Below are 144,179 nucleotides of genomic sequence, written 5' to 3'. Positions count from 1 at the left end.
AATACTCTCACTACATCATCAACTTTTACGAAAGAAATATCTTCCAAATTTGGGAAATGAAATGCACCTGGAATCTTATTACTACGGTGCATGAATTTGACTTCCAAGTCACCACCTTCATTCATCTTCCCCATGACTTGACCCAACATAATAAAGGACACTTTTTGTTTGTTTGAATTTCACCAACACAATGTCATTTTCTTTCGGCACTGTTGCAGAATGTGGAGGTTCTTTTTGAGCAGTTTCGGCAGCTCTTCTTGTATTGGAAGTCAGTGTCAATGACTTTCCAGGGGAAACAAATAACTTTCTAGCTGATCCTGATTGCTTGGATACTGGTATTGAAGTGGCACTATTATTCTTCAGAGGAGAGTCCTCTGATGCAACTGATTGACCAGGAGTCAATGTCAGTCATCTTCTGGCTTTCTTCTCTGTATTACAGCCTGATGAAGTCTGCACTGGATGTCGCTGCTGGCTCAAAAACTCTACAAGTGTTTCTGTTATCATCTTAGGAGTGCCAGGGTGTTTCGAAGGTGTGAGTGTTTCTTTCCTGGGAATTCTTTTTAAGAGCTTATCTAAGTTCAGAGGATGGATTCCTGTGGCTTCAAAGCCACTGATAATATTCTGGTGCATATTTGGCACTTCATTGAACAACTGTTTAAACAACTTTGGAAACAAGCTCTTTTCCACAGCAGAGTGCTTGGAGTGACATTTCTTCCAGCTGTTTAGGATTTTCCTCCATGCTTTCTTCAATGGTCCAAAAAGGCTGATATCTAGAGGTTGGCATAGATGAGTAGCGTTGGCTGGAAGACATATAAAAAAATATTGTTCTTCTCACACAGCTGAAGCACTTCCTCATTAAAGTGTGATGATAAATTATCACCTATGAGGGCTTTCTTTCCAGGGAGACGACTAGCATGTGGGAGGAACATTGATTTGAACCAATCTGTGAACGTGATTGTATCAAACCACCCATGCGAAGTTCTATTGTAACGTGTCCCTCTACTGCAGCATGGTTTTGTACAAAATGGAGCTCCCTTTGGTCCTCCTTCCCTCCAGGTGTCATATAAATGAGCTGATTTGTACACCACGTATGGCGGAAGAGCAGTTCCATCAGCTGACACACACACATCATAAATGATACAGAGCTCGTAGAATGATTTATAACATTGTCAGGATACTTAACACCTCTCTTGAAAATCATCTTGCTTCTTCCGGGGTCGTCTGACAAGTTGCTTTCATCGTAGTTGAAAACATTTTCTGCTGGTAACCCTTCTATTGTGTCACATGATATTCTCTAATTACATCTTCACTGACGTTTGCTCTTGCTCTTTTAATGTTGTTTGCCAGGCGCTCTGACAATTTTTCAGAATGTCGCTGCAAAAAGCTTTTAGCCCATTCAACACCAGGCATGTTGTTTACAAATTTCTTTTCTTCCGTACCTATTCTGTCCAGATACCCCTTAGCAAACAACCTCACATCAAGGGTATTTAAGGGAAAACCCCAAGATGCGCATGCCAGCAAGCAGTTTACCATTATATTTTCCTCACCAGGTGAAAAAACCGTTGGACCACCATACGATTTTCCTTTCAATCCATGCACCCTATTGAAAAGTGTTCCTTTTGGAATATGGTACTTCTCACATGCCCGTTTCATGCTCAATTTTCCATCTAAATAGTCTTTTAGAGCATCTTCTAAATCTTGTTTACTATATTGGCAGTTCTGTTTACCAACTGATACATACTTTCTAGGCATTTCCAACTAACACTGTCTTGAGACTACAAAAAAGGGCAAAAAATAACTTTCTAACCTCAAAATTGTATCTATACTCAGTACTATAACAAATGCAGTGAATTCCTAGTGTGGTTAACTTCACCCCAAGAAACATGTAAATTTCCCTTTTTTATTATTTTTCCCTCCAGTAGGCTACTAAGTAATTCAGGATAGGAAACCAAATTATGTGTGTGTTCAGAAATGCTCAAAGATACTTAAATCAATGGTTGTGTGATAATATCCTCTTTGGAGTCACCTGCAGCTTTAAAGTTTATCCCATGTACAAAAAATGTTAAATATTGTAGACTTAAATAAAATATTCTAGTTGAAACGAAACATATTTTAAAAATTTGTCAATATGTCAAATATGAAAAGAGAAGTACAACATATAAAATACCATTTTTTGAAAAAATTAGAAATTTTACTTCTGGGAATTAATGGCCTCTGAAACTTATTCAGGAGTTTTGGTCAACTTCACCCCTGTGGTCAACTTCACCTCATTTTACGGTACTGAAGGCAAACAGTGGCTGTATCATGTCGCTCTACAAACTCTTTCTCTACAAGCAGTAAGAGGTAGTTTCGTAAAGAATGAGAAGAACTTCTTTGTTGTTCTGTCGAACAAAATGTAATATGTTTAGTTTTCTCAACGGTTCAATTAGGAGTATAAAGAAACATTAATTCCCACGCTGAATAATGTATTATTATTATTATTATTATTATTATTATTATTATTATTATTATTATTATTATTAATACTATTATTATTGCTGACCACTAAGTGTGTGTTTCTATCATTCTTCTGTACGTGCATGAATATTGATATTTTTAGATCTTCTCCCTAGAAGGACAATATGATTAGGTTTTATCTCAATTTTAATCTTATTAATCTTTAGATGAGGGTAACTATTTATTAGTTATTCATTTAATAATAATATTGTAGAAAAACTGATTCAATATTGTGTGCCAACGAACTGTTAAACGCCAGGAATTTATATGTCTTAAATCATAGCCAAGAAGAGAAAGATGACATAAATAAATGTAAGGAAGTCAGCTACCTAATGGGGTTTGAAATATTTCGTGTTCTAAAGCCTTTTAATAGAACAGAATGTCTCAAAAGAGTAATGATTAAAATGGCTTAAATAACTTGTCCATAAGAAGTTTTTAATTTTGAAAAAAAAAAAAACGACGAATATCTCGACCAAGTATCGAGAGAAGAATTGAGAAAATTCCTGATTATATTCAAGAGGAAGATTAAAAAAAGAAGCAAGATAAATCGTATATTACTCACTGGCTCTTGATGACAGCAGTGACATTACTGATACAGCAAATCTTTAGATTTTTATCCGCGGGATTGATCAAGATGTTAGTAGGAACCACCACTGGTTGTAGTTTTCATGCCAAGTACCTTTCCTCCGTTTCCTTACTTCATAAGCTGTCCGTCGCATGTAATCACTGCAGTTCGAGTTTTGGTCACCGCTGGTTTAGGTACTCAATACGATAGTGTAATTTTGGCGTAAATAGTCGGAACATAATTGAAATTATTCTTTAATTATATTATAGAGAGTTCTTGGTTGTACATAAGTGATTGTTGCTGGAACTATATTAGTTACAATTTGATGTGGAGTTTGCTGTTTTATGACGTAATGAATTGCTTTGGGATGTAGTATGTTGCTTAGTAGTTCAGATGACTTCGACGAGTGCGATCAATGAAGATGTAAGCTTGCAGGTGAATGTAGAGTGTGTAAATTGAATGTAGTTCAGTTTGTACAAGTATGTAGTGATGTTGCATTGTGAAACACTTTGTTTAATCTTGTCGTATTGTCCAATTATTATTTAGTGCGAACCGTGGAAATATTATGAAAGCAGACTGAAATAGAATTGAAAGACGTATTTATTTGTAATGGTTTGGTTATGTCGTGACCGCCTCGACAAAGATTTCTTGAGCGGGAATTTGGTATGTCTCGTAGTGGTGTTGACTGGTGCATGATTAGCAGGAGATGTGTTTAAATTGGTCAGTTAACAGTAGAAAACTAGGAGTTTATGTAATTATTGAAGTGGACTAGGTTAAAATTGGTAAAAGGAAATACAACCTGGGGAGCATAGTAGAATGGCGATGGGTTTTTGGAGGCGTTGAACGCAATAATATCCAGAATATTTTTATGGTTCCCGTTCGATTGTGTAGCAAGTGAATATAATCTTTCATTAGAGACAATATTTTTCCATATACCCGTAGAATTATAAGTGAGGTTGTTGAAAGGCTTGCAATTTGTTTGAACGATGAAGGATGTCAACATTCAACTTGCAATTTCTTGACTCCGATACAGGGACACATGCAAAATATCAGCGTGTTTGGCGCAAAGTGGCGACGAAAGTGCTTCGTTACGGAAGGAAGAAAAGATACTGTCGGGGATAGACCTATTTGTCGGAGATTTCCTTCAAGTGGCGTTATCCCAACCATCGAGATCGTCTGCACCATTTCTTCAAGGCAGTCGCTGTATTACAGGCCTATGGACTGCTAAATCTTATAATGTAAGTTATATAAATTTATTTCGTTTCTGTATTTAGTCATTGGGCTGGGTTAGGTTAGATTAGATTTTTGTAGCATAACTTAGTGCAGTTTAATTTAAATGTTGCAATGTGATTTTCGAAATGTTCTTCGGTATTTGGTAATTATTTGTATAACAGCATGGCTGCTCCTTTACTGTACCTGCATTATCGACGATCTGCCGTCTCTGCCGCCATGTTTGTCACTCGTATATATAGGTATATTTATCTCTATATTTGCGCATAGGAATGTCGTAGGTACTATCCTCGTGTAACAAAATCTATTGGTTTAAAAATAGGTAATTTTCTCCTGATGGTTGTTCGAGGAAAAGTGGCATAAGTCCAAACCATTTCTACATTTTTGCGGCAAAATTAAGGGGGTTATATTATACATCGCCGGCCTGTCTAAGTTTAGTAATATTCAACAATTAATTACTTCCTAACTTGAAATCCTTTCGTTTTGGAATTTGGTGTAGTGTTTCAATAAATCTTCTACATCATTATACAAATTTTAGAATTAAAAATAAGTTTGCCTTTAACAGTTTGCGGTTCATTAAATTGATGAGCGCAGTCTACGTTATCAAAAACAATTTCCTAAATATTTCATACAATTTTGAATATTTTTCAATGTTTTAATTTAATTTGACTCAGAATGAATGCCTTAACAGAACTGACATCATTTTAATATAAGAATGAGAAACATTTTTTTCTGTCTTTTTTTTTTTCGATGAACTAAAATTTCAACTTTTTTGTATAAAATTTATAAAATAAGAGCTAGTTAAGATATGGTAATGATTGTGGTCAGTTATATTCTCTTCCATGAAATACATATGGTTGCAAAATTTCATTAAAATATCTAAAAAAGATTGTACGAGTTACAGGGAAACTGTTAAAAGAAGTGTAAGCTTATTTGCTAAACGAAATATAAATTACTCAAATGAGCAACGAATTTGAAAAACAAAGCCTGAGTTCACATTTTAATAGCAGAAAGTAGCACATTTGTTGTGAAGGGGCGCTTAACATCTCCTGCAGACTTTTACAGTCTTAATTTTGCAAATTTTACAACTTTTATTTACTAGACCCAAATTAATCATGTGACCTATTCGCTGTCGACGAACGGAGGATGAGAATCTATCTGTAGCTTATAAGCAAACATTCTGATGGGGGCAGAAAAAGTTATTTTTTTCCACCATATTAATAATGTCAAAAGAAGTGCTTATACAAATTTTGACCACTCGACCTCAATTACAAGGCCGTTCAGAAAGTGATTTTCCCTGGGGCCGTTTACAGAAAAAAGCACAATTGTATGGAAAGATTTATTGAAACAGATACAGTAATTGTTGCGCTATTTTTCAGCATATCTCCCACTGGAATTGAGGCATTTGTTATACCATGGGATCAATTTTTGTATCCCTGTGTCGTATAAGTCAGCCGCCTGGGATCGGAATTAGCGTTTGACAGCCGTCTGCACATCTCTGTCGATCCCGTGATATGACAAATGTCTCAATTCCGTTAGGGAATATGTTAAAATATAATTCAACAATTGCTGTGTTTGTTTAAATAAATTTTTGCATAGAAATTTGGTTTTCTTTCTGTTAATGAAATCTGGCGAACTTATTTTTTTACGGCTCTTGTAATTGCGGTCGAGTGGCCAAAATTTGTATAAGCACTTCTTTTGACATTATTAACATAGTGAAAGAAAAATTTTAACTTTTTTATCATTCCTCATAAGAATGTTTGCTTGTCAGCTGATGGTTCCGGTCGTGCTGGAGGATTCCCATAACTTTATGACAATGCAGTCGTAATATTTCTTCTGAAATTCAAAATGGTGATGCTAGGATTGTAAAATCTTGCTAAGGGATAAGAATTTATTGCTCACCGACAAATCGAACTTCCAAAATATAAAATGGGGATATATTATTTCTTGCCTCATATTGATATCCTGTAAGCAGCGATATTGGAAACTAGTTCATCTACTCCTCCCATGAAAAAGTTGTATTTACATACTACATCAGGTTGGGTGACTTGTACTCTGTTACACTTAATATGTCCAATGTGTATGATGTTGAACCTCTCAATAAAGTGAAACGATACCCTGCTGCAGCCAAAGCAAGAGTCTGCAGTTACTTCGTTCAGTTTAAGTATGTCGTACGTCAGGGATGAGACGATATTAGCTCCCAATCACGGTAGAAGAGCTCGACCTTGATCACGAGCGCATAGCGCATCCACTACATAGCGTCGTAATGTAGACATCACGGATGTACATGCACATGCAGCTAATAAATGAAGCAATCATTACAATAACTTGAGTTACTAAATTTCTGGCTATGTAGCCTAATAGGGCTAATTATTCAGTTATTTAATATACATGTACATATATAAACAAATCGCAAAGCAAAGGGATTTTAAGAACAAAAAGAGAAATAGGAAAAGTTAATTGTTTGTAAACCATTTTCTTGTTAAAAGCAATTATTTATTATGTAAATACTTCACTTCATTGGTTAGGAGAAACTAATAGGGTCTACCTGCTCGACGTGTGTGATCTCTAAGTACTTTTGAGCATTTGTTGAAAAAATAATAACGAAAATATAGGTTGAAATAGAGTATATTGATTGTGTGATTGTGAAAATGTAGTCCTTACTCTCCAGTCATGATTATGTAATGAGTTTTCTTAGAATTATTTGTGAGATGCACGTAACACGAAAAAACAAATTGATTAAATTATCCTATTGAAGAGCCATCGTAATTTTTGGAGTCAATCATTTAAGGGGATATGTATGATTTTTAAAACTTCCACAATTTTCGGCCAAAATTTGTGAAATTTAAACTGTATAGACAGATCTACAACACTATATAATATGTACAGAATTTGGTGTCATTAAGTCTAATAGTTTTGAAATTATATATTTTTTAAATATATTTTATATTGACATCACTAAAAAGGCTCCTCGCATCAAAATGTTTTCAAAATTTTTAGTTCATATTTGCTCAAAGTCTTAAAAATAGTCATGGGAATAAAAATTAATTAGTTTTGGAGATCAGTCTAAATAGAGAGACACAATAAATTTTTAAACTTTATGAATTTACCATTACAGCATATTTAATCTAAGTGCAATATGAATATTCCCCGAAGAAACTTAATATTAATATTTCATACAAATGCTAGTTAAATTTTATTTATCAACATAATTGATCTTTGTGAGAAGATTCAGACCAATATGACAATAACTGTTGTGCAAGGAGCTTTTCATTCAGTTAACTGCTTAAAATTTTAAAGTCGAGAAAACAGCATTAAAAAAAAAAACAAAAAAAAAATGTTCGTCTCAACTCACGCACCGCATATATGGCCATAGGCTTATATGATTGTATGGTTAAGTCATTTAAAACAGTCATCCACACCTGTGGAGTAACGGGCAGCGCGTCTGGCCGCGAAACCAGGTGGCCCGGATTCGAATCCCGGTCGGGGCAAGTTACCTGGTTGAGGTTTTTTCCGGGGTTTTCCCTCAACCCAATACGAGCAAATGCTGGGTAACTTTCGGTGCTGGACCCCGGACTCATTTCACCGGCATTATCACCTTCATATTATTCAGACGCTAAATAACCTAGATGTTGATACAACGTCGTAAAATAACCCAATAAAATAAAATAAATAAAATAAATTTAAAACAGTCTCAAATATAATTACGATTGTAAAAAAAACGCGGATTTTCTTAATTTTTCAGCATTATTTCTTGTCTGAAATCAATTTCTCTCTTCTCCAGAATAATGTCTATATCTGTGTTGTGTTGTGTTTCTTACTGACGTTTGACATTTTTTTTTATAAATAATATAGTATAGGCCTATACTTTTTACTTATTAAACACTGTACTTCACCGCCATGTGCATTATATAAAAACTGAACCTTCTACTTATCATTAAAATCTGTATTGTAATCTCGCTTGCGATCTGTCATGGTCTGCAATGTTGTATGTGCTCTATACCCTTGTGCCTCAGGTAGAAAAGCTCCGCGCTAATGGAGAGAGCTTAAAAAAACTCGCGCTCTGAAATACTAGTAGGTATCGCATCCCTGTCGTACGTTGTCAACCCTGACCTGGCATAGTAAAATAAGAAATACCGCACATAATAAAAGAAAAACAATCTAAGTGTGAAGAAATTGTTTCTATTCAATAAAGATAAGAAGAGAACAGCCGAGAATCTAGCATAGAAATAATTACTTTCACATTATAGCTGAGGAAGAACATTGCAAAATCAACTGGTCGTATAACAAAACTAGTAAAGAATCGAACCTAGGTTTGCAGACAGCAGATATTGTTATAACCAGAGCAGACTGCTGATAGTTTCATGAAATTAGTAGCGTAATATTTTGAATGCCTATATAGCATACTGCTATGATATCTGCCCAGTGGGTCTTTAGTGACCCATCAAAATTTATACCGTCTTTGTGCTAAATATATGAGTTTGTGATATTGGACAGTTACGCATAATTATCCATTACTCTTTCGTGATCATATCAACAGTAATATAAATATAGTCGGTAAATAAAATTAAAAATAATACTTACGTTTTTTTTTTTTCCTTACACTGCTACGCTTCGTAGTGCACAAAGCTACAGCAAACGTTCAATGGACAATTTAGACAAAGACTGGACAACATTTCATGCCAAAGAGAAACTGTGTCCACTAAGTAGATGTTGAACATAAGAATGTAATTGTTACCAATCTTAACAGTGCATTCATTTTGTAATTGGAAAGAATTTTAAAACATCCCTTTGAGTGGTCGTTAACAACCCCATGGGCTGATATGGGTTAATCTTCGATCCCGCTTCGCACAACATCAGGAGGAAACAAAGCTTACTTAAATAATTAAAAATAACCTCAAAATCGAGGCACACTATTCTAAAGAAAAGATGTGATGACTGCGAAAGCCATAAATCCACTCAACCCATCGCAAATACCTTGTTTCATATAAACCCATTCTAAGGGAAAGCGTCCACACCTGTGGAGTAACGGTTAGCGCGTCTGGGCGAGAAAGCATGTGGCCCGAGTTCGATTCTCGGTCGGGGCAAGTTACCTGGTTGAGGTTTTTTCCGGGATTTTCCCTCAACTCAATATGAGTAAATGCTGGATAACTTTCGGTGCTGGACCCCGGACTCATTTCACCGGCATTATCATCTTCATCTCATTCAGACGCTAAATAACCTAAGATGTTGATAAAGCGTCTTAAAATAACCTACTAAAATAAAAAAAAATAATTCTAAGGGAAAGCACTCTTTTCTTCGGTCCAGGGTAAATCTATTTGCGCTATAGACCTAATTCAGAATAACGTATAAATACTTACATACAAATATTATGCCACTTAAAAGTAACTACATACAGGGTGATTCACGACTAATGACCCGCGCTTTAGGAATCAGTCCTACAGGCCATTTTGAGCTTAAAATGTCATATCAACATGCGTCCGATTATCAACCGTTAAGGAGTTACACTACTACTAATATTACTACTATCGCCACCACCACCACACCACCGATAATATTGATGCTACTACTACTACTGCCACCACCACCACCACCGATAATGTTGTTGTTGTTGCTGCTACTACTACTAGGCCTACTACTACCACTGCTACTGCTACCACCACCACCGATAATGTTCATGGTGCTGCTGCTACTACTACTAGGCCTACTACTACCACTGCTACTGCTACTACCATCACCGATAATGTTGATACTGCTACTACTATTGCTACTGCCACCACCACCACCGATAATGTTGATGCTGCTACTACTATTGCTACTGCCACCACCACCACCGATAATGTTGATGCTGCTACAACTATTGCTACTGCCACCACCACCACCACCGATAATGTTGATGCTGTTGCTACTACTACTACTAGGCCTACTACTACTGCTACTACCATCACCACCGATAATGTTGATGCTACCACTACTATTGCCACTTCCACCACCACCACCACCACCACCACCATCCCGGTTGGGGCAAGTTACCTGGGTGAGATTTTTTCCGGGGTTTTCCCTCAACCCAATACGAGCAAATGCTGGGTAACTTTCGGTGCTGGACCCCGGACTCATTTCACCGGCATTATCACCTTCATATCATTCAGACGCTAAATAACCTAGATGTTGATACAGCGTCGTAAAATAACCCAATAAAAAACAACAACCACCACCACCACTGTCGCCGCCGCCGATAATGTTGATGCTGCTGCTACTACCAAAGACGTTATAATAGTATACTAGACTCACACAGAGCGCTGGTGCTGTCCAAAATTGAAACCAGTCTGCGCATGTTTACGCCGCCATGCTACTGGTAGAAATAGAGCGGTAAACACGATTTTCATACTTGTCCTTTGTTTTGTCTCGGGTGTTTTTAGTGAACAGTGTGAAAGTAATGGCAATACAGTTTTGAAAGATGATATATTATCGCCGCGGACTCATGCTTAACATGTCGGCATCATACAATAACGTGCGGTGTGCTTTTAAAATATAATTTTGCCGACCGATTGTTGCTCTGTATGTTTCACTCTGTCACGTTGTCACGTCTACTTCCTAGATAAGAATAACCACTAGTTTGTTATATTGTTAAATGGCTATTATTATTATTATTATTATTATTATTATTATTATTATTATTATTATTATTATTTAATATACGAGTACGTTGGCTTTCTTAACTCTTAATAATAACTCTTTAATAATAATTTTTAATCACATACCTTAATGTTCGTCCTCAGCACAAGACATTGCAACCTCGGTTTTAGTCCACGTGGATTAGACAAGTAAGTGTCATTTAATAATGGAAGCAGCTTATTGGTTGCATTATTAAAATTGAGGCGAGTGATTGGAGCGGCGACACAAGAAATTGAAAACAATAATTCAATTAAATTTCAAAGACCTGCCGAATGTTAACCATGAGAGCGCGGCGATAATACCATCCCTGTTTAATTTTCCAAGCCATATGCAAAAGGTACGATATAATATTATCTCTGTTGTTACAATATCAATATCATTAAAAATCAGCCAGTAGTTTACAACAATAAAGAATACTTAATTGTTAGTACAGGTATATCAGACTGTAGAGAAATCCCACTGAGTGAATTATTTAGATTTACACGTCATTAGTGGAAAGATAACTTTTTGTTTTTATTAAGTAAATGAATTTATCTGCAAGATAAACTTTCATTCAAGATCCATATATGGATAAATAAATATACAGATAATAAATAAATAAATAATTAGCTATAATAGCTAAGCCTTCTTTGTGAACTTATGATTCAGAGTTCACCTATAAATAGCTCTTACATTTTGCCGGATATATTTTATTAACAAAAGCAAGGAATGGCATCTTATTGATATTACATATGTGCATAAAAATTATGTACCATCACTCCGCAAGCAATGATAATGTATCTATTTTATTTATTTAAAATAGCAATACAATATGTAAAAAATCCACACATAAAAAGTATGTGGTTTTCTTTTATCTTGCATAAAGTGATTGCTTAGTTTTTAGGTCTTCACGTTACCTATTGTTTGCAATGTATTAGGTACCGATACTTTTTATAATTGATAGCATTGCCTGTATTAATTGAAGAATGAATTCAATGTAATTTGGCTATCTTCGCACATTATATTTTGCCAGATTACCTATGTCCTGTGGTCTAGAAGTACCGGTAATGTAATTTTCGATTCTCTAAAACTTAACAACAGGTCTATACTGATTATCACATATTTATTTCACTTAAGAATTTGATTATAATAAGAACTTGTGTAATCAAGGTGCACGTATTTAAGTCTTGTGATCTAAGAGTAATGTATGTTAATATAATTTTCGATTCTCTGAAACCTAACAATTTGCTGATTATCGTAAAATTATACAATCTATAATGTGTATTGTGTAGGCCTATTTATGGATGTATGAGTATGTTTTCTATAAGTTGCTGCGTACGTATTTTCTTTTCTTTAATGCTCTGATGCATATCAATGAAACTTTGAATATATTTATTTCGTCCCAATTTTACGTTAAACGTCGAAAATGGCCATAATCTGTCAATTTTAGATCATCACAACGTTAAATTGTGTGATTTACGTACTGCTATTATGCGTCTGCTCTCCTACATCATGGCGGCAAGCGCAGCATTCAATTTACCCCGGTTTCCTCATTTCGCGCAGCCGAGACTGTAGGGCAGTAGTGTCAGAGTTGTAAGCTCCGAAACCGGTTGTGGTGCTAGAGACGTCCAGTCGGAGCGTGAACTTGCTTATGTCTGTGGAAGCACCGGAGCACGCAACGAGTTATAGTGGAGCGCTCCGCTCCGTTTAGGCTGTGTCTGACAACGCTGCTGTAGGGGCTTGGCTACTACAGTGCGTTCGTAGCTCGGCCTGACCACTAAAACATTCAAATTTGAAAATTGTAATTTCAATAATTGTTCCTTCTAAAATTATTCATGTTTATTTTTTATTTCATCATCCTCAATTAAAAGTTTTCTGGTTTATTTCATCGTCCCTAATTAAAACTTTTCTAACACTTGTTTATATTAATGAGGTTATGTTATATCGGTCCAGCCGAGCTACGAACGCACTGTAGGCCTACTACTAGGTCTACTACTACCACTGCTACTGCTACCACCACCACCGATAATGTTGATTCTGATACTACTACTAGTATTACTGTTGGCCAATACTACTAGTAATACTTGGTTCTTTTACTGACTGTTGGATATTATTTCATTGCCAGTTCTTTGGCGTGTCTGCAACGGTGGCGTAGGATGCAGGAAGGGTTCAGAGGGCTGAAGTCCCCAATTTTTGAAGAAATAGATTTAAACCATGAAGGAACAACCCACCATTTGTGTTGTAAGTGCGACACTGAAAGAAAAGTATTATTCGGTTAATTCTAACGACAATGATCGATATTTAGAATAACAAATCATGTCCACCGCTTCGGAGTAACGGTTAACATACCTGATCGTGGACCGAGCGGGCCCGGGTTCAAATCCTGATTGGTACAAGTTACTTGGTTCAGGTTTTCCTTCAAACCAATAAGTGCAAATACAGGGTAACATTCGGCGTTGGACCGTGGACTAATTTCGCTGGCATTATCACTTTCAGATGCTATATAACTATAGCAGTAAAAAAAAGCGTTGTAAAATAACTAATTAAAACAAATAATACATTCTTTGTTTCTGCCGTCAGATTGCTTTAAATTGATCGGCGATTTTCAAAGAAATTATGAATCTACCGTTCTGTACACAGTAACTGGATGTATTTAGGGTCGCCATCTGTTTATTCACTGTGAAACGGCGGGAATGTAAGTTATAGGCAAATTTTCCAAGTGATGTTTCCGAATCTTGGCCATTCTCGTCTTAAATTTCTGGCTACGCCACTGGTCTGCAAAATTAGTATTTTTGATATGTTGATGCACATGAAGTAGCGTAAAGGTTGGTAATATTGTGACATTTCTTTTTGAGAATTTATTACAATTTTACTAAGCGAGAGGAAAATAATTGTTTTTTTTTTTTCGTGTCAACGTATTAAGGGAATTTTCGTGGACAAGTTTATGCACAAAACCGGTCCTTCTCTCGCTCAGTAAAATTGTAATACATTCTCAAAAAGAACTATCATAATATTACCAACCTTTACCCTATATTACTGTTGGCAACGTCAAGTTAATACTTCGTGTGTATAACCAGTCGAAAAGCAGTATGGACAGGCTATATGTATTTAACAAAGGAGAAATGATGACCGAGCTGTGTGAAACCAGAATACGATATGAGGCTTTCCACGCCTCAATGGCGTGGAGTTTAGTCACGAGGGGCATTGTCACCACATGGAGCGCCTTGTTGCGTTGTTACTCTGAGAGATAAGGACGACTTCGTCACGTCAATCTGGAACAATGTCCAGGGCCGTGAAATCGGGAATTGGAGCTCACGAACACATCCCATTCATCTTGGCGTTGTTCTTCGAAGAAGGTAGCGTTAGTGCAAAACTGTTCCATCGCTCTTGTTGAAAACAATAGTCGACCAGCTATTACGAAGTGAGAGCACACTGGAAATTCTTAAATAGCCGTAACACAGCTGTGAGAAATTAGTCACATAGCCACATATGGTGACGTAGCTTTCTCAATGGATTGCCATTTTATTTAACGAAGTTGTGACCCTTACCTCGATCGGTCACAAGTGAGAGCTGTAGACTGATATGAAAACTGAGAGAGTGGACTTCTGTTTTGTCGATTATTTAAATTTTAAGAATTTTCTTTAATAATCTCTTATTTAATGTGCTATGTTAATTGCTATGCTTACTGCTGTCAATGCATTGGTGATGTAGTATTTTGGCGAGAGTATATGCTATGCGATTACCTGATATTTTCCTTACAGTTGTGAAAAACCACGAGGAAACCCAATCTAGACACTTAAACCAAGCGATTGAATCCCATGCCAGAAGACAGTCTCGGATATGTTAATATTTATTTCAATTAAAATGAATTATTGATCATTGCTGTTTGTGTTCATTACACTACCCAAACTTTGGTGAGAAGAAAAAAATATTTACGAACAAGAATTTAGGCACAGAAGAAAGGAAAAACAATGAAATCTTACGTTTGAAATGTACTATTATATGCTTGTGTAAGTTGGATCATGGATCATGACAAAAAGTGACAAACAGATTGGATGCAATGGAAATGTGGCTGTGTAGAACAGTGATTGAGGATTAGCTGAATAGATAAGAAAACAAGCCAACAAGTACTTGATGAAATGGAAGATAGATCACTAATTTTAAAAGTTAACAAGAGAAACATATTCTTTTTTTTTTCGCCATAGATTTCGTCAAAATGATTTTCTTAAACAAATTTTTGGAGGCAAAATAAAAAAAAAAGAAAAGAAAAAATAAAGAGACATCAAAAGACGCTTGTGCCAGATACGATGGCAATCATAAGATGTAAAGATTACCAAGTAAAGAAAAGAGTACTCGAAAGAAGAGAAGAATTGTTTCACGGACACGATATTGCCTTTATATGAAAAAAAGAAGAATATTACTTCTCATAATCCTCATTTTCGTTTTCTCTCTTGTGACTTTTCTTTTGAATGGGGATTAATTCCAAAATCCCCTTCGTACACGGCTTTGATTGGGCAGGTTATGAGTCAGGTTTTCATGAGATGTGATGCAGTTTTTAGATATTGCAACAGTGTTGAAAACGTAATCCCTCTTATGTTCTGTATCTACACAGGCATTGATTTCAGTTTCATGTGTATGTCATTCCCGACTTACTCAGTTCTGTCAGTTAATGTTTCGATAATCCTGATAACTGCACAAAAAGCTTCAGCCAGACGGGTTATGTTATAGGGTCAAAACTTGTATGATATTTAACATAATTATACAATATACACCGTGTAACACAGTTTACTATACATACATAACGATTTAACATTGAAAAGTCCACACTTGTGGAGTAACGGTTAGCGTGTCTGACCGCGAAACCAAGTGGCCTGGGTTCGATACACGTAAAAAGTAACTATTAGCCCATTTCACTTCTATGTATTGCCTCTAATATCTCCATAACTAATTATCATACCATGACGGTTCCCATCGTGAATTTCATTACCACAATATCCTCTATCACTCTCCGATCTTCGAAGACGACATTTAGTATTCATCTTGTATATACGAGTTAAATTAACTGCTTAATAGGTTGATGACTGCCGTGGAGGAAAACGATGTCCTCTCCAGAACAGTTTCCTTCCCTCCTGGCAGTCAACAAATAGGCCCTGAATTCGTCCCAGAAGTAGGCTCAACACACTGGGTTATACTATGTAACACAGTTTGGGAATACTCTAATTGAGACAGGGAAATTAGAAACTCCCTAATTCCAATAAACCAAATTTTACAGGAGAGAGAAAAAACTTATCATGTTAAGTATTGAATAAATTAAACATATCGGAAACTTCATACATAATGAAATTAACTTATCATGTGTTTTACTAACTTAATAACTTTAAATATTATACATTCACCTATTAATATTGTATAAAATTACATTCCTTTCAATTAAATACTTCAAAACCTAAATTTGAAATAAACACTGCTGGAGTTAGGATTTTTCTGACTCCCACAGTGTATGAATTAAGAAAAGTGAATGAATATGAGCCATGTGAAGAAAAAAGGTAAGTATACCATAATTCCCTTATGAAACATTGGAATATACGAGAAAATGGAAGTTTATTATTAATATTAACATTACTACATCTTTTAAATTTGAAATAAATGAGACAGCAAATCACAAATTACCATAAAGCACATCAAAATACACAAATAAAACCACAAACAATATTAAAATATTAACACAGTCTGATTCATGTTAGAGATTCTGTTTCTTTTCTCACTCATGTTCTTCCTGTGCATCTAGATTCTGGATTATTCATCTTGATTACACAACTTTTAACACTTTATCACTTCGGAATATGTATGACAAGACTTTCTTGTGTTAAATTCTAACGTACCTTGTTTACATGTTTCGACCTATTATGGGTCATCGTCAGAACTGGTCGTTGCTGGTCTTGGCGCCTCTTGTTTTGTTTCCTGTGAGGGTGTAGATTATTACTGAATAATTTCGAGGGAAAAATTATTCCGGGGCCGGGTATCGAACCCGGGACCTCTGGTTTAACGTACCAACGCTCTACCAACTGAGCTACCCGGGAACTCTACCAGACACCGATCCAATTTTTCCCTCTATATCCACAGACCTCAAAGTGGGCTGAAACCGTCAAGCAACCAACGTTGAGTGCACACTAACTCTGTGTGACTTGAATTGTGGTTTTCTGTTCACGAACAGTGACGTGTATTATGTAGATTATTACTGTACGTAAACAAAGTTTGCTAGTACTACATCCTACTTTCCTCAGAAATAAACTGCATTAAATTTTGCAAGTCCTTTTGCTTTCTTCTTTCAGTAGCAATGCTAAATTGTACTTTAGTTTACTGGGGAATGATGCATCTGTATTGGGTTTCTGGAAGTTAAATCGACTCCATATTGTGCCTTTCATAGTCTTACTTACATAGATTTCATAGATTTTTTTTTGTGAGATTCTGAATACCGTATCACTTTACTCAGCTGGTTGAGCGATAGTGTTGCCACCTACCGGGAAATTAAGCTTGGAATGCAAAAACTCTCTTACTCCATCCAGCCCATAACTCAATTTTGTCAAAAGCTGGGGTTAGTGGGTTTTTGATCTCCCTGTCTCAATTGATGTTCTGGCTGATATGTGCATCTACTATCAGGCAGTACATCTCACTTGACAGTAGGTGTCAAAGAAAGAAAAGAATGTTTATATGTATCTGCAGTCTGACTAGTGCAATATGTAGCTAGTCGACGATGTATGTAATGGAGGGGTTAAGGAACTGGTCACCCCACCCCATTATCTCCTGGCCTAGTTGCCTCATAAGTAGTGCCTTCTTGGTGTCACTTGTGAAGTTCAGACCTGTCTTCGGTTAGTTGACTAAACAACAGCAGTTTGGAATATAGAAGATTCACTTAACTTATTCTATACTATTAAGTTCTATGTAACCCAACATTTTAAAAACAATTTGTCGTACAAATTGCGGTACCAGTACCTGTTTCTAGGAAATTTCAACGCAGGTTTAGGTGTGAAATATCTATGCCTCCAGAATGTCCAATTTTGCAAATAGACAAATCTGTATTTTATTTGGTTCCAAGAGAAGGTTGATTTCAAACACTTTCTTAGTTTTAAAAATGCTAATGAGGTGAGCTCATAATATGATAAGTTAGGTTATACCGACAAATTTTAATAACGTTTTATTTTTAATTACCGGTATTTTTAAATACTTAAGGTGTTAATGTTGAAAGAGCAACCATTTTATAATAGTACATACCCCATCGGTATCAATGAGGAGGAATTTTGCCTTTCCTAATGTAGCGTCAATTCCTTTTAATGTTGTGTTATTTTTGCCTCGGTCCCATGAAACTCGGTGTTAAATATGACAGAAATAAAAAAGAATGATTTAATATACGAGAAACAAATGTAAAATGTTAAATAAAACTAGTTAAGTTACATTTTAGAATTTTATTTAATTAATGTGTCTGAACTTTTTAAAATAAAGTAGTTAGTGCATTTCGATGTACTTTAAATGCCTTAACATTTCTCCTTAAAATTTTTCTAGTGAAATACGCAGGGAAGATAGTAAAGTATTAGATTTCCCGAAACAAGTATAAACAAAGACGTGTGAAGTATAGTAAGTGAACTAGAGGAGATATCTGACTTAGTCTGTGGTATTAGATGTGGTAAAAAATTTGAGGATCAGATCAATTAGTGTAACTGGAGTGGAACTGTGAATAATATAGGGGAATAAGTAGTGAAGTGCTAATAATAATAATTTAATAATAATAATAATTTATTTATTTAATCTGGCAGAGCTAAGGCCAGTAGGCCTTCTCTTCCGCCCAGCCAGACTCTAATTCTAATTAAATACATTTGCTTACATAGTTATTACATTAATATCATGAAAGTAAATGATGAAAATTGGATAACTAATGTTAGTGTGACAATAATAAACACTGGTAAGAAATAGTTATAATAATAATGATAATAATAATAATAACAATAATAATAATAATGGTAATTATAATAGTAATAATAATAATAATAATAATAATGAGATAATTTATATATTTATCTGTGATATATATAACCATTAAACACTGAGAAACCTGAAACAGCTATTATTGTTGACAATAATTGTTAGAAAAAATCTCGTTAACCTATTCTTAAATTGATTTGATGTCTGACAGTCCCTGACATTACTCGGTAGGGAATTCCAAAGTCGAGGAACAGCCACAGTGAAAGAAGATGAATATGAGGATGTTCGGTGGGAGGGAATGGATGATATTGAGGAGTGTTGTGATCGTGTGTCTAGGTTATGATGGGTGGATAAATTTTGAAAACGAGACGCAAGATAGACAGGAGTGGAGAAATGTAATATGTGAAAGAGAAGGGAAAGACAGTGGATTTTCCTACGATCTTCTAGACGGAGCCAGGACAACATTTCGAGGGATGGTGTTACGTGATCAGCCCGGCGAATATTGCAGACGAAACGGACGCACATATTATGAACACGTTGTAGTCTCTGCGCCGAAGTAACGCTTAGGTCAGTAAGCAGAATATCACAGTAATCGAAGTGGGGCATCACGAGTGTTTGCACTAACATTTTTTTCATGGAAAGGGGTAGAAAATTCTTCAATCGTCTAAACGAGTGGATTAATGAAAATACCTTTTTGCAGGTTTCTGCAACTTGAATGTTCCAATTTAAACTTTTATCCATATAAATACCTAGATTCTTTACTGATTCACTGAACGGAATTTCGGTGCCGTGTATTTTAATCGGGGACAAATTTGGTATGGTAATAGTGCTTAACAAACGTGAATGGCCCACAATGATTGACTGTGATTTTTCTGGATTTAGTTTAAGTCGGAATTTCCGTATCCATGTGCAGATTGAGTTCAGGTCGTCATTAATTTTAGTTATTGCATCATTTATTTCGTCAGTGTGGAATTTTATGTATATTTGAAGGTCGTCTGCATAGAGATGGTGTCGGCAGTACTTTAGAGATTCTGATATGTCGTTGATATAAATTGTAAATAGTAAAGGGCCAAGAACTGATCCCTGTGGGATCCCTGACCTTACGGCCTGCCAAGGGGAAGAACGATTTCCAGCTATCACACTTTGTTGGCGGCCATTAAGGTAAGAGTCAAACCACAGGACAACGTGCTCTTCTAGGTGTAGTCTTCTGAGTTTACATATTAATAAGTCAATGTCTACAGAATCGAAGGCTTTGCTGAAGTCAAGTAAAGTCATTATTGTCAATTTACGTTCGTCCCGGGCCTCGCGTAGGTCTTCCGTGATTTTAAGTAATGCTGTACTTGTGTTATGTCCGGCTCTGAAACCTGATTGATAAGAGTCGAGAAGTTTGTATTTGTTTAAGTATTCTGTCAGTTGCTTGTGTACAATGCGCTCCAATGCTTTAGATAGGGCAGGTAGGATGCTGATAGGTCTATAGTCGTTATAAGATGTCGGTGTTTTGGTCTTGGGAATTGGGTGGACAAAAGCGAGTTTCCATTGCTGTGGGTAAGTCGAAGTCATAATTGAGGCATGAGTTGATGAAGAGAATAAATCAGTGAGAAGAAAAGCAATAAAGGTAGTGAGGCTCATAAGATTTATAAATAATAAGTAAATTAATATTTAGGGTTGCATATAATCGGAAGAGTAAGAATATGGGAAGTGAGGAGGTAGAAAGTGAATGCTAGTGAGAGTGAACCGTAAAAGTTATCCAATAAAGTGAAAAAGTGATAAGTGAATTGAACAAGTAGGCCTAATAGCAAGCATGTATTCAAACGTTAGAACATTGGAACAATAAATGAGACTAATATAATACGATAATTTAGATGAGAAAGTAGAAAAATTAGTGAATACTAGTCAGAGATAAAAAGATTTTTAAGATAAACAGAAACTTAGGGATAACAGTGATGAAAGATGACAATGATAGTAGAGATGGATGAATAGATGTAGACGAGAATATTTTTATATAAGAGAAAGGTAGACAGTATTGCATAGTATTCGGGAATGGGATTGAGGGAAGATAAAAGAAGGTAAAGAGTTGAAAATACTGTACATCAGTAAGGATGGAGGAAGAAATAGACAGAAATATGGTTTAACTTCAGGTACCGGTAATTGGAAGATATGGGGAGATATAGATGATGGGAGAAATATATTAGGATATGTGATTGAATGTAATAAAGTGTAGTGTAGTGGTATGGTATGCAGAAATGTGAGGGAAACTACTACCTGAAAGCCGTATGATGATAATAAATACGAATGAAAATATGAATATCATATTTTTCCCATGTTTTTTAATTGGGTTATTTTACGACGCTGTGTCAACATCTCAGGTTATTTAGCGAAGGCGATAATGCCGGTGAAACTAGTCCGGAATCCAGCATCGATAGTTACCCAGCATTTGCCCGTATTGCGTTGAGGGAAAACCTCGGAAAAAAACCCAACCAGGTAATCAGACCAAACGGGGATGAAGTAAGGTGAGGCCGAGGACTCGCTGTAGACCAACCGGCACCAGTCCTATGGCTGCGGAAAACCTATGAAGAAACCAACTAACCAGACCAAACGAGGGAAATTTGAAATTATATTTCTGCTGTATTACGGTTATATTTCATTTATACATTTATAGCAGTTTCTGGATGTAGCACTTCTTCGTTACAAGTAGGCCTACTGTAGGTACAAGTTAACTGTCGCAAAACATATTTCTATAAACATTGCTCTCCTATTTCTCCAAGTCCAGGTGACATGACAACTTGGTTTTGGTAAACATTATTATAGCGATAAGGAATCACAGTGTCCATTGCTTGTGGTTATTAAAAAATGATGCTGACAAACATTCCTTTGTTTATTTCCAAATATCTCTGAGAAATGGTCTCTCCAATCGTCTCAATAGCCTAAACATAATTACTACAGCCACGTAATTCATTCATTCATTCATTCATTCATTCATTCATTCATTCATTCATTCATTCATTCATTCATTCATTCATTCATTCTATTCCATAGATCTTACTTGGGCAATGAAGCTTTAAGATATGAAACAAGTAAAAATTTTACAATATTACAATTACAATTTTTACAAATTTTTATAGTTTTACAATTTAGTAATTTTCTACAGTTTTTACAATTTTGTGCAATTTTTCACAATATTTTGGCGAGATGTAGTGAGATGAGGTGAGGTCCGAGGATTCGCCAAAATTTTACCCGGCATTTGCCTTTTGGTTGGGGAAAACCTCGGAAAAACCCAACCAGGTAATCAAATCAAAGGGGGGTAATCAAATCAAAGGGGTTGATGCCAAGGACTCGCCATTTTTTATCTTTGTTTTCTGTTTTAGTTTACATTTGTTTCCTTTGTTTTACTTACACTAATACAAACACAACACCCATGCCCGAGGCGGGACTCAAACCCACAACCCTTCGGACCAAGCGATAGGGACATGCCGTGCCCCTACTGCTTGAGCCATCCGGGCCGGCTTTAGCCATAGACCATCCGGCTTCAGTCCCACGGCTGTGGAAAACCTCGGAAGAAACCAAAGACCAAAGGGGGATCCAACCCAAGCCCGAACGCAGCTCCGGATCAGCAGCCAGCATGTAATAACTAATAAGTTGAATGTAATGTTTTGAGAACTCCAAAACAGAAAAAGGAAATAAATACAATATATGGGTCTATTTTGTCCATACAAAGGAACAAGTAACAGTCTGTTATGTATGGTACTTGCTTGTGCCAGTCGTGTTTCGTGGTAGTGTACGGGCAGTAAGAAATCAGGTGTCATTGTGATAGGTTCTGACGTCAAATAGTCGCAATGGAATCAGAAAATAGTGATTAGTGGTCCTAGTAGGTCCTACTCCCAAAAAATTTACATCCGATGTACCTAAATATAAGGACGGAAACAAAATTGTAGAAAATTATTGTAAACAATTCCTTAATTTAAATCTTGGTTTTGCTCTGATGAAACAAACTGTAAAAGAGCTAGATGTAGTTTCTGGCTCTTCTGTTCCTGCTGTTGTTGATCCTCCTGGGGATCCTCCCAAGTTAGGAGACAACAGTGTTAAATATCATTTAATTTTTAAGAATTATTTCCTTATAAGAATTTAAAAAGTCGTTTAAATAAAACACTGTGGAGGGAGTTTAAATAAAATAATCAAAATAGGCCTATTTCATATGTAGTATACGATCCTCCATTCAAAATACGATAATTTGGAACCAATGTGCAATCCAGTCAAGCCTCAGGGTTGACAACGCTGTTCCGAAGTAACCTCCTTTCCGCACAGTGACAGAGCAGCAACTGATTGTATCAATATTTGCTGCTGCGTGTACTCTCGATATCACAGCGCAGTCGACTTGGTTTATAAACACGACGCCGGTAAAGATAGCTGTCCCGAGTAGTAATTAATTTATTATTATTATTATTATTATTATTATTATTATTATTATTATTATTATTATTATTATTATTATTATTCAGAATAAAGTTCTATTCTTTAACTTTCGAATGTAACTTTGTGGACTTATCAGGATATTTATACGTACGTGAAATCCAGCCGCAGTTAATTTATGTACTACCGGTCTGTCCCGAGAAAATGTAGCTAACTTGCTTTTTCTCAAAGCTTGTATGAGGCGTTCCGTAAGAGAAGGGCGAGCCCGCCAAGGGTCGAATTTTGTGTTTTTTACTCCTCCGAATATTTAAGACGCATATCTGCAACTTAAGCCTGGCAGACGTTGGCGGGCTCTCCCTTACGACATCGAAATTATCATTGTTTGTAAGATTGGAGAAACTGCGCAGTCTGTGACAGGTTCATAATATTCATATTACTCCGTACGAGAAGGGCGAATACGCCACTCCGCCTGAAGACGCGTGCCATTCTTTGTCTGTGTTGTAACCACACAGACGAGTACAACTGTAATGAGGAATTACGTGTATTTATGGACATTGTAATAGCTTAGTATGAGCAACAGTGACAGTGATAATCAACTAGGCATATCTGGTTACTGTAGGAAACGTCAGAGGCATGTCGAAAAATGGATAAACGTACAAGCAAATATTAAAAGGAACAAAGGTGAATCGTACATTAGTACGAAAACACCTCGACATGTGTAAGCTGGCGGTATAGGCCCGTCATGTACTTGGGGGTGCTTCAACGCATTAGGTATGGAGAAAATACAATCTGTATTTCTTAATTTCTGGGAGTTGGGTGATTATGACCTCCAGAATGCCTGTATTTCTAAGCTCGTAACCAATGTTGATGTTTTGTCAAAGAGGTATGTCACGCCAATAAAGCTCACTTCTGATAAAGTAAAGTATCCGAAAGCTCTCCTTATCTATGTGCACAGAACGTTTCTGGATGACGTGATCAGCAAACTAAACGTACAACTAGCAGTGACCGACTCAGAGGAACATCTTCACGAAGATGATGTAATGGATTACACTGAACAACAAGAATTTTGTTCCGACTTAAAACAATGTGTCCCTTCTGGCTTGATATGCGCTGAATCCGAAAATGCATCTCTTTTCTTCTTATCACGTTAGGCTTTTAAGATATACTATGATTTCACTTTTCGATAAGCGCTCCCCTAGGAAACATCTGGCGCGGGTTAGGGGTATAACAAAAGATAATTCATTTTATGAGTTTAAGACTTATTTCCGATTTCTCATGTTTGTGGGCATGTTATTTTGTACTTCTAATAAACAAACAGATATTGGTCCCTTCTATTTAGTAAATTTCAAAACAGTGCAAAGTAAGGTCTATGCAATGAACAAACAAGGGTGTGGTTTTCAGTATTTAAAGGACAAGTTCACCAGTTTGAGTGAAGGCAAATTAAAAGAGGGCATTTTCATCGGTCCACAAATTCACAAAATTATAGCTGACCCCCCCTTTTTTTTAGGAAAAACTTTCCGTTACAGAAAGAATGGCATGGCGCGCTTTCAAAGACGTTCCTTGGAAATTCTAGAGCAGAGAACTACATAAATCTTGTGGAAACCATGTCAAGTGCATATGACAAAATGGAGTGTAATATGTCTTTCAAAATACACTTTTTACATTCTCATTTGAATTTATTTCCTTCTAACTTTGGAGCAGTAAGCGACGAGCATGGGGAAAGATTTCATCAAGAAATATCTGAAATGGAAAGGCGATATAAAGGAAGATCATTATCCAGCATGCGTGCACACTATTGTTGGTTCCTTCTAAAATACAGTCCCGGGTCTAGTTATAAACAGAAGTCATTCAGAAAATTATTTCAAATGTAAGTTCAAATTTCGATATTTTTCTCATTATACGCATGAAATATTATTATTGTTGTTGTGTTTTAAACCATGTAACATCATTTTTGTATCCATACACATTTTTTTCAAGTATAATGAGGAATTTTGAATCCCTAGTGTGTTGTAATTTTATCAGTAGCAGTGAAAAATTAAAAACAAATAAGTTTTGTCATAAAAAATTCAATTCATTTTCCCCGAAAAATGATACGTGATGGGGCAATTTGAATTTTAAATTCAGATTTAGTTTGGGCACACATATTAGTAATACTCACCTATTTTTATTTCGGAGCAAGACAAAAAGTAAAAATTCGTTGTTCAGTGTTATTAGCACTTCTGTTCCCAGAACAAGTGAGACCACTTTTGATAGCAAGGTTAATAACATGACAGGCATGTACTTATTTTTGTTTATTAATAATTTCAGATACTTTGCACAAGTCACATCACAGTGCGATTAAGTAGTTTTATTTACTATTATTATTATTATTATTATTATTATTATTATTATTATTATTATTATTGTTATTAGAGCAGCTGGCTACGGACTGGAAGGTCCGGGTTTCGATCCCAGGTGGTGACAGGATTTTTTCTCCTTGCCAAACTTTCAGAACGGCCCCGAGGTTCACTCAGCCTCCTATAAAATTGAGTACCGGGTCTTTCCCGGGGGTAAAAGGCGGTCAGAGCGTGGTGCCGACCAAACCATCTCATTCTAGTGCCGAGGTCATGGAAAGCATGGGGCTCTACCTCCATGCCCCCCAAGTGCCTTCATGGCATGTTACTGGGATATCTTTACTTTTACCTTTATTATTATTATTATTATTATTATTATTATTATTATTATTATTATTATTATTATTATTATTATTATTATTATTATTATTGTTATTATTATATTGTTATTAATGTCTCCCAATATTGAGTTCATTCTACGGCCTTCGGTTTTTCTAATATACCGTTTCCATAATATTGATGAATTCATAATGTCATCTATGATCACTATTAAGTTGGAATATTAAATTAGACATGTAATTACAATTTTCAATAAAGGTATTCGTTTTTCAGTGTACAAAGTAATTATCATTATTTACAGACGTGTCCTTGGCGGCTTCGCCGTTATCTCATTTACAGGGAAAATACTTTGAACATCGATTATCTCTAAAGCTACATTGGTGGGTTCGCCCTTCTCTTATGGAACACCTCATATGTCGGAAAGGTTTTAATTTAAGTTTGCCAACGTCACACTGAAACATTTTGTTACATTCACCCATTTTCACATTAAATAAAACAACTACTTTATCTTCTCACTGATCTGAACGAAGGTACGGATATTTGAATGGTGAATAAAGTGTTGATTTGGCTGTAGTGCTGAAAAATATCGCTGTTGGAATAACCATAAATCTCTGCGTCAGTCCACTACTGCCTTACAAAATGCAGTTTTACATTCTGCTTTTATGACACCCAAACTGACTGATATTTCACCCTAACACACCTTTCCTCTGCTCGGCGCCTTTCTGGGGTCTGTGAACGGTCATACACCTGGAGGCTTGAGAAGGCATTTTTGTCGAATGCTGTATACAGAGCATATAATCGCATGCAGTTTAATCTGTTAGATGTAAACTGAATACAGCAGTATTTAACATTTCACGAAAAATAAAAGATGAAACATAAATATAATAATAATAATAATAATAATAATAATAATAATAATAATAATAATAATTTGAATTATAGGGAGTGTGTTTTTAAAAATAACAGGGCATGCGTAGTGTGCTCTGAATATTCGCCACTTACGTAGACTTATAGTCTGATAAGCTTTCAAAAATGTGTAGAATAATAGTGAAGCCATTCTGTGGATACCATTACCACATGTCACTTCATAATAATTTTCTGTTTCTCTTAACATTTTACCAATCCGTGTTTGTTATTCCCTTTCTGCTTGCAAATTTATACCCTTTATACATTTAGCCACAGACCTTGATAGGATGTGATTCGTTCTAGAACCATTGTTTCGTCCAATATCCTTGAATGAGTGAGAAGACCACGGATTTGTCAACGGCATGACCTTTCTTTTTGTCATATGAAAATAGAAGTGAACTGAAGGATACATTAATACGTGACGATGAATGATGAACACAAATCAAATAGCTGCTGCTTTAACATGCATATGATATATTTCATTACATTTAATTCATCTCAATTTTATTTCCCCTCTGCAGAATGCTCGGAGAAGTTGTAAGTAAATTTGCTTCATATTGATGAAACAAGATAAGAATTGGTGTAGATAAGTTGCGTTTCCATAAATCAAAATTAACATTGAACACATTGAATTACTATAAAAAGCTACAATTATAAAACTAGTGATAAAAGGTGTAAAGGTCGACCAAGAACAAGATGGAAACACCAGTGTTGTATTTCTGGAGACGGAACAGGCTTGGGCGTTATTAATTCGATTGAGTTATGCAGACTATCCCTTAACTCCCCACCTCACCTTCCCCGGAGAGACAATTATGTTCCGAACAGATACGAGTACAGAGGTAGGCAAGCATTACTGAGTGATGGATCGTGAAAAGGCAAGCATCATAGCTTTCGGCTCTCGCTGGTCGCCTGAAGTCCACCACTGATGCACACTGCCTGACTTTGTTTATAAAGCGGAGTAAGCAAAAAGGACATGGGCCGAGGGATCTCCTTTCCTTTTCCCTTCCCCTTTATGTCCAGAGCTGGCCTAAACTGTATAGCATGTGATAATGGTGACTAGACATCGGATCCCATACACCTTTAGAGAGCAATGAAGTTACTGAGTCTTGGAGTATATAACTGTCTAAGACAGACCATTCCAAGTGGGCAGCCCCCGTGATGCCCCGTGATTGCCCTGGGTTCGTTGAAGCCGTGCCAAGCCCCGGAGAGTGACAACGAGTGAGTGGGAAAGAGACGGTATATCGACGCTGAGAGGGTTGCACGCTTGAAAGGGGTAGAGTGAGCCAGTGAGGTACATACATGGATAGCACATTTTATGACACATAGGAAGAATTCAAGAATTACAACAATTGGCCATTACAAAATAATACAACAAAATAAAATTGTCCTTTTTTTCTGTAGTTAGGAAGACAATAATGACATTTCTTTGATTTATTTCCCTTTCAGCTATATCAGGGAATATTGTTTGAGTAGAATGAATGCGTTACACTGCTTCCAACGCAACATCAAACAAACATGACCTTGTTTTACTCTTATTGAGGTCCATAACTGAGAATATGTGTACGCAAAGGTGTATACAGGCAAACATAACAATTAACTTGCATGTCAATGCGTGGATAAACGGAAACTCTTTTTGTTCCAAGTTCTTATAAAACGCAACGGGGCCGCCTGAAATATTGTAATATCTATCTTTCAAAATTGTGTGACACTGAAGCCTTATCAATTCTCTTTGGAATTTGACTGGAGGCTGCTCAACATTTAGAGAAAAGGGTGTCATAAAAATGTTCACAAAGTTCCTACACGCGGCGACAGATTGTTTGTGGAGAGAGATTATTTGATTCCAATAACGTCACCAGGAAAGGACACAATATCTCTGAAGTTGAAATCATGCACTCCTTTACAAACATTTCTTCCGTAAAAGGCCGGCTACTTTTGGCGATATTTAGGACAACAATATAGCTTTCATGGACAGCTTTTTCGGAACTTGGCTCAATGTGCTGCGAAAGAAAGGGAATATTAATTTTTAATGACTTCGTCAGTAACTTATACAAAAAAATACATAGTTAAACGGATAGAAAATCTTTTAACAGTTTGACAAAGGTTTTTATAATAATTCCCATACATTGTTGACAACTGTTCAAAGTAAACTTACTATAACCTAACCATTAATTTAATCATATTGTCCTTAGAGTACTTAATTAGTTGAAATGATATTTATCTCGTCGTAAGAAGACTGCATTTCGACCTTTAGTTTCGTTATTAATGCCTTCCTATCTTCGCCGATAATACTGTATTATGAGCGTGGGTGTCAGAATGTTTAACTTCAAAGTGACGCTTAATGTTGTACGTTTTTGCCTGTACATTGATATGGCATATTAAACATTGAACATTGTTGTCGTCAGATTAGACAAGCCCTTCCAAGAGAAGTTAAATCCTGAACCTATTGTCGACGCACTTCTCTTCATTCTTATTCAAAATAGTTAAACACAAACGATAGTACACCATATAGATGAATGAATGGCATAACCCAGCAATGCCTGCAGAATATCATCGAACAGACGAGTAGAGTTGATGATCGTATGCATTCGTACACCACCACAGCCGCAGCGACAGAGAGGAGTGGGGGTCCGCCCAGGACAGACACAGGGCAGCGTCCGGGCGCCCTAGCCCTCAAACGCTGAGTTGGAATGGTCTGGTCTGACATCACGTAAGTATAATCCGGTTCGTAACGCCGACCTTCAGTCTCATTGTAACTCGCTGTACAAGTAGGTTTATCTTACAGTTAGTACAAGTGTGTTTTGATATGTTGTAGTCTATACATATTATTACGTAGATTGGATTACTTACTGTAGTTAAAAACTGCAATGCCAAAATTAAAGCGTTCGGCTCGATTTGAATTGTAAATGTTGTATCGTCGCTGTTCCTGCAATAACTCCTATGTGATATATTTATCAATTTTCAGATTTTTGCTCTATTAAATAACTTAAATAGTGATACAGCAAATAATAAAATCTCCTATATGTAATTATATTTCAAAATGGATATTTCTTTCTTTCGAAAATGTAAGATTTCACGGCTGCCATAGGATGAATAAATCTGTTTTTTCCTCCTACTGAAAAAAATATATATTTTGCACTAGGAGTTACTGCAGGAACAACGACGATATGAGTAATTTGGAAGTGACGTTCTTATAATAAACGAAGAAACAATTTTGTGTAAGGTGTGCAAAATAGAACTAAAATGAAGAAAGGCCTGGGATACAGAAAATAAAAAAATCTGTCCCTCGCTGTTCTCATCACTGTGCTCCAGTCTCTCTCCTGAAAACATCCGACCATCTTCTCCTTGGATGTCTTCTGCTCCTTTTCCCGATGCATGGATCCCACTTGGTCGAGGCATAGGTCCACCAGCTGCAGTCCATCCTACTCACGTGTCTGCCCCATTTTCACTTGAGACATTGTGCCAACATCACTGCATCCTGCATACAACTTCTTCGGATATCGGTGTTCCTTATCCTGTCTTGCAGTCTCAGCAGTCTTTCCATTTTTCTCTGGCAAGCACGAAGCAGGTTTTTCTGTTGCTCTGTCAGGGACCAAACTTGGCATCTGTACATTACTGGCATTACGCAGGTTTCCAGAACTTCAAATTTCAATTTCAGTTTGGTGCTGATATTCTTGTTTTGTAGGATGAATTTCAAGCTCCAACATTTTTTTCATCCCAAACATAATCTTCTTCGTATCTCTTTCTCTCTCATACAGGAGAGTGACACAATTTGTCCCAAGTATTCATACTCGGCAACGTATTCCAGCGTCATGTTGTTAATTGTTATATAGTTGCTATCTGCATTGGTCATTAGTTTAGTTTTAGGCCTATTAAAATCAGGAACATCATTTTGTCCCATTCTAGTTTTAAACATTTCGCACTCCCAGTAAAAAAGTGTCGTAAGTCGAAAATTATGATTTGTAAAGAGATGATATTTCCTAATAAAATGCTGCACAAAAAATATAATAAATAGGTTCCAAAACCTTCGATAGCACTGAACAACAGTGAAATTTTTTTGCATGAAATAACGTTTTTCTAATTCAGATTTTAGCGCTGAACTTAGTGGTGCAATCAATTGTTCTCTGGCACACTCGGTTTTTTTTTTCTAGGTGAGTTATAAATGCTAATATTTCTTTGATACTAAATGATACAATAATGAAAAATAGTGGTAATTTATTTTATTAATTTACTGCGTTAGTGCACAAGGGCCCTGGTGTGATGATACATATTTTTGCCCAAATAACTTTATTTCCTTTCATAGCCTCTTAAAATTCAGTGAAGATAACACTTTCAAAGGGCCTAGTTTGTTTCCTTTTCCAACCACTCGCATTTCTGTTATGGTATAAAACTCCTTCCTAAGTATCCTTTAACTTTATGTATCTCCACTCCTTATCTTGTTTATTACACCAGTCTGAAGGTCAAGACCACCTCAGAGAAATTTCTTCAGCCCCTTGTTAACAGACTGTCACTTGTAAGTTTTACTGCTGTAAGGAAGTGTGTGTCCACCTCTGTGGAGTAACGGTTAGCGCGTCTGGCCGCGAAACCAGGTGACCCGGGTTCGATTCCCGGTCGGGGCAAGTTTACTGGTTGAAGTTTTTTCCGGGGGTTTCCTTCAACACAATATGAGCAAATGCTGAGTAACTTTCGGTGCTGGACTCCGGACTCACTGAAGAGTCATTCCACGTCAAATCGCACAGCAATAAAACACGACCTTCTCGGAAATGGCCGAATTTTTTTTCATGAATTCCAGACATCAAATAAAGAGACCCGTATTGTTTTATTTTCACAATTATTAATTATTTGTGTAGTTATGACTATCTGAAATTACGCAAATTATGCGCGCACTGTTACATAAACTGACTTGGAACTCTGTGTCTACAAATAATTGAGATTTGCGGTTTGGCGCATTTTAAAGACTAAATACAACACTTTTTATTACTTTAGGCCTATCACTAATAAATTAAAAATTTGGCGTATTTTATTACTCATTTCTTTTTCAAAGCATAATTACTATATTAAATAGCCAAGTTAAAAATCTGAAAAAATTATAGACTTGTTCCCTGATGCATTATCTGTAAACTACTGCATTTAGAAATGTGGGATCTCCACACATACATTTGTAATAATTTATTTTCCGGAGGCATGCACGCGCTCGCGATTCCCAGCTAATGTACTACTTGCAGCCATAGATAGACTAGAAGACTGTCCGCGGCAATTTTTACGAAATCCCCCGTTGCATGTAATATCTGATCTCGCAACACTACGAAAGAAATGCATTCATTCATCAAATGATCAATACCTTAAGGAACAGTAAATATCTAAATTTATCTTATTGTTAGAACAGCTAAGAGGGGGAGCCCTTCACAATTTTGTATGTTTATACTGTAATATAGCGAAGTGTTTAAAGATAGCAAGGCTGGGTAAGGCAGTAAACTTTATGGCAGTAAACAGATGGCAGGAGACAAAATATAGAAGAGAAAATTAATCAGTCAGGGTTTGAATTTCACGGAGTGACGTGACTTCTATACAACATCAGTGACGGTAAAGAACGCGTAATATATAACAAGTGTTTAAATCCATTTGACCTTTCTAATCACGCTTTTAAAAAGAAAAAGAACACTAAGACGCATAAGTCGCGATTTATTGATAAAGCTCAATTTAAAGGAGTCTTTGAATGTGCGAATATGTGATTCGTTCCGTAAAAAATCTATCAACTTCCAGATAGGTCAGATGAAATTATATGTGAAGCCGGTAGTTCTTGTGATATTAGTAAACATGAATCAAATAAAAGTGCGGGCAGAGAGAGTGATTATCCCAGTTCTTATTCTAGCAGATCTATGGATACAGCGCTAGAAATCACCAATATTGAGGAATTAAACAAGAGTTTGATGTCAATAGAATCACCTATCAAGAAAAGAAAACTACAACGAAAACTATACCCCCGTGAAAAGTTAAAAAAAATAAAAGGCTTCCAAGCAAGTAAAGTTTTTCATGTAGAAGATGCATCGTCATCCCTTCAAAAGTCGCCATATTTTATTTTTGACGGAATGCAAAGAAAATGTACAACCTGAAAATTACATAGTTAGGCCTATTGCAGACTTTTCTGAAAATTATTAATTTGTAATACAAGATTGAGTACAAGGTGTGCATTGGAACAAATGCCAAGTCACAATACATCCTTTCGTAGTATATTTCAAAGAAGATACAGAAATTCGTCACAAAAATATTGTCGTCATCACAGAAAGCATGAAACATGACACCGATTCCTTTCATTGTTTTCAATCCGAAGCAATCAATTTCTTAAAGCAAGAATTCAACGATATGAAAAAAAATCATTTATTTTTCCGATGGATCAAGTTAACAATACAAAAACAAAAAGAATTTTAAAAATAATTGCTTACATGAAGACGATTATGGAATTAGTGCTGAAAGACACTTCTTTGCAACGTCGCATGGTAAAGGTCCATGTGGTGGCATTGGAGGAAATGTTAAAAGACTTGCCACGAGAGCAGCCTATACAAGATACTATAAAACAACATCAACAAAAAAAAAAAAACTGTTGATTGGTCACAAAAAACATTTCTAAAGTGTCATTTATATTCTGTCCATTGAATAAGCACAAAAACCACACTGAAAATTTGCAGGCCAGATACCACAATCTAAAAGCAATAACTGGTACATTAAAATTACATTCTTTCATTCCGTTGTCAAAAACTGAAGATTTAGGCCTAGTAAAACAATTTTCTTTCAAGAAAGAAGGTAGGGGAATGAAAATTTAAAGTGTAGTGTGAATGAAAACAAACGTTTAAAAAGCATAATGTACAAATATTTGAGGATATCATAATAAGTAAATTAGCAGTGTTTTCTCGAGTGACTTGATCCCTACTGTGTGTAATCTTGCAATGTTCAGTCGATCATCCAGCGCCGATAAACCTCCCAGAGCGCTTCAACGCTTCCCGTCCACTGCTGCTGCACCGACCGCTACACATTGCGTCGTAAGTAATTAAATTTCCATTAAACTATTGCAGATCCCATTGTGATTTTTTCTGGAATTGTTAAGAATACTTCAGTGCACCTAGTAGGCATTTTTTTTAGATTTTCAATACGGCTATTTCACATTGATATCTAACTTTTAAGAATTGAATCATAAAAAGTAATTGTAATAATTATATTAAAATTAGTTAGTAAATATTTAATAAAAGATAGTACTTTAAGCTTTTAAATTCATTTTTCAAAAAAATTGTAACATAAATATCCTCGGAAATATGACGCTTTAAATGTTGCATTGTGCGACATTTTTAACGAATTTTAACATGCAATATTTTAAAAACATGTGGACTTAGGAGAAAATAAAAGTACACTTGTTGGTTTATTAGACCCATAGAGTTGGTAAAAAAAAATATAAACGCAATCAGAAATATGAAGGTCAAAATTTGTATAATTTTGTGCGATTTGACGTGGAATGACTCTTAACCGGTATCTCATCTCATTCAGACGCTAAATAACCTAAGGTGTTGATAAAGTATCGTAAAATAACTTACTAAAATTAAAAAAAATATGTGTGGTTGATAAACAGTTATCATTTAGCTTTGTGTGTAGTGTAGGTAGGGTTGCCAACCCTCCCGTATTTCCCGGGTACTTCCGTAATTGCCCCTAATTTTTAACAGTGTCCCGGTTCCCGTATTTTTCTTCTCTTCGATCATTTTGCTCCCTTATATTTTGGATAATGTAATAATATTTGTTCTAAACATTTGATTTTGCCGTACATGACGATTTATATGATGAATTAATTTTGTTGTTCACGAGATCCCACAAAAAGGTAATTCTTGCCAGAAATGGTTTCAGTCAGGATTGTAGTCCCAAACTTCACAGTGCCAGAGCTCTTTATGTTTTTTAACCTTTGGGGAAGGAGGAAGGTTTAGTCTTGGATGCAAAAAATAACACAAAGAAGGAAATGCCGTAAAGTAAGACATTGTATTACCAAAGTACAGTATAACCATACTATATCACGGTGAACAATACATCGACACAACAAAATTCCAGCATATACATTTTTCTCAACATATTGATGTGACCATTTCGCTACAAGAGTTCTGGTGTCATCAGCTGAACGATACAATCTCAACCTCGTTGAAATATTATAAGGTTCCGGGTTCCAGTCTCTCAGAACAGGCCCATGCAGTTTAATGAACATCAGTGAAGATACATGTGATATTAAAAGCCTGTTCCTGGTAAGAGATATGATTACGTTCATAATATTAAATCCCCGTTTGCACTCAGCTGAATTGCACGGTATGAGTTTTGTGCAAATTCATTCTTCGGGGACATGGTGGCTGTTGTCACAGTAATCTCGATAAGCATTTTTGACCTTGCATGTATTTAGTTTAAACATATTGCAGGGTTTTTCTATCTCTTCTTCGCCATACCTCACAGGTAAATCGGAGGGCTACTGGTCACATTCAAGAACTTTGATTTGATTCAAAAGCTCTTCATACTCGTATTCAACAGTTTTAAAATCAAGTACAGTTGATGTAGATTAATGGCTAGATATTATTGTAAGTAGTCTCTTCTTCAGGTTGTTTGCAACACTAGACGAAAGTTGTTGTTGGTTAATGAAAATCACCTTCAGGTTATCGGTTAATAGTATGGAATAAAACTGTCCATTCTTGATACCCGGCCCCGGAACCATTTTTCCTTAAAATTATTCATTCTTGATTGCTATTTGGACCTCTAGAATTTGCTTGCCAGGCTTCTCATTGAGATTCAATTAAGCGAATGCATCACTTAATTAGTTAGTATACATACAATATAGATAGGAATTTCTATTCTGTGAGTTTTCAGAAAGAATAGATACTTCTGCTAAAATGTTATACATTATTGGCCAAATCCAGTAAGAACTGTATGGCTGAAAATCGCCTCAATAAACCGTTATACATGCTTCTTTCAGTGGACGACCTATTCATAATCTTCTTTGGCTTTCAAAAAATTCCTAAATAAAGAGCTGCAGCCAAACCAAACAGTTGAAACTGTTCGTAATTAACTGGCCACCTACCTAGTTGTTCGAATACAGCCGATTTTATTCATTGCTTGGTCGAGCTGTACAGCACATTCAGCTAACTGACGTTGATTCATTGGTGACCTGCTGTATAAAGTGTATAGCTTGTCCAAGACTATTTGAAAATGATTTGACACCACCTACTTCATCAACGGCATCGGCTAAAGCTAACTCTAGTCGATGATTCATATAATGCCAAATTATTATATTTGGATACTGGGATGACAATTTCTAGGCTACTCCAGATTGTTTACCCAGCATTGCTTGTAAATCCTATCAAATGTTAGAGGTATTCATTATGAAACCCGAGTTTGTTAAGACAGCTAACAAACTATGAAATATTGTCTCAGACTTTTGATCAGAAAGTTCGACTAGATCTAAAAATAAATAGTTAGGTGGTTGTTCTTTGCGTATTTCATATTTCAAATAACTATCAATACTGATTTTGAACTTAGGCTGCTAGACTCATCAATTACAACGGATATTTTCCCAGATACATCCTTTATTTTTCTAATAATTCTAGCCTTCATTTCCATTTCCTTAGAGACATGTTCTATAATCTCAACAGCGCTGTAAGGATAATGCAAGACAACACCAATGCCTACTCCATTTAGCTTCTGAAGCTCAAGTAAACCGAAATGGTCACTGTAAGGGTGGTCATTCTGCGCAATGTAATAAGCTGAACTAAATTTCGCTTTTGTTGCTTCAAGGTGGGCTGCACTCATTTATTCGTGAACATTTTCAATTGATTGCTTTCAGACATATCAATAATTTTTGTGCTACATTATGAGCACTGGATTTCTTGTGTTCAATGATTTTCTTTCGTAGTGACTTATGTTGATCTGATCTGTTCGATCCATAGTAATTATGAGCGCCATTCATTAGATACAGAAATGCACTCTTTTTTAATGCACCTAATGTAGTAACTTCATGGCACACTTTACGGCTTAGCTTACCTTGCTTACAATCAATCCACAGATAAGCTTCTTTTTTTCTTGACCACATATTTTCTTCATTCCATACATTCGGCCACTCATTTTGCAGGCCAGCTTTTTGGCTTTCATTATTTTGAACATTATGTCGTTGAATATCCTTCGCAGTCATACTGGAACTGTCTGTATCTTTTATAACAGTATCTCTGGTTGAATAACTACGTTCATCAAATAAGAGCGATGGGCTTGAGATATCACCAGTATCAGAAGAGGAAGCTTTTGTAACTCAATTAGTAGCAGCAATGGCACGAGAAAAGAAAGAGGTTTATGTTTTTTGTATATATTTATTTTGTTCCATATTTATTGAAGGGTAATAAATGAAAACAAAAGTTTCAAGCAGCCTTTCAGTCACATTATAGGCAGTAAATTAACTGTTTAAAATTCACTTCGTAAAATAACTGGGAAACAAACACAACACATTCCGCTAAGTAACACCATAGACAATCTCCTGTATCGTACAAAGACGCGAAAACTAACGAAATACGATACGAAACGAAAGTGAACTAGGAATGTGATTAGTTCGAGTAGGCGCTCTGAAGTTTAGTTTGGTGGTTGTCTTCCCCCATTTCTCAACACACACCTCGTCTACGGTCCTAGTGGTCTCGTGGCCCTCTACTTCCGAACTTGTTCCGATTTTCTAAAGGAAGCACAGAAAATATAATCACTAAATATTCTGATATTAACTAAGATATCGTTAGTTGGGAAAGTATTGTGATGTCAAAAAAGATTTTAAAATTCCAAATCAGTGCCAGAGCTCTGCTCCAACTTCGAACACAGTGTTGGAGCGTCGCTCCACTCCGCTCCATCTCCACTACATCCCTGCTCAGTACATAAACTACAACTACGGTACAGCGGTCGAAACAGAAGACTGGCCCCTGCTGTAATCCAAATTACCAAATTTTAGAAAAAGAAGATAGTTACGCTCTCACTTGCACACAGTGTAGACATGGCTATTTTATAAGGAATGAGGGGACGAATCCCAGAAAAATATGTATTTCATATGCTAGGAAGATGAGCTGACAACAAGGTGGAAGTTATATTGGAAAACCATAGAACTTAATAAGGGTTTCGCATTGTGTTTCAACTTTCAATAGAGGTAGACTAGGTCACTGTCCTCGTATCTCCATCTCTTTCTGAAGTGTTTGTGCAAAGATTTTTCCTACGATACCTGGTTTACAGATAGAAAATAACAGTATTATTGTGCTTTTAAGTAAGCAATCTCCGAGAGAGAAATATTGTCGGAATTTTTAGTATGAGTTTGTATTAACAAAATAGTAATTAATATCAACTACAACCGATTAATTTTAATCAACTTGATTATTCGATTAAATCCCACAACACTAATAACAATACAATACAATGATACCTAAAATGTCTCTGTCACAAATAAAAATTCCTGACACCATTGCTACTTTTTCTCGTGCATGTGAAAATTTATTTTCAGCTAGATTCTTTTTTCTTTCCTCAAGATTTTGCTTCCCTTACAAATTTTCCACCCCAGGTCTGGGCCCATGTGTAACACAGGCCTGGTTGCATAGATTTCAAGTTTCATTAATGAACTACATTGGAATGGAATGAAATCGAATTCATAGTTGGGGGCACTATGGCCCAGTACTGCAACCTGTTACTATCTATTGCACTAACCGTCAAGCTAGGTACATTCTCAAACCCACATCAACTGACTGCACTAAGGTTAGCTGCATACCCAGGTTTCAAGTAGGCAACTCCCCTGGTCTCTAAACCAGCTCCTTCCATGTGTCACTAGCTAGTGATCGGGGAATGCTATGGAATGATAATGAAATGGAGAAATGATGTCTGAAAGATGTAGATCAGTGAACTATGTTACTAGCCAGTGATGTATGCAATGGAGGAAGAAAGGAATTGGCCAACATAACCCATTGTCTACTGGCTTAGTTGCCTCATGAGTGATGCCTTATTGGTATCACTTATGAGGTTCCAACCAGTCTTCGAAAACTGCCGACTAAACAAACATACATATATGCATACATGAATACATACATGAAAAATTGTAAAAATTCTCTACATTACTTTTCAGTCATGTTTTCTGTTGAATGTAACAACTGCTCTACCTATTGGTTATTAATGGAGAGAAATTCGCTCCGGCACCAGGGATCGAACCCGGGACCCTTACTTCTACGCAATGGATCCTCTAACCACTGAGCTATGCTGAGCCTCAATCATAACACCGGATCGAATCTTCCTCCTTTGGTATTTTCCCTTAGTGGCCTTGTTTTATGTTCGACAAATATTGTCAACTGCCATCACACAAGGAAAGCACTCATTTGAGTGACTTGGTGGCCAGAATTCCACAGTATATATGCACTGTTAGGCGAATGATCTATTAATGTTCGAAAATACAAGTGTTTCCTTCTTAAGACGACCATCGCAATATTCATGGGCACAACTTCCTTTGGTCATATCAATACTTCGTACAAGGAAATAAAATGGGAAGGTGAAATTATTTTAAACAAAAAAAAAAAAAAATAAATAACGTAAATACTACTTTGTAAGCAGTTTATTAACATTCACCATTACCATTCACAAACGTGAATTTATATCACAATAGTACATAAATTATATAATTCAACAAAAGCAGTAACACAATATAAATTCATCAAATATAAAATATTTTATATAAATTATATATTAATGAATACTGTGAAACCACTGCAGTAAAAATTCACCCAATGTTATATTTGAAATTTGCACACTGTTTTTGGGTGCAGCCATCATAATGCTACCCATTTATCACAGATTTTTTATGCAGTCATAACTGCAAGGTCTTTCTCTCGTATTTTCTACCAAATTAATTAGGTATCGTAACAGATAAAAATACATATGAATATAAGTTTAGGAATGAAACCAGTTTCAACTCATCATTCAAGTAATAACAGAAATGACACTGGATTTCAGTCCCACTTGCTTGAATTGGAAAATAGCTGAATGCTCAGAGCTGGATATTTTGTTTACAATTAAAAGCTTCTCAGTTTATTACCTTAATTTCTATAGGGATGGACATCTTTCTAATTAGTCAATGAGCTCATGGATGATATCACGCCTTCATTAAGCCAATCTTAAATTCAGCAGTAATTCTTTAAGAACTTATTTTTAAATTTGTTCACTAACTAGCTTGGCATGGTGTCCGTCATTGTTCAAAGCCTAGTGAGGACCAGCGCTATTTTCTGGTTTCCTGTTGTGGTGGGGTGTGTTCATGATTGTGTCGAAAAGGGTTGTGTTTTCAAATTCAATCGGGTGTTCAGGATGTGCTGTGGGTGTGTTTTTGTATGTTTGTAAATTTCATATTGTTCTAGTGTGTCCAGTTTCTTTTTTTTTTTTCCGCTGGATGTTGCTGTAGTTGTGATTGGAATTTGTGATGTGTTCTGCATAGGTTGAATTGTTGTGTGGTTTGGTTATGGCTGTGATATGTTTCTTGTAACATGTTTGAAATGATCTTCCAGTCTGTCCAATGTAGAAGTTGCAGCTATTGCATAGTAGTTTGTATACACCTGTTATGTTGTATTTGTTTGTCTCTCTTGTCTGTGTGTTAAGATGTTTTCGTAGCTCTTCTGTATGCAATGTTGTATTTTAGTTTCTTGAAAGATGATGCAATCTTATGTATGTTCTTCTTTTCCTATGTTAGTGTGATGTATTTGTTTTGTTCTTATGTTTGTGTTGCATTTTCTTGTTTGCATTTGTTCTTTCTTATGATGTTCTCTATGATGTTGGGGTTGTATGCATTAAATTTATTGATGAAATTCATCAACACCCATCACGTTTTAAAGACTGATTAATGTTGACTGATTGCAGAAGAGAGATTTGTGATTAGTTTTCCAGTGGAGGACAAAGCAGGCGATAATGTTGTATTAATGAGGTCAATATAAAATGAAAAGTTCAAACTTTATTGAAAATGGATTAGGCCCTATGTTTTTGTCAAAAGTTAGTCATAATCAAAATGAGAAGTGGCTTCTAAAAGCGAAAAGAATGTATTCTTGTTTTATTTTATTGAAAATTAAAAGTTCATAACAAAAACTGGGATTTCATTGAGACTATCGTGTCACATCATGATGACATGGGATTCATATAACATTCTTGGCTGTCCAAATTTGCATTTGAAGTTAGTAGGCCTAATAATAATGAAATATTCAAAACCTTGCTAGGTTAAAGCTGTTTTTCCACTCAATTACATTCCATAAGAACAATATGGACTTCTGAATTAAAATAAACACCTCTGAGTTGTTCAAACGTGTCAAGGTTAAAGTTTTGAACATGCTATTTATATTGATAACTGCTGAACTCTATACAGGGTGATTCAAAATTCCGGAGACATAGACAAACTCTGTTATTAGTGCAAATAGCGTAAAATGGAAAGAGAAGAAAGGTGTTGGAAATAGGTAGTTTTCAATCTAATGTGCTTGAATTTCAACATAGAATACACCATTAAGGCTGTACAGTAGTACGACACACCCCTCAATCCCAATGCTGCCAAATTAGTGGCTTTTCCGCTAGTTTCAGCTGATTTTAAATACATATTATTTAACAGAAATAGCTGACATGCAGAGTTTTGCGATTATTTCACTTCCCACAGTGCAAAAATAGCATTTCTTTACATTGACAGCATAAGAATTCAGATGAATTTCATTCTTTCCTGATGGTTTTCCCTGAACTTATACTGGAAACACTGCTAGTTATCGTCATCATTTCGTAATTTATCTAGTACACTATGGTGATTGCGATGACATAAATGTTCCATTTAAGGACCAAGCATGTGGCAACAGGACATTTTACGTTCTCATGGAGGTTGGTACCAGTGTACAAACTCAACAGTGCATTCTACATTGAAAATTCAAGCACGTTGGATTCAAAACTACATATTTCTGACAAATTTCTCCCTTTTTCATTTTTTGCTATCTGCACTAATAACAGAGTTTGTGTTGATGGACTTTTAAATCACCCTGTGTACCAGTACTTCCTAATGAGGCTTTTTAGTTGCCTATTTAATGACGCTGTTATCAACTAAGTCATTTACCGTCAATAGAAATGGTAATAGCAAGATGGTATTTGGCGACATGAGGGGAAACTGTGTCAATGAAGTATGGAGTTTTTATTTCTGTGTTCTGTATGGGCTAAGCTATTGTAGTTCTAGTGTGTGTCACTTATCTGTACGTCCATTGCACCAAGTGTACGGGTTACTCTTATGGATGAGTAATTATTTTATCTGTCGTGTATCATATGATTCATAAGCACATCACAGTGGTAGTATGACTATGCCCTATTTCATTTCGTGGATGACAATGAATGGAGAAACAGTAAAATGGTTTTGGAAGCAGACATATCCGAAAAAAAAGAAAAAAAAAAAAAAAACTTTTTGTTGATTGTAATCCTTTAAGAAATGATCAGAACTTCTTTGTTTTATTTGTTACTTTATTGTATATAATGTCATAATATAGAAAAAAAAATGAAGGAACTCATTTCATGGATTTTAGAATAAATAATCAATATGCATTGTTCTTTTAAAATAAAAAATATATTAATTTTTTACTAAAGTTTCATTTCTTGTGTACTATTCCTAGATAAATTAATTCAAAATGTTGAATACAAAAAAAAAAATATGTGAAGTAAAAATTAGAAGAAATTGCTGTACACAGATATGTTAAAAACTAGTTTCTGGTATCAGATATTGAAAACTTTGATTTTATTTTTGTAGTACCATAATGTTTTTACATTTCGTATAATGAGAAAGTATAATAAAGATGGTAAAGATAATTTTTCTGAGTACAATATTTTAAATGCACTGTTCCCAAACTCACTGACATAACCAAATTGCTTTCATTTTACCAAATTCTTAGATAGTACCCATACTTAAGTAGCTTTTATTTTGTTCTCTTTCACAACACAGCTTTATTATTTTACGTCATGGAATCCTATTATCACCATTTAGGTGCTACTATTGATGGTGATCAAATACTTTATATGATTTATAACCCAAAAATAAAGGCATGTTAGATATACCATAAGTAGAAATGTATGGTATAAATCATGTGTGGCGGAGCAAAATGGCTTGAATACGATAAAATTGAGACACTAACTAGGTACAGGTATGTGAAAATTACTTGAACCGTTTCTGGTTCAAAACTTGTTAGGATAATAAGTTTCATAATATTAAAAAAAAAATGTATTTAAATAGTAGCAATTTAATCCAACACAATTTTAATGACTGCAACTTGTTTTTTTTTTTGTTTATTTTATGACACTTTATCAGCTGCGAATACTTTCTAGCATCTGAGTGAGATGAAGATAATAACACAGTCTAGTATATACAGTCACAAAGCTTGAGTTTATGAGGGTACTAGGAAAAATAGACTGTGCAGGTACTATTTTGCATTGTCTGTAATGAAGCGATAGTAGCGATCCTAGTGGTTACCAACTATCTATGGATACATATTTACTACGTATTGAGCTTCGTGACTGTATATACTAGACTGTGGTGATAATGAGTCGAGGGTCCAGCACAGAATGTGAATGAATGAAAAAGAGGGAACTGGGAGGAGAAACTTTGAAAGGTACGCAAAAACGCATCCTCACAAGGGAGTTCAGGGCTGAAAAATAAATTGAATATGCGACCTCCAAGCTTGTTGGTCACTTGTCTCACTCTGAGTTTTACTGCTCCACTGAATGGGCTCTAGAAAATTTTGAAGGGAAGCAGAAAGCTTGCTCTTAATGGGTTGAGAGACAATCCTGGGAAAAACCTCATCCAAGTAACTCTTCCCAATCAGGATTTGAACCCGGACCAGCTCATTTTACAGTCACTCCACAGTGGTGGACTCTCTGAATTGTTAATGAGAGACTGCGAGTAATATGGAAAGAAATGTACATTAAATAAAAATTACAGTATGAAAAATATTGTACTTATACAATTTTAACTCTCGTTCCCTATTTGTATGTCACTTTAACAGACAGATTAGTTTTCATTGCACCATCTATTTTTAACTGTAAAGAAAGTTAAATTGATGAAATACACCATAACCATTAGTACAGTGCAGAAGCAAAGTCTCTCTCTGCTGAATGAGTGATAGTCTGCTGTTAGAGAAAGTACTTCTGTTGGGAACAGCCCCCAGCTGCTTGTAACTAATGGTTTGCTATTATTACAAGTGGAAGTTCGTGCTACCAACATAACTCTTGGTAGTACGTGCATTCTACTCTTTCCAGTGCGGAATGACTTCCCTTCCACACTGCATTACATTTATGAAGAATATTTTACATGGTACTGAGTTTACAAAAAGAACAAAAATTGAAGCTCGTGTCAATCGGAGCTCAGAAAATATAATTTGGTACATTTTATGCATAATTAAATTTAAAAATTACCATCATCACAATCATTATTATCTATACAAAACTGCCTACAAATGTAAATTAAACTTCAAGCTAGTATAATACAGCTACATTAACGATGAAATGACTGAGACATTCTGCTATTTCCCACTTTAATTACAACAAAAATTGTTCATAGTAAAATTTTAAATCATATTGATCAATAAGGAACTACCGGTACTAACCATATCTGCATATTTTCATTCAATATAAATAATAAAATGACAGCTGGGACAAGCAAAGTGCTTATAAAAATAAAATATAATGGGCAATAAAAAGCTGTGTAAAAGGAGATATTATTCTTCATGTATGTTTCACGCAGAAGTCCTGTTCCATCACAATAATAATGAAACAATGAACTGGCCGCATGTGTAGTGGTATACTTCTTGCAACGTGTATTTCAATGAATACCGATTTCTTACATTATTAAATAAAGAAAAAAAAATTTTAATAAATATTTGTGACATAAATTGCTACATATTTACAAATGAGGATCCCACATATTTATATTATGCACTCTTTGGTTTTCACAGTGAATCAGTACACTGATTTCGCATATTACAAGTCACATATTAACTATATTTCCGAAAGAATACGCAGCCTCCTTTTACGAGAATTGTGATACTAATGAATTCTGAAATATTTGGCTGTATTAGGCATAGCTATAAAATAGATATTTAAAAAAATAATGGCAACTGAAACTGTCGAATTTAAATATAAAATAACAACTACTTTAATTAGTTAAAAATATATGCCAATATTTATGTTTAATAAGCAGTCTTCACAATAAACAGCACTTACAAGTAAATCCCAACTGCAATATTATTACGACTTACAAAATTGCAAAATAAAAACAAATGTCCATTCAGTACACATACCAAAATATTGTTCTGAACATTTTAATAAAAAATATTTAATGTTGTTCCATCACAAATAATTTTATTTTAAATAAAAATTACTAAAGTACAATTAAAGAATTATGTATTTAACATTTTGAATCACTAATACTGAACTTAGTTTTCAAATTTCTTGCTAGTCAATTTACTTTGTAGCACCAGAACTTTTAAACATAGTACGATTCTCTCTCACCCTCTTCCTCCTATCACATCTCTCTAGCTTACATAGGCAAACATACAGACACATGTGAATTACAATGTATGGTGTCTGCATTAAAATAAATATGAGAGTTAATGGCAATGACATTTTAAATTTCTAAAATAATTTATGTTTACCAATACTAAATTTCGGCTCAGTGACTAGCATTTTCTTAATTTTAAATACGCATAGATGTAGCTAATGAGAATTCTACAAAGAGTAGTTCACTTGTTCACCAACCACCTGTTAGTAGTATAATCCATTTCGTATATATTATGAATCATCAGTGATTTTGACTTGCTCTGTATCACATGATTAATTCATGATTCATTTCCTATTAAAGATATCACATCATAAATCTGTGTGTCACACATATGCAATTCTTTCCCTAGTGCTTCAATATACACATGAAACGATTAGCTTAAATGTGTAGTAGAAAATTCTTATGTATACGATGCTTTTCTCTGGACAGGCGAAAAATTCGCAATTAATTCTCTCTGCAACATGTGAAAATGTAGAGAGATGAAATTATGGATTGGTTGCCAATGCGGTCTTCCACTGTCAATGACCTCTGTTAGCTTGTCAGTGTAAAGAATTATATTTCTAGACCAGGAAATGTGTAGGGAAGATTTCATTACTTTCAATAGTAGTATCATAGTGAGAAGAGAGGTAAATTTCGTTATGGGTGAAAATGGTAATTCAATACAGGTGTCCCATTTATCTTGTGCACCTATTATAACTTTTTTGTTTGGATAGGTATTGGAATTTTTGTTTTTGAGAGTTATGTTAAAACGAGGGGATAACATAAGTGTAGAGATTTGGCGCATGTAACTACATTATGGTACAAGATACACTGACGTCATCAATTTTTCAAGTAGCACTACATACTTTAATCATGTTACATTGATTACACACATTAAGACGAGTTCAAAAATGTATCACAATGTCACCTTCCCAATCAATAATAACAACAAAATGCAAAATGAATGTCATCAGAATATGCCGTTTGTTGTGGTGCCCCATTCATCTTGTGCATTAACTTACACAAAACGACTGACGTCCGTACACGTCGTGTGTTGTGTTTGCTGTCTTAACATGTAAACAAACCACAACAATTGTCGACGCCACAATCCACGTACGTGTCCTGCACGTTCTCCGGACTTGTCGCCACTCGACTTCTTCCTGTGGGGAACTGTAAAGGACAGTGTGTACCAGAACATTCTGACAACACCAGACGTAATGCAGCAATGCATTTGACAGGCTTTTGTGTCCATTCAGCCAGCAACATGGCGGACAGTCATACAGTCTTTCGGGGAACACCTTCGAATGTGCATTAATGTGAATGGTCATCATTTGGAACATCTTCTGGGACTCTCAAAGCATAACATTATCACATTGGAAGTACGTTTTTGTTTGGTTTTGTTGTTATTGATTAGGAAGGTGACATTGTGATACATTTTTGAACTCCTCTTAATGTGTGTAATCAATGTAACATGATTAAAGTATGTAGTGCTATTTGAAAAATTGATGACGTCACGTGTATCTTGTACCATAATGTAGTTACATGCACCAAATCTCCACACTCATGTTAGCACCTCGTTCTAATATAATGCTCAAAAACAAAAATTTCAATACCTATCCAAACAAAAAAGTTATAATAGGTGCACAAGATAAATGGGATACCCTGTATACACATATATATTCATATATGAGGCTTCGCTGTCCTCACTGAATAAACACTGACTATAAGTAGTCATACTGTAAATACCTATTAATTTGCGAAAAATTAGTTTTGGCACCGGGAATCAAACATGGGACCTCTCAGCTCTGTGCGCTGACCACTCTTTCCATCTGAGCTATACCGGGACATGATCCATGCTGCTGGCCGATCTCTTCTCCTTAGTATCGTCAATGGCCTAACTACCTAAATTTTTAAGACATTCAAGCCATACATATGCAGGAGTGCATATTTAAATGACTTTACGGCCATTTTTCGACAACAGTTTATGAATACTGTTAACATTTGATATATATGTACATATTCATATATGAAGCCTCGCCATCCTCAATGAATAAATATTGACTATAAGTAGCCATACTGTAAATATCTATTAATTTGAGAAAAATTCGTTTCAGCACCGGGAATCGAACCCGGACCTCTCAGTTCTCAAATTAATAAATGGTCATTCAATTTTTAATGTAGTCAAGGATATGGTTTGTAGGTGGAGGGTACGTCAAACCCACGAGCACACAGGGGCCCCTTGTGCTACCTCCAAATTTTGACGTATCCAAGAAAATCAGTAAATTTTACTCAGTGTCTTACCATTCAGCAAAAGGATTACTCTGTGCCACAAATCATAAGACATGAAACCTCCAGTTTACTTTTAGTCTGAAGTTTACCATGATAAACATTTTATCAGTGTTTGGCAAGTTTTAAACGTGTGAATCTCAGATCCAATGGCAAGCATCATAACCATGAACACAGAGGACAATTCCTCTACACAAGTTATTGTACTTTTTTGTGCTACAAGTCTATGATAGGACTCAATTTTATTTATTTCTGAAGGAAATTTTATTCCCTGTCCCCAATTAGTTCAGAACCCATAAAGTTCAAATTTTGTAACAAGAATTGCAAATGCTTGAACACCACAAATGACTGGTAAAAATATATCTTCCTTTCTCCCTAAGAATTGAAATAAATTGGTTTGATTACAAAAGATTTCAATTCAAGAAAATTACTACATGCAACACATATTTCATGGTAAGTACAAGTGCATAACGAATAACCCTCACAAACGCGCATGCACATACACACACACGTATGCACACGCACACATACAATATCTCTCTCTCTCACTAGAACTCCAAGTATTTCTGAAATTATTCCTTAATATTTTACAATATTATGATCCTTAGGTATATTGCATATTAATAGTAATATATACTGTATTTAATATTTAATCTATCTTTATTACTTTGATCATTGTCTCTATTTGTTCTTTTCTTGTACGAACAGTTGTACACTTATGATATAATAATTCCTATGAGGAGATGACATTGAATATGAACAACTGGATTACCATACATTTTGTAACTTAAAATTTATAATATATGGGAAAGATGACATGGCAATTTTACAAAACCTCAGAAATAAGTTCAGTTGAGCAATTTTAAGATAGTTATACAAAGTAATTCCAAGAGTTAAACTTATTCCTGATGTAATTCTAAGTGGTGGTGGTAGTGGCAGTGGTAATATATTTAATATCTTCTTAACTTCAGAGATTAACCAGCATTGCAATTTTTTTATGTGGGCAAGGAGTAGTCAAAGAATTTTGTCTGGAGCACTCTACAAAGAACAAGATGCTGTAAATCTACAACATGGGATGCAGTGTTTTACTTCCCTCCCAAAAGGAAGTCATTCTAAAGATTTTATCACCTAACTGCTAACCTCAGATCCAGTGGCTAATGTGATAACCATTAGACCACTGGTGACGGTGGTACTTCTAAGTAAAAAGGTACATACGAACATGGATTTGAATCCAAATACTTAAACGTTATTACATATTTTCGGGAGTATAACACTCTGAATAAGGGATTAGATTATATACCCCTCCACAGTCTGAAATGTAGCGAGACTAGACATCTATGTACTCTAGTCAACTGCATATTTCTGAAGGTCCCATGTGAGTCACTTTTATTGTTACATGCAATGAAGTAAGAAGTACACCTATAAAAATTGTTTATGGTGAAAGGACTAATTTTTAAGCAATAAAAATAAATTAATATATTATGCTCTGTTAAATAGTACAATGTAAATTTTTCTTATTAAAATATACAAAAATATTGCATAATTTGACAATGTCTAACATTCTGCATTAGGACCAAGTGTGTGTGACTTAATCTTATTTCGTCTTGTGTGTGTACATACTCATACTTATACAGTTACTACTACAGAGTCCTCCGTATATGACACAGTGAGACATACATAAATGTTGCCTGCCACAGTGTGTCTGTCATATGTGCCAAGTTAAAATGTGTTTGTCGGGTGTTGCATCCATGTAGTTCACCTTAGTCTGTTATGAGCTACCGAAAGGAGTACTCATTCATGAGTAATGTAGTGCAAATTACAGTAGAATTCCTCTTATACGACACCAAAGGGACCAGGCTAGTTTCAGATACGAGATTTTGCCGGATAATTGAATAAATACCGGTATGTAAAAAAAAAAGTTCGTACTTCATGTTGCCAAATGCTGAAACTGCAGCCATGTGAAGCTTATTTTTCTATCACTTGCTTGTAACTGAATAAACATAAAAACTGAGACAACACAAATAATACTCTAATTTTAGGTTCGAATATTCACTGAAAATTAAAGTTCGTGTGAACTCCTTAATGTGGCAACACTGACAGCCTGAACATAATTAAATAAACTTTAAGAACTGTGTGGATTTTCGTTATTAAAACACATCACGGAACACAAAAAATACACTAATTTTAAGTTCGAATATTCACTGAAAATAAAAGTTCGTGCGAACTTCCTAATGTAGCAACACTGACAGCCCAGACTTGTGGCCATGTGGCAGATTTAAACTTTTTTTATTTGGTCCAGCCAAAAGTACCGTTGTTTTGGTATTACCAGTTATTTGGGTGCCGGTTGCGAGGGATTTTACTGACTTGTGTGTTTTCTAAGTATTTGAGAACACCGAAGGGATTACTCATTTGTGCATAGTGAAGTACAAGCTACTGTGATTTTTCTAATTGTTTGAAAATGCTGTATACCATACTGCAAGAAGTTTTTGTAGTTTTAAGTTTTGAAAAAGTGTAAATAAATATCAGACAACAGTCATTTCGAACATTTTACAGGAGTTTAGCGGAGTATTTCAAAACAATCTCTGGAGCGTTAAAAATGTATTGAAGAAGGTGGAGGACACTATTTAAACATCTCTTGTGGCACAGTTAAGATGTACCTGTGTTAATTTTTAAGTTGTTTATAAACATTTTTCCTGCTAAGCAGGTTTTAGAAATTAACTAGGTAGAAACAGTGGCTGATTTTGCAGTAACTGTGCGAGGCATAGAACAGAAATGCTGCTGAACTTGCAGTGTGAGGGAAGAGTCATATATACAGAGGACACTGTACTGTTTTATTATGATTATAATTTTACCAGGAATTGTATTCATGTTCAAATAAACTCCAACTCAAATTACCTAGAATAAATTCTCCATGTGCCAGTGTAATTTCACGAATCACTGTATACTAAACATTCTAGCAATGAATCTATTACAAATTGAAACATGACTTATTGAATTACAAATTTAATATAATATATTTCAAATTATAGAGTCACAATTCTGCCAAAGTAAAGTAATAGTTTTATTCTTGTACAGTTCTTTCTAAACCATATATTCATCATAATCCCACAGTGTTTAAATTATTTTCTGCAAAAATGTATAGATCAAATCTTTCTGTAAATATTAGGTTGACTTTGTTGTTTCATATCTAGTAATGAAATTGAGACAATTGCACATGCAACATTATTATAACTGAATTTCACCAATACGGTAACTCTGAAGAACAAGCAGTTACATTTCACTATAATATGAAGGGTTCAGAGCCATAGTGGGCCAAGCGCCATTTATTAAAAACAGAAAAAACCAGGGTTAAAGTTAAGTGAATACCATAGTTTAATTAAGATTGCCATATCATTTAGTTTTAATGTGTATACTTTATATTACTTACTATATGTTTCCATTGAATTATGGTAATAACATCATTTTAACTCTTGTTTTCTACGGTTTTAGTAAATGTCACTTTGCCCACTATGGTTCTGAACCCTTCATATGTTGTAAAAGTGTCAATTTCGAATGAACTAAATTAAGTCATTAAGTTTTAAAGGTGGGATTACAGAACAATTTAGATGGGGACAGAAGTAAGAGATTATAGTAAATGGTGAATGAGTGTAAGGGAAAGAGGAAGCTACAATAATGAGGGAATGTAAGTAAGAGGTATGAATCTAAATTATAAGAGCATCTACAAAAGGTGTATCTGTAATGAATGTAATTGTGGCAATGGATAAAAAATTGTGAGGTCCATATTACATGGGTGTAAATGTTGTCATGAAATATTATAATTTATGTATGTATATGTAGCCTATATGTGTAAGTATACGTATGTATACTGTATACAAGGAGGAAGGAAACCTATTACATTAATTCAAATGTAATAGATGAAGCCAATGCGAACAAGTTTTTTGATATGTCCAATAGTTTTGAGAGTATGAAATGTAATGAATTGCAATGCTGTAACACTCCTTGAGGTCATTGCTCTGCAGTGGGGATGGGATGAAACAGTTTACTCACCCCCAATGCACAGCAATGCAATGACCCCAAGGAGCATTAGTGTTGCAATGCGTTATATTTTGTACTCTCAAAACTATTGGACATATCAAAAAACTTTTTTATCAAAACTTGTTCGCATTGACTTCATCTATTATCTCTGTGAATTAATGCAATCGGTTTCCTTCCACCCTGTATATAAAGTCAAGTTGCAAGTGAATAGATGTAAGTGTAGTATAATTATAGGCATGTAGATATAAGGTATAATGCAAGTAAGTAATATCATTAATTTCAGGGGGTTATTCCTTGTGATATTAAAAAAAAAATAAGTTAAATACAATTTTGTTGGTTTTTGTTTCCTTTTCGAGATAAATATTTTATATGAAATATTTTATAGTGTGTTTTGGATATTGATTTAATTTTCAATATGCTCAGTCAATTTAAGAGAGCTGTGCATTATGATATTAAATGATTAAATTCTTTCAATTATGTAGTATCATAATACACTGCTCTCATAAATTGAATGAGCATATTGCAAATTAAATCAATGACTTTCCCAAAACACGCTATGAAATATTTAATATAAAACAATTTTTATCTCGGAAAGGAAGCAAAAAGGATAAAAATTGAATCGGTCGGAGCTAAAAGGAATTAAGTCACTTTTGACAACCTTTCAGGAGAAGCAAAAAATATTCCTCTAATAACACAAATATTATATTTTTATGTTATAGAAGACGAAAGAATATTTAAAAGTCTTAGTTCCTTCTTCCACCGTTCGGTGCACATGACATCAGTTGCGCAAATTGTTGCATAACCCTAAACTTCATATTTTGACTTAATTCCTTTTAGCTCCGACCGATTCAATTGTATTAAACTTTTTGTTTGAAATTTATGACATTACTTGCAGTTCACTTTGTAGATACGAGTGTACAGAGGTAAGGGTATAGGAAAAAGCATGAAAGAGTAAATGTATATACTTGTGAAAAGTAAGTGAATTTCACAGGAATTGGCTCATCCTGTGAGATTTTCTGAGCTAGCCCTACCAGGAGGTAGGAGGTCCTTGCCCTAAAGGGATTATATGAGCTAATCTTACGATTACTTGTAAACTGTAAATAAATATGATTAATTTACACACGAATTACTGTATTTACTGAACTACAGTCAACACAACAAAATTTTATGCATTATTTTTATTGGAAACTCCTCTTGCACCTCTTACTCAGTTGACCTCAACTTATGAAATATCTACTATCTATGTGTGTGTATATAAACGCTAATATATGGCAACTGTACCAATTGTATAGATGAATTTAAAAATATAGAAAGCGTTTCTTTAAAATAGATAGCCAAGTGACAAAACGATAATGTATCCTTACTTTCCAATCCATTCTCAAAAAACATGAAAAAGGGATGTCTTGAATTACATGATAAAATGCGAAAACAATCAGGAATACACTAAATTTAAAATTATACATTTTGACTGATAATACATCTTCGTAACTGAAATTATCATTTGAACTTTCAAAGAATTAACAACTTAATAGGTTCTTATCTGTAATATCAGATAAATATAATATTTCGATAGTATTAATAGGTTTAAATAACCTACTATTTTCCAATTTACTTCACACATCACCACAGACAGAACCACTGCAAACTGTTTTCTATTAGACGAGTAAGAAAGTATGATCTAAGTAATTGGCAAGTGACAAACTAAGAATATGCTTCAGCAAGATGCAGTAACTTAGAGTTGCAACAAAATGCACTAAGCCTCCAGTACTATACAACTTTTGTAACAAAGGTATCTTTCTTTTTCCAGTAGCTTTTTCAGACCATGTCTGAACTGCAAGGCCTCACAGACTAGGATCAATACCCAAATTCTTACAAAGCTAAAGGTGTATAATTAAAATAAATTACATTAATATATTTGCTACATATTAAATATGCACAAAAAAAAAGAAGTCACCCTAAAATTTCATCGTACAGTTCTTAATTGAGTAGTTACCCCAGTAGGTATCTAACCAAACAAAATATTTTTTTTTTTCAGGAGAGCAACAAATAGCTTTGAAATAGAAAGACAAATTTTCTGCAAATACATATTAATTAAAATTCATATACCATGTTAAAATATTATGATTTTAGCAGAATTTGTCTTAATGACTTACAAATAGAAAGAAGCAAGTATTCATAGAAAACAGATATAACCACAAAAGTTGATGATCTATCTAATATTCTACCTAAGCAACAATAAATAAATAAATAAAAAAATAATAAAAATGTGTGTTCTATCAGGGATACACTGGCACGTAGAATATGTCAGCCAGTTATGGGAATTAAACTGCAGTTATGTTGGTTTTAATGTTAACATATTAAGCATTAAAAGCAATTTTTATCAAATGTTTGTACAATCACTAAAGTACATTCAGAGTTTCATAGAACTCGCAATAATCCATATGGATGAACCTGCACATATTGAGTAAATCTTTGTTCTTTGCTTGCTTTATTGGAATGTCTTACTGTAAAGCTGGGCTACAATGGTTTAAAGAGACTGTAAGGTATTTCTGCTTCTTTGGTCATTTCTAATAAAAGTACCAAGGTCGTAACGTGTTACGGGTGAATATACAGTAGAACCCCGATTATCAGTCACCCTATTAACCGATTGGCGGATTATCCAACTGTCTATTTCTCGCTCTTTTTTTTCTTCAGAAATAAATAACTTATATGAAGTACTGTTTTGTACATCATATTAGTAGGTTTTACATATGTTTTGTTAGAGAGTGTTATTACACAGCATTGTCTACTGTTCGAATTGTCGTTCTATAATATAATTTTTTCAGAAAATGTCTTCCACTGGTTTTAATAGAAAACGTGTTGTGCTAAGTTTAAAAAAAAATGGAAATAATTGAATGGTTTGAGGAAGAGAAACTGTGGCTCATCTCGCATCAGAATACGAGATTGGAGTTACAATTGCGCGATTTAATAAAAAAAAGATAAAGTGTAAAAAGTATGTAAATCTACAATATAAGACCTTCTTTATTCCTATCTTTCCTGAGACAGTCATTACAAAGGGCTTCCTTGCCCCTTACAAACACGTTGTTGACAACCAGGCTTGAATTAGTGAACTTCTGATCCACTACCTAGCGAGTTAAATACAAGATCATGGAGGAAATTACAAAATCTTCCATGGTACGGATTATCCAATTTTTTTCGATCAACCGTTCAGTCCATCCCCTTCATTACCACGGATAATAGAGGTTCTACTGTAGTAAGAATAGTACTTGGTGGGGATCGATGTTATCCTGGCTAAAGGGCTGTGGTCTGTTGGCACTGTTGCTACCATACGTTTCGTCTGCTGCTGCGGCAGACATCGTCAGTGGTGTGGCACGTGGGAGTGCAAAGATCTCCGTAGCGTGCTGGGAACGACTGGGATTGTGGCTGATTGTCTAGCGGTATTTAAGGTGGGATGGATCATGGCTCACCATTGTTGCCACGGTCTGCACCGGTGGTCGACATGTTGTGATGAGCTACCGTCGTGTTCGACTGTTGTATGAATGGTTTAATGCGTGTATTTCTCAGGGCTGGGTACCATGCTTGATTGGCTTTAAGGACTTTTTCCTTCTGATTGAAGTTGTTCTTGTGTTTGTAGATTTCATTGGCCTCTTGATGTAATCTGGCATAGAAGTGTGGCATCCTGCTTAGGGTGTCAGTGTCCTCGAACCTGATATTGTGCTCCCCTCTTTATACGCGTGTTCGGCTACTGCTGACTTATCTATGTTGCCTAGGCGGCAGTTTCTTCTATGTTCAGTAATCTGGGTCTTGAAACTACGTTGAGTCATCCCTATGTATACTGAGCCACAGGAGCCTGTAAACTCGAGTAGTCGATAATCAGTCACGTTTGTCCTTAGCCGAACATAACCAACTGCAGGTCTGTTTCGTTGGAAGGAAGACTGTCTCTACGTCGTGTTGTTTTAATAGCTTGCTGATGTGATCTGTAACCTGTTTAAAGTACAGAAGGAATATGGTGCCTCTCTTGATGGGGCCTTGACTCGGACTGGGCGGTGTATGCAGTCTAGGTTTCAAGGCTCTTTTGATCTCTCTTGCAGAATAGCCATTGGCCTCCAGTGTAGACCTAAGATGGCCGATTTCTTGATCGAGGTGTTGTGGATCGGAAATCCACTTGGCCCGGTTGAACAAAGTTTTCATCATCGCCTGCTTCTGTCAGGGGTGATGGTTAGAATCCTTGTGTAAATAGCGATATGTGTGCGTGGGTTTTCTGTAAACTTTGTGACCGAGGGAACCATTCTCCTTTCTGCAGACCAATACATCCAAGAAGGACAACTGGCCATCATTCTCTGTTTCCATAGTGAGCTGGATCTATTTATGATGACTGTTAAAATGTATTAAATAGTCCTCCAAAGCTTGTCTTCCGTGGCTCAAGATCGCGAACATGTCGCCCACATATCTAAACCAGCAGGCAGGTTTAAGTACCGCAGACTTCAAAGTCTGCCTCTTCAAAGATTTCCATATAGAAATTGGCGATTACAGGGCTGAGCAGGCTCTCCATAGCCACCCCATCTGTCTGCTCGTAGAAAACCGTTGGAAATACGTGGTTGTCAACAAGTGACGCAACAAAGCCACAATGTCTTCAGGAAATATGTTACTGAGTAGATCCATGGTGTCGCTGACTGGCACATTAGTGAATAGAGAAACCACATCGAAGCTGACTAGGATGTCCTGCTGTTGTACAACCAAGGTCTTGCTTGACTTTCTCGATGAAATGGGTAGAGTCTTTGATGTAGGAGGTCGTCTTGCCTATGTATGGTTTCAATAGGCTGGAGAGATATTTTGCCAAATGCCACTGACATCCTAATTGGGACGCCACACTTCTATGCCAGATTACATAGAGAGGCCAATGAAATCTATAAACATAAGAACAACTTCAATTGGAAGGAAGAAGGCCTTAAAGTCAATCAAGCATGGTACCCAACCGTAAGAAACACACGCATTAAACCATTCATACAACAGCCAAACATGACGATAGCTCATCACAACACGTCGACCACCAGTGCAAACCATGGCGATAATGGCAAGCCGCGATCCATCCCGACCTTAAATACTGCTAGACAACCAGCCACAGTCCCAGTCGTTCCCAGCACACTATGGAGATCTTTGCGCTCCCACATACCACACCACTGAAAATATCTGCCGCAGCAGCAGACGAAACATATGGTAGCAACAGCACCAACAGACCATGGCCCTTTAGCCCAGATAACATCAATCCCTATAACACCGGCCGTGAAAGCCTACATTCTAAGATTAATACTGGGTGGATCCACTGAATATTGCATGCAACTACATGCAGTTATCTTAAATTTAGGGTTCTTGATAAAACCGTTTTCTGCATCTGATAAGCCACTGAAATCATCTTGATCCATATAATAAGCGCAAAATGAAGGTTTTTATGAGTGCAAAATCTCCGTCACAAGGCAGGAGGCTGTGCTACTAAACTAAATGATTTTGGTCGATAGTTTTGTATAATGAGGTAGTGATATAAAACCATGCATTTCCAATTAATGTTTCTGCAATGCAGCAATCTGACCAAACACTAATCTTCTCATTTGACGTTTTAGTAGTCCATAATGTAGCATGGCATATACTTTCGCATAATGAGGTAGTTACATAAAGCTATACACTTCTTGTTACTGTTTTCAGTGGTGCAGAAATCGAACCAAATCACTAATCTTTCCATTTGATCTTCTTTTAGTGGTTCATAATGTAGCATGACTTACTTCAGAAGGCATGATATTACTTCTGATGAGCCTTGTTTTGCTACTGTCTCGTTTCACACTAATATATAAACCTTGTGAACACTCTGATTGCATGTAGAGAACTTCTGCTGATAGGATACAGAAGCATGCACAAGTTTAGAGTAGAAGAAAAACTGTTGTACATCTCCATAAAACCCCATTAATGATGGGTTGTGTGTTTTACAGCCTAATCACTGTGGATCGCTATATGCAAGTGTCAAACCAGAGATTCCCAAAGCATAGATGAAATTCACTCCTGAAAACATCTCTGTACAGACTACGTGAGCATAAGACACTGCAATTGGTTATTTAACAAATAAATTTAATACTGAATTTCCAGATCTCAAATTTATTCCTACTACTGCAGTAGAAATTATGCAAGTGATAAAACATATAAAAAGGAAATATCTTCTCGATATTATGAAATAAAATATTCATTCATTTATAGCTTTCTGCCCAGGGGAGGTCTTTCACTGCAAACCCAGAATTCTCCAATATTTCCTATTTTCTCCCTTCCTCTTTGTCTCCACATATGATGGATATATCTTAATATCGACTATCATCTGATAACTTCTTTTTTTCCCCGAACTCTTCTCCCATTCACCATTCCTTCCAGTGCATCCTTCAGCAGACAGTTTCTTTTCAGCCAGTGACTCAACCAATTCCTTTTTCTCTTCCTGATCAGTTTCAACATCATTCTTTCTTCACCCACTCTTTTCAACACAGCTTCATTTCTTACTCTGTCCTTTTCACACGCTCCATTCTTCTCCATATCCACATTTCAAATGCTTCTATTTGCTTCTCTTCACTTCATCGCAATCCAGGTTTCTGCCCCATACAATACCACACTCCATATAAAGCACTTCACTAGTCCCTTCATTACTTCTTTTTTCAGAAGTCCACAGAAGATGCTCCTTTTTCTAGTAAAAGCTTCCTTTGCCATTGCTATCCTCCTTTTGACTTCCTGGCAGCAGCTCATGTTACTGCTTATAGTATATCATAAGTATTTGAAACTGAAATACAATATATGTAATGCAATATATTTTCTCAGAAAGACTCGAATACTCAATAATAAAACCAATGTACAAAAAGGAGATAAATCTACTATTGCTAATTATAGACCCATACATTATTTAACATTTTCAAAAGTGTTTGAGAAAGTTATGTAGAGATTATTATTATTATTATTATTATTATTATTATTATTATTATTTGAAATGCATTAATATACCAGTATTACTTTTAGAGCAGTTTGGATTTAAAAAACAAAAATCGACAAAGAATGCAGATTTTGGTTTGGTGAATGAAGTACTGAATTCTGTAAATACAAAATTACATGTTGAATATTTTGTGACAAGATCAGAATCTATTAATAAACAAATTAAAAGTTTTATGAATAATTTCAAGGAAAAACTGATCCAGAGTCGGGTATCGAACCCAGGATCTTTGGCTGAGCACACCAATGCTCTACTGACTGAGGTACCCAGGAACTCTACCAGACCTCAACTCAATTATTCCCTTTTATATCCACATACCTGAAGTGGGTTGACAAGACTTCAAAGACCCAGCATTGAGCGCACACTTTTTCTGTGTGACTTAAATTGTGGTTTTCTGTTAATGTACAGTGACGTGTATTATACAAATCTGACTTTTCAGGAATAGTTCCCTGTAAAGCTGACTTGAATAATTTCTTGAATTTATGGTTATACATTGAAATTATTCAAGCCGACTTTACAGGGAGCTATTCCTGAAAAGTCAGGTTTGTGTAAAGTTTTATGGTATTAAAGATGAGACCTTAGGTTGGCTTATATCTTAACTTATTCAATAGAGAACAAAAGGTGGAAATTTACCAAAATATTCAAATAGTCCTACAACCTTTATTTAGCTGTTTAGTTGTGTTAGAGGTAACTAATAACTGCCTATCGTCCACCTTAATGAAGTTAAATCAGTATCAGAAGGTCAAATTTTGGAATATAAAATATCGTACTTTCAAGAGAATAACACTGTGGGGGAATCAAGGTACTGTGATTTACTTTGGATATAATTTTCAGTTTCAATACAATTTGTCATATTTTGTTAATTAGATCCATATTGTTGTTGGTAACTACTCAATTATTCAATGTTGAATATCAGTTTCGAGAGATCACAATGAATATTTTCTATGAAAAGAAAAGTTTTGCTGTTAAAATAAATTCTTTTTACAGTGTGGGCATTTATAAGTTCCGAAACATTGCTCAGCCAGTTGGTACAATGGTGAGATATTCAATATTTCGACGTATATTCATCAGTGCTTACTGAGCATGTGCAGTATGTTATAACTGGAACTTTGAAAATTCAGGTGGCCCAAATTTTGTTTCTGGCTCTGTACATCAAGTGCAGAAAGTTGTGTGGCAGAAAAAGACAAGCAGTTTCAACACGAAAAGCAATACTAAAGTTAGTGGATAAGTTTAATAAAACAGGTTCTGTGACTGACCGGAAAAGAAAATGAAGAATTCATATGCTCTCAGGAAATTTACGTCTAAATGCTAGTCTTGTTCTGCAACACAATTTTATGCATTTGATGTACGTCTTCAAGATGAATATAAGAAGATGCAGTGAATCTCTCACCACAGCACAATATTACTGTACTCTACTGAAATCTCAACCATGAGTAATGTTTCAGGAGTTTTAAATTGTCCAGTCTGAATTACTCATATTTCTGTAGGAAAGCTTTTCAAGCCATAACATGCCTGGTGTAAGAAAAACACATTCAATTTGATTAGTCATTTCATGTTTAAAGTGTAGTTACTACTAAAAAAATTTTCAATTTCTGTAACTTTAAATATGATGCAAAGTATTGGTGACATGCTACAATGGTTGCAATCAACAATCCAGACAGATAATCTGAGGTACCAGTACATTACAACAGTTAAAATATTCTAGGAGTCTCTAATCTAAAAAAAATTCACTAATATGGATTTAAAGTTGGAAAGCAACAGACTGAGCACAAATGAGTGTAATGTTTCTTCACACTCAAGGCACCTTATGACTTGTAATGAGTAATGTCCTGGGATTAATATACAATATGTAATTAATTTACCTGCCTATATGTAACTTTTCTTTGTTTATGAATTAAAATGACACGTGTAACAGGTATCTGTGATATCAATACCATAGTAAAGGTAGATAACTGTTCAGTCACTCTCGGATGGAATAAATATATAAACTATTTATATAGGATCCACGATTAGTTTCTCATTTTCACTCTCTCTTTTCAATATTTTGCATAATATTGCTGCTGCAATAAGTAAAACAATACACGTAATAAAAGCTTTTAGACTAGAAACAGCTGTGTCATAAGCAAACTCCTTGCTGATATGAACTATGTTTCTCAACCAAACAAGGCTTAAACATGTGAAAATGTTCATTGGGACACGATACCAATTTGCAATACTTGCTCGATGCTGTTCAGGAATTATCTGACTTTTGAGATATCCTACAGCAGGGAAGTACATTCCTACAGAAATCTCATATAAGAGAAACGAAACAAATGCACACTGTGTGTACTCCCCAGTATTCTGAGGGAGCACAGAAACCATTTTCATTGCAACAGCTGACAGAATGAAAGAAGTCAATGCAAGTATCACTGACATTTTCAACAATTGCTCTGCAGTATAATTCCGTGCTACGAGGAATGAATAAATGGACGAACCAATCATGATACAGAGCATGAAGCAAGAAAAGACAATCCCTAGTGGAGGTCTCAAGGGTTCAAGGACTGGCGTCCAAAGAAAAACGAAAGTGTACATCACTGACTCAAAAAGGGATTGAATGAATCCCAACTGTAAAAGTGGGCTATTTCGAGTCCTAAAAATGGCTTTAAGGGATGCACAGGTATTACTGACTGAGTTTATAGACTTCATGTCATTTTCCTCCCACATACAAATTGTTAGCACGGCAGAAAGTAAGAGGAAAGGTATGGAAAGTATGAATGGAGAGACAGGTCCCAATTCTGCCCATTCTGCGGTGATGTTAGACACCACTCCTGCACAAATTGCAAGCACGCCATTGTAGAATGTGGCTTTAGCCAATGTTATGTTGATCCACTGAGGTGGTAAGTGAAACTTCTGGACATGTTGGTGTACATACCACGCCTCAAATGTTGAGAAGAGAATTGAAGTGCAGATTCCACCTAAAATGCGTCCTATAATCAATATGGCATAATTCCCTGATGCCTTCGTTAGGCATGAGATGGCATAAAGGAAACTGTAGGCAATGCATAACCTCCGCCGTCCAAATTTATCTGCCAGAATTCCAACCTGTAATTTGATAAATGGTATCATTGAAGGCTCTTTCATTACAATGAATGAATAAAAAACTTTAATTGCTCTGAAGGACTGGACTATTTAAAAATAGCATATGAATCTTTCAACATTATTTTAAATCAGCTTTAATTAGCAATGACAGAAAAAAAAGACTGAGAATTGAATACATCACAACTGTAGAATAAACTTGCAATTACACACCAATAATACATTGTAAAAACTGTCAGTAATATTAGTAATAGTAAAGTGTTATACAATATTTAAATTGCAGAATCTATTTAGATAATGATGGTATGATGATAATGGAGCATTGGCGGAAAATTCTCAGGACAAACCATAGTAGATTGAAAAACCCTTCTCCCTACTCAGCCTATTTATAAATACCGTTGTATAATACTAGTGATACAGTACACGGTGAAGGCTGTCTTTTATTGAACTAAAATGTTCATTTGTTTACTGTCCAAATAATTTTAATTTGAATGTGTTCTGGTGTAGAGTATCTAAGTAATAAAATGCTTTGACTGATCAAAGAAGCATTCCCATATATTTAATCATATAATGAACTGAAAATCTTACACTTTCAAGTCTTATTGGATTTCATTAAAATAAAGAGTCAAAAAATTATGTAGCTAGTTAAAATATACTTTTCTACACTAATATGTTTTGTAATTTATAGGTATGAGGTGAAGAGTTTATTTTTATATGCATACAGTATATATTGTCAATGTTGAATTCAAGGGACATATGGGAGGAGGGATAACTCCCCTGGGAGGTACTGAAATCCATCTGGGTAATTATTTACTTCTGTGCCAAATTGAACGTTGGTCAGTATGGCAGACATCATCGAGGATCAGTGACAGGTTAGGTTTGGTTTGTTCAGGTTTTTGGTATGCCTACCAAAAAACTTATAAAATGCAAGGCGAACCAAAAACCTGAACAAACCAAACCTAACCTGTCACTGATCCTCGATGTCCGCCATTCTGACCAACATTCAATTTGGCACAGAAGTAAATAATTACCACTAACTGGGCCAGTTTATATCAAACAATTTTTACAAAATGTACATTAAGACATGAATTGTTGTGTGGTAGATTTGGTGGCGGTGAGTACGTAGGTGGGTGTGAGTGAATGGGTCATAGGTGGTGGTGGATAGTGTGGGTAGTAATAAGTTAGTAAGTAATAGTATTATATCAGACATGAATAATTTGCTTTCTTCAATATCCTGTATTAGTTATAAACTGACTTAATTACACACATGTCATTCTTCATCAAATTTTATGTTACTACGACTAGCTTGGACTCTATTAAGCTCTGAGCCATTTAATGTATATATAAATGACCTGAGCCAAGAATTAAACTCGATATTTGACATTAAATATATACAGAAAATTCCTATGCAGGCTGGGGCAAAGTGGGATCCATCTGCATAGGGTAGTGTGAATGGACTTGTCCATATGCCAGCATCTAATCACTCACTACCTGCCAACAGTTATTGTTAGAGGTTTGAAAGGGATTGGCCTTCATAGGAACTCTCTGTACTGTATGCAGATAATTTAATATCTGGACGGAAACCACAATATGGAAACCAGAGTTCAAAATTACTAATGCACTTAATATGACTAGAGCAGTCAATTTACTGGAAATATGGTGTGATAAAACAATATGAATCTTAATAATGACAAGGACAAAATTTAAGTTCATTACAATACTGAAAAATAAATACAAATATTTTTATATACATTGCATTGATATATTGTATCTACCAATAAAAAAATCATTACCCAAATTCTTAAAGATTACCTGCGGATTATACAATTTCATTTATATCCTGTCCTCTCCATTAACTCACCATTGTATGCAGCCTGATATAAATTACAAAAACATTCCAATAAGTATCACAAATGAATTTACTCACTAAGGAGTACTGTAATGTTTGACAAACTAAAATTAACACATCAAGTACAAAGAAATGTTATCAATTGTTACTAGATTCGTAAATGGAAAAAAACACATTACAGTAACAAAATGTGACTATTACATCCTAAACATAAAAAATGTTAAACCCAAATATTACACAGTAATGAGTATTGGATTCATTTGAAAAGCTGTATACAGAAAATGCCTTAAGGAAGTGTAATAGGGAGAAGAGTACGACCAGGATGCCCTTTATCATCCACCTTGGTCTACATCTACTTGGAGGATTTGGTGAACTGTTTTCAGAACATGGGAGGGGTAAAAGTAGGAGGAAGAACAACAAAATGCATAAGATTTGCTGATGATATGGCATTAGCAGAAGAGGGAACGATATTAAGGGATATGCTACTGGAGCTAAATGACAGCTGTGAGCAGTATGAAATGAAGATAAATGCAAACAAGACGAAGACTATGGTTGTCGCAAAAAAAAAAAGAAGATAAACTTGCGAATTTTAAATGAGACAGTAGAGCAAGTGAACATCTTCAAATACTTGGGATGTACTGTAAGCAGTAACACGAGCTGCTGCCAGGAAATCAAAAGGTGAGAAGAAACTGCCTACTGAAGAATGCACTGGAAGGAATGGTGAAGGGGAGAAGAGTTCGAGTCAGAAGAAGATATCAGATGATAGACAACATTAAGATTATGTGGATCATATGTGGAGACTAAGAGGAAGGAAGAAAACAGAAAAGATTGTAAGGCCAGTTACACACTATATCGAGAGATATGTAATGTGAAATGTGCACCAAGAAATGCGCGAAATCGAAATCAGTGTTTTAAATAGAATGTCACACATGACGAGTTTCTCACTCACCTCGCGCGAGGTAATTGAATCTAATTTAACGCAGAGGAGCACTATGGCCCAGCACTGCGACCTGGTAAGATCTATTGTGCTGACCCTCTGGTGACGCCTTCCCAAACCCACACTGGCCGACCACACTAAGATTCTCGTGTGCCCAGGTTTTGAGCAGGCAACCCACTCGTCCCTAGGCCAGCACCCTCCATGCGTCACCAGCCAGAGTTCAGGGAATGCTACCGAATGATAATGAAATAGAGAAATGGTGACAGAATGATGTAAGTGCCTAATTTGGGGAAAAACGGGAGAACCCCATGAAAAACCCCAATTGAGACCTTGTCCAGACCTGACCGGGAATCGAACCTGGGCCATCTGCATGACATTCTGAAGGTCTGACCATTTACAGTTCACGCGAGGTAAACACATTTCGCTCTGATTGCTAGTCCAGCGAATTTTTCAAGACACATTCGGCCTCTGTCAACGATTATGATTATATACAGGATGCAATCAGAGATTGGGAAAACATTTTCAGCAGTTTTAAATTCAGAAAACATAGCAAAATTGTTCTATAATGTCAGATTGGCCATTGAAATGTTTCAGTATCATACAAATAAGTATGACACACAAGACGATAACTATAATAATACTAAATTGAAGACCTCCCCAGAAAAAGGAATGCAACATTAAATTATTGAAATATGTGATGTAGGAGAAAAAGTAATTTTAAAGCATTTATTTATAACAATTATAACAATAAATTATTGAACTCAATGACTGAATAAATTTTATCCCTGTTTAGTGAAACAGGTTGTGATAGTAAATATAGATCTAATGAAATATGCTGCTGAAATGATTTTCCTTTCTCCTGAAATATAAATTTACAGTTTTGTTGGTTACGTCCTTATTCCGGGGAGGTCTTCAAATAAAAGAAGAAATCTGGAAGCAGATATAAACGAATTTAATTAGACATTAGTTAGGCTAGGTTTCTGATTTGCAATGCGAATCAACATAAGAGTGGCTATGAATGAAATCATGACTTATCAGATAATATTTAACAATGAAAAGATGTGATTTCATATTAGATATTACTGTATGTATTACATGCTAGTCAACACGATAATTTATTAAGGATTCAGTTTTCTTCATTGTATCCGTGATGCAGGGGTTGGATTATTGGACTGGAGCGAATGCTGTTCCTGTTCATGAAAAAGTGAACAGTATCATTCTGTTTCACAATAAAGTGAAATACATTTTCCTGCATGCCGTTTAATATAGTGAGGGAATAATGGTATTTCTCCAGAAAAATTGCACCAAAGGCAGAATTTTCTTTTCTTTCACTGGCTTCTGCGAGATGTATAATGTGGTAAAAACATGGTTTTAGTTTGCAGCCACAAATACTGCACTTTGAGGATAAAAATCTTTTGATACTCGTGTACTCTAATATGATATTGTAGACCTCACTTGTTACAATTATATAAATTTGATACATATATACAGTGGCGTAGCATGAAATTTTGAGCAGGGGAAGCTAACTCAAGTTGTCTTTCATGCAATATGAGAAAATGTATTACAAAAATACAGTCTTAAAATAAATAGTAGTCAATTTCAAGTCAGCAGTCGAAGATTGGTTGGAACATCGTAAGTAACACCAGTAAGGCATGACCTCAAATGATATGTAATAAAATATGATTTCACGGTTTACACATATCTCTAACAAATAGACACGTGTACGTATAACATTAGCTCACTCCCTGTCATACTTAGAGAAATCACAATATTAGTATCATTACGTAAGTATGCGTCTGTCTTTTGGTTGTGTCCTTCATTGACAGCAAGGGAGTCGGTCATTTGTTTTTTAAATCACACTTTTGTTCGTAAGTCAGTCTTGATAATACAATTGTCCTAAAAAATTCAAGTAAATTAGTGTCAGGAACTGTTATTTCGCTCATTATTTATTATATCAGCCACAATGCACACTAACACTTCAACTGAACACAACTGACGAAAAGGGATAATGCGGAAACTACTTATTTTAAATGTTAAAGCTAGCTTCTTTGCGAGCCTTGCGACTAGGGTAGTTTAGGAAGGGCTGGAAAATCTGCGGGGTGGATTACACAGAAGAAACCAGTCTGCTTGGAAGCTGGTGTGTGCAGGCTTCTTGTTTACTGCTGCATCACAAATCATCCTGAGCTGCCGCATCACAATATATAGCGCGTAAATATAAATTCTATTAAAATTAATAAATAATTTTGTCCATAAACTGCAGGTTTATTATGAAATTATTATTAACTGGGGAAGCTAAGCTTTTTAGCTTACATTGACGCTACGCCACTGCATATATAACACCTTGTTAGGTCCAAGATGCAATACTATGGAAACTGGTCATTTCCCTAGTAATTCTTGCTGGACCTATTGCGTGTTATGATAATTTTGTCAAATATTTTATATAATTGGGTGCCATGAAAGAAACTCCAGCACCTCCTATATTATGACCACATTGTCATAGTTACTGAAGGCCGTGAAAAAAATTGAAAACGCATAGTTCCAGAGACACTTTCGCATCAAAGAGTCTGTCAAATACACTTATTGCAGTTCTATGCAATATAAATCTGTTTCTTTTCATGGTAATGGAGTAATAATCAAAATTTAACTTCTCAAAGAAAATAAAAGTTATATTTCATTAATTCATGTTTTGCACCACGAAATTATGTAAACTATTTAACTTTTTATGTTTTTTTGAAAAAAACTGGATGATTTATAAGGTTCAAAGTATAGGCTACAACATAATAAACATAGAAAAAACGCAATTATTTATATATTAACATTTTATTTATATTATCTTATATTATGCTAAGCAAATGAATATCTGTACAATGAACTGCATTTACGATACTGTATCATTTGCATAGAGTCCGAGAATTAGGAAAACCTGTATCAGATTCTTCTTTAACAAAGTTATTTGCTTTAGGGGAAAGAAAATTAATTGTTACCGGTACGTTAAACGCTTTAAGATTTTCATCACACTGTTTCTTTTGCTTCTCACCATTAACCTTTCATATCTCTCCTGAGAAGAGATACAAAAGTCTTTGAAATGGAACGTGTCATATCACAAAAGTCGTATTCAAACAAGTTTTTCTGTTTCAGAGTTTCCAACACATCTCTCAAATCATCCACTGATTTCACCACTTGCTGTTTTCCCTATTGTAATGTCTTATTCTCTTTTTGTATACAAAACTATTCTTTCCTTAAGTTCCTTATTCTTCTTCGACAGAACCCGAATTTCATTTTCAGTATCAGCTTCCAATGACATAATGGAAGTCCCAACTTCGTCTACAACTGTCACAGTAGAGAGAGGGAAAGAAAGATTTCAGCAAACTTCCATTTTACTTTTTTTCTTTCCTGAAAATAATAATTTATATAAGTGACATAATGAGCATACTTTATACACAGAAGCAAATAGATATACCAGTATTATTATGGTAAACTATCAGTGTAATGCTCATCTAACTAACCTTTGGTTCTTCAGGGTACAAATATAGACAGCACAGCCCCCTTTCTGACACATATATGATAAAGTAGTGCGATCCATATCCTCCTCCCTGAAGTGACTGGAACAAATTGTGCTGCAACGACAACACGAGGTGTCCGAACAGCTTTAACCTCAGGATTCTTTGGAAAGCTGTAATAGAAGTTCAATTTAAATACTAATAAACTACAGATAACAGCCGATATTTATGTATATAACTTATTAGTCTCTCATACATACCCATGATAGGTTATTCCAGGTAAGTTCTTGGGACTCATTTCCTCTGTCATACAGCACACAGATCGGTATATTTAAATTTATCAAAATATTACTCTAAAAACTGGAAACACAGCTACACCATGAAAATACAATGATAGGTTGAATCAAGATGGCTACCGTGCGACACTGGCGGCTATACAGCAACTATTTTCTATTCTGTACTCTTTGGTTCGCATTACACATTTCTGGGTGCTGTGTGTGGACAATGCTGTCTCGTCTCGCTCACGCATTTCTCGGCGCACATTTCACATTACACATTTCTTGGTATAGTGTGTAACCGTCCTAAACAACGAGAGAGAGAGAGATATTTAAAGCAAAATAAATCGTCCAACCATAATTAAGGATCATCACGAGGACCCAGAAATAAATATCAATAATATAATGAATTAAAGATGAATATTGTTGTAAAAATAAAATGTAACAATTAAGCACTTACTCCTATAATATAATATGAAACTTAGAAGATAACCTTAAAATTAAATTCATAAATAAAAGATTTTACTGATTAACTTGATAACTTCTTTAATGTGTTAACATTAGGGCTGACTAGTTTCAAAGTGATAAATCGCTTCAAAACTAATCAGCCAGGTAGGTAATTTCCTAATGTTAAATATCACTTCGAAATGAGTCAGGCAGGTAACACAGTAAAGAAATTATAAAGTTGATTGGTGATTATATATTTGTTAAAAGTGTATATAGAACAATGAAAAAATATATATTTTAATTAAAATTAGCATATGGCACATCCTTAATTAAGATCTTCTGAGTGGTATAAATGAAATTGTATAATCTGTAGGGAATCTTTAAGAATTTGAGTGATGATTTTTTTTATTGATAAGTATATATCAATGCAATGCATATAACATATTTATATTTATTTTTTATTACTGTAACAAACCTAAATTTTATTTTTAGCAAAAGTTACAATCATGTCTGTTTTGTATACCAAAATGCCTAAGATGTGTGAAGCTGGAGTATTTATGAAATTTTTAAAGACTACTTGAAGGTAATGCAGTAATATTTATGATTTTTACAAATTAGATGTCGAAAAACTTCCATTTAATATTATATTTGTCTTATGTCCTGCTTTCTAATTTTGTGGAATTCATTTAGTTCGTCAATGTGACCTTAACATACGTAGGCCCGCAGTATAAAGAATAGAAATGAATTAAAGTTGTCAAATGAAATAAAAAAAGTCGTCTCATGCAGTTTTATAAATTATTGCTACCTGGGGGTGACATTATTCACATCAGAGTGTTTACTCACGTGTTTTCTGATAAGCCATTTTGATTAGCTAAATGACCACTATTACTAATATTAATATTTGAGGAGAAAAATTCGTTCCGGCACCGGAGATCAAACCCGGGTCCTTGGTTCTACGTACCAAGCGCTCTAACCACTGAGCTATGCCAAATTCAATTCACAGCACCGGATCGAACTCTCCTTTTACAGTATTTCCCTTTTGTGGCCTGACTCCAAGTTGGGCATATACGTTGACGTTTATATTTCAAGTCAATTGCCATTATACAAGGAGCGCACTCAGCTGAGTGACTAATGGCCGGGATACCACAGTAAAGTACACAGCAATCTGTACAGAAACATGCACTGCTAGCTAGACGAATTTACTAAAGATGTTATTATTTGTCCAACAGAATAATATCTGTTATTATCTGATATTATTCTGTTGGACAAATAATAACATCTTTAGTAAATTAGACCACTCTTACTGCCTATAATGCAGCACAATTTAATAGTGGTAACTTGCCAAGGCCTATCGAGCCGCAGTTCCAAATAACAGGCTTTCTTAAAGGATTCGAAAATGCCCAATTTCTTGGAATGGGGGTGGTTGATCTAACGACAAATTTTCTGAATTCAAAATTATCAGTACTAATGCACATATTTGTGGAGTTGCCGAGGCTGGTGCTGTTACCACTTGGACTTGTGTTCTGAAGTATAGAACTTCAGGATATTGAAAAAAAAAAAAAAAAAAGAAATTATAAGAAATGATGGACTCTATTCAAGGAAAACAAAATTATATTAGGCTGCAAGGGAATGAATGGGTATGATTGTGTCTGTGTGTTTATATAAACGACGAACAAAGAAAAAATTACTCATCTTCTTTGAAAAGCAAGTACTAATGACAAGCATGAACATAGGGCTATTATTTCATTGTTTTGTTTACATAATGAGGTACATAATATTGAAATTTTTACATACAATTTTGTCTTTGAATTATATAAAAATGTTATTTTATTGAAAGGTGTCTTCTATTTGAAATATATCACCTTGTTACTTTATTAGAAGATAATAAAAATGTTTCTGAAGCCTGAACATGGATATTTTGACACAAATACACCCTACTTATCCATTGCAAATTGCAATAGAAAACTATTTCAGATTACAATGTTGAAACTTACCGCAATACCACAGATCATGCTTGAGAAGAAACCTGTTACATAGAGCAATGCTATCTGAGATCCATTATAGCCATAATTGCTGTATACTTGATAAATATATGCTCCCTGTAACCAGTCTGAAAATGTTGCTAGGAAGTAAACAACGAAAAACTGACGTTGTAATTTATGGAATGGTTCATTGCTGCTAGATTCCACGACAGTCTCTGCCTTTGATGCTACAATATGTGCAATATATGCTATTGTTAACAAAACTCCCAACGCTATTAGTATTAGCATTGTAGAGTTCTTTGGTGGTGTGAATTGTGTGCAAGTGAACCTGAAAATTGAGAGAGTGGAAAATTATTAAAAACATCGTAATGTATACATACATTCATGTTGAGAGTCTAGTATTAAAGTGATAATTTATGAACAGAAGGTTACCGATAATGAGCCTGACATTCATTTGTGCTGTTCTTACTGAGAAAAATTTTGTTTCTGCTGTCAGTGACAGGGTTAGGTAGAATTTTATGAGATTTGTGACAAGTAGCCCCACTATCAGTGATAAGATTAGGTAGGGATTGAGGAGTTAGATTAGCGACAAGAGTTTCGCGCAAAAATATCACATGTACATGCCAAGCCCAATATCCTTTTGTTTCACAATTTATTTATCCACTCTTGCTTGATGTCACTTCCATTTGCAACAGTAGTTTACGTGTTTTACATTAAATTTACCAGTACAGTTTCAATATATAAAAGTAATTTCCAAAACTTACAATGTCTCAATCAGAATAAAATCATAAATTTTATTATTTTACAACATAGGGAATTCTGCAAGAGACAGACACATGATATTTTTGGATGAAAAAGGAATGTCTAAAAGAGATGTCTTTTTAGTTTCATGATGTTTATAATATGAGAATTTATAGGATATAAAGATATTTGTGTTTTACTTACTAGAATAGATCGAAAAACAGGAAAAAGTGACTGTGTAATATAACCTATACGCAACTTACTGTAGCTATTCTCATACAATCCACTCCAAGCTTGGCTTCACACAACCTAATCACAATCCTCGCTTCCTATCACTTCGCTATCATCTCGTCCAACCCCTACTAACCTGTCACATATATGTAGCCAGTGAGACGAGATAACCTTGCTAATGATAATGCATACACATTGAAAATAATTTGGTAAATATCTATAGGCCTACTGGTTCTGTCCTTTCGAGAAAAAAAGGTACATTCCAGAAACCCCCGATTTTTGCCCCCAAAATTAAAACACAATGAAAAAATGAGCGGAAAGCGTTAAAATTTCGAAAAAAGTTACAGAAAAAATCTGAAAACTCCCAATTTTCGCAAGTAAATTAAAAAAAAAAACTTTAAATATGGACAACTTCAAAACTACATTTCAATTTATAATAACGATCAACTTAACATTCCTAAGCTAAGACAGTCTAACCTAACCTATACCAACCACGAAACAGTTCAGTAAATAGAAAACTACTATCACTTACCTCAAATTAATGAATACATGGATACATTTCTCCCACTTCCATGAAAAAAATAATGCCTGCGTTCACGATCTGGATATGCCCTCTTGAACATGAACTCTGCTAAATATCCAACATCCGTAAATACAATCTCCACACAAACCACCATCACGAAACGTATAACTAAATGCTCCTTCCATCACCAGAACTGTCAAAGTGACAGAATCAAAATGAAAACAATCGAATATCGAATTAATGTGACATCAAACATCGATTTATACACGTACGGCTCGCGACAGGATCTTGCGCGGACTTGGTTAATAAAAACCGGGAATCCTAAAAACCTAAACTAACCAAACCTAACCTTCGTATATGCAAGATATCTAACCAGAGCACGAAGGAAACTGATTGATTTGATCTGGAATGTACACGTGAAACTAAATTCATCTAAGTATCACGCCGAAACTGCATGAGAGGTCAGCGCATGCGCTAGAGCAAAACGGTTCCTGTCCTGTTATAAACATCAAACACAAAATGGCTGACCACCACTTCCAATCGACCATTATCCAGAAGTATGTAAATATAAATCTAAACTATGATTGTTTTCCGCTCACTTTTTCTAAGTGTTTTCACATTAGAAATAATAATCAGGTTTTAAAATATGAATTTCATAAAAAATCAAAACCAATACTTATAATTTTACTGACACGTAAGTCACCAAAAGCATAACCTCACTCCATGATAAGAAATCTAACGAAATGTAATTTAGGTTAAATTAATTTACTGTGATTTACTGTTAAGAGGGAATATTTAATCGTTCATGAAGTACATTGGTATTGCTGACTTAAATCTAATTACTGATTTTAATTATTTCGTTAAGGTGTCAATAACACATTGTATAATACTTAAAAATATGAATCACAGTGCCATTCGTACTTTCACTTCAACATGACAGAAGTTCCCAGTTAGATATAAAAACGATTCGTGGAGTGTGGTTTGTACTGAGAGGATAAAATGATTAACGAAAGGCATGTACTAGCGGCAGTTGCGGGAACTATAAACAAATGCCAAACGAAATTCCATACGGTTAAAACGTAAACAAACAATCGTCCAGTGTCGCCAGATCAGTGTTTTTTTCTCACTTAGGTCTGCTGTATTTCCGTGTTAGCTTATTGAATATAATTTTTCTAATTTTTATGTTGATATAGGGATTTAGCGGTTTTTAAAACAATTATAACCGCAAAATCTTCTTTCTTTGCATTGATAATATATAAATTTAACGCCTTCTCTTCTGTTTTATATTCAGGGTTTTAAGAATAAGGTTGGCGATGCTGCAATCACCAAACCTGGCCCATTTATGACAAGCAATGGAGGTGACACGCGTTTGATGTGCTAGTATTTTAGTGGATGTGGTAAGACAGATATTATTAATTATGTTTGCATTCAGCAGCAACGAAGTCACAGTTTTGGAAAGAAAAGCAGACATTCAGGGCAATGTTTCGTCACCTGTTTTAAGTGATGTTGACAGCGTTTATGGGTTGGACAAATGTGCAAAGTGGGCAAAGGAAAACAGGTTAAGTAAGGTAATGTTACATCACATACTCTGATACCCTATTTAACACCAGTAAGTAAATTAGAAACCGGTAATTTGCTAAGAGACGTCGTTGCATATAGACCACGGTTAAACGAAGTATTTTCCCTGGACCAAAAATACAAGATGCGTTGCTTGTTTTACTTTATTATGAATAAGTGTTGGGGAAAGTGTCTTATTTTAGGTTATAATTCAGAACTTGTTCAATATTTAATAAGATGTTAGGATTAGTGTAAAACTGGCCTATGTGCAACGACGTCTCCTAGCAAATTACCTAGAAACCATCTTATTATTCTACTCGTATCTTATCAACGCGAACCGAGAAACATAACCTTGTACATTCCATAGCCTACTCTATGCCTACTAGAAATAGAACTACAGTTAGTAGGCTTACTCCAAATTATGTCCTTCAATTTTCTGACTAAAGGGAAGTTACGAATTCCTCTAGTTCTAGAGACGGTAATGGTATGTCTTGGCGCCACTCACTTATTATTCCTGTAATTTACTTGTCCCGCGTGAATTTTCTGACTCCCATACATAACTTAACGGTTAACATTCTCTCTCCTTTCCTTGCTTGTCCTTATAAATATTACGATAACTCAGCATACTGGTACCACTGAAACTGTTTCTGATCAGTCAACTGTAAGTAAAGTTTTCCACACATACATGATAATATTCGATAATTGTTTGTTGCCAGATCTGCCTACAGTTTCCAGATAGTATACTGCATCATGCGGGCATGGTATCCACAATTCTTGAGAATAAGATTGGCTGTCGTGTGTATATTCTCGGGGATACCTCATATGGAAGGTGAGTTACTCGAAGACTCGAGTCCCAAGTAACTGGGATATGATTAGATAGGGCTGAACAAGTTCCGAAATCTGCATTGAGAAGGCAGAACAAACAATAGGTATAAAGGACTTTTTAATTAATGGCGGGTACTTGACTATTCGTCATTCTTTCATATGAAGCTTGCTGTGTAGACTAATTTACCAACAGAGTTGTTGCCTGGGGTGCGCCATAGGAGGCTGGTTTATGCTACACCCACAATGAGATGAGATGATGGAAATTTGTTGGAATGCCACAGGGGAACCGGAGCTCATGGAGAAAACCCCTGTGTTACCTGGACCACAGGCTGGCTCAACACAAGTTATAAATGGGGGTACATCGGGGATCGAACCTACGTCCACAGAATTTTAAGTCTAGCACTTTAGCCACTAGATCATCATTGCGGCTGGTTTAGAGGAAATATGTCTTCATTATTTACATATGATATTGTCATGTGTAGTGTGCTGCACATCTTGTGGCCCACTCTTTCTGCCTCACTTGGGCGTCCATGTACTAAATATAACCATATTTAACTTTCTCTTTAACTTTATTTAAATAAGTTATGGTAAAAAGGACATTCATTTGACTGTCTATTTATTATGAATCATTCAATGAATGAATAGCATGTGAAAACAAATAGCGGCTACAAGTACTTTTGCATAAGAAATTAAATATGCATGAACTAAAAAAAGTATGTGTACCAAATAGGCGTCTTAAAGTATCATAAAACATATTAAAAGAGCATAAACAACACTGAGTTAATAAATGTGTATGTTTATTTTGTGATACTTTAAGATGCCTATTTGGTGCACGTGCTGTTTTTACGTTCATGCATATTTAATTTCTTATGCTACCTGATGATGCTGGATAAGGTGAAAATACTTGTAGCCACTACTTGTTTATACACGTTATTCACCTATTGAATGATTAATAATAAATAGACAGTCAAATGAAGGCTCTTTTTATCATCATTTATTTGTTAGTATTGACTTATCAGTCCAATATGTTTTGTAAAAAAAAATTTACTTAAATAGGTGTTGCTCACAGAAATATGGTGTGATTGCGAAGAAATTGGTAATGGTTACTTCATTAATGATTAAGCCACCAACATTGTTTAGGTACATATAACAGACAGAATTTATGCTTTGGGTTGTGCTTGAGGTGGGTTCGAGTTCCATCAATGCTAAATAGCCGCGCAGTTGATACAGAGTCCTTAAACAGTCAAGTAAAATAATTATTTTGAAACCACTGGAGTACCATGTACAGAGTTCTCTAAAGAAATAATGAAACAATTTTTTACTGAGTTTTATCTAGGCCTAGCCTACTGTGTATATTAAATAGAGGATCGAAATTAATTTGTGTTATGTATGTCCTTCACTTCTGAGTAATGAATGTTACCTATTATAGTCGCGACGCTGTTATTTCCGGCGTGACTCCGCCTCTTTGCTTACATCTTAGGAAGTGAAGACTCTATAAAGTCTAGGTAGGTAGTATCATTCGCCATTTTTGTTCTTTCGTTCCCGAGCTACCATACGAGGAATCTATTTGCCACACCGTTAAACATCATCATGTCGTAGCTCCTATGATAGTAAATCAAACACACTGTAATTCAGCAAATAATTGAGTGGCAAATAACGTCTTCGTGTGCTTTCTGCAAACGCCAACGAAAGAGCCAAAATGGCGGGCGATTATATTAAATATTTATCGAGCCTTAAGAAATGAATAACGTCTTCATAAGCAAATCACAAGATGCACACATTTAAATGTAGCCGACCTGCAACGCGATTGGCTGCCGGAAATTAGAGCGACGGGACTATATAACTGTTGTCCCAAAATCAAAATGGAGTAAAGAGTTGACATTAAACTGAGCAAAAGCGTATCTTACATGATAATGAAGTAAACCATTGACAACTAATGTCTATTTAGCGTGTACTAGTTTTCCACTGATTTTCTTGTCTAAAGGAAGGCTAAAAAGATCTGAAATATGATTCTAAGAATAGGGCATCCGGTTTTAATCCAAAACGAATTAATCAGTAAGAGTGTAAATTGAACGTCATGTGACTGAGAATATTGGCAGAAATTCTCTGGAATGGAAGTAAATTGAATGATGTATGATTGAGAATGTTGACGGAAATCGTCTGGGATGGAAGTAAATTGAATGTTATGTGATTGAAAATTTTGGCAGAAATTCTCTGGGATGGAAGCACGTATTATAAATTTACAATAATAAAGATAATGATAAGCCTGTTTATGTCACTGTAGGGCAATGGCCTCCTGTTAAGGGTTTAGCTCTTAATACCTAATGTGGCGAGCTACTTTGGATTATTGTGGACATTTAATCATAGACACTGTTCAGGCTGTTCCTTAGAATTTTCCACTCTCCTCTTCCTCTTGCTGTCCTGGACTATTGTCGACCTCCATGTTATTTGAAGATGTCTGCCCATCTTCTCCTAGGTCTGAAGCCGCCTGCCTGCTATGGGGTCCCACATGGTAGATTTGTAGGTCCATCGGTCATTCTCTATTCTTGCGACGTGGCCTCCCCAACTCCACTTACTTTTAAAAGTTTGTAGTTGATGCCTTTTGAAGCAGTTCATCGTTGGTGAGTCTGTCTCTTAAGGATAAGCTTAGAATTTTGCGTATCATCTTCCATTGGCATATTTGTATCACTTTCGTCAATTGAAGGGTTCAGAACTATAGTGGGCCAAGCGCCATTTACTAAAACCGTAGAAAACTAGGGTTAAAATGAAGTTATTACCATAATTCAATGGAAACATATAGCAAGTAATATAAAGTATACACATTAAAATTAATGATATGTCAATCTTCATTAAAATATGGTATTCACTTAACTTTAACTCTTGCTTTCTCCATTTTTAATAAATTGCGCTTGGCCCACTATAGCTCTGAATCCTTCAAATAGCCTATGAAAATGAATCCTATCTGAAGACAGCTCCAGGCAAAATTTGTCAGCTATTTCTCGCCTGCTTCGAATTTTGATGCTGAATAAACTTTTCAGTTGAAAGCTGTTGTTGTTGTTATTATTATTATTATTATTATTATTATTATTATTATTATTGTTATTATTATTGTTGTTATTACTACTACTACTACTACTACTACTACACCCCAGCTTGCAAATAACTTCGTTGGAAGAAACATCATTCATAAGACATATTGTGAAGAATCATAAAAAGTATTTTCCCTCACATATTTGTATTGATCTCTCTTGAAATGAACACACTGACCTACTGACAAAAATTAACTAAAATTATACTGGCAACAACTCTCAAAATGAAGAGCTGCTACAGCAATTCAGTGGCTAGAGCATTGGTCTTATAATTCTATGGACCTGAGTTCGATCTCTAGTGTTTCCCGATTTGTAACTTGTGTTTGGCAAGCCCATCTTCTAGGTGATATAATGGTTTTCTCCAGGAGATCAGATTCCCCTGTGGTGTTGTTACAAATCTCCATCATCTCCTCTCATCACTGGTGCAGTGTAGACCAGCCTCCTATGGCACACCTTGCGCAACGAATCTGTCGGTAAATTGGTCTACACAACTAGCTTCATATGGGTGAATGACGAACAGTCAAGTACTCGATATTAGCAAAAAAAAAAAAAAAAAGTCTCCTAAACAAGAAGTAATAATGAGAAATAATTCCAAAGAAAAGATATGCATACTATGTATACATTCATTCAGGGGCAAATCTTTCACTGGGAACCTAGCATTCTCGAATCTTCTCTCCTTTCCACCTTCTTATTCTCCGCATACAATACACATATCTTCATGTTGTCCATCATCTGATATCTTCTTCTGTCCCGAACTTTCCTTCCACTCACTATTCCTTTCAGTGTATCCTTCAGTAGGCAGTTTCTTCTTAGCTGGTGACCCATCCAATTTCTTTTTCTCTTCCAGATCAGTTTTAGTATTATTCTTTCTTCACGCACTCTAACACACAGCTTCATTTCTTATTCTATCTCTCCATTTCACATGCTCCATTTTTTTCCATACCCACATTTCAAATGCTTCTAGTTGTTTCTCTTCACTTCGTCGTAATGTTCATGTTTCTTCCCCATACATTGCCACACTCCATGCAAAGCACTTCACTAGTCTCTTCATTAGTTCTTTTTCCAGGGGTCCGCAGAAGAATGCATAAAGCCTTTTAATTCTCTACCCTTAGAAATGAAATAGCCAATCAAAATCAGTGCATTTATCTCTTAGAATATATTTAATTTTACATGCTTTCTGGTTTATACCCCAAATGAAGTTTTGTTATTTAGTCATTAGTTTTTCTTTATCATAACTATGTTTAAGCATATGTAGCAGTGGTCTTCATTGGACGATTTAGCTCGAGCGCCAGGTAATTCATATCATAATCCGATAGGTAGCGCACATGCATGATGAGTAAAAGCCTCATGAGCGACAAATCCTCGAACAGTATAAGCCGAGTGTTAGGCATTCATTCTTGTAACTGGCAAGTACTACACCATCAAAAATGGAGCGTGAGCTAAAAGATGTGGTGAAGTTGAAACTACTGAACAAGGAATACAAGGTAAGTGCAAAAGATGGTATAAAGAGTGATGTGTGCGACAAATTCTTACTTGTGACTACATAAGATGATAAAAAGTTGAGTTACGTTTCTCGTAAACATTGTTCAACTTTGTTGTCATTCTCTTCTGCTACAACTCATCCGAAGACACATGTGTGTAAATTTCGTCCAGAAAGAAGGTCTGATTATGTGCCACTTGATTTAAAACAGAGTGTTACACAGGAATGTGTCAAAATTTGCACGAATGATCTTCGCAGATTTAATATTGTTTCGGATACAGGATTTCAAAACTATTCTCTAAAACTTGTTAATATAGGTGCAGAAAAAGACCTTTGGGGAGGCCGAGACTTAGATGGGAGGATAATATTAAAATGGATTTGATGATAGAGACTGAATTAATCTTCCACTGGATAGGGACCGATGGCGGGCTTATGTGAGGGCAGCAATGAACCTGTGGGTTCCTTAAAAACCATTTGTAAGTAAGTAAGTAAATGTTAATGATGTTCTTCCTCATCCTACAACTATCTCCAGGAACATTCAAGCACAAGCAGATGAAATTAGAGAAAAGGTGATGCCACAAATCATTTATGTGGCTGAAAATTGCGGTTGTGCCTGTACTGCAGACTTATGGGCTGATCCATACAAAAATAGAAGTTTCCTCACTATTACTGCCCATTTTATTGACGATGAATGTTCATTCAAGAGTTGCGTTTTAGCTAAGACACTGTTTCCAGACAAAATTAAGATGGGAGAAAACGTCTGAGAAGAGAGTGAAGAAAAGATGACATAGTCCAGAAAACATGGAGGAGATATCAAGAATCAAACTTTAGAAAAGCTCTGGATAATCTTATTTTCCATGCATTGCACACTGTTTAAATACTGTGCTAAGATACCTATTCAATGACACATTTCTGAAAAATGAGTTACCTACTTGCCATTGTACAGTCTATGCCACAAAACATGTAATTTGTTACATGAAGAAGACTGGTGCAGTGGAGTGTCTACAAAATACACTGGAACAGGAAGTGGATACTAGGTGGAGTAGTTAGTCTATATACAATGCTTAATTCATTGTGTGTGGAGTATGATAAAGTAGTCAAAGTGCTGACACAGAAGAATGAAGCAGACAACTACAAGGCTACGACAACAACTTGATACTGCATGTCAGAGACTTCTTACAACCCTTAACAGAAGCTACCAACTCACTTCATAACCTATCCCACTATACAACTAGTACTTCTTTGGGTCTATAAACTGAGGAAACACTGTGCGATAACAGGTGATGAAATTGAAGAGATTACAAACCTCAAATAACGTGCACTTCGTTTATTGGAGGATAACATTAAAATTCAAGATATCCACAAGATCAGTACTTTTCTTTGGCCATCATTCAGAAAGCTCAAACAGCTCAGAGCACTAGAGAGAGAGGAAATACTGTGTACTGTGAGACGAATGTGTTCTGAAGTTGAAACATCTGTTGGTGCTCTGTCCTATATACACCAACAACCCTCACCCAGTAGGAAACTGAAGTCAGTGTTTGCTGAATGGCAAGAAGATGGTGACGAGCCTGCGGGAAATGAAATAGATTTGTACATCACAAGGGAACATGTTGATGATGATGTACCTCTTTGCTGGTGGAAGAAAAACAGTAATGTGTAGCTTAGACTTTCAGAAGTAACCAGAAGAATATTCTGTATTCCTGCCACAAATGCAGCATTTGAAATGAATTTCAGTGCAGCTGGGAATTTAATACCAGAAAAAAGAAGCATGCTCAATGCAGACAGGGTTAGTGATATTTTGTTCATTCATAGTGTCAGGAAGACATTTAATGTTTAAGTGTACAGTGATAAACTGTGTACTAACATCATAGATGTTTATGATTTCAAAACTTTGTAGTGTTTAACTAACCTCTCCATAGTAGAATAACAAAACCTGCTTTAAAATATAATATAAATATTGTAGGTAAATGTATTTTTTTTTTTCACACAGGAATGATTTTGTTTTTGGTACATCTGATAGATATTATTGGATGTGAATGTAGTTATTATAAACGGAGAACACAATCACGATAATGCAAGAACTATATCAAGTTTTCTAGTATTCATAATAATAATTAGTGTTTCAGTCTTTACGTCTGTAAAAGTTCTACAGCACGATTATTCGTTTTATTATATTTTCTGTGACGTTATCTCTGTTTTAATATTGTTATTGATCTACTGCTATATCAATATTATTTTGTAAAACGTTTCTACATTGTCGCAGTATATAGGCAGAACACTATGTATGGACCTATCATATTATATTTGAAGGGTAAAAAGGTAAAGGTAAAGGTATCCCCGTAACATGCCATGAAGGCACTTGGGGGGCATGGAGGTAGAGCCCCATGCTTTCCATGACCTCGGCACTAGAATGAGGTGGTGTGGTCGGCACCACGCTCTGACCGCCTTTTACCCCCAGGAAAGACCCGGTACTCAATTTTATAGGAGGCTGAGTGAACCTCAGGGCCGTTCTGAAAGTTTGGCAACGAGAAAAAATCCTATCACCACCTGGGATCGAACCCCGGACCTTCCAGTCTGTAGCCAGCTGCTCTGCCAACTGAGCTACCCGGCCACACAGGAAAAACGAACAAGGTCACAATTCTGTTAAGGATGATGTCATTATCTAATTCACTGTATTACTAATAACTTTAGTGTTATTTTTACTAAAAGTGGTAAAGGAGAATTAAAACCACGGATATGCTCATCATTTCCTTCATTTCAAGTGGAAACACCAATAAATTTTGCAGTAATATACTGAAATAGATCATTGTCTCACTCTTAATAGAAATGTGACATTGTTCGTTTTTTCCGTGTACCCTTCATTTGCGGTAAATCAAATATTGAATAATTATTAATTAACAATAATAATTGTATATCTAAGTTTGTTCATACTATTTCATTTATAACTCCGTGTTACTCTTGTTTTGGTACGTTTCATTACATGTTTTCATAAATGCAAAAAATAAAGTCTTATTTTTACAATGTAAGTCGTTTGTGTACCTTACCTGTCGCCTTCTATGCAAGATATGACATATCAATGAGATGACCTTGCACTGTGTTTGTGGATTCTACGAACGTATCATGACAGACCTTATCTCATTTGAGACAGCGATACTTGACTGAGTTCAAGTGAGGGATTTAACTCCAATCCAGCACTCTGTTATGTAGCTTTAGGCTATAAGTATAAATATATTTATCACATATCTCAGTGCAATTTATTTGTTATTCTGACGAGTTCTGTATCCGAATTAATACAAGTAATAAACTACCTAATCTAATCTAACAGGAGACTAGATTGAATAGGCATGTATTTGGAATAGTAGACATTATTATTATTATTATTATTATTATTATTATTATTATTATTATTATTATTATTATTATTAGTCATTATTCAAGAGTGTTATTCATTCACTCATGAAAATGTACATAGTACATATTAGAATATTACAGTATTAAAAACAATTAATTAAAATTTGTGTTAGCTAGATGTGTTTCAGGACTTTGTCATCCTATCTTCAGTAGCTATTGAGCTAGATCAGCTGTTGTTCTTGCTGACATCTCCTACTGATGTATATCACAGACGTCAGCAAGAACAATAGCTGATCTGACTCAATAGCTACTGAAGATAGGACCGCAAAGTCCTAAAACATGTCTAGCTAACATGAATTTTAACTAATTAAGTGTTTTTTAATACTCTAATATTCTAATACATACTGTGTACATTTTAATGAATATACTGGGAAAATGAGTTTGCCTTGAGCAAACAAGAACTTTGTATGTATATTGCACAATAACGTAATCTGGTGTGGCTTCTTGTAATATATCTATATAGTTATATTGTGCATGGAAGATGTAAACCTTTGTATTCAGAATTATGTAAATATGGCGTAAGTAGACTATATGACGGACAGCATATAACAGATCGAATCTGATGTGCAGTGTTTTGTTGCTAATAACGTCTCTCTGTTCCCATGCTGTATTGTGCTTGGTTTAAAACTTATTCCATATATGAAGCTGAGAGTTCAGCTCTTATGGCTTTGCAATTGAAGAGATAGCTATAGGGTTGAATTTACTATAAATCCTCATTTCTGTCTGAACAAAATTTTCAGAGTGGAGCTATTTTCTGAAATGTTTCAGATACAGTGCATGGCATATACAACTTTTTGACATTATAACCCATCGTAGCACATGTGTTTACTGGAGAGATCTGACTGTTCTCTCTCGTAGGAAGAAAACAAATTGGCTGTGAATGGTGGTGATTTAGGTCTATAGTCCAGTACTAATAATGTGCTGATAAGAGGCAATAAGAAAACGTTATGTTGATGTTACCTTTTATTAAAGCATACATTGAAAATGATGTCCACCTTTCTGGATGCAAATATCACATTCATCATCATCAGTTAGCGCTACAACCCGGGATGGGTTTTGGGCTCCTTAACAACAGCCTTCCATTTTACTCTGACCTTCACCATGTTAGTCCATCCTCTCACTCCCATAATTTCAAGATCTTTGGATACCTCGTCCATCCACCTCAGCTTTGGTCTACCCTTTCTCCTCCTGTTATATAGTCTCCCCTTTAGCATTCTAATAGGAGTGCGTGTTTCAGGCATCCTGTTTACATGTCCCAGCCATCTCAGTCGTTGAGCTTTTATAAATTTTACAACATCTTGACCTCCTATCAAGTTAAGAAGTTCATTGTTGGAGTGTATCCTCAATCCTTGATGATCATTGACTGGGCCAAAAATTCTATGCAGAATCTTCCGTTCAAAACTTCTTAAGGAGTGCTCTTCTTTCTTTGTAAATGTCCATGTCTCTGAAGCAAAGGTAACTACAGGACGAACTAATCTTTTATAAACTTTAATCTTTGTCACAAATATCACATTAGTGTGGAAAATTCTGAAACATCTTTGACATTCACCCATTTTCTGATCGCAGAAGAAATTCATGCACTAATAGAGGATTGTCAGTGTCCCAGTGCCTTATATTTTGAGAGTGAACATAACCACTTAAATGGAACCGAGTTTCATCCGTCATTAATTGAGATGGATCAACAGTATCATCATGACCAATTGCAACATCCACTTACAAAAATTCACGCTAGTAACTGGATCCTCTTACTGTAATTGATAAACCTCTCTCACTTTATGTGATATGATATATATTTATTCATCTATCACATATCTGTAAGACAGACCTGTTACAATTCTATATTACCCCAGATCTGCCTTACTTTACAATTTCAATCATCTATGCCAAGTCTCACAACTAAAAAAAAAAATAATAATAAAATAAACAAAAAAACACACACACACATACACACTACAAGATCAATTTAATACACCATTACTTTTAACTTTCTCTTCTCATTTCATCTTCACTATCATTAAAAATTTGTCCAATTTATTTAACTCTCTTATATTAGTTATATTACATGTTTCCTTATATGCTGCATATCTATTCATATTCAAAAATTTATTATTTATCCACTTTTTCCTTGCATTGTTCGTTTCTTGACATTCTAATAATATGTGGAACGCATCTTCTCCCATGCTGCAAAGGAGGCAGATATCCTTCTCTATGGTACCCTTCCTGTTTTTCTATTTCCATATTCCTAGTCTCCACAAAGCTAAGCCCATCCTCACTTCCCTATTATTTATTCTGACATATTCTTCTTGTTCCCATGACGTTTTAATGTCCTTATATTTACTTAATGTTCTTAATTCGTTGAGATTTTGATATAATTCCTGTCTCGTAGTTTCATTACACCTCTCTTTTACGATTTTACCAATTACATTTAAATTCATTACCCCAAATTCCTCCCATAACCATCTTAGACCTAATCTACTCACCTTGTTCTTTAAAACTTCTAGCGAATTGGATTTCAAACTCGTGTCCCAAGGAAATTGCGAACACTTCTTTTCAATGGCACAATCCTCCTTCTCCATAATATGACCTAAGAATTTTATTTTCCTTACTAGTATCGCTCCCATAATACTATCTACCTCCATTTCGAATCTAGGAGCTAGGTTAGAGGCATTCCAAGGGACTCTCACTTTATAAGGCTAAGGATAAAAGTGCAGCATTTTCAGTCCTAATTTTGATCTTTGTAACATGCTGCATTCTTGTGCTAATTGGCGTGAAGATTTCCTAGGGCTTAGCTGCATTCTTGCCTGAATATCTGCAAGTTTCTTGTCTCTCAAAACTGTCCTTCAGTTTCTCTTTTTGCCAAAAACAGATCCTGTTTCTTGTCTTGCGGCCAGACTTTAGCTTCAGGGTAATGATATTCAAATTTACATGCTCGAATTGTCATAAGACTCTTGCATCCAAAAAGTGGACATCATTTTCAACATGCGATTTGGATTTTTTTTTAGTAGATTATTTTACGATGCTGTATCAACATCTCAGGTTATTTAGCGTCTGAATGAGATGAAGGTGATAATGCTGGTGAAATGAGTCTGGGGTCAAGCACCGAAAGTTACCCAGCATTTGCTCAAATTGGATTGAGGGAAAACCCCGGAAAAAACCTCAACCAGGTAACTTGCCCTGACCGAGATTCGAACCTGGGCCACCTGGTTTTGCGGCCAGACGCCCTGTTACTCCACAGGTGTGAACTCAGGGTTCTACTCTACAATATTTGAGGTACAGACATTCATTCATTCATTCATTCATTCATTCATTCATTCATTGTGTTCTGCCCAAGAGTAGGTCTTTCACTGTAAACCCAGCATTCTCCAATCTTTCCTTTTCTGCCTTCTCTTTTGTTTCTGCATATGATCCATTATCTCAATGTCTATCATCTGTTATCTTCTTCTGCCTCGAACTCTTCTCCCGTTCACCATTCCTTCCAGTACATCCTTCACTAGGCAGTTTCTTCTCAGCCAGTGACCCAACCAATTCCTTTTCCTCTTGCTGATCAGTTTCAGAACCATTCTTTCTTCACCCACTCTTTCCAACACGGCTTCATTTCTTATACTGTCTGTCCACTTCACACATTCCATTCTTCTCCATATCCACATTTCAAATGCTCCTATTAGCTTCTCTTCACTTCGTTGCAATGTCCAAGTTTCTGCCCCCATACAATGCTACACTTCACACAAAGCACTTCACTAGTCTCTTTCTCAGTTGTTTTTCCATAGGTTCGCCAAAGATGCTCCTTTTTCTATTAAAAGCTTCCTTGGCCATAACTCGTTAATATGCTCGTCAAGGGACTGTGGTTGTAAAGCTTTATAAATACGACAGAGCTATAAATGGGAAATGATCTGTGAACTGGGAAAACAATTTTGACTCCACTTCATAGGGAAATGCAAATAAGAACTCAATTCATATGAAAAAAAAATCTTTGATTGTTCTTTGCCGTGTTATTGTACTGCTATTATGAATAATAACATTTTCTATGTGATTCAAGTAAATATAGACAACTTGATACACCGCTAGGAGCAACAATAAAAAGTAATTTTTCACTTTAGACAGAGATTTCAACTTGCCATTTTGCACTGTCAAACTTACTGCACACTTCACGGAATTCAAAGGAAGGCTAAAATTTTACAGAAAGGACAGGAATCTATTGACAGAGAGACTTTTGAGTGTTAAAATCCTTTCATACAAAGAAAGTACCAATAAATACAACTTTCTACAGTGCTGCTTGAAGAGTTTTTTTAGGTAGAGGGTGAAATTTCTTTCCTGCACTCATGGTGCAATGATCCTCAGTAGTTAAAGGAACATAAATTTCGTCACCATGCTTTAAAACATAAGCTTCGGAATTTTATACGGAATTCTTGTACTCATTTTCGATCCGAGAAAAGTGCTACAGTGGGATTTGCAAGTGTTACAAGAGGGTAAAGTTATGCAGGATTATATATGAAATGTCCAGGGATCGTATAAAAAAAGGGTGTAGTGAACATGATGGTGTTATATGTAGGAGCGTATAAATGAGGTTTTACTTTATTTTATTGCTCTCAAATAGTGATCACACTCATCTGAATTCGGACAGCAAGTATTGTAAACACTGAGGACAGTTTCACGTAGTAGTATTTATTTTAACTCTTCTGTTTTAAGTGAATAGCAGTATCCTTATTTTAAGCCGGCTGTAAGTGCTGAGCTATGTTTCATGAGACAATCTCAAAAGACAAGTCTTTGATAACTTTTCCATCCTATGTAGCATTATTACAACTGATCTCTGTGAAATAATCATGTATCAGAGAAAGTAACTGCTCTCACATTTGGACAGGAGACCTAGAGTTAAAGTCCACACCTGTGGAGTAATGGCTAGACCATCTGGCCCAGGTTCGATTCCCGGTTGGGACAAGTTACTTGGTTGAGGTTTTTTCCGGGGTTTTCCCTCAACCCAGGGTAACTTTCGGTGTTGGACCCCGGACTCATTTCACCGGCATTATCACCTTCATCTCATTCAGACGCTAAATAACGTAGATGTTGATAAAGCATTGTAAAATAACCTACTAACCTAGAGATAAATACAAAGAGATGATACAAGTCTCAACATATATTGAGCAAATATTATGTGTATCATTATGTAGCAGTAATAGATTCAGGAACAAGAAAATGCGTGAAATGCCTGAACACAACTTTAGCGAAGAATTAATACATACTTATAAAATTAAGAGCGAGTGGTAATTTTTTAACTTATTGTAAATAGTTGAACATTTCATTGAAATGATTTTAGTCAAAGTTTGCAGTGATGTATTTGAAGTAAATGTGAGACCTTCATAAATTCTTTTAGTTGCAAGGTATTTCATTGTTAACATTGACCTTTCCTTAGCACTCACCATTTTCTTTATGTGAGTATATTACTTTGTATTTCAGCAAAAATAAATTCAAAGTACAAAATTAATTTAAAAAAAATTAAGTTTTTGGTGTAGCAGCCTCTTGTTTCATCACCAATGAAATATGAGAATGCTTTACTCATTAACTCAATCTTTTACACCATATTCTTCGCACTTTCTTCCCCTAAAATTTTCGTGAAACAAATAAGTTCTATATCCCAAAGTAAGAACTACATCTACTGAATTATTGTATGCCATATTCTTCATGTTAAGACTGGCCAATAATTACTGATACAGATCTCTGCCTATATAACATCATGAGAACAAGCAACTTGTCTTGCTGAAGCTTTTATGAAGAGACCATTTCATTATAAAGATCTCAGTATGTGTAGTGTTCTATACTATTTATTTGAATAATTGTTTTTTTTTATACATCTGTGACAGTTGCTGTGTGGATGAAGTGGCAGCTCAACATGTGAATGCTGATGGCATTATACATTTTGGCCATGCCTGTCTTACTGCAACAAATAATCTTTTGCCTCAGTTGTATATATTTGAGAAACTTCCGATCGACTGTCATCATTTTTCATCCTCCTTCAGATGTGTTTTAATGGACAAGTTTGCAAAAATTCTTCTTTTGTATGATGTCGGCTATCAACACGCTATTGGTAAGATTAATTGCACACAAAATCTAGTCATGTGGCTAATATGACATTTAGCTGTTAAACTAAATTTTATGTTATATTTTATATACATATTGACTGACACACGTTTTATTGGAATTAAATAGTGTAATCAATTTTAAACCTGACCATCAAGTGCCATTTTAACTGCTCACAGCTACCCATAAGCTAACAGGTAACAGAGTTAAGACTGGTTCACAATAAACCGGGAAAGGAAACGAGAATGGAAATATTGTTAAAATAAACGTGTCTTTAATGTGAGCATTCACAATTAATTTTAAAGTTTTTGTTCTCAGGCTCCAATAAGCTTCTCATTAATTGTGAATGCTCACGTTTAAACACATTTATTTTAATAATATTTCTGTTCTCGTTGTCATTTCCGTTCCAAGTTTATTGTGGACCAGCCTTTAGTAGAAATCTCTGGACTTTAACTCCTTGTTTTTACCTGTGGAGTAGTATTAAAAATAAAGTGTACAGGAAAAAGCCCCGTATACTGGAAAATTGCAGGAAACATACACCCAGAAATTCACAATATAACAAGAGGGAGTCCACACCTGTGGAGTAACGGTCAGTGCATCTGGCTGCGAAACCAGGTGGCCCGGGTTCGATTCCCGGTCGGGGCAATTTACCTGGTTGAGGTTTTTTCTGGGGTTTTCCCTCAACCCAATATGAGCAAATGCTGGGTAACTTTCGGTGCTGGACCCTGGACTCATTTCACCGGCATTATCACCTTCATCTCATTCAGACACTAAATAACCGAAGATGTTGATAAAGCGTCGTAAAACAACCTACTTAAAAAAAAAACAAGAGGGAAACTGCTTTCTGTACTCCAGAATTAAAGTCACGCAAGTAAAACCATGATTGTACAGGAAGGTATAATTTTTTTTCTTACTTTTCTTACTGTAGTATTGAATTTTTGTTCTTCAACCAACCAATTAAAAAAACAGAGTGCCAAAATTAATGTAACTGGACTTGCATTTTCTCCCTTCAAGATATTATTACAATCGAATAACAGTAAATCAGCTTGTTTTAATATGGCTTTAAAGTGAGCTGCATTTGCATCTTGCATCATTACAAACCTGTTAGTTCACAATAAACTATTGTGGACTTGCTATATCACATTAAGAGCACTTCAGATATGTTATAATTTATTTTTTGACAAAAAATGGACTTATGTGAATTCAGCTCTCATGTATAGAATTTCCTTTAAATGTGTAAGATATGTGTGGGCTGTTAGAAGTTCATCATTTTCAACATCTCCATTGAGACTTGTTTCATTTTTAATAAAATTATGTAGTTACAGTAATTTTTATTTTTACTGATTAACTTTACAACTTCTTTACTGTGTTAAATTTTTTAGAAAATTACCTGGCTGACTAGTTTCGAAGTGATATTCTTCATTATTTGATAACAATTAGAGATATTCTAATTATGACTGGCTGTCTGAAGATATTATTTTGCAATTATCTTGGAGACCACATAATGGAAGCTGGGAGCACAGCTGTGAGCAGTGAATTTGTCCCCCAGTGGCTGGGTTTAAAATTTTACATACTGTATTACGAGTTCTCTGATTGAGGTTCTGGCTGGTATGTACAGTCTTAGAGAAAAATTTTGTAGCCCAGATACTTTATAAGTCCCAAAAAGAGAAGTGCACATGGTCAGACATACAACAGAACTAATTTTATTACCTCAACTAGTCATTCTCTTGTGAACCATGTTGCTCGTCCTTTGATCATGTGCATTCCTCCTTTCTGGGACTTACAAAGTATCTGTGAGACAAAACTTTTTTCTAAGACTGTACATCTATTATCAGGCAGTACATTTCACTTGAAGATATTTGTCAGAGGAAGAACAATATTGTTTGTATACATATGAAGTGTAATATGTAGCTAATCGATGATGTATGCAACTCCTGGGCTAGTTGCCTCATAAGTGATGCCTTCTTGGTATCACTTTTAAGGTTCAAACCTGTTTTCAGATAGTTGACTAAACAACAACTGTATTACGAAAATATTAATTTGATAAAAATCATCAGAATATTTGCTTCTTTTTACTTTCTTTAGCTCATGTTACTTGTATGGACTTAATAGTGTTGATATCATGATATTAATTTGTACATTTAGTTCTTAAATTTGTGTTTTTCTTGTAGAATCTATCAAGAATATCCTTGCACCAGAATATCATAATTTAATTGTCTCAGAAATCGTATCTGGTGGAACTTCTGAGTCTGAAGGAGAAACTAAACTTGGCAGAAATTTCAAGTTGCAAGAGGATTCAAAATTGGAAGACTATTACATTGTATTCATAGGAAAAGATGGGCCAACACTGTCGAATATTGTGATCTTATTCCAAGGTATATATGAAAGAGCATGATACATTATAGCGTATGGTATGAGGATTTAACATTCATTTAATTCATTAGTTGTGTTATTGTACACTTTGCAGCAAATAGAATGGCTGCCTCAAATTTATAAGTTCCAGATACATAATACTGCACATGCTCGTCTCATCAAATCTGCTGTTCACCCGATAACACAATTAAACCATTTAAATTTACTGCATTTTGTTTAAGAGTCTGAAATATTTTACACATGGAATGGAAGGTTGATTTTAGAGCCTGCGAAGAGAGAAATAATGCAGTTAATAAACAGAAAATCAATCAAAACAAATATTATGAACTGGAAAACCATGTATTGTGCCATGTGGTATTATCAGTTTCAAGAGCATAGATTGTTATGGCATGGATCCACAAAAGAATGAATAGTACTAGTTCAAGGTTGAAGTCTCCGACAATCTTAATATTTTTATTACACATTTCCCCATCATATATTTCGTAAAGCTAGATTTATGTGGTGACGCCTGTTACATTATATGCCCGAACTCTAGTAAATAACAACCCCCCCCCCCCCAAGTAATACCCCTGCCTCTAAATAAAATGGTCTATCTCAGCATTACTCTTGAGTAAGACAGACACATAACTATTCTGTCAACAAATTGTTGCCCTGCTGGTCGCATAGATTATTGTATATTGAGAGCAGCCAGATTGACTGGAGTCCTGTTCCATAATGTGAATTCCATGCCATGCAGAATAAGGGCAGTTGTTGACGCCTGTTGTTTGTGGACGAGATATTGGAATGGAATGGAATTTAACTGTGGGGGGCACGGATGGCCCAGCACTGCGACCTGTTGATGAGATCTATTGTGTTAACCCTCGATATGGAATGAGTTGCGTGCCACAGATCCCCTATGCGCACTGACCTAACCACATGACTCCCTTAATGACCGGTCCCTACAGCCAACAGAAATCCATATACCATTCCTGCTTCGGCAACTTCCCCCAAGGCCCCCTTGTCGGTCTGAGGCGAAACTCCTCCCCCGAGTAGGTCCGCCTCAGGTGCTTGTTGCAGAAGCCATCCAACGTCGCTTAACTACATTCCACAGAGGCCAGTCGAGAGAGCCAGTAGCTTCGGGAGGCCACCTGTAGAGTGACCTGAAAAACCAGAAACGGGATGATGAGGAAAAGATGATGGGGGAGGAAAGGAAGTGGCAAAGATGAGTGGGATTCCAATCTCCTGATAAAGTTACCTGATATTCATTCATAGGAGTGAGGGAAAAACCCCGAAAAACCTCACCCAGGCAACTCGTTCTGACTGGAATCGAACCCGGGACTGCTGGGTTCGGAGTTAGACTCGCTAACCCCTCAGCCACGAGATATTAGACCTTACTATAAGCCTTTCTTTGTTTATATTCAGTTATTTATATTTGATGTGTTTCCAGTTTTTTTTTACGAAGTGAAACAATTATTTTATACAGGCCAGGTCTCACCTATTAATAGCTCACAGGTAATGGGAATAGCAGTTTTAGAGTCAGGCTTAACGAAGTTTATTAACAAATGTCATTAAATTATCAAAGTAAAAAGCTATATTGTAGATGGACGACTTTCATTAAACATTACAGCAATGCCATCATTTGCAGTTTGTTTACTTTGCATTTCTAACAACCAAGAGTTGGCCCATTCTTTTTGCTGCAAAGTGTATCTATAACAGAATATTTTTACCAGGCTAGACTTATTAATACTATCCATCATAAAATAACAAATTTACAAATTATAAAAAGTAACTTATATGTATATATGTATTTTTATTTTCTTCATTGCTTGGTACTCAGTTATTATAAACATTTATTCCTTAACGAGCGCATTGTATTTCTCATTTGAAACAATTACTCACATGAGATTGGTGATTTTCAGGGAACGAAATTAATATTTTGCCATTTAAAATATTTTTATGGTTCTGGGGCCACTTTTTAAACTGCAGAGTTCTACAAAAAATACTGTATTATTATATGTACTTCAGCCTTTTCTTTTGTTAAAAATGATGGCAAATTTTGGTATAAAAAGGCATTATCGATTTCTGAAAAAAATACTGTTATGAACAAAGTGGAACCTCAAAATATATGTGCATAAAAATTATGTTTTATGGAAAGGTGGAAGTATCAATCCAAGTAGGCAAAGTTAAAATTTCTGTTGCAGGACCGGTATTATACTGTAGTAACAAGCTAAGGAAATAGCTTCAAAGTGAAATGTTGATTAAAGGCACTGATTGTTTGGATCAGTTGATTCATTTATCATTTCAGGCATTCCCAAATTATCAGTATATATTTCCTGAAATTTCGATAGTGATTATCTTATCATTCCGTTACAGTTTTAAGATATTTCACCTTCTAAGAAGTTTACATGTGTTGGTTTCTTGGAAAATGTTGTAAGCGGGAATCATTGTATTACAGTATGAAGTGTGTACTTGATATGTTTGAATTCTTTTTGTTTTATTGAATTTAATTTATTGAATATCTTTGCAGACAGTGAGTACAAATATGTGCAATCGAAAAAGTCAATATGATACATGTAAATAAAAGTATAAAATAAACAAGAAGATTGAAAACATAAGAAGGAGATTTATTTGGAATTTTTAAAAACATAGTAAAATAATTATTGATAGTTTTGGTGAGCATACATTTAGGTAGGTCAAAAAGGTCACTGTTTTTGGTATTATATAGATGTATGAGGGTAGATCAGAAATATTTTTTTTTTGTGTTGGTATTGTGGCTGGGTTGTTGACATTTCACCGAGATAGAGTTTGAAGTTTTCACTACAGACACAATTTGTTTTGCATGTGCAGCTCTAGTGAGAGAAGTGTGAACTACACAACAAAGATGGCGCGCATGTTACTGTCGTCAACTTGTGAAGAGCAGTGAAGTGTTGTGCGATTTTTGTGGGCTAAAGGACATAACCCGAGTGAAATTCACAGTGTGGCCTGTACAAGAAAGATTATATGCACCATAGCAACATCTCTAGGTGGTGAGCATTTTTCACAGAAAGCAGTGAAAACCTTTGTGATTCGTCACGTTCCAGGCAGCCAGTAACAGCTGCAACCCAATGGAATGTCACAGGCATTGAGGCAGAAATTTTGAACAACCGGCAGATCCAACTGTGAACCTTATCTCAGCAGTTCAACATTTCATGCAGTGCTGTGTATGATATGCATGACACATTGAAATTTCATAAAGTTAGTGGCCATTGGGTGCCTAAGAACCTGACAGACAATCGCAAGGGCCAGCAAATGATGACATGCTTGGACCACTTAAGGCGTTACGTTGCAGAAGGGAATGACTTTCTGAAAGGAGTTGTCACTGGTAATGAGTCCTGGGCATACCACTACATGCCCGAAACAAAGCAGGCCTTTATGGAGTGGAAACATGCTGCTTCCCCAGCAAAGAAAAAAATTCAGTGATGCAATCTGCTAATAAAGTGCTTGTGACAGTGTTCTGGGATATGTATGGTGTTTTGTTGGTGGACTTTGCTAAACATGCGACCAATGTGAATGCTGCAGCCTACATTCAAACATTGGTAAAGTTGTGTCATGCCCTTCGTGACAAACGCCATAACATTAATGCTGACAATGTCAAACTTCTTCATGACAATGCTCACCCCCATGTTGTGGCTTCTGTTCATGAGAAAATCAACACAATTGTTTGGGAGGTGCTCCAGCATCCACCATACAGTCCAGACCTTGTACTGTCGGACTTTCATCTGTTTGGTCTCATGAAAAATTCCTGGCCAGCCACCGTTTTTTGACCAATGCAGAAGTGCAATCGCCTGTTCGCAGATGGCTATACTCCAATCAAACAGACTTCTATGAACAGGGTATATTGAAACTGTTACCACGATAGGAGAAATGTGTTGAGAAACTTGGCTAGAAAGTAGCTAAAAGATGCGAGTTTTTTTTTTTTTTTTTAATTATTGTGCATTACTTTCCAATCCACCCTCGTACATCATTCCTATGTGTCAAAATGTGTGAATTATCTTTGAAAAAATTTAGGGCTTGATAAAATAATATACTGTGATGTTCCAGTCATTATTTTTTCATTTATGAATAATGGTCTGGTAGAGAAATAAGGAAAGGTATACTATAGGAAAACATAATATGAAATTATTATCTGTTGTGTGCGCAATATTTAATGAATAAATTAAAACTATCTTTGCAGGAAAGTTGTTATATTGGTATGATCCATCAGAAAGAAAAGAGCTCGAACCATACAATGCTAACAACAACAAATTTTTAATGAAGAGGATGCATCTTATTGAACGAGTTAAAGATGCCCAAACATTGGGCATTTTGGTAGGAACATTGGGTGCTTCAAACTATCTGAGTGCTGTAAACAGGATGAAGGAACTTGCAAAACAGCGAGGCAAAAAGTATTACATCATTGCTGTTGGAAAGCCCAATGTTGCCAAGTTAGCTAACTTTCCAGAGGTAACAACTTTTTCATTTAAATTATTTGAAGCATTTTTAATATATTTTTTTTCTTTCTCTCCTCAGAATATATTGTTTACAGTATTTTTATTTTATCTATATCTACTTTATCATTAAGCCTCCTGGTACCGAGGTTTATTACAACTTACTAATATCAAGGGGAGTAATAGAATTACCCCCATCAAAATCATATACCAATCTTTATTAAGCATTTGGAATATTTAACAATTTATGTATTATTGGCTGTAGAAAATGTAAAAATATAAAATAATTGTCCTGTCTTTAAAAATATAGAGTGATTCAAAAGTCCGGTTCCATATTGTTGAAAACATATACCAAAACTAAAGAACTATATGTATGTTACTGGTGACACTATGAGATAACTCACTGGTATACAGTAAACTTAAACTTGCCTCCCTTCCATTTGAAGATAAACTCCTGAACGCTATATAATTTTGACATATGGAAAACATAGCTACAAGCTATGAATGTCACAGTATTATAACATAAATTCAAAATCATTGCAGTTACTTGTTAAAATTTAAATATTGGAATACAATCTATACAACCATGAATATCGCCAAAACATTTGTTTATAAAAAAAAAAATTCTAAAACATCAATAAAAAATCTAAAATAATTAAATAAGTAAAAATATAAATCCAAAAAACAAATTTTAGTTCTTTGTTGAAATTCAGATATTCGAGTAACACCCTTAACCTCTGTTGCTCTCTCAAATTGAGAGTCCAAGTTTCACAACCATACAGAACAACCATTAATATAACTATTTTATAAATTCTTTCAGCTATTTTGAGAGCAAATTGGATGACAAAAGCTTCTCAACTGAATAATAACCAGTCATTTCCCATTCAACTCTCTTATATGGCAGTGAAATTTGGACATTTAGCAAAGGGATATAAGTCGACACTATCTGAGATGAAATACCTGTGCCTGGATAGACACTTTAGAACCACGAGAGGAATGAGGACAATTTGGAACTCAAAAAATGGAACCATTTGAAGACAAATACTTAAATATAAGTAAAAATGGCTACAAGACATCCTGGATGGAAGAAAACAGAATACCCAAGACAGTATCACCCAAAAGGAAAATGACAAAACTGATCGCCCTCTTAAAAGCCTCTTAGACCTACGTTGAGACTGAAATGGGTCATCCTTTGGTTCACTTTCTGAATGGTTTATGTTGAAAATGATTAAACCAAGTTTGTGTATATGTCGCATCTCTTCAATTTTCGGTCATAGTGCCATAAAATGTATAAATGTTATGCTGTTTCAGATTGATGCCTTCGTGTTAATCGCATGTCCTGAGAATTCACTTCTGGATTCAAAAGAATTCTATCGTCCTATTGTAACTCCTTATGAAGTGGAACTGGCTTGCAATTTAAGTAGAGAGTGGAGTGAGAATTACGTGCTTGAGTTTCAGCATCTATTACCAGGTTGGTGTCAGGGAGTTCCCTTTGCTCACAGAACTACATTTACACGTTATGTTAGTGGTGCCATGTTAACAGAAACTTTAGGTGTGGATATTGGAATAAATTAAGCTAGAATGGTTATAACTAGACAGCAGATTTTGGGTCCCTACACATCAACCAGACGGAAGATCCCTTGGCGTACAGAGGGAGCTTAGCAAAGAGTTCAGTAACCTCTCTGCTACCGACATACACCTAATATTTAGTATTGGAACCGAAAATCCCCTGTCTGGTTGTAACAAACAGGAAAGAGGTGAGATTATACTAGTGATCTGATAAATAAGTGTTGTCACATTTATAATCATTTTAGTTCACTGTGAACATTTTAAAATATTTTTCTTAGTGTGATAATTATTGCATGTCTAATAACTTAGTCTCAACTTATCAAGTAATTAACTTTTTAAATGTACTGGTATCTTACAATTTAATTTAAAAGTACATGAATAAAAACCTCAAAACCATTTTACTTTGAATAAATGTATGTTAGAAAACAAATTACAGTATGTTTTATGAAACAGGTTATAAATGGCACAATATGATGCTATACAGGATGTTTCAAAACCTCTGGGACAAACTCTGAGAGGTGATAGATCTAACGATAAGAAATCTTTTTTGTTAAACAATCTGTATCTTCTCATGCGTCATTTTGAAAGAAACATAGGTGCTCTGTTATGACTTCATTTTTATTCTGCAGATTGGGACAAATTTCAGAAGGTGTTCAAAATGTGTATTCCTTGTATCTGATCACACTCATTACATCGTTGTACCATTGCCTGTTGGACTCTGGCAAACATGTCAGGTCTGTGTGTGATTTGATCAAACGCAGTGAATATTCACTCAATCAGTTCTTGTCTTGTGTTAACTGGGGTAATGTAGACGACACTCTTCACGTGTCCCCAAAGGAAAAAATCTAGGGGTGTTAGATTGGGTGATCACGCTGGCCATGACAGGTCCCCCTCTCCCTATTCATTTCTTTCTGTAGGGTCTGTTCAGATGTGCTCGTACAACAAGGAAGTGCAGTGGAGCGCCATCATGCTGGAACAACATTTCTCTTCGTATCACAATGGATACCTCCTCCATGAGCAGCGAAAGCATGTTTTGAAGGAATTCCAATTAAGCCACCCCATTCAAACGGGTGGAATGATGACAGGTCCCAGCAGATAATCGCCAACAATTTCACGTAAACAAACAACAACAACAACAACACTTCTCGTCTCTTACAAACATCTCAACAAACAAACATGGGTACACACATTCGCATACATTGATGTACGCCCGCAAAAAAACATTTTCAACAGTAACTTCGAAACGACGCATCAAAATACATAGGTTGTTTAAAAAAAGAGTTCCTTATTCTTAGATCTATCACCCCTCAGAGTTTGTCGCAAAGGTTTTGAATCACCCTCTATGTATACTTACAGTAGATTTTCGGTAAAATGATGAAGTAACATTTACAGTGAAACTTTGTTTTAACATTCCAGTTTTTTAAGAAATGTCCTTTAAGGAATGATTTCAAAAGTCCCAGCAGAGCTGTAATAGAAACAGTAGAATCAATGAGTGCTTTTTAAGGGGACTTTTACGTGAACACATGGAAAAAAAAAAATTGTAATATTTAAACTGCAAATGCATAAAAGTTTCATTCGTAATTTTATGTGTAATTAAAGCGTTATAATGGGTAATTTAGGAATATGTTAAGATGTGAGACATAACTTTTAGGTCCATAGTCTTTAAGTCACTTACCATTGCATACTATGTGAAAAATATTTTGAAATTTACATATAGTACACATATCTCTCAGAATTAAGCACATGAAATAACTTCTAATATATTTAAATAGAAATTAATAAGTCTTCATTTAAATGAAAACCACAAGTTGGCTATATAGTCAAGTCAGCTCAAACAGTTTTTTTCTTCTCATTTTCCTTGCACAAAATGAAGAGAGAAATATGTTCCCAGAGCCCTGTGTTTCAGAGAAATTAAATAATTTATTACTCAGAACTCTTTCTATTGTTTGTTGCGAATATCCTAAGTTCCAGACTGAGTGAAATAATCACTACCCTTAGCAAAAAGTGTTCTAATGTTGTAGGATTAGCTCACATTGTCATAACATGTTTGTTGTATGTACGTGACTCAATAATATATTTTAACATACACGCCACTTTTAAATTCCAGTTTTCGTAAATATAAAAATAATATGACATGGTTACACTACACATATAGAGTAAAGGATAGATATAAAGCTTTTTTTTGCATTTAACACTAATTTTTTCCCTTTTATTATGACCTTTTCCCCTTGTCCAAGAAAATGATTATCACATACGTAACATGACAATGAATGCCACCAAAACTCGCCTTAAAGAACTTGGCAGTACAGAATTCAGCACAACTACAGAGTGGCTCAATTTTTTCCGACAATGTGACTGTAGTATTTATTGCCAAGAGGAAGCAATCTCTCAATGAAGATGTCAAAACCTGGATTTCGCATACCTCTAGAGAGCTTCTAGAGAGGTATAAACCTGACATTTACAATGCTCACGAGTTCGGTCTCTTTTTTGGCTTATGTCTAACAAATTGCTTGTTCACAATATCGAGAAATGGTGGGAGGCTTATTAAAAATAGACTTCTTTTACTCTTGTGTGTTGGCTACAGCTTCGTGACTGTCATTGCTGGTGACGATCTCATTACTGCTAAACAACACTATTAGATCATTGCTAACCACACTGTTAGGCCATTCTCCCACTAGCGCAACAGATACAAGATCATGACGGCATGCTGGTGATGAGTCATGCATGACTCAACATGTCAGTCTCCGCTACCTTGCTGCAACCAGTCGCTTGATATGGATGAAGAGAAAAAGAACAATATTGCCTTCGTTCAACTAGTTGAAAAATATCCATGCTTATACAATCTTAATTTGGAGAGGTGTGACTATAACAGATTAGAAGATCCAATTACAGTAGTTACGTGTGTTATGTTATAAACAAAATAAAATAATTACAAATAGAAACAGAGAGAGAAAACAAAAAGAGTAGAAAGAAATGGAAAGAGATTGAGATAGAGAGAGAGAGGGAAATACCAATTTTAATTGAATACTTCACGAAAAATGAAGATGATAATATCCTAAATTAAATTAAAACATACAGAAATATGTATGTATGTATGTATCGAAAATTTTTTTTTTCGAAAAGTCAAGGTGGCTAGTGCGGAAAAGTTGCTACTTGTGGCACAAAAACGTATAAAAAAAGTAGTAATTCGACAATATCTTGTATCTCATCAGCTCTAAAGTTTCGAAAGCCTAATGCTCTATACCTATTTTCAATTTCTTTTTTGTAGTGCAGTTCTTCGCTTATTTCTTTAAATTTATACTCAGAAATAACCCAGGGCTCACTACAAGGAGATGGCTGCACTTCGAGCCCCATCCCTCCACCCACCCTTAGTAGTATACTCCGGTGTCAAATGTTGATTTATGCTGGATAGTCAGACTTCGTTTCGAAGCATGGCATTTCTCAGCTATGCACACTAAATTATGTGAAGGATTCCTATGGCTCACATACAAGTGGAGAATCCTACAAGCAGTTGTAAGCCATTGAGATTGAACAACTGGCCCTGGTTTCTTCCTTTCAAGCTGTATCAGACATTGGCCAGAATGAATGACTTGGGATAGTGATAAGCAATCATGACATCATCATCAGAAGACGTCTTTCACACATCTGCGTATCGGTCGCATAGTGTATGTGTGCGAACTTCTTATCTTATAGTTGCTGTGTGATATCGAAGGTATCAGTTTCATTTTATGGTAGCATCATAGTAGCATAGGAATGGTGGGAGAGCAGCCTTAGAGAACAACACAGCAACGACAATAAGAAGGCGATGATGACATGATGCCTCCAGCACCATGGAAATCAGCTGTGCTGAACATATATTCACAATCAAAGCATATTTGACTTCTTGCCCTGATGTTTCAGAATATCTATTTCATAATCTCTGCCATATTGGGAATGACATTGTATGTATGGAGATAGACGAAATAATGTTAGATGTCGTTAAAGGAACACTTCAGTAGTGTCTAGTACAGGGCCGGGCATGAGAGCGGCTCCATTTAGTCGGCCAGAGCTGCTCTCGCTCCGCAAGGCACTTCAATTCCAAGCCAGAGCAGAACGCTCACGCAGTGGTGGACTCGCATTACAGCTACCTTCCCTGCATTAATATAACAAGAGCCACGGTTGTTCTAGTCATTCATTCCATCAGTACATAATAGTTTATAAGGATATTACATCGATCCATGGTACATTACAGAATTTATAACACTCTTATTAATTTAATGGAATAAACTTCGCTCTATGCACACACACAAATCATATGATATGATATGATATGATATGATATGATATGATATGATATGATATGATATATGATATGATATGATATGATATGATATTATGATATGATATGATATGATATGATATGATATGATATGATATGACCATAAATTAATACAACTTAAAGAAAATGTTTCTCAGGTACATTATATTAGAGTATCTATTCGATATTTATATTGCATTATAAGTTATTATAGTACATTTAGTAATATATAATTTTAAATTATACAAATATTATGATATATCATAATACTTGTATAATTTAAAATTATATATTACTAAATGTATAATAACTTATAATGCAATGCAAATATGAAATAGATACTCTAATATAATGTACCTGAGAAACATTTTCTTTAAGTTGTATTACTTTATGGCGTTCATTACCAACATATTTGTCATATTCAGTAGCATGTTGTAAAGAATAATGTCGTTGGATATTGAACTTCTTAATCAGTTGGAGTGTTTTATGCCAAATTAAACACTTTGCTAATCCACTGCTCTCTACGAAAAAGAACTCCTCCTCCCATGATACAGTAAAACCATTGGGAATAGCGGGATGCTTTATTGTATGAGCAGAAGCTCCATCTTCAAAGTTCGCCATCATACTGCAGAGTCACCACTGCACCGACACTGAATGACGTACAGTATGCATACGTCATAGTGCTCGCAAGACCCGTTCTTTAAAGCACACAGCACCCATTTCTCAGAATCACGTAATGTGCCCAGCCCTGGTCTAGTACTTGTTTTCATGTAAAACGACCTATCATTTTTACTCTCAGTAATAAAATACAGTAAGTGTTACATTTTGAAAGCATATGTTTAACAAAGTCCCATTTCCTGCTTGCAACATGCTTTTCATCCAGTCCTCTCATGGGCGTTTTATCGAGGTTTTACTGTACATACCTTGTGTAAATTTATGGAGCATATCTCTTAAACTATGCAATTCATAAATGGAATCATGTAAACCTCTGTATTTGGACACCTCCATATGTTAAACACTTCATTATATTGGACATATTTTCTTGGAACTAGACAAATTTCTATGCTTTTACATGTCCAATATAACCTCTGTGTAGGACACTCCTCAATCCTGGGAGGACACTCTTACAATTCTGTCTTGAACGATTCTGTTGTTCTATTGTGTATTTGTCCTACCTGTTTAGAGTTGAGTTTCATTGAACCCTTCTGTTTTACAAGGACCATTAGCACAGTAAAATGGGAGGGGGTTTTCCTTGTACAGTACAGCAACAGTGAACCTCTTTCTACTTTTCTGGAATTACCCACTTTGTTCTTTTTGTAACAGTACTTACTGGGGCTAAATTTGAGTGTAGAGTGAAGGGTCATTATTTTTCATAACAGCAAATGTTATGATGCGAATTTATTTCAGTAGACCTGTAGTATAGAAATCAGTCTATGTTGAGGGTTTTATCTGTGAGAGTCACTATGTGCAGTTTGTATAGTGCCTCAATATGAGTAAGCGTAAGTTGATGAAATCAACAATTGAAAGGAAAAAAGAAGTTATTGATAATTTGTGTTATGGTGTTAGATGTAAAAAAAATTGCCGAATAATTTGGAATTTCAAAATCAACAGTTTCAAACATACACAAGTAATAATAGGACCTCATTATTAAATGCATGGGAACAAAATTGCAGTGGGGAAAGAAACAGTTCATAAAACTGTTAACGATGAACTAAATGACAAAGTGCTAGAATACTATAGTTCCTTAACATTACGTACAGTAATTTTCTTTCCATTTCATGCAAAAAAATCTACTTTCCTCTATCTTGGACACCCTGTTAGGTTGGACAATTTTTTATTGAACCATACGTGTCCAGGTTAGAGAGGTTTCACTGTATCTGTATTTTGAGATTAAAGAAATACTTTTGTATGTAATCCAGAGTACGAAAATTCAACTTTTTATTTGGGTGAATGTTAAATGATTTTATTTAAGCAAATCTTTTTTAATAAGAGTTGAAGGAAGCCTTAATTTACAGCATAATAAAGGTACTAGTACTAAATTGCTGTGAAATGCGTGAACTGTATAATAAAAAAGAATGTGTTACATTTTGTGACACTCATGTTTTATTTATATTTATTTTAAATGTTAGATTTATATATGGAATTACTTTTCAGTTAAAACAGTTACTAATGCCCAAAAATTGTGTATTAACATTTAAGTACTCGCGAACTATTTTGTGACTTTAGTATTTACATGGGGATCAAAGTGACTCCCAAGAAAAATACGAATTCAAATATAAAATTCATAGTTCCACGTAAACTTTCTAGCTCATATGGGTCATTACTTGCCAGAATGTTCTTAAGTAATAATTTTCATGTATATACACCACAAAAGTAACACTGTAATACTTTTGGACTGATTTGTAACATTAGTAGTCGTGTGGGGGTTAGAGTGACCCCCAATTAAAAAGACGAATTAAAATATGAAATATCCTGGTTCTTTGTAAATCTTCTAGCTCATATGCATCATTACTTGCCATAATCTTCTAGAGTAAGAGATTTCACATATAGAATCACAAAAATAATACTATACTACTTGTGGACTAATTTATGACATTAGTAATTGCGTGGGGGTCAACAGAACCCCCAGCCTAGAAAATTTAAATTAACTCAACAAATGACAGTGATAAACTGGAAGTTATCATGTAGTTGTATTGCCGACACCCTTTCAGGAAGGTACTGATAAGCTGGACAATGTAGGCAACAGCGTAAAAATAATACAAACCAACATATAACACGCGACTACGTAAATGTTAAACTAAATGTGAAAATTGGAGGAAGCTGAGATGAGAGACATGGGGTTAAATGTGATTTAATAACCTTGTCAGTTGAATGTGAAAAGAATCTGCTTGTGACTTTGTTTAAGTTATTCATGTTTGATTGTGTTTAGGTGGAAGACTTTACCAGAGACTTGAAGACAACGCAGATGAGACATCAGAGAATGCTTCAGATGTGTCACTAGTGACAGGCAGAGTTCGCGTTTTACAAGATGAGCCATGTGATAGCAGCCTTTTTGCATCAAATGTAGTTGCTCTGAAAGGTGATTCTACAGTGTCTACAAATTTAGCAACAGGCACAGAATTCCTTTCTAGGAGAACTTGGCAGGGATTGGAGCAGAAGCTGGGTGAGACAGAAGTAACATTGGCCAGCAAGGGTCAAAGTGGCATTCCTCAAAACTATGACAAAGATGTAGATGCTATGTTGCCAAAGAAGTAGGACTGTGTATACACACAACATGGTTATGCTTGCAGGAATAACCCTGGTTATATCTGTGATATAAGCGTAGTCCCAAGATTGAATAATATTGTTGTGAGTGGTCAGGGATGATTCCTTAACAGGAAATTAACAACTGTTACTCTGTAATCGAAATTGTTGCAATTACTTCGGTATTTTATGTTCACATTTCAGACTCCTACTTTTCAAAAGGTTCTGTCCACTTTGATGGACGTACAAATGTCGATGATATATTCTTAAAACTGTGATATTAGATGTCTGAAAGATAAGCGAGGAATAAAGATTGACTAATAGTGATTTGTGTTATTATTTGTATCACTGTTGTGGTACTTTGAAACTGCAGTGTATAAAAACTTGTTTCACTAAGGAAATAGAGCCCTAATTATGGGTTTTGTGAGATTGCAGACTCTGAGAAGAAATTAGTGGCAGACCTAGAAAGGATAATATACTAATAAGTAAAGTGACGTATAAATTTCCCGAAAAACAAACATTGAAACTAATATACACTGTGTCCCGTAGAATCACTACCGCAAAGAAATATAAATATCTCGTCACTCAGTGAATTTAGAAATATGTTTCTCATCTTGTCTTATGTAGAAACTCTCCAAGTTTGGTAACAATAAAAATTATGACTAGTGCGCATGCATGGGGTATGACAACACATAGAGTTAAAATGGCGGAATTCACAGTACAGCAGAAAGTGAAATGTTGTTATTGGTTAGCCGAATTGAAGTTCCCAATTGCAGTGCAAAGACGATTTAGGCAGGAATAATGGTGCAAATGCTCCAGAACATCATACAATTGTGAAATGGTATAATCAGCTGTTGGAAACAGGCTCTGTGTTAAGGAAGAAGGGAAGCAGCAAAAAAGCAGTGTCCGCTGCTAAAGTTGAAGATGTTAAGCAAGCATTTCAGTGCAGCCCAAGGAAATCGATTCGACGGGCCAGTTCAGAGCTGGGTATTCCGAAGTCGACTGTTCACAACATTGTCTGTAAAAGATTGCGACTTAGAGCATACAAAATCCAACTTTTCCAAAAGCTGCAGCTTGTGCTTCCATCACACCTGTAATGCTGTGGAACACTTGGAGGGAGATAGAATACAGTCTTGATATTATTCAGGCCACTAGAGGCACACATGTGGAGATCTATTGAAACTTGGTGAGTTTTTCTAACATAAAATCTAAGTTCGGTTATTCTCTCACTATTAGTTTAGGAGATATTCAGGTTTCTTTGTGGTAGTGATTCTACAGAACACATTGTACTTTTACCCGAAAAATACTCCAAAATTTTCCGAGAAACAAAATTTAAGGTATGATGTTCTCTGTGTCCTATATATATTACACTGGCATGTAAGGGACCAGCTTTCAATATTTGATATACAGAGTGAAAGTAATATAACTGTGCAGATTTCAACAGCTTATTTCTTGGATAGAGAAGAACAAAAAAATTCTAATATGTTAGTCCCAAATAAATACTTTTGTCAGAAAGAAATAGTTTTCCCCTAAATATTAACAATGTTTCACTCGATAAGTACTATCCATATGATTCTAATTTTTACTCTTATCATTAGAGAAATTGATAAGGAACGATTTATCCCTTTGCAGTTTTTGAATGAAATGGATGGCTGCCTTGCAAATTAAATAATAAGTTTAACACTTATCATTATTTCCTGCCATAAGGAAGTCTGCCAACCCTATTGGAGTGACTAAAGGATGGAACTCTGGTGTTCAGACAGAGTGCGTGTGTGCTTTTGTATGTGAGCAGGTGACATACTGTTGCCAAACTATGCAGAATTTCATCCTAATTTTCCGATTAACCATTCACTTAATTACAAAATGCATAACAGGTTTTAATTTATTTAAATACATTCTATTGTCCCTTTCAATCTGTAGTTATATCAATTTCACCTTCTCAAAAATAAAAGAATTGCAGGTTAATGAACCAATATATTATGTAGCTTTTAATTTAAAAATTCTCATTACAATCAAGAAAGAATTAAAAGTCTTTTACCTCGTAGGACTGAAGTGAATTAGAGTAGTGTTATTGTTTGTTCACTTTTCAGTGGCACATAGATTATTTCTTGTGCAGAGAAGCTTCGATTTTCATCATTAATTGTTTCACAAAACTGTGACAGTTATTGAAGTTTTACGTTGATTGAATTATTTAAACTCATGGTAGTAACAATTTGCTTCTAAAATAAATGCTAGCCACATAAAAACTTTTTTTTACAGTACAACTTTGAACAGAATTGTATACCTTTTTTTTTCAATAGGTCAAGAGCCATACTCGAATGTATTAAGACGACATACAGCTGGAGAGGTAAGACCTGGCATATGACATCAGGACAGGCAATTTTTAATTGTACTGTTTTTGCTTCTCCTCTAGCCATTCCCGCACATGTGTGAAAAGTCTAATCTCTCCAACTGCACTTAAATAACTGCAAAAGTAATTTTCACAAATTTATTGAACGAAAAATATAATAATAATAATAATAATAATAATAATAATAATAATAATAATAATAATAATAATAATAATAATAATAATAATTTATTTATTTATTTATATTTATGTGCTGGACAACAGCCATTGGCCAATAAAATTCCAGCACAGTGTTACAATTAATACATTAAAATGAACAACTATGGTACAAATTAAATACTTGAGTTAACAACAATATAAAGAACATAGATTACAATAATTAATTTACAAGAATTAAAAACTATAAAATATTAGGGAAAGGAGGTGATTCTTACTACCAATTTGTGTATAAGGATTATGCAAATAATATTAGCAAAGACATTGCCATATTCTAATATTTCTATACATTGAATGGATTGAAATCGCCTACATGTAAGTTAGCATTTTTAATACATCTGGAGACCGGCGAGGAAGATTTAGAATTTCTAATATAGAAGAGTTTGTGATGTCTCATGTCCTTCATAGGAATACGAAGGCTGACACTGTTTAAGAAAGATTGACAATTAATGTCACCTTTAAGGACCTTACATAAGAATAAGTAATCGAGATCATGACGTCTGGCATACTGGCTTCGACATTTAAAGTACTCACATTTTTTATCATAGTTATACCCAGAGTTATTATGCAGGAATCTGTACAAATATAATGAAATAAATTTCCTTTGAATATTTTCCAGTTTTGCCGAATCAGAACTAGTAATAGAGTTCCAAACTACAGATGCATATTCGAGTTTCGATCTCACTAATGTATAGTATAGTATTAAAAGAGTGTCAGGTGTTGAAAAAGAATAAGTAATTGACCGAATTATTCCTAACATTCTTATTGCATGGTTATAAATATAATCAATGTGGTTGTGAAAATATAATTCATTGTCAATTAATACACCCAGGTCTCTAATACAATCTTTTCTGTTAATTAATACATTTTTTAGATGATAGTTATATTTTAGTGTAGAGGTTTTTCCTAGAAAATGATATTACGTACGTTTTGGATTCATTAATCATCATCCCGTTATCAACTGACCACTTGGTAATTGAATTAATGTCATCCTGAAGAAATTGACAGTCAGCAACGCTATTGAGTTTTCGAAAAATTTTAAGATCGTCAGCGAATAATAGATAGTCAGAACTTATTAATACTAATAAGTAAACAATTATTATTGAAATATAGGCATACTAATGAGAAGAATGAAGTTGCTTTTTTTTTTAAATAATACACCAAACTGAGGTTCAAATTAGTACACCGTATCATCAAAACTGGTTGCACAGTAAAGTGTGAGTATGAAGCTATTGGAATGCCACATACAGTTTCCTCGCAACTCAATTTGACAGCGCATATGGAAATATCAAATTCATTCATAGATGGCGGGCCAGATTTGGCCTGCTGGCCTCAGTTTACCGACCCACAGTATACATTATGGACCATAACAAGAGTCTATTTTTACAATTCTGACGTATTATTACGAGAGACAGGGTTTTGATGATTTTGCATGTTTTTATTGGTACTATGAGAAGCTGTCACTTGAGTAATTGAAAGTTCTGAGGAAATTAGGTAACTTTTTAAAAATTTGTTGCCTCTTTAGTTCATAAGGGCATTTAGATTGTTTTCATGCCCTTTTAATGCGCAAGAAGTAGCTATATGAAAACTTCCTTCATATTATTAAAACAAAATTATTACATTTCTCAATATCTTAATTCTGAATTCTGGTTGCTACTCTAGCTGAGTTTCCCACCTTGAAATACAAGCTGTTGTTGTTTTTAAGTGTACCAAGTGTTTATCTGATTTAAGCACTATCTTTTTAAACCTCCATGGTATCTGTGAAGGATTCTTTCTGAACACGAAGTATGATGCTTAGGATTTTCCGACGACACCTCTGAAGTTTGTTCTCCCATTACAAGTGACATGCCCTTCAAAACTGTTTTTATGTTGCACAAAGTTTAAAACAGCTGTGCGTTACGAAATTTTCCTTTTCCATTCAGTAAGCCATTGCCAGAGAATTAAGTTACCCATGTTGTGAGTGAAAATGAGTTGAGAAGAAAATTTGTTGAATTAGAGCTCCTAGAAATACAAAAGTAAGGTAAGTTCTCGTATTTTATAATTAAAAATTTTTATGTTGTCATAGAAATACACGTTTGCTTGCTATACTATATATAGCATATCACACTGGGTGTGTTCATATTTTATTTCTGGAAGTATATAACTAGCTGCAAGAGAATCAAGTGTACTGATAATTCGATAGAAAATAATATAGAAGGAGCAATAGTGAACAGTGAATACGATGTGGTGGCCTGAGTTCGTTTTGTAGGGAGAGACAGAAGAATACTGTACCTCTGATCATGAACTGGATTGTACACTAACGCACAGGTGAACAAAACTCGACGCACCACCTCACTCCATCTGTATCCCGTTGTATCACAGTCTAGTATATACAGTCACGAAGCTTGAGTTGTGAGGGTGCTAGAAACAATAGACTGTTCAAGTACTATTTCGCATTTTCTGTAATGAGGTGATATTAGCGATCCTAGTGGTTAGCAACTGTCTATGGATGCATATTTACTAAGTATTGCGCTTCCTGACTGTATATACTAGACTGTGGTTGTACTGTAACTTCACTTCATTCTTAAGTTGTCTCGGATCCTAAGCCTGGACATGTATAAGCCAAACTTAGTTTTTGTATAACTTACTAAGGAGAAAAATTAATATATTTACAGTACAACAAACTGAATTCCTGATTTGCAGCCATCATTCAAATCTTCGAATCTTTCTCCTGTAAGAGTCCATGGGAAAGAACATACTAAGTCACTTTTTGTTTATTTTTGATTTTTGGTCCCATCTGCTAACTTATAAAGTGAACTATCTTTCTAATAAATCAGAATGGCAAAAAGCCTGCATTGTAACATGGTAACCTAAACCAAATGAGATGTATATTTTAAATGTCTTATGATTGTATTAAAGTTAGAAAATGCTGTCCTGAAAAATTTAAGATAAGTGACTTACAATTAGTGTGTTCTATCGTGGATCCTTCTTGAAATAGTGTTAATATTTGGGATCGTCAAATTGTTTCATCAGTATATAACATTATTGCGTGTACATTACTACTGATCCCCCTTTTTTGTCTCCGCCTCTAGTATGTGTGAGTATGGTTTACATAATTACACTGTAGAGTAGATATTGTGAAGACACCATTTCTGCTCTTTATTCAATAGCATTGTATTCGATTTGCATTGTCTCCAGATGTGATCAAGTGAAATCTTCCTAGGCTCTGTTAATATGGCAGAGATGTAACTCATCTCTGAGTAGGACCAGTGGGCTGGTATATGGAAATAATTAATAACAGAGACACAGCATGTATAAAAACAACAATCATATTTGTGGCTTGAGCAATTTGTAACAAAAATATTGGATTTTGAAATAAAGTAAAAAGAAAATATTAATTTAGTTGAATTTCAACAGAGTCAGTGGATAACACTTCCCTCAGTTATTCACAAATTGATATGGGCTTTTTTAATGATTATAAGAGAGTTTTCTTTGAAGTAACCGCCAAAAAATGTAACGCCTAGTTTCTTCTATAGTTTGCTAATAGATGGCAGTTGCACAGTCAAGTGTACAGATTGTCCAGTTATTAAGTAATTTTAAAGACATCAACTAGATGGCAGCAGCAATGTATTTTCTTGCGCTCACCTTCTCGCTCGCTTTGTACACAATGTTTAACGTGAAATCGATTCTATCTGGGGAACTTCATCAATGAAAATCAAGATTGTACTGGGCTCGCATTCGGCTGTGCGCTTAGTCTGCTGTGAAGCGGCCGTCGAGTGGGTTGCGCGAAGTGGCTGTAAGCAGCCGCTATAAAGTACGCGAAGTCACAGAATTGAATGCGAGAGATTTAAACAACACAGAATAAGTACACGTTTTCGTAAGTAGTAACTTAATTTTTATTAATTGTAAAGGTTCTATTATTCTTCATTTTATGTACGGCCTAAAATTACTTTCAACCATGTGTGGTCTAATTACATTGCGGGTCAATTCACATTGTCATGTCAAGTAATGATAAGCCGGCCGTTAATCATGCCAGAAATCAAAAGTGTTTAATATCAACTTTGGCTATAATCATAAATATTTTGTTTTATCAGTTTTTAAGTCACATTAAATGTTGTCACCGTCTTTCACTTACAAGAATACCCTTATTCTGCTAATGACGAACCATGTTGAATGTGCTGTAATTTATTATTTACAAGTTTTATAATTATTCCAAATAATCAACTTTGATACGGCATGCTAGCGACTGACGTTTGTTTACAATTTTGTGCAATGACCTAAAGGACTAATTATCCTGCCCTGGAATTTAAACCATCTCATGCCTTACATTTCACTTCCACATTCTACTTCACGATGCCACCCTATTTTTATTTATTTATTTATTTTTTACTTCAGGAATGATTCATACACTGGTAGGGCCGCTACATTAAAAAAACTGGAAGTCATGCCGAGTATTTTTAGACAATTTCCCTAAGTTTCGGTATAAGGTGTGTAGAGTTGTTGGCGATTGATTGTTATGTATTATACGTACTTTACACATATTACATAAATAAAATTGAGTACATTTTAGATGAAATTTCAAGAACAGTGGTGAATATTAATTTCAATAAAATATTTCATTGCTACCTTCATACAAAATAGCTTTTTCTAGGTCTGAATATGAAATGTAAATGCGTAAACGACTGCAATAATAATAATAATAATAATAATAATAATAATAATAATAATAATAATAATAATAATAATATTATTACTACTATTATTATTATTATTATTATTATTATTATTATTATTATTATTATTATTATTATAAAAATCATCATCATCATCATCATCATCATCTGCATCTACCAGGAAAAACTGCAGTAAGTTTGAGAAAATTAGATATATTTTGGCTGGCTATTGATTCGGATTATATGCGGTGATTACAGTGAATATTAACGAAATGTGAAATGTCAGGTGTTCAAAATCTAACGTATAATAATATGCAGCTTTTGATTAGTGTGTTAATTAGTATTGGGTTATTTCACGACGCTGTATTAACATACCAGGTTATTTGGCGTCTGAATGAAATGGTGATAATATCTATGAAATGAGTCCTGAGTCCAGCACTGAAAGTTATCCAGCATTTGTTCGTATTGACTTGAGGGAAAACTCAGGAAAAACCTCGACCAGGCAACTTGTCCCGAAAGGGATTCGAAACCGGGCCACCTGGTTTCGCGGTCAGACGCGCTAATTGTTACTCCACAGGTCTGGACAATTATTGTGTTTATTCCAGCAAGTGACTTTACAGATGTTCCAGTAGAAGAAAAAAAGGGAATAGTAGACTATACTTTACGATGCCGGCGTATGAAATTGCAATATACAGAAATAATGACGTCACATGACATCACAAGATTGCGATATCACCAAAAAACACACTAGGGGAGGCGCGTTGAAAACCGGGGTTTTACAAATCGTGGTATCGTAAAATAAACCACCGGCACAAGTGTACAAACTGATACCAAACACTAATTCAACAAACATATACAATAAATTTACCATTATAGGTATCGTAAAGTAAAGTAAACCCCTACCCGCACAAGTGTACAAACAGATACCAAACATAAATTCAATTAACTTAACGTATAGGCCTACAAGCAGTTAATAACTACTGATATGGTCGAGTATACTAAATCCAATCTGCTAAAGTGTATTAACTGATATGCAACACAAATGCAATAAATACAAGAAATTTACGACTGCTGGTATCTTAAAGTAAACTAAACCCCATCCGTACAATTGCACAATTTCAAACCAAACAAACTCAATGAATGAAACATATTATGTAACAAATTACGACTACTATAAAAATATAAATCTCAGCAAAATATAATAATATACCTATACTATTATATTATATTTTTTGTGTGAAGAAAATAAGATGCAACTTCGATAGCTCCCCAAATTACACACGAGAGAGGGAACGTACTTAAACCATTGTATAAGTAACATAGACCGTTCGCAGATAGCTGCAGTGACTTCACTTCAAACTACAGTAGAGTAAAAATATATATAAACAAGTTACTACCACAGTCTAGTATATACAGTCACGAAGCTCAATACGTAGTAAATATGCATCCATAGATAGTTGCTAACCACTAGGATCGCTAATATCACCTCATTACAGACAATGCGAAATAGTACCGTCACAGTCTATTGTTCCTAGCACCCTCACAACTCAAGCTTCGTGACTGTATATACTAGACTGTGGTACTACGTTATGGAGTACAAAATTTGAATCGTTGTATCGTGGAGCATAGTTATGTTCCAATAGTTATGGGAAATGACGGTACATCTTCTTGCCTCACTTGAATTACTACGACTTTCTCCATAAATTAATAACATATGATATTTCTAAACTCTGAATAGCATTGTAAGTTATTTATCGAATACCTGGTACTGTCATCCGCTCGGCATTACACCTATGGACAGGGAGCTTGAACTCAGCTGACATGTACATACGTACGTCTGTGCCTGCTGAACAAGTTGGCACGTCTCTCACGTCAGAATATTAACAAATTTAAGCAAATAATTGAACTTCATTTAATTTCACGAAAACGTAATAAAACTCACAAATATATATTTAAACTAATATTAACTCTTTGCTAGATATACCTACTGATGTAATTGTTGTCGTAATTTTACTAACGATATAAGCAGTATAACGCGAATAAAATAAGAGAAGAAATATTTTTTTCTGGGAAAACTATCAAGTTTTGACCCTATGTTGTATGGATATTTTTTGATCCTGTAGACCAGGGATGAGACGATATTAGCTCCCAATCGTGGTAGAAGAGCTCGACCTTGATCACGAGCGCATAGCGCATCCACTACATAGCGTCGTAACGTAGACATCAGGGATGTACAGCTGTCAAAAGAAAAAGTGGCCGCTCTCCTGGAACAAAGTTCCCTTCGGGTATCTTCGCTACAATTCGGAGACAGGCGATGTTACATGTTGTTGGACCACGTTACCTGATATCTACAGTTATAATTGAAGTATTCTGTGTGTTATCGATAGCATAATGGTAGAGTTCAGGCCTCTTATTCATGAGGTCCTGCGTTCGACTACAACCGCGTGCTTTTTATGTTCTTTTTTGTTCTGTTTTTGAGAGAGACAAACTATACATAATGGCTCCTTTCGCTTTTACGATTATTTTAGTAATTAACATCAGGTTCATGAATATATTATGCCATGACTTTATCATTATGATATTGTGGGTGCAAATGGAAAGAAAAAAGATTTTATTCTCAATAAAAATATCTTTCATGGCATAAACAAAACAAATTTACTGGCGTCGGCCTTAAAACACTCAAACAATTAAGCGTTCAAAAAACAAAACAAAAAGCCACAATTCAATATTTAGTCTATCTTCCTCTTATCTCGATCATCTTGCAGTCGAGTGGGCATGGAATCGACTAGTCTTTGCAAATAGCGACTGTTCTTAGACACGATATTCCAGGCATTCTGAACATACCCACATACATAAGTGTTCTGTCCATGGGCAGGTCTTTCATTGCAAACCCAGCAATCTCCAACCTTTCCTATTTTGTGCCTTCCTCTTAGTCTCCGCATATGATCCACATTTCCTAGTATCGTCTATTATTCTTTTCAACCAGAGACCCAACAAATTCCTTTTTCTCTTTCTAATCAGTTTCAGCATCATTCTTTCTTCACTCACTTTTTCAAACACAATTTTATTTCTTATTCTATCTGTCCACTTCACACGCACCGTTCTTCTCCATATCCACATTTAAAATGCTTCAATTCGTTTCTCTTCATTTCGTCGTAATGTCCATGTTCCTTTCCCATACAATGCCACACTCCACACAAAGCACTTCACTAGTCTCTTCCTTAGTTCCTTTTCCAGAGGTCCGCAGAAGATCCTTCTTCTTCTATTTAAAGCTTCCTTTGTTCATGTTTGCAGTTATTCTTGGGAAGGATAGGGCTAAATGCGGTAACATCCCGTTGCTTTCCGCACACCACTATCTCTTTCGCATCTTATCAAATTCCAGGGGGCCCAAGCGTGGAGATGAGGAGAGTGGATTTGACTAATTGGGCCCTCCGGACTTCACCGAAAGTCACGGCAAGGGTTAAATATTAATTCTATCAGGATGTTTGACCCTATCAGAGATCGGGAAATCTCAATTAGCCTTTGCCCCCCGCATCCTGGACTAGCTTCTACGAATCATCAGAAAATCTTAGATTGTGATTGGGCCAATTTTTCCGAAAATGTTTCCACACTTTTGCCCTCGTAGCTCAGCGGACGAACGTTGGAATTTAGATGTCAACGTCTCAGGTTCAATTCCTCGTTACTCCTTTTCATTTTATTGCGGTTCAAGATAGTAAAATGTAATAATACAAAAAGAAAAACTAATACCAGTATTATGCAACTGGATTTTTCCAAACCTAATATTAAATTTATGTTATTTATATCGCTAAAGAACGATTACAATATAAATATCTTGAATATTATTTATACAGTATCACTAAAGAACGATAACACAATGTAAATGATAAATATCAGTTTGTTTAATTAATATAAGATATTATATAATACGTATTTAATTATCTAAATAAAATAACCTATTTTACAAAGAAATATGTTTATTTGTGTTATAATAATTACCTACATAAAATACAGATTATTTATATTGCGAAAGAACAATAACAATATAAATAACTTGAATATTATTATATAATGCTAATGAAGGAAAACATTATAAATGATAACTTGAATATTATTTATATCGCTAAAGAACGATAACAATATAAAAAACGTGAATATTATTCATATCGGAATTTCACAGATTTCTTACAGATGTATTTAAGAAATTGTAGAAGAATAGTAATTAGTAACAGTGTCCTATTTATTCTTCTTGGAGCCAAATTTGTAACTTTTAAAAGTGTGGTTGCTATGTTGAAGTGTATGTGTTGCAACGGATGCTTGATTTGTTATGTATGTGAGTCAGTTATGGGATGCTTGATGTCGTCGCAATGTCGTAATTATAGTTTGATTGTGTTTGTGTGACTATTATGTATTAATTTATGATGTATGGTACGGAAAGCTGCGTATTTGTGTTATAGAAGTGTTACGTATGTGTGTTGTTAATGTTTTTGTATGTTGCAAATTGATAACTGATATTTGTTTTGCAATCGCAATGCCTAATTTACGGATTGTTTATGTTTTGTTTACATCGCGTAAGCTAATTTAATTTTCTTTTCCATTTCTCTTTATGCTTATCTTTTTTGTGTATAAAAATATAGCCCTAACATACATATGTAAAATAGGGCTGACCCCCATTGGAGATACTGTAGCTACAATGGTAATAATTATTATTCATATCGTTATAAAACGATAACAGAATACAAATGATGACTTGAATTTTATTCATATCTCTAAAGAACGATAACAAAATATAAATAACGTGATATCCATAAAGAACGATAACTGGATATAAATGATAATTTGAATATCATTTACATCGCTAAAGAACGATTAAAAAATAAAATGAAAACTTGAAGAAGGCGCGAACCCAGAACCTTTGAATCATTAAACAAGCACTCTACCGCTGGTCTGCGAGGAGCAGATATGGAACACTTTCATAGTTCCGGAACTGCTTGTACAAGCACATGCATCGTGTAACATCCCCGCGACCCGAAGTGGACTTTGAAAATATTCGCTGTTCACGAGTGCGGCCACTTTTTTTTTTGACAGCTGTACATGCACATGCAGCGAATAAAGGCAGCAATTATTACAATAACTTGCGCTACTAAATTTCTGGCTATGTAATAGGGCTAATTACTCAGTTATTTAATATACATGTACATATATAAGCGAATAGCAAAGGGTTTTTAGGAACAAAAAAGAGAAATAGGAAAAGTTAATTGTTTGTAAACCATTTTCTTGTTAAAACAATTATTTATTATTAAATAATTCACTTCATTGGTTAGGAGAAACTAATAGGGTCTACCTGCTCGACGTGTGTGACCTCTAAGTACTTTTGAGCATTTGTTGAAAAAATAATAACAACAATATAGATTGAAATAGTGTATATTGACTGAGTGACTGTGAAAATGTAGTCCTTACTCTCCAGTCGTGATTATGTAATGAGTTTTCTTAGAGTGATTTGTGAGATACACGTAACACGAAAAAACAAATTGATTAAATTATGCTATTGAAGAGCCATCGTAATTTTTGGGGTCAATTATTTAAGGGGATATGTATGATTTTAAAACTTCCACAATTTTCGGCCAAATTTTGTGAAATTTAAACTACATAAACAGATCTACAGTACTGTATAATCTGTACACAATTTGGTGACATTAAGTCTAATAGTTTTGAAATTATATATTTTTTTTAATATGGTTTACATTGACATCACTAAAAAGGCTCCTTGCGTCAAAGTTTTCAAAATTTTTAGTTCATATTTGCTCAGAGTCTTGAAAATAGTCATGGGAATTAAAATTAATTAGCTTTGGAGATCAGTGTAAATAGAGAGACGCAACAAATTTTTAAACTTTATGAATTTACCATTACAGCATATTTAATCTAAGTGCAATATGAATATTCCCCGAAGAAACTTAATATTAATATTTCATACAAATGCTAGTTAAATTTTATTTATCAACATAATTGATCTTTCTGAGAAGTTTCAGACCAATATGACAATAACTGTTGTGCAAGGAGCTTTTCATCCAGTAAACTGCTAAACATTTTAAAGTCGAGAAAACAGCATAAAAAAAAAAACAAAAAACATTTTCGTCTCAACTCACGCACCGCATGTATGGCCATAGGCTTATACGATTATATGGTTGTCATTTAAAACAGTCTCAAATATAATTACGATTATAACAATAAAAAAACGCGGATTTTCTTAATTTTTTAGCATTATTTCTTGTCTGAAATCAATTTCTATCTTCTCCAGAATAATGTGTATATCTGTGTTGTGTTGTGTTTCGTACTGACGTTTGACATTTTTTTTTACAAATAATATAGTATATATTTTTTACTTTTTAAACACTGTACTTCACCGCCATGTTCATTATATAGCTATAAACTGAACCTTCTACTTATCCTTAAAATCTGTATTGTAATCTCGCTTGCGATTTGTCATGGTCTGCAACGTCGTATGTGCTGTACACCCTTGTGCCTCAGGTAGAAAAGCTCCGCGCTTATGGAGAGAGCTTAACAAAGCTCGCGCTCTGAAATACTAGTAGGTATCGCATCCCTGTTTTAGACCGTCCCCGACAACTGTGAAAAGAACGACACTTATACCCCTTGCACTCTGTATATCACCTCAACTAACCCACTAACCTTGTCACATACCTCGGTCTCATATCACTTAGTTATCACCTCATTTAACTCATCTAACCCATAACGAAACGCAAATAAGATGTTATGTAGTCCCGTTACTCACCTCCAACGTCGTAACAAACAGTTCCCCAACAGCACAGCAATCAAATCAAATTCTATAATCCACTCAGGCCAACACACAAAATGGTATTAATTATACCAACATCGAAAACATAAAAACTCAATCCACTGCTTTCTAAACCAACAGATTTCTATCCAATAGTAGAACAATGAATAACTAATGAGTGTAATGTAATGACATAACACAACATACGTCATCGTCACAGACATCACATAAAAAATAGTTCCAAACGTCTGGTATCGGGATGTATACTAGACCCGAAAAAAATTGCAGCAACTACACAATCTTCCAGCTTATTTCGTCCATATGTTGTTCGAAACAGCATCAATTACGTGCACAGGAAGAGACAAGCTGTAGCCTATGTACCATCTGCCGTGGCTCCCCTTTTAATTTCGCTCGCAATGAGTAAATCTGGCACTTGAAATAGCTTCAAAGTAGTAATGTAATGGTACTGATGTTGGATAACGTTGATGACCATACAAAATTATCTTGTTAGTCCATAGAAACAGCGAGCAATTTTCTTTTCTTCCCACATTCCTCAAGAAAGTAGGTATACCAAGTATTACCTCAGAATTAATGCTCATGATATCTAACATTTCTTCTAAGGAGTAATAATAATATCATCTGAATTTTATATCATTCTCTACCTGTACGTCATTAATTTTATTAAAAGTTGAACATTCTACGTATGTAAAACTTCATTTCTCACTTATCTTAAAAAAAGCCTTTGAGCTTCAATCTAATTAGAAAGGTAAACATCAGATTGTAAATATTTTGATTCTATAATATAATTTTGCTTGTATAATCGCAGAAGTGTCATCCTTGTTAGTCGAGTGGTTAACATACACACATGACATCAGTTTCGAAGTTCGCGCAACCAAAATATGCCGAGGAAGATAAATATTTATACATGATAAATTCCCCCAGTATTAGAAACCTTTGGGATACAAAGGAAGCTGGGTGGTTCTTGTAGATTTACCGTTCGTAAAATACGAGGTGTTGCAGCGTGGTGCCGACCACACCACCACATTCTAGTAGCCTAGGTCAGGATTACATGGAGCTCTACATCCCTTATGGTGTTTATAGGGGATACTTTTTGCTTTTTATTGCGTTATAATAAAACGCATTATTCCGAAACTGCGCTCTGGCGTTAGGGTTCGATTCCAGCTTGGACTGATTGCCTGGTTTTGTTTTTTCCGAAGTTTTCTCCAGGTCTAAGATGAATGTCAGATAATTCATGGCAAATCTTCGACCTTATCTCGCCAAATACAATCTCGCTCTCACTACTTCCATCGATGATAAATAACCTAGCATTTGGTGTAGCGTCATTAAATAAGATTAGAACAAAATTAAAAACCTTTCAAATATTTGAAGTCTACCGCGGTAGATAAAGATTAGCATGTCTTGACTGTGAATCAAGCAGGTCCGGGTTCAAATCCTATGTGGGACACGTTTACCTGGTTGGGACATGTTATCCGGTTGGGTTTTTTGAGAAGTTTTCCCTCCGCCAATGAATCAGAATTGATGGGTAACAGAGGTCTGCATCTGACGTTTTCGCTCGAGCGCCAAGTAGTTCATAGCATAATCCGATAGGTAGCGCACATGCATGATGGGTAAAATTATCATGAGCGATAAATCCTCGAACGGTATAAGCCGAGCGTTAGACATTCGTTCTTGTTACAGTGATGAACTGTGTAGTAACATCATAGATGTTTATCATTTCAAAACTTTGCAGTGTTTAACTAACCTCTCCATAGTACAACTACAAAACTTGATTTAAAATGTAATATAGGCCTAAATGTTGTAGGTAAATGTTTTTTTTTTCCACACAGGAATGATTTTGTTTTTGCCACATCTGATAGATGTTATTGGATGTAAATGTAATTATTATAAACGGAGAACACAATCACGATAATGCAAGAACTGTATCAAGTTTTCTAATAATAATAATAATAATAATAATAATAATAATAATAATAATAATAATAAACTCTAATAATTAGTGTATCAGTCTTTGCGTCTGTAACAGTTGTGCAGCATGATTATTCGTTTTATTATATTCTCTGTGACGTTATCTCTGTACTAATATTGTTATTAATCTACTGCTATATCAATAATATTTTGTAAAACGTTTCTACATTGTCGCAGTATATAGGCGGAACACTATGTATGGACCTATCATATTATATATGTGTGGTAAATCAAATATTGAATAATTATTAATTAGCAATAATAACTGTATATCGAAGTTTTTCATACTATTTTATTTATAAATTCATGTTCCTGTTTTGGTACGTTCCATTGACTGTTCCATTAAACGTTTGTCATAAACGCAGAAAATAAAGCCTTATTTTTACCGTGTGAGCAAAACATATGTGTATCTTATCTGTCGCTTTCCATACAGGATAAGACATGTCGGTGAGATGACCTTGTACTGTGCTTCTATTTATTACGAGCGTATAACGACCGATCGTATCTCACTCGACCGAGTTCAACCGAGCGATTTAACTCCAATGCAGCACTGATGGGTAACTTTTCATGTTGGACCACGGGCTCATTTTGTCATAATTTATTCACATGTCATTATCGTCATTATTATAGCCTGAGTTACGCCTAAGTTTACGTTGAAGCGTGCAATGTACGCACAAGAGCGCGACCGTTCGGCGACAAATTTAATTCACAGAACAGGATTGGTACGAAAATTAGCCTCAGACTGCGGTGTAAGCCTTCGGGCCCCTTCTCTGTAAAGAAAGTAATCATTCAAACTTTGATTAGAAAAACGTTTCATATTTTATTTCAAATACTAATTGAGCCACAGGCACAGAATAAAATATGCATTAACATTAATCCTTAAGTTGAATCAAGTACAGTTATTAGAATAACATTGAAGTTAATTCGGAATTACGTAAACATAGTGTATTTTAAACGCATATATATCTCGGCTAAAAGTAGCTTTGTATTCTTCTGATTACTATGCTGACCGCTAAACCTGGTTGACTCAACACATTGTAATCAATTTTATAGGGCTATAAAATCTTCAGCATTCTTTTATCTGAGAGATAAGCATAGCAGTGAGTCCGATGTTGTAGATTTACAAAACGGAAGAAAAAACAGTCCCTGAAAGTGGCTCCAACGAAAATTTGTCAATAATTTCTCGTCCCACGTTCAATTTCGACGCAGAATAACCCTTGAAAATGTAATCGTCGTGAAATGAAATCTTTTTCTGCTACTGATACGCCAACCTCTGTTATTATTACAGCTGTTCCGTTAAAGGAAATAATTTATTTTTGTGGTTAACACCCTCAATAAACAAAACTGTAGCCAGTCACTCAAACAGTTTTACCCGAAACTGCTTGTTTTATTTACTTATTTTTTAAAATTGGTTATTTAACGACGTTGTATCAACTACTAGATTTTTCATTTTTTCATTTAATTTATTGTATTCCATAGATTTTACATTAGCAATGAAGCTTTAAGATGTGGAACAAATCAAAATTTTACAAGATTACAATTACAATATTTTTAAATTCTTTACAATTTTTTTGACGAGATGTAGTGAGATGAGGCCGAGGATTCGCCAACAGATTACCCGGCATTTGCCTTATGGTTGGAGAAAACCTCGGAAAAACCCAACCAGGTAATCAGACCAAACAGGGATGAAGTAAGGTGAGGCCGAGGACTCGCCTTAGAACACTCGCCATCCGCCCCACGGCTGGAGAAAACCTCGGGAGAAACCAACCAATCAGAACAATCAGATTATTTAGCAGCGATGGAATTGGCGATAACGAGATGGTATTTGGCAAGATGAAGCCGAGAATTCGCCATAGATTACCTGGTATTAGCCTTACGCTTGGGGGAAAGCCTCGGAAAAAACCAACCAGGTAATCAGCCCAAGCGGGAATCGAACCCACCCCCGAGAACAGTTCCGGATCAGAAGGCAAGCATCTCCTCCGACTAGCTACGCCGGTAGCTTGCTTGTTTTAGAACAGACATCACACGAGTGCATTTACAACATCTCCTGATGTTCGTTTTTTTTTTTTTTTTTTTTGAGAAAAGTAGAATAAACATTTTATATTTGTGTATATAAATGTAAAGCGTCTTGATTTTCGTAATTTAATTGCACGGTGGACTGCGTTTCCTGAAACTGTTGTCATTCTGTGTCACTGATTTCAATACAGACTATACTGACGAAATTGTACACTCTATAGTCAGTCATATACTCGGTAGGTGTATGGATTGGACTTTCCTATTCTGATGAAGTAATAGAACAAACTATTTCTCGAAGTACAGTCTTTAGCTGCAAACATTACGGGGAAAAGTAATCCGTAAAGTGGATTAAGTGATTCGTAATGGCACCAACGGTAGTACAGTATTTCTTTTATTTCTCATCCCCATCTGAAGAGAAAGGTGAATCCAATCATGGAAATGGAAAAATACAATCTAATCCTCCCCTGAATAAATCACCAATGCTTCCAATCCATGTAACACGATTTCGGTATATCAATTCTGTTTATCTAGGACAGTTGATATTTTCATCGAACTTCAGCTTATAAATCTGTTTTTTGAACATTTTTCGATCTACATTAGGACACGAGGATGGGATTCGCGTAACGTTGAATGAATATGACGTCCTCTAATTAGATAACGCAGGACATTACTTTTTATCGAATATTTTTATTGATGACAGATCGTTGATTTTAATACACCTATTAAGATAATAATAACAAATTATGGTTTATTTAACGACGCTCGCAACTGCCGAGGTTATATCAGCGTCGTCGGCGTGCCGGAATTTTGTTCCGCAGAAGTTCTTTTACATGCCAGTAAATATACTGACATAAGCCTGTCGCATTTAAGCACACTTAAATGCCATCGACCTGAGCCAGGGTCGAACCCGCAACCTCGAGGACAGAAGGCCAGCGCTATACTGACTGCGCTACCCAGGGTGACCCTATTAAGATCTAGGCTAGGCCTACTCTTCAATCTATTCTGAAATTTTTAACCAACTCTCAATGTACACCCTTTGACACGGAAATTGGTCGCTGTTCGGAGACTAAGGTCCACTTCGGAATAGCTCGGAAATCCTCGTGTGAGCTGAGTTCACAAACATGCGTTTTACCTAGAGAGATTCGAAGCCCGGTCTTTGTAACGAGAAAAAAGGAGCTCTATCGTTAAGCCATAAAGGCTTCGTAGGGAAAAGGTATGTCGTTTCGCGACATACAGATACTTTGCTGCTACGAAATGATTTCATTCTCGGACCTCGATCCTTAATATTTCCCCGTGTGCATCGCGCGCTGATCCGAATGACACAGGCTACAAATTCACGCTACAGGAGAGCGACCATTTTCCGTGTCAAAGGAAGTACAGCTGTCAAAAAAAAAGTGGCCGCACTCGTGAACAGCGAATATTTTCAAAGTCCACTTCGGGTCGCGGCGATGTTACAAGATGCATGTGATTGTACAAGCAGTTCCCGAACTATGAAAGTGTTCCATGTCTGCGCCTTGTAGGCCAGCGGTAGAGTGCTTGTTTAATGATTCAAAGGTTGTGGGTTCGGGCCTTCTTCAAGTTTTCGTTTTATTTTTTAATCGTTCTTTAGCAATGTAAATGCTATTCAAATTATCATTTATATTCAGTTATCGTTCTTTATGGATATCACGTTATTTATATTTTGTTATCGTTCTTTAGAGATATGAATAAAATTCAAGTCATCATTTGTATTCTGTTATCGTTTTATAACGATATGAATAATAATTATTACCATTGTAGCTACAGTATCTCCAATGGGGGTCAGCCCTATTTTACATATGTATGTTAGGGCTATAATTTCATACACAAAAAAGATAAGCATAAAGAGAAATAGAAAAGAAAATTAAATTAGCTTACGCGATGTAAACAAAACATAAATAAACCGTAAATTAGGTATTGCGATAGCAAAATAAATATCAGGCATCAATTTGAAACATACAAAAACATTAACAACACACATACGTAACACTTCTATAACACAAATACGCAGCTTTCCGTACCATACATCATAAATTAATACACAATAGTCACACAAACACAATCAAACTATAATTACGACATTGCGACGACATCAAGCATCACATAACTGACTCACATACATAACAAATCAAGCATCCGTTACAACACATACACTTCAACATAGTAACCACACTTTTAAAAGTTACAAATTTGGCTCCAAGAAGAATAAATAGGACACTGTTACTAATTACTATTCTTCTACAATTTCTTGAATACATCTGTAATAAATCTGTGAAATTCCGATATGAATAATATTCACGGTTTTTATATTGTTATCGTTCTTTAGCGATATAAATAATATTCAAGTTATCATTTATATTCTGTTTTCCTTCATTAGCATTATAAAATAATATTCAAGTTATTTATATTGTTATTGTTCTTTCGCAATATAAATAATCTGTATTTTATGTAAGTAATTATTATAACACAAATAAACATCTTTCTTTGTAAAATAGGTTATTTTATTTAGATAATTAAATACGTATTATATAATATCTTATATTAATTAAACAAACCGATATTTATCATTTACATTGTGTTATCGTTCTTTAGTGATACTGTAAAAATAATATTCAAGTTATTTATATTGTAATCGTTCTTTAGCGATATAAATAACATAAATTTAATATTAGGTTTGGAAAAATCCAGTTGCATAATACTGGTATTAGTTTTTCTTTTTGTATTATTACATTTTACTATCTTGAACCGCAATAAAATGAAAAGAAGTAACGAGGAATTGAATCTGAGACGTTGACATCTAAATTTCGACGTTCGTCCGCTGAGCTACGAGGGCAAAAGTGTGGAAACATTTTCGGAAAAATTGGCCCAATCACACTCTAAGATTTTCTGATGATTCGTAGAAGCTAGTCCAGGATGCGGGGTGCAAAGGCTAATTGAGATTTCCCGGTCTCCGATCGGGTCAAACATCCTGATAGAATTAATATTTAACCCTTGCCGTGACTTTCGGTGAAGTCCGGAGGGCCCAATTAGTCAAAGTCACTCTCCTCATCTCCACACTTGGGTCCCCTGGAATTTAATAAGATGCGAAAGAGATAGTGGTGTGCGGAAAGCAACGGGATGTTACCGCATTTAGGCCTGTCCTTCCCAAGAAAAACTGCAAACATGAACAAAGGAGGCTTTGAATAGAAGAAGAAGAAGGATATTCTGCGGACCTCTGGAAAAGGAACTAAGGAAGAGACTAGTGAAGTGCTTTGTGTGGAGTGTGGCATTGTATGGGAAAGGAACATGGACATTACGACGAAATGAAGAGAAACGAATTGAAGCATTTGAAACGTGGATGTGGTGAAGAACGGTGCGTGTGAAGTGGACAGGTAGAATAAGAAATAAAATTGTGTTTGAAAAAGTGAGTGAAGAAAGAATGATGCTGAAACTGATTAGAAAGAGAAAAAGGAATTTGTTGGGTCTCTGGTTGAAAAGAATAATAGACGATACTAGGAAATGTGGATCATATGCGGAGACTAAGAGGAAGGCACAAAATAGGAAAGGTTGGAGATTGCTGGGTTTGCAATGAAAGACCTGCCCATGGACAGAACACTTATGTATGTGGGTATGTTCAGAATGCCTGGAATATCGTGTCTAAGAACAGTCGCTATTTGCAAAGACTAGTCGATTCCATGCCCACTCGACTGCAAGATGATCGAGATAAGAGGAAGATAGACTAAATATTGAATTGTGGCTTTTTGTTTTGTTTTTTGAACGCTTAATTGTTTGAATGTTTTAAGGCCGACGCCAGTAAATTTGTTTTGTTTATGCCACGAAAGATATTTTTATTGAGAATAAAATCTTTTTTCTTTCCATTTGCAGCCACAATATCATAATGGTAAAGTCATGGCATAATATATTAATGAACCTGATGTTAATTACTAAAATAATCGTAAAAGAGAAAGGAGCCATTATGTATAGTTTGTCTCTCTCAAAAACAGAACAAAAAAGAACATAAAAAGCACGAGGTTGTAGTCGAACGCAGGACCTCATGAATAAGAGGCCTGAACGCTACCATTACGCTATCGAATCACAGAGAGAATACTTCAATTATAACTGTAGATATCAGGCAACGTGGTCCAACAACATGTAACATCGCCTGTCTCCGAATTATAGCGAAGATACCTGAAGGGAACTTTGTTTCAGGAGAGCGGCCACTTTTTCTTTTGACAGCTGTACATATAATGAGACTCCTGTAACGTGGCGCTAGGATGACAACACACTGGGTGAATAGACTGCAGGGAAACGGACACTTTTTTTTACTTTTATTTTTTTTTGTTTCCTTTTTTTCCTGTTTTGCCGGTTTGTGAAACTAGTACGTACACAATAGCAATGCCCGAGGCGAGACTCGAAGCCACAACCCTTCGGGCCAAGCGATAGAGGCATGCTGTGCCTCTACCGCTTGCGCCACCCAGGCCGGCACAATTCGGCGACCCGAATTTCAGCCTTGTTTTTTCTTTCGGTCGAACAGCTCGCAGACCCAACTTAGGCAGAGGGCGTGCTGTCGGCGATGCGCCGCGTAATATGGACACACCACAAATTATGTGAAATGTTACTAAATATAAGGCCGACATAGATCTACTTAGGTGTAGTTCATGATGGTATTAAATATTATAAGGTGTTAAAAGTTATTTAATAATAATAATAATAATAATAATAATAATAATAATAATAATAATAATAATAATAATCTGTGGCGCCACACCCCTTGAAGGGCCCAGACCGACCAGTCGGCTGCTGACCTCACGTTCACATGCCGAAGCAGAGGTGTACGATCATCCAACCAGAATGGAGGTATCGTGTGGTTAGCACGATGATCCCTCAGCCGTTATAGCTGGCTTTCGCAACTGGATTTCGCTACCTATCGTAGCTCCCCAAGTGCATCACGTTGCTGGGTGGGCACCGGTCCCATGCACTGGCCGAAATATCATGAGAAATTTCTTCACCCGGCGCGCATTACGTAACGCGAGTCCTGGGCAGGATGCCTTAGACCACGACGCCACAGCGCGGGATAAAACGTTATTTATTCACCCAAATTAAGAAAAAAGATGCTGAAACTCTTTGTCAAATATTCTTTTGCTCCTGCTTGAGAAGTAATGCATCACTCACAGCAATTTCCGTTGCAAAATTGAGACAGTATTTTTCGTGGATTATTTTTACACTTAATCTTTTTCAGAGCTAAAACTCAAAACAAAAATAATGTGTGAGCCCACAATCACCCTGCGTGAGATTTATCACTCGAGAACTCTAAAAGAATGTGAAAAAAATAGTCCACTTATTTCGTAGTAACTGAAAGATAGCATCAGAGGAATCAAAACCTCCATTTCTTAACGGAAACTCCAGCGGGTAATGTGTTTACTGAAGGAGATGCGAGAAATGTTTAGAACAAGAAAGCTGGCAGTTTCTGCAAATTCGTTTCTAATACGGGCAGATGAATTATGTTTTAACTGCTTGTGTTCAGTGATATTTTACGTCAGTAGTTTTAGTGTGTCGAATTACTGGTATCGCGCTTTATATCACCGATAGCAAGCTCTATGCGTAAGCGGAGTCTGAGTGCCGCTCGGCCGAGAGCCATTTAGCAGCGTTGAGGTTTCTCTACGAACTTCGCAGAAGGTTGCATAGATTGGAAAGGGTCTCGCTTTCTTAGAGAATAACTATTCGTATCTTGGCTTGACTTTTCGAGGGCTGGATACGGGACAGATCCTTAAAAGAAAGAAGAGAGTTTCGGCATATACAGGGACATCATTTTATCTTCAATTCAATTTTTATTGTACCTGAGTTTCTGAATGTATTTCACTCCCATCCCCTCTACTAGTAAACTTTCAATCGTCCTCCACACAAAACCAAGGCCGCGTGTGCAGTCAAAGTCGCCTTACGGACATAGTAAACAGTACTGAGTTAGTGAGTATAGTACGTTCCATAAATATGTTCCAGTGACGAAAGAGCTTTCAACATTGAATCATATTTTCGCACAGATACTGTCGTCCGTTTGCCTAAGTCGCATCCCGGTTCCCCCATCCGCTTCCGCTCGCTAGTGGCTAGGCTGTCTTAGCTCTTTTCTGAAAACATTAATTTCTGTTAGAAATTAGACGTCTACGTAAAATTATGCAACTGTTTAAAATAACTTAAATAAAAGGGCCTCGTTAAGTAATTAACTGTCACGTGCTATCCCCCCCCCTTTCTACGACCCTGCGACAAAACCACTTGGGCGGACAGTAGATAGCATGTCTGAGTAATTTTATCTTTTCGGATCGGGCAGAAGTGAAGATTGAATTTACAGCACGTAAGGTACTCTTTCATAGAGAAGGTACAGTATTATTTCAACATGAGTTACTAGTACGAAGGACGAAACTGGTAATTGAAATTAGGTACAATAGTCTATAGTGCGATAATATGCACAAAAGAACTGAAGCTACCATTTTCAAAAATGTGTTTAAATATCCATATTATGATTATTTTTCAGATCAACTTCATTCTACAAATAGTACGCTAATATGCTGTAGTCAGTATAATATACACTGCATAATGAATACGTCCGAATGGATAGCTCAGTTCGTGAGTAAAATCACTTATTGTTAATACAGTACTGTATTTTGATTAAACAGAAACCTAATAAAAATTATCAAACTCAAAATCGCGATATTTCCTAGTTTATGTAAATGAACTACTTTCTTCTCTCCTATACCTAGTAAAGTGATTTGTTTTTATTTTACGCCAGTATCATCGAACTCCAGTCGTGGAAGTGGGTAGCAAACAGTGTTTTCGATTCTCAACCGTTAACCAAAGGTATAGCCAGGTTAATATTAGAAATGCTAGTAAAAATAAAATTATGTCCCTGTACATACTTAATATGGACAAGGCATGTGTCCGATTTATTTGCAACGTCCGTAGATCTAAATACAGTATGCTGTCCTGTGCCCGTCTCAGCGAAGAACTATTCACTCTCTCACGTTACTCTTCAATATTCTTCAGAACTCTAACCCTAGCTATTTAGCTTCTCGTTTTCAACATTTGTCCTCATATCACGCAATAGATACTCCCTCACAACACTGTAACATACTCTCCATTCCTAAACACAGAACATCCTTCTACTCTTTAATTTTCACCGTCTCTGCAACTCATCTCTGCACTTTTTCAATTCAGATTGTATTCAATTATAAACCCTTTTCTTTGCGACAGGTTTGTAAATAATATAAATATAAATATAAATATAAATATATATATATATATATATATATATATATATATATATATATATATATATTCCTTTTTTGTTCAACACTGAACTCTATTGATCAACAGATGAATTTATTATCCTAGCCTTTTTATTGTGCATTTACTTAAATTTCGGTTTTTTATTCTGTTACATTCCATTTGTTGTATTCTTCCTTACGCTTTCCCTGTTAACTATTTATACTAATTGAGTTGCTTATAATATATTCCAGTCTTTAGGTCTGTATGTTACTTTTTTATATTAGCCTATGGTATTATGTTCATTTCGTACAAGATTCAACTCTTGTTATGTTATTATTTCCTGTAATATCTTAGTATTTTTGTTCTTTAACTTTTTGTTCTGGTATCACTTGTGAGGTTCAGACCTCTTTTCGGCAATTGACTAAACAACAACTTTTTGTTGAATTTCACTGCTTGTGTACTTTGTGACCTGGTAGATTGTAAGAGAAGGCCCTATGGCCTGAATGCTGTCAGTATATATAAATAATAATAATAATAATAATAATAATAATAATAATAATAATAATAATAGTAATAATAGTAATATAATAATAATAATAATAAAATTAAGTTTTAACTGCTCTTGCCTATTGTGCACCTGGTTGGCATTCGTGAATTCGACGTTGATAGGTGGGCCGCCTCAGCCCCTGATGGAGCTAGGTCCTATCCTCAGAGAGCACCCTGATAAGTCTAAGATTCAAGATTCAAGATGCTTTATTGTCATGAAACGTCATTGATAGTAATAATTATAAGAAATAATAACAAATATAAAAATATTTACAGGGAAAACTCGCCTATACAATAAATAATAATTTAAATATATAATTAATACAATTAAAATACATTTATTAAAAAATTAACACTTAAACACACCACTGTCAAAGTATTCTTTAATGTCATAAAATGGATTAATAAGAAGTCGATTATGTGAATTTATTTTGCTTAAAAACTATATAATCTACATTCTGTGCATTCGTTGACAATTTGTTTTGTTCTTTTTATTGGCTATTTTACGACGCTCAACTACCGTAATTTCCCATAACTATGGTCCAGGCACCCAACTATGGTCCAAAATCGCATTATGTACTACTTAGTCCCCCAAGAGTTCGGTGTTTGCCATTTAAGGAGCCACTATGATGGAATTATGTTACCCATAGATGCTTCTATCAACCATTACACGTGGCAATGATATGGATGCTTAACAATGTCAGTGTGCAGCGTTCTATTGAATGTGTGAAGACATGAAATCATTCAGTTTGTGTTTGTCTGTTTTATTAAGCTCTCCGCTGTAGAACTGGTAAATTATATATATATATATATATATATATATATATATATATATATATACGAGTGTTTGTACAATTAAACCTGGCTATATAGTCTTTACTTTCACGTAAAAATTACACTGGCAGAGGTTAAGGACTCTGCGTGAAAAATGTTTAACCTCAAGGCTAGAAGTCAGTCCTCAACTATGTACCACAATTTTTCGTGGACCATAGTTGTATTTCATTTTGAAATAATTGTTTTAATGAAATGTGAACAATTTGATTATTTACTTCTGCAAATACGGTATCTCAGTATATTCTAAAACACCATTTAACATTATAGTCCAGTAAATAAAGAAACAGGCTGTGCCAGCATCAATGGTACTAGCACGAATAATGGTCCGGTAAAACGAAAACTTCAGGGTAGAAGGATCACAACCGTCCCTGTAAGTGACTATGAGAGCGATGAAATTGAATTGGATACAGATTATGATGTTTCCGGTGTACTCTCCATATTTACAGACAGTGAATCAAATGTGGAAAAGAAGACGAAATCTCTTAAAATAATGCTAAAGGCACATAGTTATATGGTAGTTACTTATGAGGAGGAATTGTGGCCAGGAAAAGTTTTGGAAGTGAAGAACAATGGAGCTGTTGTTTCATGTATAGTAAGAAGCGACAATTACTGAGGGGAGGCAATATCCGCTGTTAGTAACATCTGGGTGGCCACAAAATCAGTTGAACATTTGGAAGAAAATTGAAACAATTTGTAAGTTTTTACACCTTTTAATTATATGCATTATTTTGCCGTTGAAAATAATAGCGCAAGTGACAATAAAAAAAAGTTTTTTTTTTTCTGGGGAGCAATGTTTTCTTCATTTCATAATGGGTTTTCTGATTCTCACCTCATAAAAAAAATTGAGAATCTTTAGGTGGCCCGGTATTTTTGCCGGTGAGTGTAGTTGTTCATTATTGCAGGAAAATGACTTTCAGATTTCACTTGTTTATTGTGTGTTTATGCAATGTGTACTAATAAAAAGAATCCATGTAATTTTAATTTATTTTTAATATTTCTGTGCTAGATTATGTTTCTACCCTTAAATTAGAAACTCAATTTATTGATTTACGAATAATTACAGATCCAGCTATAGTCCATTCATGCTTTCAAGCATGAATATATGATTGGACCATAGTTGGGCAACTCAGAATACAACTATGTACCAATGCTTATTATTTTTTCAACACTTGTAATTAAATAATTTCAAACACATATGTCAATATTTATTTAATACACACTTACAAGAGTCCGAAGCCAAAATTTCACTTAATCTGGATGAATAGTATTGAATATACAAAGAAAAATGTGACAAATGTGGACCATAGTTAGGGGAAACTACGGTACTATAGTTGTATAGCGTCTAAATGAGATGGTGATAATGCCAGCGAAATGAGTCCAGGGTCCAACTTTTCGAAAGTTATGTAACATTTGCTCTTATTTGGTTGAGCGTAAACCTCGAAAAAAACCTCAACCAGGTTACTTGTCCCAACCAGGATTTGAATCCGGACCCACTCGTCCACAGTTAGGCTTGCTAACCGGTGGACGACAATTTTTTGAACATAGAAACTGCAATGCTTTCAAACAATTTTTGGACTAAGAACCCCAAGACCTTCCTGAATGAGCATAGTGAAACTGATGCTGACAGGTGGGTCATCCTGCCCGGCCCCTGATAAAGCTAGGATCCCAGCCTGGTAAGTAGTAAGGTCTAAGGGTCCGGAGTCCCAAGCACTTCCTGTGTCAGAATTGGAAATACGTACTACTTGGAGATTTCAGTCCTATATTGTTTTTACTATTGCCGATGATAGACGAAATGAGTGGGAGGTGGAAAGTGTTGGTGAAATAAGAGGAAAACAGGAGTACCCTGAGGATAACCCTCTGCAAAGTCCGCTTTGTCCAACACAAATTCCATCACGACTTTGCTGGGGATCGACGTCAGGCCGCCTTGATAGAAGACCACTTGAGCCACAATTTTAACTGTCTCTAATTGTAATTCACATTGTTACATTTCCACAGATGTAGTTAGAGTGAAGAGCATTGCTGAATGTGAAAATAAAGAATTACGCTGAGAATCTTATAAATTAGGCTTGGAGAACTGGGCGACAATTGTGGCGTTACGTCACTCATCGGATACGTCACTCACCCCTTCCTTCCATCCTCGCGTCATTCACTTTGTAGGGGAGGGGATTTGTATTCATTGGTCTGTCTTATGTGACTGCGTACGGGCCACAGATATGTCATTCATCGCCGGTGGACTGTGGACGGGGTATCAACGCTTTCTCCATGCTTTCCACCCCTTTCTCGCCAGTTCTGCATCCCTGTTATAAACCAATATATATTTTAACATTTAGCTATATAGGCTTAACTTTTAAGTACTGACTTTTGTAGAAAGAAAAACAATATTGGAAATGATTACAAGATAAGAATAATAGATTTATGTTTACTTGTGCAAGATTGACACAATCCACATAAACTGTAAAACTATTTACATACATTACACTTTTCTGCGATTACAGAGATTGTCTTTTGTGTTTGAGGAAACCAAAATGTACTTTCCTAGCTCGACGCATAATACATTACTAAATTTATGCATGTGTTTTAAATGACAGCTCGTAAGCAAACATTCTCATCCGGGCAGATAAAAAAAGTTAATTATTTTCCCCCCACTGTGTTAATAATGTCAAAACAAGTGTTTATACAAACTTCGTTCACTCGAACGCAATTACGAGTGCTGTAAAAATAAGATTCCCTGGGGACGTTTACAGAAAGAAAACACAATTTCATTAAAAATTATTGAAACAGATACAATCAATTTTGAGCTATTTTTCAACATATTAGCCACTGGAATTGAGACATTTCTCATACCATGAGATCAACAGAGAGGTGCAGATGACTGTTACACTCTTGTTCCGGTCCCAGGCGGTAGACGTCTACGACACAGGGCTACAAAAGTTCATCCCACGGTATGACAAATGTCTCAATTCAGGTGGGGAATGTGTTGAGAAATAGCTCAAAAATTGCTGTACAAGTTCCAATAAATTTGTCCATGAAACTGCGTTTTTTTCTTCTGTAAACGACCTCAGGGAAACTTATTTCTTACAGCCCACGTTATTGCGTTCGAGTGGCCAAAATTTGTATAAGCATTTGTTTCGACATTATTACGGCTTCAGTTAGTTGCGTCCCCACAAGTAAGAATCAGGTTAGTTGCATCCCTAGCGTTCGTAAAGCAGTCCATTACCCAAGAGACACCACGAGGAGGCTGACTGCATGGACTCCCAAAAAAATTTGTTTATGCATGTAGCCACTAGATACATGTAGTTTTGTTTAGTTTCCGGGAGTTTCTTTCAATTTGGCAAAAACTTGTATTGCAGCGATTTTACAAAATCGAATCGAGATATGGAGTTATTTGTTATTTTGTCATTTGTTCTCTGAGAAATATTTCTTTCCCCACTATATTTTTTTTTTGTTTTCTTTCTTCCTTCTATGCTTCTTATTTTGATGTATACATTAGACTCATGAGGAGTAGAATATTCCACTCTTCTTGATTAGACTGTATGTCCTTCAGAACGTCAACAAAATTGTAGATGACTGGATGCGATGTATATAGAAAGGCCAGTTTAATTTAGCGTGAAAAGATCCACAGTTGTTTGTTGTGCGATTTGTCGTTGTACTGAACGCTGTCCAAATAACCGTTGGAAACAGGGCTTCGTTCGAAATATAATTCTTTATTTTAGTAGGTTATTTTACGACGCTTTATAAACATCTTTGGTTATTTAGCGTCTGAATGAGATGAAGGTGATAATGCCGGTGAAATGAGTCCGGGGTCCAGCACCGAAAGTTACCCAGCATTTGCTCATATTGGGTTGAGGGAAAATTCCAGAAAAAACCTCAACAAGGTAACTTGCCCCGACCGGGAATCGAACCCGGGCCACCTGGTTTCGCGGCCAGACGCGCTAACTGTTACTCCACAGGTGTGGACAAATATAATTACCAAAAGGATAATTAGTAAACACTGCAATTCTTTCGCCTTCAAGCTGAATGCTTATGATATCTTCAATAAAACAGTCACCGATATGTTCTGGGTTTAAAAAGGATAAGCTAAAAAAAGTACTTCAGAAACTTACTTTTTTCTGAGTTTGCTTTAAATTCTCTGCCAAACGTAAATTTTGAATTTTTTTTTCTACCAATTCTGGCCTAGGTGAAACAGCAGCCTCTGATTTTGACTGAAAGAAAAACAAGTTTGGTAGCGGTATGTATAGCGAGCTCAAAATACACATGCATTTCTGTTGGGGCGAATAATATGTACATATCGTGATTCACACTGTCTTATAATACACTGAAACATTTCTGCATAGTTTTCTTCTTTTTTTATTTGGCAGCAAAAAGAGAAATAAAGACACATATGAAGGGTTCAGAGCCATAGTGGGTCAAGCGCCATTTATTAAGAAAGGAGAAAGCAAGGATTAAAGTTAAGTGAATTCCATAGTTTAATGACGATTGACATATCATTTAGTTTTAACGTGTATACTTTATATTACTTGCTATATGTTTCCATTGAATTATGGTAATAACTTTATTTTAACCCTTGTTTTCTATGGTTTCAGTAAATGTCGCTTGGCCCACTATGATTCTGAACCCTTCATATATTTCAATAACAAGTCAGGTAGAAGGGACGAAATTAACCTTCCCTAGCGGGTGAGTGGCTCAATTAGGACGCTACTAACCGCCATTCCATTATTAACATGGTGGAAGAAAAAGGTACATTTTTTTATCTACCTCCATGAGAATGTTTGCTTGTCAGTTGGTATAGCAACTGGCTACTGAGAAGAATGTACCGGTTTCAATCAGAGGTGGTGGCGGGATTTTTCGCGTTGCCAAAACTTCCAGAACGGTCTCTGTGTTCACTTAGCGTCCTGTCAAACTGAGTATCGCACCTTTTCCGGAGTAGAAAGACGGTCTGAGCGTGATGCCGACCACACCATGTCATTCTTTTGCCGAAATCCTGAAATCATGGAAATTCACACTTTGCCACATGCACCTTCATGGTGTCTAGCTTAGCTTTTAAAGGGTATTTCGAGAAAAATAATAATCGATAAATAGTAATATATATCTCAGCTTAATAGAGGAATTCTGATATTGCGAAACACATAAAACGTTTAATGAAGAAGTATGGCCTACTCGTGACAGTCTTTTCATTTTTTTAAAGTTTCACGCATTTAATTAGGCCTATTATTCCTAATACTTTATTCTTGTATAATTGCATCCTTATACATACGTACAGACGCTGAGAACTTTCCTTTTTCCTTTTTCGTTGTTTTTCTTTTTTTCATTTTCTCTTTAATTCCTTCTTTGGTTTATTTTCTCTTTGTTTCTTTTTTCTTGACTATAAGCTTATTCTTCCTTAATAGAGCTCATAAAACTCTTAAGAGGTATTGAAATCCGATGCTACATGGTTGAAATTACGCAACAGTGAGATGCGATTAGAAAACAAAGTGAAATATTGGTAGAAAATCTGCTGCGAAACCGCTTCGTCGACCGCAAATATCCACAATAACTGTGTGAAATCGAAACCCGTTCTCTGCGGTGAGAAACTTTCAGCTGGGTTAGTTCAAGTTGTGAAATGCGCTGCGGTTATCATCTGACAAATTAACGATTTGGTTTTCAGTCGAATCAAATTCGTTCGTGCGGTTGGGATGAATTCAGGACATTGCAATTGCTAACCCATAGATAAAAAGTCGCAGAAACCTGAATTTCATTAATGAATTTCGCACATTTCTCGAGACGGGAATGATCGAGCCCATGGAAATTATTGTTTTTCTTTATCCGCTTTACTTTACAAACCACTGCGGTATAGGGGAAGAGGGCTGTTGTGTCTTAATCAACACTGGAGTCGATGGCATTTGGGAAGGCGGTCGTTGCTATATGCGCCGTAGCACTTCTAGTACATGCTTGTACAGTAGAACCAATCGGAATCAGTCTGTAAGAAGTGCTGTTTCAGAGTTCGTTTGTTCACGTGTGAGTGTTTTAGTACAGTCATCGGCAGAATTGTACTCACGATGACATCAGGCCATGCAACCAGCAATAAACATGTCATCGCATGGTTGTGGGTAGGGTTGTGGGCCAGCTCAGACATCGGTGGCGTGCAGCCATCACAAACTTTATATTTAGTGTACGTAACTTTCAAGGTGCCACAGAATTCTAAGTTTATGTCACAAGTAACTAATCTCAAGAGAGCGAATGAACTTTCATGTTTCAGCCGCGATCTTTGTCATGATTTTGCAAGTTTCAATTTTCAAAAAAAAAAAAAAAAGTTCGCAACTGTAAGTGGAACCAAACATAGCCGCTATATTGGCGGCAAATAACCTAAGGGAAGCATATTTTTTCCGTAGACAGAATTTTAAAGAAAAATAAACCACACGTCTTTGCACCGCTTTTGTAAATATGCATCACTCTGTAAATCAGCTACTACTTGCTGCATTTCTGGCTTAACCATGTTTATGTCTATGGTCAAAGTATTCGCAAAAAGTAAGAAATCATTTGCCATATTTTTAAAATCAGCGAATCTCCTTGTTGAAATTCTGTTTTTAGATTTAGATGAGCATAATTATTTAAATTGGATTCAGAAATATCAGAAAGAGATTGTAAGCATGGGAAATGATGGAACTATTTTTCCCTCAAACTTGATTTCCAGATATCTATCATTGTAATGAATGATCGCACCATATCGTACATACCTACTACGTTTTGCTATTGCCCTTCGTACTGCAATTTGGATTTAAATGTGCATATATACAGGGACATCATTTTATTTTTACTAACATTTTTAATATTAACCTGGCTATACTTGTAGAGAACCGGAAACACCGTTCGCTACCCCCTTCCACTACTGGAGTTCGATGATACTGGCGTAAAACACAAACAAATCACTTTACTAGGTATAGGAGGGAAGAAAAGTAGTTCATCCATTTACGTATACTAGGAAATATCGCGATTTTGAGTTCGATAATTTTCATTACGTTTTTGTTTAATCAAAATGCAGTACTGTATTAAGAATAAGTGTTTTTACTCACGAACTGAGTTATCCATGCGAACGTATTCATTATGCAGTGTATATTATACTGTTTACTGCACATTAGCGTACAATATAGAGAATGAAGTTATATTGAAAAATAATTATAATATGGATATTTAAACACATTTTTGAAAATGGTGGCCCCTTCATTTCGATACAGGCTTCAGTTCTTTTGTGCATATTATCGCACTATAGACTATTGCATCTAATTCCAATTACCAGTTTCGTCCTTCGTACTAGTAACTCATGTTGAAATAATTTTGTACCTACTCTATAAAAGAGTACCTTACGTACTGTAAATTCAATCTTCACTTCTGCCCGACCCCCACAGATAAAATTACTCAGACATGCTATCTACTGTCCGTCCAAGTGGTTATGCTGCAGGATCGTAGAAAGGGGAGAAATCACGTGACAGTTAATTACTTGCCCTTTTATTTAAGTTATTTTAAACAGTTGTATAACATTACGTAAACGTCCAATTCCTAACAGAAATTAATGTTGTCAGAAAAGAGCTAAGACAGCCCAGCTTTTACAGAGGAGCGAGCAGAAGCAGGTGGGGGAAATCGGGATGCGACGTAGGCAAACGGACAGTACCTGTGCGAAAATATGATTCAATATTAAAAGCTCTTTCGTCACTGGAAAACGTGAACATATTTCTGGAACGTACTATACTCACTAACTCAGTGCTGTTTACTATATGCGACCTTGGTTCTGTCTGGACGACAGTTGGAACTTCATTAGTAGAAGGGGTGAGTGAAGTAGTACATTCAAAGCTCAGGTACAATAAAAATTGAAGTAAAAATAAAATGATGTCCCTGTACCTGTGATCTTCTGATGCTCTTTATGACATGGGCTACATTATAATGACGTTTAATATTGTGTTGATAAATGCCCTTTAAAACTTTCGAGGACAATAATCTATACTGTTTCCATAAGCACAAGAAAAATACGACTCCTCCCAGTCTTCTTCAAATACAAGTTTCCTATCTTTGGACAGAGCCATGCTTAACTAGCTATATGTTACGCCACTGGTAGCTACTTATACAATGTACCTGGAAAGGGTTGGTTGGGAGGTGGGATTTGTATTCCTTGCATGCCCCTGCAACATCACTTAGTAACAGGCTTCGCGATGACATTTTTGCCGACGCCTGTATTAGTACTTTGAATAAGTAAAACTAACATATATTGTTTGTGTGTATGAAAAATAATTGGAACGAGAGACTGTAAAAAGACAAGTACTGCACAGGCAGGTGCGGGAAATAGTATTTAAGGTGTATAATTATTTTGAAAACGTTGATGAATAAAAATCTGTCGGCCACCATGGTGCTGGCTGCAACGTTGCCAACGCGCAAGAAGCGACTGTAGAAGAATGTGGTGTGGGATTGAGAACCGTGCAAAGAATATTTTAGTGGAGAAAAGAGGGTTTGTTTGGTATCATGCTTACAGTAATCAACGGCTAAGGTCATTATTGTCTTTTGAGAATTTAAATTATTTCCTGCGCTGTTTGTATTGCACGCGCGTCAAGTACGATGTGGCAATATTGTATTACAGTCTACTATATACAGTCACGAAGCTTGAGTTTTGAGGGTGCTAGAAACAATAGACTGTGACGGTACTATTTTGCATTGCCTCTAATGAGGCGATATTAGCGATCCTAGTGGTGAGCAACTATCTAATATTTGCATATTTACTACGTATTGAGCTTCGCGACTGTATATACTAGACTGTGATTGTATGCTGCCTTGCTCTCTATGTCTGTCTCTCTCGAAGCAAACGCTAGCAGATGACCGCCTTCCCAATTGCCGTCGACTCTAGACATCTACACATTGCAGGCGTCCCTGGATGTGGGATTTCCATAAGCCAGGACCACCGGACAATCGCAATAAAACGGACAACCATCCAATCATGTAAAGGAAGATACAATTCTTCCATTGCCTACGCCGAGAATCGAACCACGAATCGCTTGGATGGACAACGCGTACGCTGCTTGAAAGCTATCGCGGCGTAAGTTTTATGGTTTCCTTGCTAGATAATGGTATGATACACATTGTCGAAATTGAGTTGTCAATGTAACATAGTGTAGAAGCATTGTGGCAAGCAAGAAACGTAGAGGCAAGTTTTCCTGTGAATTCCGATTTTGTAGTCTACTTCATTACGTTAGTGATTTTGGTATTCTCGCTATAACTAAACATGGTTACAAAAATGTAGGTGTTGTAAAGGTAGCGCATAATTTAACATAAGTTGTGCGTGATTCTAAACAATTATTCACTCTCTTACGATGTTGCGGGCGGCATTCGCGTTTGTTTACCATATTAAGCTATGAAAAGACGCAGGCTTGCATAAATGGAGTCATCCACTAAGCACATAAATAATATGATCCACTTTTCTTTCCTGGCAGGCATACAAAATGCGGTATTTTACAGTCCTTAAAAGTAAGATAATCTCATTCATTTATAAATTATTGTTCGTCATAAACGGGGATGTAATTAATTCTTAAAAATTCACGCAAACAGCTACATATGGTAATCGCTCCTAATACTATATAATTATTTATTGGGTAAAGTCGGTAATTGACACTGAGAAAGTCACCAGCTCAGAAGAAACGAGTTGGACTTGTGTCCCGAAGACTGCGGTGGGACGTGAGTTCGAATCTTGCTTGGACTGAAAATCTTGTTGCGTTTTCTCCCAGGTTTTCCCAAACTATAAGGCGAATGTCGGGTAATCTCTAGCGAATTTTCAGACTCATCTCTCCAAATACCATCTCGTTATAAATAATTTCATCGAGGTTATATTACTTCGGAATGCACACATTGTCTTAAAAACGATTAAAAGTAACAAATATTATAAGGCGCTTGTGTTTCATGGTGAGTTTTTGAGTATATTACTTGCCAAGCAACAAAGAGTACTATATAACTAGAACGCTGAAGAAGAATTTAGAAAACTGTATTCCAGTTTTCGAATCCGCACGCGAGTAAAGTAAAGCTTTAGAACTAGTGATGATTAATTCTCTAAGAAAAAAAAATCCTCAATTTTTGTGCCGTTCAATATGGCTTTTAAATTACCTGCAACAAAGAGAAAACATTTCCTGAGAAATCATTCAATGACCCTCCACCAAAGTAAAGTTTACACTGAAAGAAATATTGTTTTGTCTCTTTCCTTAACTGCTAGGGTTACTTTAACTTTGCGAAGTAATTCTCGTAGTTATATTTTACGTCGTACTTAAGAATTTTACAATAAATAGAAGGTGTAAATCTGTAGATATATATTTTTAATAAAATAGTTTTATATTTCTCATTATGCGAAGAAAAAAAGAAACTAGATATTGAAATTCTAGAAAAAAAATAGACTTGCAAATATTTAGCAAAGAAGTATGTTTCCAACATCCATGACTATCTAGAAAGTGGTTCTTAACACAGTCTGCCTTTCTGGAACAGCATTCTCTCCTAGATGTTTGAACGATGGACAGCTGTCAAAAAAAAAAAAAAAAAAAAAAAAAGTGGCCGCACTCGTGAACAGTGAATCTTTTCTAAGTGCACTTCGGGTCAGGGTGATGTTACACGATGCAATGAACTTGTAGAAGCTGTTTCGGAACTATGGAGTTATTCGATATCTACGTGTCGTAGAGCAGCGGTAGAGAGCTCGCTTAATGATTCGAAAGTTGTGAGTTGGAGCCTTGTTCAAGTTATTTTATTTTGTTATCGTTCGTTAGCGATATAAATAATATTCAAATTATCATTTTTATTTCGTTATCGTTCATTAGCGATAAGTATAAATTAATAATATTCAAGTTATTATTTTGTGTTCATTTATCGTTTTTTATCGATAAGAATGATATTCAAGTTATTTACATTCTAGTATCGTTCTTTAGCGTTATAAATAATATTCAAGTTATCATTTATATTCTGTTATCGTTCTTTAGCGATATAAATAATATTGAAGTTATCGTTTATATTCTCTTATTGTTCTTTAATGATATAAGTAATATTCAAGTTATCATTTATACTCTGTTATCGTTCTTTGGCGTTATAAATAATATTCAAGTTATCACTTTATTCTGTTATCGTTCTTTAGCGATATAAATAATGATCAAGTTATCATTTATATTCTGTTATCGTTCTTTAACGAGATAAGTAATATGCATTTGTTAGATTTGAAACAATACAGTTACATAATACTAGTGTTAGTTAAATCACACATGTAAGGTCAATTAAACAGTGTTCATGGGTTAGATGAGAAACATACAATATATCACTTTAAAGTGTTCATACAACTGTGATATATATATATATATATATATATATATATATATATATATATATCACAGTTGTATGTTTCTCACTAGTGTTAGTCTTTTCTTCTTATATTATTACATTATACTATTCTGTAACACAATAAAATGAAAAGGAGTGACGAGGATTTGAACCTGAGACATTGACATCTAAATTCCAACGTTCTTCCGACTGAGCTACGAAGGCACAAATAAAAGACCATATGCCGAAATAATGGCCCAAACCTCCTCCAAGATGTCCTGATGATTTATTGAAACTCGTCCTGGGATGCCGAGGCTGAGAACTGAAAAGACTAGTCGATTCCGTGCCCACTCGACTGCAAGATGCAATAGAGATAGGAAGAAGATGAACTAAATATTGAATCGTGGCGTTTTGTTTTTTGAATCTCAAATGTTTGAGTTTTCTGAGGCAGACGCAAATAAGTTTGTTTTGTTTATGCCATGAAATATATGTTTGTTGAGTATTTGAGAATATAATCTTCCTTTCCTTCCATTTGCAGGCATAATGTCATAATAAATAACAATAAAGTCATGGCATAATACATTCATGAACCTGATGTTAATTATTAAAAGTCATAAAAGAGACAAGAACAATTATATTTTCTCTCTCTAAAAAAGTACTAGGTTGAGTATGAACGCACGACCTCACGAATACCAGCCCGAAACGCTACCATTACGCTGTAACAGTAAGATGGAGAATACTTTAATTATAACTGTAGATATCAGGCAACGTGGTCCAACATGTAACATCTTCGAATTGTAGCGGAGTTTCTGGAAGGGAACTTTGTTTCTAGAGAGCGGCAACTTTTTATTTTGACAGCTGTAACCCACGATATTTTCTTTGAATTGTGTTTTAATTTCATTTTAGGCGCATGCGCAATAATAAACTGAATAAAATGCCTACTAATGACAACACGTCTGTCTGTCCACACAAATATAACTCGTCATCCGTGAAACGGCTCTACAAAATTATATATATATATATATATATATATATATATATATATATATATACATAATATTTTTTAATAACTCGTGTCAAACCATTTTTTTTAATCGCACAAGTTTAGCAGCCCCTTTAGGCAAAGTTGGAGATATATTTTTGAATATATTTTATGTATATATTTATGTATATAATCCATATACTGTACATATATCTCTGCAAACGCAATCATCGCAATTTTAGATAATTTTTTATTTATATTTATTTATATTTGTATAATTATAATAATTTTTTAACATCGAATAAAGAAAATCTAAATATTCAGCTATAAAAAGAACCCGCCATATTTCTTAACTCATTTTCAAGATCCAAAGAAAAATATGGTATGGGGTACAAAATGGACCCCGCCCAGCTTGCCGAGCGTTAAGCTGATTATCTTTGCTGTAATAAAATATTTGTTACGAATATATGAACACTGAAACAGTCATTAAAAATAATGT

General features: G+C 35.4%; 3 protein-coding genes across 6 annotated transcripts in view; 2 read left to right on the top strand and 1 right to left on the bottom strand.

The window, feature by feature from the left end:
• Nucleotides 1–39,514: 39,514 nt before the first annotated feature.
• Nucleotides 39,515–73,589, bottom strand: LOC138707812 (molybdate-anion transporter-like). Its single transcript, XM_069837757.1, has 4 exons — nt 73,314–73,589; nt 72,402–72,500; nt 70,910–71,225; nt 39,515–61,913 (listed from the first exon to the last, which is right to left on the bottom strand). The coding sequence occupies exons 3-4, from the start codon at nt 71,183–71,185 to the stop codon at nt 60,825–60,827; spliced, it is 1,365 nt and encodes a 454-aa protein (XP_069693858.1). The 5' UTR covers nt 71,186–71,225; nt 72,402–72,500; nt 73,314–73,589; the 3' UTR covers nt 39,515–60,824.
• A 100-nt stretch (nt 73,590–73,689) lies between these two features.
• Dph2 (Diphthamide biosynthesis 2) lies at nt 73,690–105,080 on the top strand. The gene is made up of 7 exons (XM_069837756.1): nt 73,690–73,960; nt 74,666–74,778; nt 88,610–88,833; nt 90,998–91,201; nt 95,392–95,660; nt 96,956–97,115; nt 104,440–105,080. The coding sequence occupies exons 1-7, from the start codon at nt 73,811–73,813 to the stop codon at nt 104,763–104,765; spliced, it is 1,446 nt and encodes a 481-aa protein (XP_069693857.1). The 5' UTR covers nt 73,690–73,810; the 3' UTR covers nt 104,766–105,080.
• A 5,938-nt stretch (nt 105,081–111,018) lies between these two features.
• The window catches only part of LOC138707810 (serine/threonine-protein kinase NIM1), a 918,589-nt gene continuing 885,428 nt past the window's right edge, over nt 111,019–144,179 (top strand). For all 4 annotated transcript variants that reach the window (XM_069837750.1, XM_069837753.1, XM_069837752.1 and 1 more), the window contains exon 1: nt 111,019–111,175. The gene's annotated coding sequence lies outside the window, so the exon portion shown is untranslated. The remainder of the gene's footprint in view (nt 111,176–144,179) is intronic.

This window comes from Periplaneta americana, chromosome 10, assembly GCF_040183065.1.
Source record: "Periplaneta americana isolate PAMFEO1 chromosome 10, P.americana_PAMFEO1_priV1, whole genome shotgun sequence".
NCBI lineage: Eukaryota > Metazoa > Arthropoda > Insecta > Blattodea > Blattidae > Periplaneta > Periplaneta americana.
This window is presented reverse-complemented; position numbering and strand designations above follow the sequence as displayed.

What these genes read in the sequence shown, in the direction of transcription:
- LOC138707812 (XM_069837757.1), bottom strand. Translation starts at nt 71,185, where the DNA reads ATGCTAATACTAATAGCGTTGGGAGTTTTGTTAACAATAGCATATATT. An exon ending in GCATGATCTGTGGTATTGCG is followed by an intron (nt 61,914 to 70,909) that starts GTAAGTTTCAAC and finishes ATCAAATTACAG; the next exon opens with GTTGGAATTCTGGCAGATAA.
- Dph2 (XM_069837756.1), top strand. Translation starts at nt 73,811, where the DNA reads ATGTTTGCATTCAGCAGCAACGAAGTCACAGTTTTGGAAAGAAAAGCA. An exon ending in GGGGATACCTCATATGGAAG is followed by an intron (nt 74,779 to 88,609) that starts GTGAGTTACTCG and finishes CATCTGTGACAG; the next exon opens with TTGCTGTGTGGATGAAGTGG. An exon ending in AGTTAGCTAACTTTCCAGAG is followed by an intron (nt 95,661 to 96,955) that starts GTAACAACTTTT and finishes ATGCTGTTTCAG; the next exon opens with ATTGATGCCTTCGTGTTAAT.